General features: G+C 44.9%; 4 protein-coding genes across 22 annotated transcripts; 3 read left to right on the top strand and 1 right to left on the bottom strand.

The window, feature by feature from the left end:
- The first annotated feature begins 87,086 nt into the window (after positions 1–87,086).
- Positions 87,087–92,495, top strand: LOC131101403 (104 kDa microneme/rhoptry antigen-like). The gene is made up of 13 exons (XM_058046490.1): positions 87,087–87,174; positions 87,665–87,726; positions 89,762–89,794; positions 89,863–89,898; positions 90,253–90,285; positions 90,361–90,390; positions 90,458–90,499; positions 90,574–90,597; positions 90,726–91,139; positions 91,223–91,597; positions 91,694–91,743; positions 91,861–91,894; positions 92,320–92,495. The coding sequence occupies exons 1-12, from the start codon at positions 87,137–87,139 to the stop codon at positions 91,864–91,866; spliced, it is 1,143 nt and encodes a 380-aa protein (XP_057902473.1). The 5' UTR covers positions 87,087–87,136; the 3' UTR covers positions 91,867–91,894; positions 92,320–92,495.
- Positions 92,496–94,637: 2,142 nt separating this feature from the next.
- LOC131101404 (uncharacterized) lies at positions 94,638–115,898 on the top strand. Of its 14 annotated transcripts, XM_058046493.1 has the most exons (22): positions 94,644–94,659; positions 96,773–96,837; positions 96,901–96,960; positions 97,268–97,291; positions 102,434–102,526; positions 102,693–102,731; positions 102,812–102,868; positions 103,023–103,052; positions 103,151–103,201; positions 103,267–103,314; positions 104,103–104,147; positions 104,379–104,408; positions 104,492–104,578; positions 104,664–104,693; positions 105,051–105,080; positions 105,153–105,302; positions 105,380–105,451; positions 105,518–105,565; positions 105,636–105,671; positions 111,959–111,994; positions 115,502–115,546; positions 115,654–115,898. In XM_058046493.1, exons 1-22 carry the CDS (start codon positions 94,649–94,651, stop codon positions 115,686–115,688), a joined length of 1,122 nt encoding a protein of 373 aa, XP_057902476.1. In that variant the 5' UTR covers positions 94,644–94,648; the 3' UTR covers positions 115,689–115,898. The 14 variants fall into 14 exon arrangements, with proteins under 14 accessions (XP_057902480.1, XP_057902476.1, XP_057902484.1 ...); XM_058046497.1 differs by having other exon boundaries at positions 94,638–94,659; positions 102,485–102,526; positions 102,605–102,731; positions 115,502–115,898; XM_058046501.1 differs by having other exon boundaries at positions 102,488–102,526; positions 115,502–115,898.
- LOC131101402 (heat shock factor protein 1-like) lies at positions 107,175–126,456 on the bottom strand. Of its 5 annotated transcripts, none has more exons than XR_009119193.1 (13): positions 125,869–126,452; positions 125,093–125,201; positions 124,801–124,937; positions 124,612–124,736; positions 124,372–124,447; positions 121,290–121,351; positions 121,017–121,214; positions 120,254–120,628; positions 117,631–117,736; positions 117,498–117,551; positions 117,382–117,430; positions 116,091–116,304; positions 107,175–114,772 (listed from the first exon to the last, which is right to left on the bottom strand). XR_009119193.1 is itself a non-coding variant. In XM_058046489.1 (13 exons), exons 1-13 carry the CDS (start codon positions 126,022–126,024, stop codon positions 116,156–116,158), a joined length of 1,524 nt encoding a protein of 507 aa, XP_057902472.1. In that variant the 5' UTR covers positions 126,025–126,446; the 3' UTR covers positions 115,850–116,155. The 5 variants fall into 5 exon arrangements, 3 of the variants coding, with proteins under 3 accessions (XP_057902472.1, XP_057902471.1, XP_057902469.1); XM_058046489.1 differs by lacking the exon at positions 107,175–114,772 and having other exon boundaries at positions 115,850–116,304; positions 120,254–120,377; positions 120,450–120,628; positions 125,869–126,446; XM_058046488.1 differs by lacking the exon at positions 107,175–114,772 and having other exon boundaries at positions 115,850–116,304; positions 124,810–124,937; positions 125,869–126,456.
- Positions 126,457–130,475: 4,019 nt separating this feature from the next.
- LOC131101401 (ribosome biogenesis protein bop1-like) lies at positions 130,476–143,914 on the top strand. 2 transcript variants are annotated; one of them, XM_058046484.1, is made up of 17 exons: positions 130,476–130,499; positions 137,827–138,090; positions 139,843–139,971; positions 140,037–140,105; positions 140,808–140,962; positions 141,028–141,145; positions 141,234–141,335; positions 141,412–141,624; positions 141,688–141,849; positions 141,909–141,989; positions 142,073–142,142; positions 142,207–142,339; positions 142,413–142,596; positions 142,668–142,959; positions 143,382–143,466; positions 143,544–143,651; positions 143,717–143,914. In XM_058046484.1, the coding sequence occupies exons 1-17, from the start codon at positions 130,491–130,493 to the stop codon at positions 143,868–143,870; spliced, it is 2,328 nt and encodes a 775-aa protein (XP_057902467.1). In that variant the 5' UTR covers positions 130,476–130,490; the 3' UTR covers positions 143,871–143,914. The 2 variants fall into 2 exon arrangements, with proteins under 2 accessions (XP_057902467.1, XP_057902468.1); XM_058046485.1 differs by lacking the exon at positions 130,476–130,499 and adding an exon at positions 132,659–132,675.
- Positions 143,915–144,179: the final 265 nt, after the last annotated feature.

Below are 144,179 nucleotides of genomic sequence, written 5' to 3'. Positions count from 1 at the left end.
AGTTTCGTGTGGCTGAGAAGCACTGCTGTGGAGTTACAGGTAAAATGAGAAAATGTGTTTCTCTCGCTGTGATAATGTATTTCAAGCAACGTATAGGCTTTGTGGTGAAATTTTTCTCCATATATGGCACCATGTGTGCCACGTCCAAAAAAGCACTCCACTCGCTCAGAGAAGAGCGTTTTGGCACTTATGGAACACATTTAGTGTGATGTGCTTTATTGCTTGGCTCACACAACCATTGTTCAAAAAAGCACTTTATTCGCTCTCAAATACATTGTGAGCAAAGGATGATACGGCGGGTCATTGTGAACCAGCGGAAGGTGCCAGGAGGCTCATTCCAAATGTGCCTGACGCAGCTTCTCATCCCGTTCTATCTGCAACAGTTTCGTGTGGCTGAGAAGCACTGCTGTGGAGTTACAGCTAAAATGAGAAAATGTGTTTCTCTCGCTGTGATAATGTATTTCAAGCAACGTATAGGCTTTGTGGTAAAAATGTTCTCCATATATGGCACATGTGTGCCACGTCCATAAAAGGACTCAACTTGCTCAAAGAAAAGCGTTTTGGCACTTATGGAACACATTTAGTGTGATGTGCTTTATTGCTTGGCTCACACAACCATTGTTCAAAACAGCACTTTATTCGCTCTCAAATACATTGTGAGCAAAGGATGATACGGCGCGTCATTGTGAACCAGCGGAAGGTGCCAGGAGGCTCATTCCAAATGTGCCTGACGCAGCTTCTCATCCCGTTCTATCTGCAACAGTTTCGTGTGGCTGAGAAGCACTGCTGTGGAGTTACAGCTAAAATGAGAAAATGTGTTTCTCTCGCTGTGATAATGTATTTCAAGCAACCTATAGGCTTTGTGATAAAAAAATTCTCCATATATGGCACATGTGTGCCACGTCCAAAAAAGCACTCCACTTGCGCAGAGAAAAGCGTTTTGGCCCTTATGGAACACATTTAGTGTGATGTGCTTTATTGCTTGGCTCACACAACCATTGTTCAAAAAAGCACTTTATTCGCTCTCAAATACATTGTGAGCAAAGGATGATACGGCGCGTCATTGTGAACCAGCGGAAGGTGCCAGGAGGCTCATTCCAAGTGTGCCTGACGCAGCTTCTCATCCCGTTCTATCTGCAACAGTTTCGTGTGGCTGAGAAGCACTGCTGTGGACTTACAGCTAAAATGAGAAAATGTGTTTCTCTCGCTGTGATAATGTATTTCAAGCAACCTATAGGCTTTGTGGTAAAAAATTTCTCCATATATGGCACATGTGTGCCACGTCCAAAAAAGCACTCCACTCGCTCAGAGAAGAGCGTTTTGGCACTTATGGAACACATTTAGTGTGATGTGCTTTATTGCTTGGTTCACACAACCATTGTTCAAAAAAGCACTGTATTCGCTCTCAAATACATTGTGAGCAAAGGATGATACGGCGCGTCATTGTGAACCAGCGGAAGGTGCCAGGAGGCTCATTCCAAGTGTGCCTGACGCAGCTTCTCATCCGGTTCTATCTGCAACAGTTTCGTGTGGCTGAGAACCACTGCTGTGGAGTTACAGCTAAAATGAGAAAATGTGTTTCTCTCGCTGTGATAATGTATTTCAAGCAACCTATAGGCTTTGTGGTAAAATTTTTCTCCATATATGGCACATGTGTGCCACGTCCAAAAAAGCACTCCACTCGCTCAGAGAAGAGCGTTTTGGCACTTATGGAACACATTTAGTGTGATGTGCTTTATTGCTTGGTTCACACAACCATTGTTCAAAAAAGCACTTTATTCGCTCTCAAATACATTGTGAGCAAAGGATGATAGGGCGCGTCATTGTGAACCAGCGGAAGGTGCCAGGAGGCTCATTCCAAGTGTGCCTGACGCAGCTTCTCATCCCGTTCTATCTGCAACTGTTTCGTGTGGCTGAGAAGCACTGCTGTGGAGTTACAGGTAAAATGAGAAAATGTGTTTCTCTCGCTGTGATAATGTATTTCAAGCAACCTATAGCTTTTGTGGTAAAATTTTTCTCCATATATGGCACATGTGTGCCACGTCCAAAAAAGCACTCCACTCGCTCAGAGAAGAGCGTTTTGGCACTTATGGAACACATTTAGTGTGATGTGCTTTATTGCTTGGCTCACACAACCATTGTTCAAAACAGCACTTTATTCGCTCTCAAATACATTGTGAGCAAAGGATGTCACGGCGCGTCATTGTGAACCAGCGGAAGGTGCCAGGAGGCTCATTCCAAGTGTGCCTGACGCAGCTTCTCATCCCGTTCTATCTACAACAGTTTCGTGTGGCTGAAAAGCATTGCTGTGGAGTTACAGCTAAAATGAGAAAATGTGTTTCTCTCGCTGTGATAATGTATTTCAAGCAACCTATAGGCTTTGTGGTAAAAATTTTCTCCATATATGGCACATGTGTGCCACGTCCAAAAAAGCACTCCACTCGCTCAGAGAAGAGCGTTTTGGCACTTATGGAACACATTTAGTGTGATGTGCTTTATTGCTTGGCTCACACAACCATGGTTCAAAACAGCACTTATTCGCTCTCAAATAAATTGTGAGCAAAGGATGTCACGGCGCGTCATTGTGAACCAGCGGAAGGTGCCAGGAGGCTCATTCCAAGTGTGGCTGACGCAGGTTCTCATCCCGTTCTATCTGCAACAGTTTCGTGTGGCTGAGAAGCACTGCTGTGGAGTTACAGCTAAAATGAGAAAATGTGTTTCTCTCGCTGTGATAATGTATTTCAAGCAACCTATAGGCTTTGTGATAAAAAATTCTCCATATATGGCACATGTGTGCCACGTCCAAAAAAGCACTCCACTCGCTCATGAAGTGGGTTTTGGCACTTATGGAACACATTTAGTGTGATGTGCTTTATTGCTTGGTTCACACAACCTATTGTTCAAAAAAGCACTTTATTCGCTCTCAAATACATTGTGAGCAAAGGATGATACGGCGCGTCATTGTGAACCAGCCGAAGGTGCCAGGAGGCTCATTCCAAGTGTGCCTGACGCAGCTTCTCATCCCGTTCTATCTGCAACAGTTTCGTGTGGCTGAGAACCACTGCTGTGGACTTACAGCTAAAATGAGAAAATGCGTTTCTCTCGCTGTGATAATGTATTTCAAGCAACCTATAGGCTTTGTGGTAAAAATTTTCTCCATATATGGCACATGTGTGCCATGTCCAAAAAAGCACTCCACTCGCACTCGCTCAGAGAAGACCGTTTTGAAACTTATGGAACACATTTAGTGTGATGTGCTTTATTGCTTGGCTCACACAACCATTGTTCAAAACAGCACTTTATTCGCTCTCAATTAAATTGTGAGCAAAGGATGATACGGCGCGTCATTGTGAACCAGCGGAAGGTGCCAGGAGGCTCATTCCAAGTGTGCCTGACGCAGCTTCTCATCCCGTTCTATCTGCAACAGTTTCGTGTGGCTGAGAAGCACTGCTGTGGAGTTACAGGTAAAATGAGAAAATGTGTTTCTCTCGTTGTGATAATGTATTTCAACCAACCTATAGGCTTTGTGGTAAAAATGTTCTCCATATATGGCACATGTGTGCCACGTCCATAAAAGGACTCAACTTGCTCAAAGATAAGCGTTTTGGCCCTTATGGAACACATTTAGTGTGATGTGCTTTATTGCTTGGCTCACACAACCATTGTTCAAAACAGCACTTTATTCGCTCTCAATTAAATTGTGCGCAAAGGATGATACGGCGCGTCATTGTGAACCAGCGGAAGGTGCCAGGAGGCTCATTCCAAGTGTGCCTGACGCAGCTTCTCATCCGGTTCTATCTGCAACAGTTTCGTGTGGCTGAGAAGCACTGCTGTGGAGTTACAGGTAAAATGAGAAAATGTGTTTCTCTCGCTGTGATAATGTATTTCAAGCAACGTATAGGCTTTGTGGTGAAAATTTTCTCCATATATGGCACCATGTGTGCCACGTCCAAAAAAGCACTCCACTCGCTCAGAGAAGAGCGTTTTGGCACTTATGGAACACATTTAGTGTGATGTGCTTTATTGCTTGGCTCACACAACCATTGTTCAAAACAGCACTTTATTCGCTCTCAATTAAATTGTGAGCAAAGGATGATACGGCGCGTCATTGTGAACCAGCGGAAGGTGCCAGGAGGCTCATTCCAAGTGTGCCTGACGCAGCTTCTCATCCCGTTCTATCTACAACAGTTTCGTGTGGCTGAAAAGCATTGCTGTGGAGTTACAGCTAAAATGAGAAAATGTGTTTCTCTCGCTGTGATAATGTATTTCAAGCAACCTATAGGCTTTGTGATAAAAAATTCTCCATATATGGCACATGTGTGCCACGTCCAAAAAAGCACTCCACTCGCTCATGAAGAGCGTTTTGGCACTTATGGAACACATTTAGTGTGATGTGCTTTATTGCTTGGCTCACACAACCATTGTTCAAAACAGCACTTTATTCGATCTCAAATACATTGTGAGCAAAGGATGATACGGCGCGTCATTGTGAACCAGCGGAAGATGCCAGGAGGCTCATTCCAAGTGTGCCTGACGCAGCTTCTCATCCGGTTCTATCTGCAACAGTTTCGTGTGGCTGAGAAGCACTGCTGTGGACTTACAGCTAAAATGAGAAAATGTGTTTCTCTCGCTGTGATAATGTATTTCAAGAAACCTATAGGCTTTGTGGTAAAAATTTTCTCCATATATGGCACATGTGTGCCACGTCCAAAAAAGCACTCCACTTGCTCAAAGAAAAGCGTTTTGGCACTTATGGAACACATTTAGTGTGATGTGCTTTATTGCTTGGCTCACACAACCATTTTTTAAAAAAGCACTTTATTCGCTCTCAAATACATTGTGAGCAAAGGATGATATGGCGCGTCATTGTGAACCAGCGGAAGGTGCCAGGAGGCTCATTCCAAGTGTGCCTGACGCAGCTTCTCATCCCGTTCTATCTGCAACAGTTCCGTGTGGCTGAGAAGCACTGCTGTGGACTTACAGCTAAAATGAGAAAATGTGTTTCTCTCGCTGTGATAATGTATTTCAAGCAACCTATAGTTTTTGTGGTAAAAATGTTCTCCATATATGGCACATGTGTGCCACGTCCATAAAAGGACTCAACTTGCTCAAAGAAAAGCGTTTTGGCACTTATGGAACACATTTAGTGTGATGTGCTTTATTGCTTGGCTCACACAACCATTGTTCAAAACAGCACTTTATTCGCTCTCAATTAAAGTGTGCGCAAAGGATGATACGGCGCGTCATTGTGAACCAGCGGAAGGTGCCAGGAGGCTCATTCCAAATGTGCCTGACGCAGCTTCTCATCCCGTTCTATCTGCAACAGTTTCGTGTGGCTGAGAAGCACTGCTGTGGAGTTACAGGTAAAATGAGAAAATGTGTTTCTCTCGCTGTGATAATGTATTTCAAGCAACGTATAGGCTTTGTGGTGAAATTTTTCTCCATATATGGCACCATGTGTGCCACGTCCAAAAAAGCACTCCACTCGCTCAGAGAAGAGCGTTTTGGCACTTATGGAACACATTTAGTGTGATGTGCTTTATTGCTTGGCTCACACAACCATTGTTCAAAAAAGCACTTTATTCGCTCTCAAATACATTGTGAGCAAAGGATGATACGGCGCGTCATTGTGAACCAGCGGAAGGTGCCAGGAGGCTCATTCCAAGTGTGCCTGACGCAGCTTCTCATCCCGTTCTATCTGCAACAGTTTCGTGTGGCTGAGAAGCACTGCTGTGGAGTTACAGGTAAAATGAGAAAATGTGTTTCTCTCGCTGTGATAATGTATTTCAAGCAACGTATAGGCTTTGTGGTGAAATTTTTCTCCATATATGGCACCATGTGTGCCACGTCCAAAAAAGCACTCCACTCGCTCAGAGAAGAGCGTTTTGGCACTTATGGAACACATTTAGTGTGATGTGCTTTATTGCTTGGCTCACACAACCATTGTTCAAAAAAGCACTTTATTCGCTCTCAAATACATTGTGAGCAAAGGATGATACGGCGGGTCATTGTGAACCAGCGGAAGGTGCCAGGAGGCTCATTCCAAATGTGCCTGACGCAGCTTCTCATCCCGTTCTATCTGCAACAGTTTCGTGTGGCTGAGAAGCACTGCTGTGGAGTTACAGCTAAAATGAGAAAATGTGTTTCTCTCGCTGTGATAATGTATTTCAAGCAACGTATAGGCTTTGTGGTAAAAATGTTCTCCATATATGGCACATGTGTGCCACGTCCATAAAAGGACTCAACTTGCTCAAAGAAAAGCGTTTTGGCACTTATGGAACACATTTAGTGTGATGTGCTTTATTGCTTGGCTCACACAACCATTGTTCAAAACAGCACTTTATTCGATCTCAAATACATTGTGAGCAAAGGATGATACGGCGCGTCATTGTGAACCAGCGGAAGGTGCCAGGAGGCTCATTCCAAATGTGCCTGACGCAGCTTCTCATCCCGTTCTATCTGCAACAGTTTCGTGTGGCTGAGAAGCACTGCTGTGGAGTTACAGCTAAAATGAGAAAATGTGTTTCTCTCGCTGTGATAATGTATTTCAAGCAACCTATAGGCTTTGTGATAAAAAAATTCTCCATATATGGCACATGTGTGCCACGTCCAAAAAAGCACTCCACTTGCGCAGAGAAAAGCGTTTTGGCCCTTATGGAACACATTTAGTGTGATGTGCTTTATTGCTTGGCTCACACAACCATTGTTCAAAAAAGCACTTTATTCGCTCTCAAATACATTGTGAGCAAAGGATGATACGGCGGGTCATTGTGAACCAGCGGAAGGTGCCAGGAGGCTCATTCCAAGTGTGCCTGACGCAGCTTCTCATCCCGTTCTATCTGCAACAGTTCCGTGTGGCTGAGAAGCACTGCTGTGGACTTACAGCTAAAATGAGAAAATGTGTTTCTCTCGCTGTGATAATGTATTTCAAGCAACCTATAGGCTTTGTGGTAAAAATGTTCTCCATATATGGCACATGTGTGCCACGTCCAAAAAAGCACTCCACTTGCTCAAAGAAAAGCGTTTTGGCACTTATGGAACACATTTAGTGTGATGTGCTTTATTGCTTGGCTCACACAACCATTTTTTAAAAAAGCACTTTATTCGCTCTCAAATACATTGTGAGCAAAGGATGATATGGCGCGTCATTGTGAACCAGCGGAAGGTGCCAGGAGGCTCATTCCAAGTGTGCCTGACGCAGCTTCTCATTCCGTTCTATCTGCAACAGTTCCGTGTGGCTGAGAAGCACTGCTGTGGACTTACAGCTAAAATGAGAAAATGTGTTTCTCTCGCTGTGATAATGTATTTCAAGCAACCTATAGTTTTTGTGGTAAAAATGTTCTCCATATATGGCACATGTGTGCCACGTCCATAAAAGGACTCAACTTGCTCAAAGAAAAGCGTTTTGGCACTTATGGAACACATTTAGTGTGATGTGCTTTATTGCTTGGCTCACACAACCATTGTTCAAAACAGCACTTTATTCGCTCTCAATTAAAGTGTGCGCAAAGGATGATACGGCGCGTCATTGTGAACCAGCGGAAGGTGCCAGGAGGCTCATTCCAAATGTGCCTGACGCAGCTTCTCATCCCGTTCTATCTGCAACAGTTTCGTGTGGCTGAGAAGCACTGCTGTGGAGTTACAGGTAAAATGAGAAAATGTGTTTCTCTCGCTGTGATAATGTATTTCAAGCAACGTATAGGCTTTGTGGTGAAATTTTTCTCCATATATGGCACCATGTGTGCCACGTCCAAAAAAGCACTCCACTCGCTCAGAGAAGAGCGTTTTGGCACTTATGGAACACATTTAGTGTGATGTGCTTTATTGCTTGGCTCACACAACCATTGTTCAAAAAAGCACTTTATTCGCTCTCAAATACATTGTGAGCAAAGGATGATACGGCGCGTCATTGTGAACCAGCGGAAGGTGCCAGGAGGCTCATTCCAAGTGTGCCTGACGCAGCTTCTCATCCCGTTCTATCTGCAACAGTTTCGTGTGGCTGAGAAGCACTGCTGTGGAGTTACAGGTAAAATGAGAAAATGTGTTTCTCTCGCTGTGATAATGTATTTCAAGCAACGTATAGGCTTTGTGGTGAAATTTTTCTCCATATATGGCACCATGTGTGCCACGTCCAAAAAAGCACTCCACTCGCTCAGAGAAGAGCGTTTTGGCACTTATGGAACACATTTAGTGTGATGTGCTTTATTGCTTGGCTCACACAACCATTGTTCAAAAAAGCACTTTATTCGCTCTCAAATACATTGTGAGCAAAGGATGATACGGCGGGTCATTGTGAACCAGCGGAAGGTGCCAGGAGGCTCATTCCAAATGTGCCTGACGCAGCTTCTCATCCCGTTCTATCTGCAACAGTTTCGTGTGGCTGAGAAGCACTGCTGTGGAGTTACAGCTAAAATGAGAAAATGTGTTTCTCTCGCTGTGATAATGTATTTCAAGCAACGTATAGGCTTTGTGGTAAAAATGTTCTCCATATATGGCACATGTGTGCCACGTCCATAAAAGGACTCAACTTGCTCAAAGAAAAGCGTTTTGGCACTTATGGAACACATTTAGTGTGATGTGCTTTATTGCTTGGCTCACACAACCATTGTTCAAAACAGCACTTTATTCGATCTCAAATACATTGTGAGCAAAGGATGATACGGCGCGTCATTGTGAACCAGCGGAAGGTGCCAGGAGGCTCATTCCAAATGTGCCTGACGCAGCTTCTCATCCCGTTCTATCTGCAACAGTTTCGTGTGGCTGAGAAGCACTGCTGTGGAGTTACAGCTAAAATGAGAAAATGTGTTTCTCTCGCTGTGATAATGTATTTCAAGCAACCTATAGGCTTTGTGATAAAAAAATTCTCCATATATGGCACATGTGTGCCACGTCCAAAAAAGCACTCCACTTGCGCAGAGAAAAGCGTTTTGGCCCTTATGGAACACATTTAGTGTGATGTGCTTTATTGCTTGGCTCACACAACCATTGTTCAAAAAAGCACTTTATTCGCTCTCAAATACATTGTGAGCAAAGGATGATACGGCGGGTCATTGTGAACCAGCGGAAGGTGCCAGGAGGCTCATTCCAAGTGTGCCTGACGCAGCTTCTCATCCCGTTCTATCTGCAACAGTTCCGTGTGGCTGAGAAGCACTGCTGTGGACTTACAGCTAAAATGAGAAAATGTGTTTCTCTCGCTGTGATAATGTATTTCAAGCAACCTATAGGCTTTGTGGTAAAAATGTTCTCCATATATGGCACATGTGTGCCACGTCCAAAAAAGCACTCCACTTGCTCAAAGAAAAGCGTTTTGGCACTTATGGAACACATTTAGTGTGATGTGCTTTATTGCTTGGCTCACACAACCATTTTTTAAAAAAGCACTTTATTCGCTCTCAAATACATTGTGAGCAAAGGATGATATGGCGCGTCATTGTGAACCAGCGGAAGGTGCCAGGAGGCTCATTCCAAGTGTGCCTGACGCAGCTTCTCATTCCGTTCTATCTGCAACAGTTCCGTGTGGCTGAGAAGCACTGCTGTGGACTTACAGCTAAAATGAGAAAATGTGTTTCTCTCGCTGTGATAATGTATTTCAAGCAACCTATAGTTTTTGTGGTAAAAATGTTCTCCATATATGGCACATGTGTGCCACGTCCATAAAAGGACTCAACTTGCTCAAAGAAAAGCGTTTTGGCACTTATGGAACACATTTAGTGTGATGTGCTTTATTGCTTGGCTCACACAACCATTGTTCAAAACAGCACTTTATTCGCTCTCAATTAAAGTGTGCGCAAAGGATGATACGGCGCGTCATTGTGAACCAGCGGAAGGTGCCAGGAGGCTCATTCCAAATGTGCCTGACGCAGCTTCTCATCCCGTTCTATCTGCAACAGTTTCGTGTGGCTGAGAAGCACTGCTGTGGAGTTACAGGTAAAATGAGAAAATGTGTTTCTCTCGCTGTGATAATGTATTTCAAGCAACGTATAGGCTTTGTGGTGAAATTTTTCTCCATATATGGCACCATGTGTGCCACGTCCAAAAAAGCACTCCACTCGCTCAGAGAAGAGCGTTTTGGCACTTATGGAACACATTTAGTGTGATGTGCTTTATTGCTTGGCTCACACAACCATTGTTCAAAAAAGCACTTTATTCGCTCTCAAATACATTGTGAGCAAAGGATGATACGGCGCGTCATTGTGAACCAGCGGAAGGTGCCAGGAGGCTCATTCCAAGTGTGCCTGACGCAGCTTCTCATCCCGTTCTATCTGCAACAGTTTCGTGTGGCTGAGAAGCACTGCTGTGGAGTTACAGGTAAAATGAGAAAATGTGTTTCTCTCGCTGTGATAATGTATTTCAAGCAACGTATAGGCTTTGTGGTGAAATTTTTCTCCATATATGGCACCATGTGTGCCACGTCCAAAAAAGCACTCCACTCGCTCAGAGAAGAGCGTTTTGGCACTTATGGAACACATTTAGTGTGATGTGCTTTATTGCTTGGCTCACACAACCATTGTTCAAAAAAGCACTTTATTCGCTCTCAAATACATTGTGAGCAAAGGATGATACGGCGGGTCATTGTGAACCAGCGGAAGGTGCCAGGAGGCTCATTCCAAATGTGCCTGACGCAGCTTCTCATCCCGTTCTATCTGCAACAGTTTCGTGTGGCTGAGAAGCACTGCTGTGGAGTTACAGCTAAAATGAGAAAATGTGTTTCTCTCGCTGTGATAATGTATTTCAAGCAACGTATAGGCTTTGTGGTAAAAATGTTCTCCATATATGGCACATGTGTGCCACGTCCATAAAAGGACTCAACTTGCTCAAAGAAAAGCGTTTTGGCACTTATGGAACACATTTAGTGTGATGTGCTTTATTGCTTGGCTCACACAACCATTGTTCAAAACAGCACTTTATTCGATCTCAAATACATTGTGAGCAAAGGATGATACGGCGCGTCATTGTGAACCAGCGGAAGGTGCCAGGAGGCTCATTCCAAATGTGCCTGACGCAGCTTCTCATCCCGTTCTATCTGCAACAGTTTCGTGTGGCTGAGAAGCACTGCTGTGGAGTTACAGCTAAAATGAGAAAATGTGTTTCTCTCGCTGTGATAATGTATTTCAAGCAACCTATAGGCTTTGTGATAAAAAAATTCTCCATATATGGCACATGTGTGCCACGTCCAAAAAAGCACTCCACTTGCGCAGAGAAAAGCGTTTTGGCCCTTATGGAACACATTTAGTGTGATGTGCTTTATTGCTTGGCTCACACAACCATTGTTCAAAAAAGCACTTTATTCGCTCTCAAATACATTGTGAGCAAAGGATGATACGGCGGGTCATTGTGAACCAGCGGAAGGTGCCAGGAGGCTCATTCCAAGTGTGCCTGACGCAGCTTCTCATCCCGTTCTATCTGCAACAGTTCCGTGTGGCTGAGAAGCACTGCTGTGGACTTACAGCTAAAATGAGAAAATGTGTTTCTCTCGCTGTGATAATGTATTTCAAGCAACCTATAGGCTTTGTGGTAAAAATGTTCTCCATATATGGCACATGTGTGCCACGTCCAAAAAAGCACTCCACTTGCTCAAAGAAAAGCGTTTTGGCACTTATGGAACACATTTAGTGTGATGTGCTTTATTGCTTGGCTCACACAACCATTTTTTAAAAAAGCACTTTATTCGCTCTCAAATACATTGTGAGCAAAGGATGATATGGCGCGTCATTGTGAACCAGCGGAAGGTGCCAGGAGGCTCATTCCAAGTGTGCCTGACGCAGCTTCTCATTCCGTTCTATCTGCAACAGTTCCGTGTGGCTGAGAAGCACTGCTGTGGACTTACAGCTAAAATGAGAAAATGTGTTTCTCTCGCTGTGATAATGTATTTCAAGCAACCTATAGTTTTTGTGGTAAAAATGTTCTCCATATATGGCACATGTGTGCCACGTCCATAAAAGGACTCAACTTGCTCAAAGAAAAGCGTTTTGGCACTTATGGAACACATTTAGTGTGATGTGCTTTATTGCTTGGCTCACACAACCATTGTTCAAAACAGCACTTTATTCGCTCTCAATTAAAGTGTGCGCAAAGGATGATACGGCGCGTCATTGTGAACCAGCGGAAGGTGCCAGGAGGCTCATTCCAAATGTGCCTGACGCAGCTTCTCATCCCGTTCTATCTGCAACAGTTTCGTGTGGCTGAGAAGCACTGCTGTGGAGTTACAGGTAAAATGAGAAAATGTGTTTCTCTCGCTGTGATAATGTATTTCAAGCAACGTATAGGCTTTGTGGTGAAATTTTTCTCCATATATGGCACCATGTGTGCCACGTCCAAAAAAGCACTCCACTCGCTCAGAGAAGAGCGTTTTGGCACTTATGGAACACATTTAGTGTGATGTGCTTTATTGCTTGGCTCACACAACCATTGTTCAAAAAAGCACTTTATTCGCTCTCAAATACATTGTGAGCAAAGGATGATACGGCGCGTCATTGTGAACCAGCGGAAGGTGCCAGGAGGCTCATTCCAAGTGTGCCTGACGCAGCTTCTCATCCCGTTCTATCTGCAACAGTTTCGTGTGGCTGAGAAGCACTGCTGTGGAGTTACAGGTAAAATGAGAAAATGTGTTTCTCTCGCTGTGATAATGTATTTCAAGCAACGTATAGGCTTTGTGGTGAAATTTTTCTCCATATATGGCACCATGTGTGCCACGTCCAAAAAAGCACTCCACTCGCTCAGAGAAGAGCGTTTTGGCACTTATGGAACACATTTAGTGTGATGTGCTTTATTGCTTGGCTCACACAACCATTGTTCAAAAAAGCACTTTATTCGCTCTCAAATACATTGTGAGCAAAGGATGATACGGCGGGTCATTGTGAACCAGCGGAAGGTGCCAGGAGGCTCATTCCAAATGTGCCTGACGCAGCTTCTCATCCCGTTCTATCTGCAACAGTTTCGTGTGGCTGAGAAGCACTGCTGTGGAGTTACAGCTAAAATGAGAAAATGTGTTTCTCTCGCTGTGATAATGTATTTCAAGCAACGTATAGGCTTTGTGGTAAAAATGTTCTCCATATATGGCACATGTGTGCCACGTCCATAAAAGGACTCAACTTGCTCAAAGAAAAGCGTTTTGGCACTTATGGAACACATTTAGTGTGATGTGCTTTATTGCTTGGCTCACACAACCATTGTTCAAAACAGCACTTTATTCGATCTCAAATACATTGTGAGCAAAGGATGATACGGCGCGTCATTGTGAACCAGCGGAAGGTGCCAGGAGGCTCATTCCAAATGTGCCTGACGCAGCTTCTCATCCCGTTCTATCTGCAACAGTTTCGTGTGGCTGAGAAGCACTGCTGTGGAGTTACAGCTAAAATGAGAAAATGTGTTTCTCTCGCTGTGATAATGTATTTCAAGCAACCTATAGGCTTTGTGATAAAAAAATTCTCCATATATGGCACATGTGTGCCACGTCCAAAAAAGCACTCCACTTGCGCAGAGAAAAGCGTTTTGGCCCTTATGGAACACATTTAGTGTGATGTGCTTTATTGCTTGGCTCACACAACCATTGTTCAAAAAAGCACTTTATTCGCTCTCAAATACATTGTGAGCAAAGGATGATACGGCGGGTCATTGTGAACCAGCGGAAGGTGCCAGGAGGCTCATTCCAAGTGTGCCTGACGCAGCTTCTCATCCCGTTCTATCTGCAACAGTTCCGTGTGGCTGAGAAGCACTGCTGTGGACTTACAGCTAAAATGAGAAAATGTGTTTCTCTCGCTGTGATAATGTATTTCAAGCAACCTATAGGCTTTGTGGTAAAAATGTTCTCCATATATGGCACATGTGTGCCACGTCCAAAAAAGCACTCCACTTGCTCAAAGAAAAGCGTTTTGGCACTTATGGAACACATTTAGTGTGATGTGCTTTATTGCTTGGCTCACACAACCATTTTTTAAAAAAGCACTTTATTCGCTCTCAAATACATTGTGAGCAAAGGATGATATGGCGCGTCATTGTGAACCAGCGGAAGGTGCCAGGAGGCTCATTCCAAGTGTGCCTGACGCAGCTTCTCATTCCGTTCTATCTGCAACAGTTCCGTGTGGCTGAGAAGCACTGCTGTGGACTTACAGCTAAAATGAGAAAATGTGTTTCTCTCGCTGTGATAATGTATTTCAAGCAACCTATAGTTTTTGTGGTAAAAATGTTCTCCATATATGGCACATGTGTGCCACGTCCATAAAAGGACTCAACTTGCTCAAAGAAAAGCGTTTTGGCACTTATGGAACACATTTAGTGTGATGTGCTTTATTGCTTGGCTCACACAACCATTGTTCAAAACAGCACTTTATTCGCTCTCAATTAAAGTGTGCGCAAAGGATGATACGGCGCGTCATTGTGAACCAGCGGAAAGTGCCAGGAGGCTCATTCCAAATGTGCCTGACGCAGCTTCTCATCCCGTTCTATCTGCAACAGTTTCGTGTGGCTGAGAAGCACTGCTGTGGAGTTACAGGTAAAATGAGAAAATGTGTTTCTCTCGCTGTGATAATGTATTTCAAGCAACGTATAGGCTTTGTGGTGAAATTTTTCTCCATATATGGCACCATGTGTGCCACGTCCAAAAAAGCACTCCACTCGCTCAGAGAAGAGCGTTTTGGCACTTATGGAACACATTTAGTGTGATGTGCTTTATTGCTTGGCTCACACAACCATTGTTCAAAAAAGCACTTTATTCGCTCTCAAATACATTGTGAGCAAAGGATGATACGGCGCGTCATTGTGAACCAGCGGAAGGTGCCAGGAGGCTCATTCCAAGTGTGCCTGACGCAGCTTCTCATCCCGTTCTATCTGCAACAGTTTCGTGTGGCTGAGAAGCACTGCTGTGGAGTTACAGGTAAAATGAGAAAATGTGTTTCTCTCGCTGTGATAATGTATTTCAAGCAACGTATAGGCTTTGTGGTGAAATTTTTCTCCATATATGGCACCATGTGTGCCACGTCCAAAAAAGCACTCCACTCGCTCAGAGAAGAGCGTTTTGGCACTTATGGAACACATTTAGTGTGATGTGCTTTATTGCTTGGCTCACACAACCATTGTTCAAAAAAGCACTTTATTCGCTCTCAAATACATTGTGAGCAAAGGATGATACGGCGGGTCATTGTGAACCAGCGGAAGGTGCCAGGAGGCTCATTCAAAATGTGCCTGACGCAGCTTCTCATCCCGTTCTATCTGCAACAGTTTCGTGTGGCTGAGAAGCACTGCTGTGGAGTTACAGCTAAAATGAGAAAATGTGTTTCTCTCGCTGTGATAATGTATTTCAAGCAACGTATAGGCTTTGTGGTAAAAATGTTCTCCATATATGGCACATGTGTGCCACGTCCATAAAAGGACTCAACTTGCTCAAAGAAAAGCGTTTTGGCACTTATGGAACACATTTAGTGTGATGTGCTTTATTGCTTGGCTCACACAACCATTGTTCAAAACAGCACTTTATTCGCTCTCAAATACATTGTGAGCAAAGGATGATACGGCGCGTCATTGTGAACCAGCGGAAGGTGCCAGGAGGCTCATTCCAAATGTGCCTGACGCAGCTTCTCATCCCGTTCTATCTGAAACAGTTTCGTGTGGCTGAGAAGCACTGCTGTGGAGTTACAGCTAAAATGAGAAAATGTGTTTCTCTCGCTGTGATAATGTATTTCAAGCAACCTATAGGCTTTGTGATAAAAAAATTCTCCATATATGGCACATGTGTGCCACGTCCAAAAAAGCACTCCACTTGCGCAAGGAAAAGCGTTTTGGCCCTTATGGAACACATTTAGTGTGATGTGCTTTATTGCTTGGCTCACACAACCATTGTTCAAAAAAGCACTTTATTCGCTCTCAAATACATTGTGAGCAAAGGATGATACGGCGCGTCATTGTGAACCAGCGGAAGGTGCCAGGAGGCTCATTCCAAGTGTGCCTGACGCAGCTTCTCATCCCGTTCTATCTGCAACAGTTTCGTGTGGCTGAGAAGCACTGCTGTGGACTTACAGCTAAAATGAGAAAATGTGTTTCTCTCGCTGTGATAATGTATTTCAAGCAACCTATAGGCTTTGTGGTAAAAAATTTCTCCATATATGGCACATGTGTGCCACGTCCAAAAAAGCACTCCACTCGCTCAGAGAAGAGCGTTTTGGCACTTATGGAACACATTTAGTGTGATGTGCTTTATTGCTTGGTTCACACAACCATTGTTCAAAAAAGCACTGTATTCGCTCTCAAATACATTGTGAGCAAAGGATGATACGGCGCGTCATTGTGAACCAGCGGAAGGTGCCAGGAGGCTCATTCCAAGTGTGCCTGACGCAGCTTCTCATCCGGTTCTATCTGCAACAGTTTCGTGTGGCTGAGAAGCACTGCTGTGGAGTTACAGCTAAAATGAGAAAATGTGTTTCTCTCGCTGTGATAATGTATTTCAAGCAACGTATAGGCTTTGTGGTGAAATTTTTCTCCATATATGGCACCATGTGTGCCACGTCCAAAAAAGCACTCCACTCGCTCAGAGAAGAGCGTTTTGGCACTTATGGAACACATTTAGTGTGATGTGCTTTATTGCTTGGCTCACACAACCATTGTTCAAAAAAGCACTTTATTCGCTCTCAAATACATTGTGAGCAAAGGATGATACGGCGGGTCATTGTGAACCAGCGGAAGGTGCCAGGAGGCTCATTCCAAATGTGCCTGACGCAGCTTCTCATCCCGTTCTATCTGCAACAGTTTCGTGTGGCTGAGAAGCACTGCTGTGGAGTTACAGCTAAAATGAGAAAATGTGTTTCTCTCGCTGTGATAATGTATTTCAAGCAACGTATAGGCTTTGTGGTAAAAATGTTCTCCATATATGGCACATGTGTGCCACGTCCATAAAAGGACTCAACTTGCTCAAAGAAAAGCGTTTTGGCACTTATGGAACACATTTAGTGTGATGTGCTTTATTGCTTGGCTCACACAACCATTGTTCAAAACAGCACTTTATTCGCTCTCAAATACATTGTGAGCAAAGGATGATACGGCGCGTCATTGTGAACCAGCGGAAGGTGCCAGGAGGCTCATTCCAAGTGTGCCTGACGCAGCTTCTCATCCGGTTCTATCTGCAACAGTTTCGTGTGGCTGAGAACCACTGCTGTGGAGTTACAGCTAAAATGAGAAAATGTGTTTCTCTCGCTGTGATAATGTATTTCAAGCAACCTATAAGCTTTGTGGTAAAATTTTTCTCCATATATGGCACATGTGTGCCACGTCCAAAAAAGCACTCCACTCGCTCAGAGAAGAGCGTTTTGGCACTTATGGAACACATTTAGTGTGATGTGCTTTATTGCTTGGTTCACACAACCATTGTTCAAAAAAGCACTTTATTCGCTCTCAAATACATTGTGAGCAAAGGATGATACGGCGCGTCATTGTGAACCAGCGGAAGGTGCCAGGAGGCTCATTCCAAGTGTGCCTGACGCAGCTTCTCATCCCGTTCTATCTGCAACTGTTTCGTGTGGCTGAGAAGCACTGCTGTGGAGTTACAGGTAAAATGAGAAAATGTGTTTCTCTCGCTGTGATAATGTATTTCAAGCAACCTATAGCTTTTGTGGTAAAATTTTTCTCCATATATGGCACATGTGTGCCACGTCCAAATAAGCACTCCACTCGCTCAGAGAAGAGCGTTTTGGCACTTATGGAACACATTTAGTGTGATGTGCTTTATTGCTTGGCTCACACAACCATTGTTCAAAACAGCACTTTATTCGCTCTCAATTAAATTGTGAGCAAAGGATGATACGGCGCGTCATTGTGAACCAGCGGAAGGTGCCAGGAGGCTCTTTCCAAGTGTGCCTGACGCAGCTTCTCATCCCGTTCTATCTGCAACAGTTTCGTGTGGCTGAGAAGCACTGCTGTGGAGTTACAGGTAAAATGAGAAAATGTGTTTCTCTCGCTGTGATAATGTATTTCAAGCAACGTATAGGCTTCGTGGTGAAAATTTTCTCCATATATGGCACCATGTGTGCCACGTCCAAAAAAGCACTCCACTCGCTCAGAGAAGAGCGTTTTGGTACTTATGGAACACATTTAGTGTGATGTGCTTTATTGCTTGGCTCACACAACCATTGTTCAAAAAAGCACTTTATTCGCTCTCAAATACATTGTGAGCAAAGGATGATACGGCGGGTCATTGTGAACCAGCGGAAGGTGCCAGGAGGCTCATTCCAAGTGTGCCTGACGCAGCTTCTCATCCCGTTCTATCTGCAACAGTTCCGTGTGGCTGAGAAGCACTGCTGTGGACTTACAGCTAAAATGAGAAAATGTGTTTCTCTCGCTGTGATAATGTATTTCAAGCAACCTATAGGCTTTGTGGTAAAAATGTTCTCCATATATGGCACATGTGTGCCACGTCCAAAAAAGCACTCCACTTGCTCAAAGAAAAGCGTTTTGGCACTTATGGAACACACTTAGTGTGATGTGCTTTATTGCTTGGCTCACACAACCATTTTTTAAAAAAGCACTTTATTCGCTCTCAAATACATTGTGAGCAAAGGATGATATGGCGCGTCATTGTGAACCAGCGGAAGGTGCCAGGAGGCTCATTCCAAGTGTGCCTGACGCAGCTTCTCATCCCGTTCTATCTGCAACAGTTCCGTGTGGCTGAGAAGCACTGCTGTGGACTTACAGCTAAAATGAGAAAATGTGTTTCTCTCGCTGTGATAATGTATTTCAAGAAACCTATAGGCTTTGTGGTAAAAATTTTCTCCATATATGGCACATGTGTGCCACGTCCAAAAAAGCACTCCACTTGCTCAAAGAAAAGCGTTTTGGCACTTATGGAACACATTTAGTGTGATGTGCTTTATTGCTTGGCTCACACAACCATTTTTTAAAAAAGCACTTTATTCGCTCTCAAATACATTGTGAGCAAAGGATGATATGGCGCGTCATTGTGAACCAGCGGAAGGTGCCAGGAGGCTCTTTCCAAGTGTGCCTGACGCAGCTTCTCATCCCGTTCTATCTGCAACAGTTTCGTGTGGCTGAGAAGCACTGCTGTGGAGTTACAGGTAAAATGAGAAAATGTGTTTCTCTCGCTGTGATAATGTATTTCAAGCAACGTATAGGCTTCGTGGTGAAAATTTTCTCCATATATGGCACCATGTGTGCCACGTCCAAAAAAGCACTCCACTCGCTCAGAGAAGAGCGTTTTGGTACTTATGGAACACATTTAGTGTGATGTGCTTTATTGCTTGGCTCACACAACCATTGTTCAAAAAAGCACTTTATTCGCTCTCAAATACATTGTGAGCAAAGGATGATACGGCGGGTCATTGTGAACCAGCGGAAGGTGCCAGGAGGCTCATTCCAAGTGTGCCTGACGCAGCTTCTCATCCCGTTCTATCTGCAACAGTTCCGTGTGGCTGAGAAGCACTGCTGTGGACTTACAGCTAAAATGAGAAAATGTGTTTCTCTCGCTGTGATAATGTATTTCAAGCAACCTATAGGCTTTGTGGTAAAAATGTTCTCCATATATGGCACATGTGTGCCACGTCCAAAAAAGCACTCCACTTGCTCAAAGAAAAGCGTTTTGGCACTTATGGAACACACTTAGTGTGATGTGCTTTATTGCTTGGCTCACACAACCATTTTTTAAAAAAGCACTTTATTCGCTCTCAAATACATTGTGAGCAAAGGATGATATGGCGCGTCATTGTGAACCAGCGGAAGGTGCCAGGAGGCTCATTCCAAGTGTGCCTGACGCAGCTTCTCATCCCGTTCTATCTGCAACAGTTCCGTGTGGCTGAGAAGCACTGCTGTGGACTTACAGCTAAAATGAGAAAATGTGTTTCTCTCGCTGTGATAATGTATTTCAAGAAACCTATAGGCTTTGTGGTAAAAATTTTCTCCATATATGGCACATGTGTGCCACGTCCAAAAAAGCACTCCACTTGCTCAAAGAAAAGCGTTTTGGCACTTATGGAACACATTTAGTGTGATGTGCTTTATTGCTTGGCTCACACAACCATTTTTTAAAAAAGCACTTTATTCGCTCTCAAATACATTGTGAGCAAAGGATGATATGGCGCGTCATTGTGAACCAGCGGAAGGTGCCAGGAGGCTCTTTCCAAGTGTGCCTGACGCAGCTTCTCATCCCGTTCTATCTGCAACAGTTTCGTGTGGCTGAGAAGCACTGCTGTGGAGTTACAGGTAAAATGAGAAAATGTGTTTCTCTCGCTGTGATAATGTATTTCAAGCAACGTATAGGCTTCGTGGTGAAAATTTTCTCCATATATGGCACCATGTGTGCCACGTCCAAAAAAGCACTCCACTCGCTCAGAGAAGAGCGTTTTGGTACTTATGGAACACATTTAGTGTGATGTGCTTTATTGCTTGGCTCACACAACCATTGTTCAAAAAAGCACTTTATTCGCTCTCAAATACATTGTGAGCAAAGGATGATACGGCGGGTCATTGTGAACCAGCGGAAGGTGCCAGGAGGCTCATTCCAAGTGTGCCTGACGCAGCTTCTCATCCCGTTCTATCTGCAACAGTTCCGTGTGGCTGAGAAGCACTGCTGTGGACTTACAGCTAAAATGAGAAAATGTGTTTCTCTCGCTGTGATAATGTATTTCAAGCAACCTATAGGCTTTGTGGTAAAAATGTTCTCCATATATGGCACATGTGTGCCACGTCCAAAAAAGCACTCCACTTGCTCAAAGAAAAGCGTTTTGGCACTTATGGAACACACTTAGTGTGATGTGCTTTATTGCTTGGCTCACACAACCATTTTTTAAAAAAGCACTTTATTCGCTCTCAAATACATTGTGAGCAAAGGATGATATGGCGCGTCATTGTGAACCAGCGGAAGGTGCCAGGAGGCTCATTCCAAGTGTGCCTGACGCAGCTTCTCATCCCGTTCTATCTGCAACAGTTCCGTGTGGCTGAGAAGCACTGCTGTGGACTTACAGCTAAAATGAGAAAATGTGTTTCTCTCGCTGTGATAATGTATTTCAAGCAACCTATAGGCTTTGTGGTAAAAATTTTCTCCATATATGGCACATGTGTGCCACGTCCAAAAAAGCACTCCACTTGCTCAAAGAAAAGCGTTTTGGCACTTATGGAACACATTTAGTGTGATGTGCTTTATTGCTTGGCTCACACAACCATTGTTCAAAACAGCACTTTATTCGCTCTCAAATACATTGTGAGCAAAGGATGATAGGGCGCGTCATTGTGAACCAGCGGAAGGTGCCAGGAGGCTCATTCCAAGTGTGCCTGACGCAGCTTCTCATCCCGTTCTATCTGCAACAGTTTCGTGTGGCTGAGAAGCACTGCTGTGGAGTTACAGGTAAAATGAGAAAATGTGTTTCTCTCGCTGTGATAATGTATTTCAAGCAACCTATAGTTTTTGTGGTAAAAATGTTCTCCATATATGGCACATGTGTGCCACGTCCATAAAAGGACTCAACTTGCTCAAAGAAAAGCGTTTTGGCACTTATGGAACACATTTAGTGTGATGTGCTTTATTGCTTGGCTCACACAACCATTGTTCAAAACAGCACTTTATTCGCTCTCAATTAAAGTGTGCGCAAAGGATGATACGGCGCGTCATTGTGAACCAGCGGAAGGTGCCAGGAGGCTCATTCCAAGTGTGCCTGACGCAGCTTCTCATCCCGTTCTATCTGCAACAGTTTCGTGTGGCTGAGAAGCACTGCTGTGGAGTTACAGGTAAAATGAGAAAATGTGTTTCTCTCGCTGTGATAATGTATTTCAAGCAACGTATAGGCTTTGTGGTGAAATTTTTCTCCATATATGGCACCATGTGTGCCACGTCCAAAAAAGCACTCCACTCGCTCAGAGAAGAGCGTTTTGGCACTTATGGAACACATTTAGTGTGATGTGCTTTATTGCTTGGCTCACACAACCATTGTTCAAAAAAGCACTTTATTCGCTCTCAAATACATTGTGAGCAAAGGATGATACGGCGGGTCATTGTGAACCAGCGGAAGGTGCCAGGAGGCTCATTCCAAATGTGCCTGACGCAGCTTCTCATCCCGTTCTATCTGCAACAGTTTCGTGTGGCTGAGAAGCACTGCTGTGGAGTTACAGCTAAAATGAGAAAATGTGTTTCTCTCGCTGTGATAATGTATTTCAAGCAACGTATAGGCTTTGTGGTAAAAATGTTCTCCATATATGGCACATGTGTGCCACGTCCATAAAAGGACTCAACTTGCTCAAAGAAAAGCGTTTTGGCACTTATGGAACACATTTAGTGTGATGTGCTTTATTGCTGGGCTCACACAACCATTGTTCAAAACAGCACTTTATTCGCTCTCAAATACATTGTGAGCAAAGGATGATACGGCGCGTCATTGTGAACCAGCGGAAGGTGCCAGGAGGCTCATTCCAAATGTGCCTGACGCAGCTTCTCATCCCGTTCTATCTGCAACAGTTTCGTGTGGCTGAGAAGCACTGCTGTGGAGTTACAGCTAAAATGAGAAAATGTGTTTCTCTCGCTGTGATAATGTATTTCAAGCAACCTATAGGCTTTGTGATAAAAAAAATTCTCCATATATGGCACATGTGTGCCACGTCCAAAAAAGCACTCCACTTGCGCAGAGAAAAGCGTTTTGGCCCTTATGGAACACATTTAGTGTGATGTGCTTTATTGCTTGGCTCACACAACCATTGTTCAAAAAAGCACTTTATTCGCTCTCAAATACATTGTGAGCAAAGGATGATACGGCGCGTCATTGTGAACCAGCGGAAGGTGCCAGGAGGCTCATTCCAAGTGTGCCTGACGCAGCTTCTCATCCCGTTCTATCTGCAACAGTTTCGTGTGGCTGAGAAGCACTGCTGTGGACTTACAGCTAAAATGAGAAAATGTGTTTCTCTCGCTGTGATAATGTATTTCAAGCAACCTATAGGCTTTGTGGTAAAAAATTTCTCCATATATGGCACATGTGTGCCACGTCCAAAAAAGCACTCCACTCGCTCAGAGAAGAGCGTTTTGGCACTTATGGAACACATTTAGTGTGATGTGCTTTATTGCTTGGTTCACACAACCATTGTTCAAAAAAGCACTGTATTCGCTCTCAATTAAATTGTGAGCAAAGGATGATACGGCGCGTCATTGTGAACCAGCGGAAGGTGCCAGGAGGCTCATTCCAAGTGACCTGACGCAGCTTCTCATCCGGTTCTATCTGCAACAGTTTCGTGTGGCTGAGAACCACTGCTGTGGACTTACAGCTAAAATGAGAAAATGTGTTTCTCTCGCTGTGATAATGTATTTCAAGAAACCTATAGGCTTTGTGGTAAAAATTTTCTCCATATATGGCACATGTGTGCCACGTCCAAAAAAGCACTCCACTTGCTCAAAGAAAAGCGTTTTGGCACTTATGGAACACATTTAGTGTGATGTGCTTTATTGCTTGGCTCACACAACCATTTTTTAAAAAAGCACTTTATTCGCTCTCAAATACATTGTGAGCAAAGGATGATATGGCGCGTCATTGTGAACCAGCGGAAGGTGCCAGGAGGCTCATTCCAAGTGTGCCTGACGCAGCTTCTCATCCCGTTCTATCTGCAACAGTTTCGTGTGGCTGAGAAGCACTGCTGTGGAGTTACAGGTAAAATGAGAAAATGTGTTTCTCTCGCTGTGATAATGTATTTCAAGCAACGTATAGGCTTTGTGGTGAAAATTTTCTCCATATATGGCACCATGTGTGCCACGTCCAAAAAAGCACTCCACTCGCTCAGAGAAGAGCGTTTTGGCACTTATGGAACACATTTAGTGTGATGTGCTTTATTGCTTGGCTCACACAACCATTGTTCAAAACAGCACTTTATTCGCTCTCAATTAAATTGTGAGCAAAGGATGATACGGCGCGTCATTGTGAACCAGCGGAAGGTGCCAGGAGGCTCATTCCAAGTGTGCCTGACGCAGCTTCTCATCCGGTTCTATCTGCAACAGTTTCGTGTGGCTGAGAACCACTGCTGTGGAGTTACAGCTAAAATGAGAAAATGTGTTTCTCTCGCTGTGATAATGTATTTCAAGCAACCTATAGGCTTTGTGGTAAAATTTTTCTCCATATATGGCACATGTGTGCCACGTCCAAAAAAGCACTCCACTCGCTCAGAGAAGAGCGTTTTGGCACTTATGGAACACATTTAGTGTGATGTGCTTTATTGCTTGGCTCACACAACCATTGTTCAAAACAGCACTTTATTCGATCTCAAATACATTTTGAGCAAAGGATGATACGGCGCGTCATTGTGAACCAGCGGAAGGTGCCAGGAGGCTCATTCCAAATGTGCCTGACGCAGCTTCTCATCCGGTTCTATCTGCAACAGTTTTGTGTGGCTGAGAATCACTGCTGTGGACTTACAGCTAAAATGAGAAAATGTGTTTCTCTCGCTGTGATAATGTATTTCAAGAAACCTATAGGCTTTGTGGTAAAAATTTTCTCCATATATGGCACATGTGTGCCACGTACAAAAAAGCACTCCACTTGCTCAAAGAAAAGCGTTTTGGCACTTATGGAACACATTTAGTGTGATGTGCTTTATTGCTTGGTTCACACAACTTATTGTTCAAAAAAGCACTTTATTCGCTCTCAAATACATTGTGAGCAAAGGATGATACGGCGCGTCATTGTGAACCAGTCGAAGGTGCCAGGAGGCTCATTCCAAGTGTGCCTGACGCAGCTTCTCATCCCGTTCTATCTGCAACAGTTTCGTGTGGCTGAGAACCACTGCTGTGGACTTACAGCTAAAATGAGAAAATGTGTTTCTCTCGCTGTGATAATGTATTTCAAGCAACCTATAGGCTTTGTGGTAAAAATTTTCTCCATATATGGCACATGTGTGCCATGTCCAAAAAAGCACTCCACTCGCACTCGCTCAGAGAAGACCGTTTTGAAACTTATGGAACACATTTAGTGTGATGTGCTTTATTGCTTGGCTCACACAACCATTGTTCAAAACAGCACTTTATTCGCTCTCAATTAAATTGTGAGCAAAGGATGATACGGCGCGTCATTGTGAACCAGCGGAAGGTGCCAGGAGGCTCATTCCAAGTGTGCCTGACGCAGCTTCTCATCCCGTTCTATCTGCAACAGTTTCGTGTGGCTGAGAAGCACTGCTGTGGAGTTACAGGTAAAATGAGAAAATGTGTTTCTCTCGCTGTGATAATGTATTTCAACCAACCTATAGGCTTTGTGGTAAAAATGTTCTCCATATATGGCACATGTGTGCCACGTCCATAAAAGGACTCAACTTGCTCAAAGAAAAGCGTTTTGGCCCTTATGGAACACATTTAGTGTGATGTGCTTTATTGCTTGGCTCACACAACCATTGTTCAAAACAGCACTTTATTCGCTCTCAATTAAATTGTGCGCAAAGGATGATACGGCGCGTCATTGTGAACCAGCGGAAGGTGCCAGGAGGCTCATTCCAAGTGTGCCTGACGCAGCTTCTCATCCGGTTCTATCTGCAACAGTTTCGTGTGGCTGAGAAGCACTGCTGTGGAGTTACAGGTAAAATGAGAAAATGTGTTTCTCTCGCTGTGATAATGTATTTCAAGCAACGTATAGGCTTTGTGGTGAAAATTTTCTCCATATATGGCACCATGTGTGCCACGTCCAAAAAAGCACTCCACTCGCTCAGAGAAGAGCGTTTTGGCACTTATGGAACACATTTAGTGTGATGTGCTTTATTGCTTGGCTCACACAACCATTGTTCAAAACAGCACTTTATTCGCTCTCAATTAAATTGTGAGCAAAGGATGATACGGCGCGTCATTGTGAACCAGCGGAAGGTGCCAGGAGGCTCATTCCAAGTGTGCCTGACGCAGCTTCTCATCCGGTTCTATCTGCAACAGTTTCGTGTGGCTGAGAACCACTGCTGTGGAGTTACAGCTAAAATGAGAAAATGTGTTTCTCTCGCTGTGATAATGTATTTCAAGCAACCTATAGGCTTTGTGGTAATACTTTTCTCCATATATGGCACATGTGTGCCACGTCCAAAAAAGCACTCCACTCGCTCAGAGAAGAGCGTTTTGGCACTTATGGAACACATTTAGTGTGATGTGCTTTATTGCTTGGCTCACACAACCATTTTTTAAAAAAGCACTTTATTCGCTCTCAAATACATTGTGAGCAAAGGATGATATGGCGCGTCATTGTGAACCAGCGGAAGGTGCCAGGAGGCTCATTCGAAGTGTGCCTGACGCAGCTTCTCATCCCGTTCTATCTGCAACAGTTCCGTGTGGCTGAGAAGCACTGCTGTGGACTTACAGCTAAAATGAGAAAATGTGTTTCTCTCGCTGTGATAATGTATTTCAAGCAACCTATAGGCTTTGTGGTAAAAATGTTCTCCATATATGGCACATGTGTGCCACGTCCAAAAAAGCACTCCACTTGCTCAAAGAAAAGCGTTTTGGCACTTATGGAACACATTTAGTGTGATGTGCTTTATTGCTTGGCTCACACAACCATTGTTCAAAACAGCACTTTATTCGCTCTCAAATACATTGTGAGCAAAGGATGATAGGGCGCGTCATTGTGAACCAGCGGAAGGTGCCAGGAGGCTCATTCCAAGTGTGCCTGACGCAGCTTCTCATCCCGTTCTATCTGCAACAGTTTCGTGTGGCTGAGAAGCACTGCTGTGGAGTTACAGGTAAAATGAGAAAATGTGTTTCTCTCGCTGTGATAATGTATTTCAAGCAACCTATAGTTTTTGTGGTAAAAATGTTCTCCATATATGGCACATGTGTGCCACGTCCATAAAAGGACTCAACTTGCTCAAAGAAAAGCGTTTTGGCACTTATGGAACACATTTAGTGTGATGTGCTTTATTGCTTGGCTCACACAACCATTGTTCAAAACAGCACTTTATTCGCTCTCAATTAAAGTGTGCGCAAAGGATGATACGGCGCGTCATTGTGAACCAGCGGAAGGTGCCAGGAGGCTCATTCCAAGTGTGCCTGACGCAGCTTCTCATCCCGTTCTATCTGCAACAGTTTCGTGTGGCTGAGAAGCACTGCTGTGGAGTTACAGGTAAAATGAGAAAATGTGTTTCTCTCGCTGTGATAATGTATTTCAAGCAACGTATAGGCTTTGTGGTGAAATTTTTCTCCATATATGGCACCATGTGTGCCACGTCCAAAAAAGCACTCCACTCGCTCAGAGAAGAGCGTTTTGGCACTTATGGAACACATTTAGTGTGATGTGCTTTATTGCTTGGCTCACACAACCATTGTTCAAAAAAGCACTTTATTCGCTCTCAAATACATTGTGAGCAAAGGATGATACGGCGGGTCATTGTGAACCAGCGGAAGGTGCCAGGAGGCTCATTCCAAATGTGCCTGACGCAGCTTCTCATCCCGTTCTATCTGCAACAGTTTCGTGTGGCTGAGAAGCACTGCTGTGGAGTTACAGCTAAAATGAGAAAATGTGTTTCTCTCGCTGTGATAATGTATTTCAAGCAACGTATAGGCTTTGTGGTAAAAATGTTCTCCATATATGGCACATGTGTGCCACGTCCATAAAAGGACTCAACTTGCTCAAAGAAAAGCGTTTTGGCACTTATGGAACACATTTAGTGTGATGTGCTTTATTGCTGGGCTCACACAACCATTGTTCAAAACAGCACTTTATTCGCTCTCAAATACATTGTGAGCAAAGGATGATACGGCGCGTCATTGTGAACCAGCGGAAGGTGCCAGGAGGCTCATTCCAAATGTGCCTGACGCAGCTTCTCATCCCGTTCTATCTGCAACAGTTTCGTGTGGCTGAGAAGCACTGCTGTGGAGTTACAGCTAAAATGAGAAAATGTGTTTCTCTCGCTGTGATAATGTATTTCAAGCAACCTATAGGCTTTGTGATAAAAAAAATTCTCCATATATGGCACATGTGTGCCACGTCCAAAAAAGCACTCCACTTGCGCAGAGAAAAGCGTTTTGGCCCTTATGGAACACATTTAGTGTGATGTGCTTTATTGCTTGGCTCACACAACCATTGTTCAAAAAAGCACTTTATTCGCTCTCAAATACATTGTGAGCAAAGGATGATACGGCGCGTCATTGTGAACCAGCGGAAGGTGCCAGGAGGCTCATTCCAAGTGTGCCTGACGCAGCTTCTCATCCCGTTCTATCTGCAACAGTTTCGTGTGGCTGAGAAGCACTGCTGTGGACTTACAGCTAAAATGAGAAAATGTGTTTCTCTCGCTGTGATAATGTATTTCAAGCAACCTATAGGCTTTGTGGTAAAAAATTTCTCCATATATGGCACATGTGTGCCACGTCCAAAAAAGCACTCCACTCGCTCAGAGAAGAGCGTTTTGGCACTTATGGAACACATTTAGTGTGATGTGCTTTATTGCTTGGTTCACACAACCATTGTTCAAAAAAGCACTGTATTCGCTCTCAATTAAATTGTGAGCAAAGGATGATACGGCGCGTCATTGTGAACCAGCGGAAGGTGCCAGGAGGCTCATTCCAAGTGACCTGACGCAGCTTCTCATCCGGTTCTATCTGCAACAGTTTCGTGTGGCTGAGAACCACTGCTGTGGACTTACAGCTAAAATGAGAAAATGTGTTTCTCTCGCTGTGATAATGTATTTCAAGAAACCTATAGGCTTTGTGGTAAAAATTTTCTCCATATATGGCACATGTGTGCCACGTCCAAAAAAGCACTCCACTTGCTCAAAGAAAAGCGTTTTGGCACTTATGGAACACATTTAGTGTGATGTGCTTTATTGCTTGGCTCACACAACCATTTTTTAAAAAAGCACTTTATTCGCTCTCAAATACATTGTGAGCAAAGGATGATATGGCGCGTCATTGTGAACCAGCGGAAGGTGCCAGGAGGCTCATTCCAAGTGTGCCTGACGCAGCTTCTCATCCCGTTCTATCTGCAACAGTTTCGTGTGGCTGAGAAGCACTGCTGTGGAGTTACAGGTAAAATGAGAAAATGTGTTTCTCTCGCTGTGATAATGTATTTCAAGCAACGTATAGGCTTTGTGGTGAAAATTTTCTCCATATATGGCACCATGTGTGCCACGTCCAAAAAAGCACTCCACTCGCTCAGAGAAGAGCGTTTTGGCACTTATGGAACACATTTAGTGTGATGTGCTTTATTGCTTGGCTCACACAACCATTGTTCAAAACAGCACTTTATTCGCTCTCAATTAAATTGTGAGCAAAGGATGATACGGCGCGTCATTGTGAACCAGCGGAAGGTGCCAGGAGGCTCATTCCAAGTGTGCCTGACGCAGCTTCTCATCCCGTTCTATCTACAACAGTTTCGTGTGGCTGAAAAGCATTGCTGTGGAGTTACAGCTAAAATGAGAAAATGTGTTTCTCTCGCTGTGATAATGTATTTCAAGCAACCTATAGGCTTTGTGGTAAAAATTTTCTCCATATATGGCACATGTGTGCCATGTCCAAAAAAGCACTCCACTCGCTCAGAGAAGAGCGTTTTGGCACTTATGGAACACATTTAGTGTGATGTGCTTTATTGCTTGGCTCACACAACCATTGTTCAAAACAGCACTTTATTCGCTCTCAATTAAATTGTGAGCAAAGGATGATACGGCGCGTCATTGTGAACCAGCGGAAGGTGCCAGGAGGCTCATTCCAAGTGTGCCTGACGCAGCTTCTCATCCCGTTCTATCTACAACAGTTTCGTGTGGCTGAAAAGCATTGCTGTGGAGTTACAGCTAAAATGAGAAAATGTGTTTCTCTCGCTGTGATAATGTATTTCAAGAAACCTATAGGCTTTGTGGTAAAAATTTTCTCCATATATGGCACAGGTTTGCCATGTCCAAAAAAGCACTCCACTCGCTCAGAGAAGAGCGTTTTGGCACTTATGGAACACATTTAGTGTGATGTGCTTTATTGCTTGGCTCACACAACCATTGTTCAAAACAGCACTTTATTCGCTCTCAATTAAATTGTGAGCAAAGGATGATACGGCGCGTCATTGTGAACCAGCGGAAGGTGCCAGGAGGCTCATTCCAAGTGACCTGACGCAGCTTCTCATCCGGTTCTATCTGCAACAGTTTCGTGTGGCTGAGAACCACTGCTGTGGACTTACAGCTAAAATGAGAAAATGTGTTTCTCTCGCTGTGATAATGTATTTCAAGAAACCTATAGGCTTTGTGGTAAAAATTTTCTCCATATATGGCACATGTGTGCCACGTCCAAAAAAGCACTCCACTTGCTCAAAGAAAAGCGTTTTGGCACTTATGGAACACATTTAGTGTGATGTGCTTTATTGCTTGGCTCACACAACCATTTTTTAAAAAAGCACTTTATTCGCTCTCAAATACATTGTGAGCAAAGGATGATATGGCGCGTCATTGTGAACCAGCGGAAGGTGCCAGGAGGCTCTTTCCAAGTGTGCCTGACGCAGCTTCTCATCCCGTTCTATCTGCAACAGTTTCGTGTGGCTGAGAAGCACTGCTGTGGAGTTACAGGTAAAATGAGAAAATGTGTTTCTCTCGCTGTGATAATGTATTTCAAGCAACGTATAGGCTTCGTGGTGAAAATTTTCTCCATATATGGCACCATGTGTGCCACGTCCAAAAAAGCACTCCACTCGCTCAGAGAAGAGCGTTTTGGTACTTATGGAACACATTTAGTGTGATGTGCTTTATTGCTTGGCTCACACAACCATTGTTCAAAAAAGCACTTTATTCGCTCTCAAATACATTGTGAGCAAAGGATGATACGGCGGGTCATTGTGAACCAGCGGAAGGTGCCAGGAGGCTCATTCCAAGTGTGCCTGACGCAGCTTCTCATCCCGTTCTATCTGCAACAGTTCCGTGTGGCTGAGAAGCACTGCTGTGGACTTACAGCTAAAATGAGAAAATGTGTTTCTCTCGCTGTGATAATGTATTTCAAGCAACCTATAGGCTTTGTGGTAAAAATGTTCTCCATATATGGCACATGTGTGCCACGTCCAAAAAAGCACTCCACTTGCTCAAAGAAAAGCGTTTTGGCACTTATGGAACACACTTAGTGTGATGTGCTTTATTGCTTGGCTCACACAACCATTTTTTAAAAAAGCACTTTATTCGCTCTCAAATACATTGTGAGCAAAGGATGATATGGCGCGTCATTGTGAACCAGCGGAAGGTGCCAGGAGGCTCATTCCAAGTGTGCCTGACGCAGCTTCTCATCCCGTTCTATCTGCAACAGTTCCGTGTGGCTGAGAAGCACTGCTGTGGACTTACAGCTAAAATGAGAAAATGTGTTTCTCTCGCTGTGATAATGTATTTCAAGCAACCTATAGGCTTTGTGGTAAAAATTTTCTCCATATATGGCACATGTGTGCCACGTCCAAAAAAGCACTCCACTTGCTCAAAGAAAAGCGTTTTGGCACTTATGGAACACATTTAGTGTGATGTGCTTTATTGCTTGGCTCACACAACCATTGTTCAAAACAGCACTTTATTCGCTCTCAAATACATTGTGAGCAAAGGATGATAGGGCGCGTCATTGTGAACCAGCGGAAGGTGCCAGGAGGCTCATTCCAAGTGTGCCTGACGCAGCTTCTCATCCCGTTCTATCTGCAACAGTTTCGTGTGGCTGAGAAGCACTGCTGTGGAGTTACAGGTAAAATGAGAAAATGTGTTTCTCTCGCTGTGATAATGTATTTCAAGCAACCTATAGTTTTTGTGGTAAAAATGTTCTCCATATATGGCACATGTGTGCCACGTCCATAAAAGGACTCAACTTGCTCAAAGAAAAGCGTTTTTGCACTTATGGAACACATTTAGTGTGATGTGCTTTATTGCTTGGCTCACACAACCATTGTTCAAAACAGCACTTTATTCGCTCTCAATTAAAGTGTGCGCAAAGGATGATACGGCGCGTCATTGTGAACCAGCGGAAGGTGCCAGGAGGCTCATTCCAAGTGTGCCTGACGCAGCTTCTCATCCCGTTCTATCTGCAACAGTTTCGTGTGGCTGAGAAGCACTGCTGTGGAGTTACAGGTAAAATGAGAAAATGTGTTTCTCTCGCTGTGATAATGTATTTCAAGCAACGTATAGGCTTTGTGGTGAAATTTTTCTCCATATATGGCACCATGTGTGCCACGTCCAAAAAAGCACTCCACTCGCTCAGAGAAGAGCGTTTTGGCACTTATGGAACACATTTAGTGTGATGTGCTTTATTGCTTGGCTCACACAACCATTGTTCAAAAAAGCACTTTATTCGCTCTCAAATACATTGTGAGCAAAGGATGATACGGCGGGTCATTGTGAACCAGCGGAAGGTGCCAGGAGGCTCATTCCAAATGTGCCTGACGCAGCTTCTCATCCCGTTCTATCTGCAACAGTTTCGTGTGGCTGAGAAGCACTGCTGTGGAGTTACAGCTAAAATGAGAAAATGTGTTTCTCTCGCTGTGATAATGTATTTCAAGCAACGTATAGGCTTTGTGGTAAAAATGTTCTCCATATATGGCACATGTGTGCCACGTCCATAAAAGGACTCAACTTGCTCAAAGAAAAGCGTTTTGGCACTTATGGAACACATTTAGTGTGATGTGCTTTATTGCTTGGCTCACACAACCATTGTTCAAAACAGCACTTTATTCGCTCTCAAATACATTGTGAGCAAAGGATGATACGGCGCGTCATTGTGAACCAGCGGAAGGTGCCAGGAGGCTCATTCCAAATGTGCCTGACGCAGCTTCTCATCCCGTTCTATCTGCAACAGTTTCGTGTGGCTGAGAAGCACTGCTGTGGAGTTACAGCTAAAATGAGAAAATGTGTTTCTCTCGCTGTGATAATGTATTTCAAGCAACCTATAGGCTTTGTGATAAAAAAATTCTCCATATATGGCACATGTGTGCCACGTCCAAAAAAGCACTCCACTTGCGCAGAGAAAAGCGTTTTGGCCCTTATGGAACACATTTAGTGTGATGTGCTTTATTGCTTGGCTCACACAACCATTGTTCAAAAAAGCACTTTATTCGCTCTCAAATACATTGTGAGCAAAGGATGATACGGCGCGTCATTGTGAACCAGCGGAAGGTGCCAGGAGGCTCATTCCAAGTGTGCCTGACGCAGCTTCTCATCCCGTTCTATCTGCAACAGTTTCGTGTGGCTGAGAAGCACTGCTGTGGAGTTACAGCTAAAATGAGAAAATGTGTTTCTCTCGCTGTGATAATGTATTTCAAGCAACCTATAGGCTTTGTGGTAAAAAAATTCTCCATATATGGCACATGTGTGCCACGTCCAAAAAAGCACTCCACTCGCTCAGAGAAGAGCGTTTTGGCACTTATGGAACACATTTAGTGTGATGTGCTTTATTGCTTGGTTCACACAACCATTGTTCAAAAAAGCACTGTATTCGCTCTCAAATACATTGTGAGCAAAGGATGATACGGCGCGTCATTGTGAACCAGCGGAAGGTGCCAGGAGGCTCATTCCAAGTGTGCCTGACGCAGCTTCTCATCCGGTTCTATCTGCAACAGTTTCGTGTGGCTGAGAACCACTGCTGTGGAGTTACAGCTAAAATGAGAAAATGTGTTTCTCTCGCTGTGATAATGTATTTCAAGCAACCTATAAGCTTTGTGGTAAAATTTTTCTCCATATATGGCACATGTGTGCCACGTCCAAAAAAGCACTCCACTCGCTCAGAGAAGAGCGTTTTGGCACTTATGGAACACATTTAGTGTGATGTGCTTTATTGCTTGGTTCACACAACCATTGTTCAAAAAAGCACTTTATTCGCTCTCAAATACATTGTGAGCAAAGGATGATAGGGCGCGTCATTGTGAACCAGCGGAAGGTGCCAGGAGGCTCATTCCAAGTGTGCCTGACGCAGCTTCTCATCCCGTTCTATCTGCAACTGTTTCGTGTGGCTGAGAAGCACTGCTGTGGAGTTACAGGTAAAATGAGAAAATGTGTTTCTCTCGCGGTGATAATGTATTTCAAGCAACCTATAGCTTTTGTGGTAAAATTTTTCTCCATATATGGCACATGTGTGCCACGTCCAAATAAGCACTCCACTCGCTCAGAGAAGAGCGTTTTGGCACTTATGGAACACATTTAGTGTGATGTGCTTTATTGCTTGGCTCACACAACCATTGTTCAAAACAGCACTTTATTCGCTCTCAATTAAATTGTGAGCAAAGGATGATACGGCGCGTCATTGTGAACCAGCGGAAGGTGCCAGGAGGCTCATTCCAAGTGACCTGACGCAGCTTCTCATCCGGTTCTATCTGCAACAGTTTCGTGTGGCTGAGAACCACTGCTGTGGACTTACAGCTAAAATGAGAAAATGTGTTTCTCTCGCTGTGATAATGTATTTCAAGAAACCTATAGGCTTTGTGGTAAAAATTTTCTCCATATATGGCACATGTGTGCCACGTCCAAAAAAGCACTCCACTTGCTCAAAGAAAAGCGTTTTGGCACTTATGGAACACATTTAGTGTGATGTGCTTTATTGCTTGGCTCACACAACCATTTTTTAAAAAAGCACTTTATTCGCTCTCAAATACATTGTGAGCAAAGGATGATATGGCGCGTCATTGTGAACCAGCGGAAGGTGCCAGGAGGCTCATTCCAAATGTGCCTGACGCAGCTTCTCATCCCGTTCTATCTGCAACAGTTTCGTGTGGCTGAGAAGCACTGCTGTGGACTTACAGCTAAAATGAGAAAATGTGTTTCTCTCGCTGTGATAATATATTTCAAGCAACGTATAGGCTTTGTGGTGAAAATTTTCTCCATATATGGCACCCCATGTGTGCCACGTCCAAAAAAGCACTCCACTCGCTCAGAGAAGAGCGTTTTGGTACTTATGGAACACATTTAGTGTGATGTGCTTTATTGCTTGGCTCACACAACCATTGTTCAAAAAAGCACTTTATTCGCTCTCAAATACATTGTGAGCAAAGGATGATACGGCGGGTCATTGTGAACCAGCGGAAGGTGCCAGGAGGCTCATTCCAAGTGTGCCTGACGCAGCTTCTCATCCGGTTCTATCTGCAACAGTTTCGTGTGGCTGAGAACCACTGCTGTGGAGTTACAGCTAAAATGAGAAAATGTGTTTCTCTCGCTGTGATAATGTATTTCAAGCAACCTATAGGCTTTGTGGTAAAATTTTTCTCCATATATGGCACATGTGTGCCACGTCCAAAAAAGCACTCCACTCGCTCAGAGAAGAGCGTTTTGGCACTTATGGAACACATTTAGTGTGATGTGCTTTATTGCTTGGCTCACACAACCATTGTTCAAAACAGCACTTTATTCGATCTCAAATACATTTTGAGCAAAGGATGATACGGCGCGTCATTGTGAACCAGCGGAAGGTGCCAGGAGGCTCATTCCAAATGTGCCTGACGCAGCTTCTCATCCGGTTCTATCTGCAACAGTTTTGTGTGGCTGAGAATCACTGCTGTGGACTTACAGCTAAAATGAGAAAATGTGTTTCTCTCGCTGTGATAATGTATTTCAAGAAACCTATAGGCTTTGTGGTAAAAATTTTCTCCATATATGGCACATGTGTGCCACGTCCAAAAAAGCACTCCACTTGCTCAAAGAAAAGCGTTTTGGCACTTATGGAACACATTTAGTGTGATGTGCTTTATTGCTTGGTTCACACAACTTATTGTTCAAAAAAGCACTTTATTCGCTCTCAAATACATTGTGAGCAAAGGATGATACGGCGCGTCATTGTGAACCAGTCGAAGGTGCCAGGAGGCTCATTCCAAGTGTGCCTGACGCAGCTTCTCATCCCGTTCTATCTGCAACAGTTTCGTGTGGCTGAGAACCACTGCTGTGGACTTACAGCTAAAATGAGAAAATGTGTTTCTCTCGCTGTGATAATGTATTTCAAGCAACCTATAGGCTTTGTGGTAAAAATTTTCTCCATATATGGCACATGTGTGCCATGTCCAAAAAAGCACTCCACTCGCACTCGCTCAGAGAAGACCGTTTTGAAACTTATGGAACACATTTAGTGTGATGTGCTTTATTGCTTGGCTCACACAACCATTGTTCAAAACAGCACTTTATTCGCTCTCAATTAAATTGTGAGCAAAGGATGATACGGCGCGTCATTGTGAACCAGCGGAAGGTGCCAGGAGGCTCATTCCAAGTGTGCCTGACGCAGCTTCTCATCCCGTTCTATCTGCAACAGTTTCGTGTGGCTGAGAAGCACTGCTGTGGAGTTACAGGTAAAATGAGAAAATGTGTTTCTCTCGCTGTGATAATGTATTTCAACCAACCTATAGGCTTTGTGGTAAAAATGTTCTCCATATATGGCACATGTGTGCCACGTCCATAAAAGGACTCAACTTGCTCAAAGAAAAGCGTTTTGGCCCTTATGGAACACATTTAGTGTGATGTGCTTTATTGCTTGGCTCACACAACCATTGTTCAAAACAGCACTTTATTCGCTCTCAATTAAATTGTGCGCAAAGGATGATACGGCGCGTCATTGTGAACCAGCGGAAGGTGCCAGGAGGCTCATTCCAAGTGTGCCTGACGCAGCTTCTCATCCGGTTCTATCTGCAACAGTTTCGTGTGGCTGAGAAGCACTGCTGTGGAGTTACAGGTAAAATGAGAAAATGTGTTTCTCTCGCTGTGATAATGTATTTCAAGCAACGTATAGGCTTTGTGGTGAAAATTTTCTCCATATATGGCACCATGTGTGCCACGTCCAAAAAAGCACTCCACTCGCTCAGAGAAGAGCGTTTTGGCACTTATGGAACACATTTAGTGTGATGTGCTTTATTGCTTGGCTCACACAACCATTGTTCAAAACAGCACTTTATTCGCTCTCAATTAAATTGTGAGCAAAGGATGATACGGCGCGTCATTGTGAACCAGCGGAAGGTGCCAGGAGGCTCATTCCAAGTGTGCCTGACGCAGCTTCTCATCCGGTTCTATCTGCAACAGTTTCGTGTGGCTGAGAACCACTGCTGTGGAGTTACAGCTAAAATGAGAAAATGTGTTTCTCTCGCTGTGATAATGTATTTCAAGCAACCTATAGGCTTTGTGGTAATACTTTTCTCCATATATGGCACATGTGTGCCACGTCCAAAAAAGCACTCCACTCGCTCAGAGAAGAGCGTTTTGGCACTTATGGAACACATTTAGTGTGATGTGCTTTATTGCTTGGCTCACACAACCATTTTTTAAAAAAGCACTTTATTCGCTCTCAAATACATTGTGAGCAAAGGATGATATGGCGCGTCATTGTGAACCAGCGGAAGGTGCCAGGAGGCTCATTCCAAGTGTGCCTGACGCAGCTTCTCATCCCGTTCTATCTGCAACAGTTCCGTGTGGCTGAGAAGCACTGCTGTGGACTTACAGCTAAAATGAGAAAATGTGTTTCTCTCGCTGTGATAATGTATTTCAAGCAACCTATAGGCTTTGTGGTAAAAATGTTCTCCATATATGGCACATGTGTGCCACGTCCAAAAAAGCACTCCACTTGCTCAAAGAAAAGCGTTTTGGCACTTATGGAACACATTTAGTGTGATGTGCTTTATTGCTTGGCTCACACAACCATTGTTCAAAACAGCACTTTATTCGCTCTCAAATACATTGTGAGCAAAGGATGATAGGGCGCGTCATTGTGAACCAGCGGAAGGTGCCAGGAGGCTCATTCCAAGTGTGCCTGACGCAGCTTCTCATCCCGTTCTATCTGCAACAGTTTCGTGTGGCTGAGAAGCACTGCTGTGGAGTTACAGGTAAAATGAGAAAATGTGTTTCTCTCGCTGTGATAATGTATTTCAAGCAACCTATAGTTTTTGTGGTAAAAATGTTCTCCATATATGGCACATGTGTGCCACGTCCATAAAAGGACTCAACTTGCTCAAAGAAAAGCGTTTTGGCACTTATGGAACACATTTAGTGTGATGTGCTTTATTGCTTGGCTCACACAACCATTGTTCAAAACAGCACTTTATTCGCTCTCAATTAAAGTGTGCGCAAAGGATGATACGGCGCGTCATTGTGAACCAGCGGAAGGTGCCAGGAGGCTCATTCCAAGTGTGCCTGACGCAGCTTCTCATCCCGTTCTATCTGCAACAGTTTCGTGTGGCTGAGAAGCACTGCTGTGGAGTTACAGGTAAAATGAGAAAATGTGTTTCTCTCGCTGTGATAATGTATTTCAAGCAACGTATAGGCTTTGTGGTGAAATTTTTCTCCATATATGGCACCATGTGTGCCACGTCCAAAAAAGCACTCCACTCGCTCAGAGAAGAGCGTTTTGGCACTTATGGAACACATTTAGTGTGATGTGCTTTATTGCTTGGCTCACACAACCATTGTTCAAAAAAGCACTTTATTCGCTCTCAAATACATTGTGAGCAAAGGATGATACGGCGGGTCATTGTGAACCAGCGGAAGGTGCCAGGAGGCTCATTCCAAATGTGCCTGACGCAGCTTCTCATCCCGTTCTATCTGCAACAGTTTCGTGTGGCTGAGAAGCACTGCTGTGGAGTTACAGCTAAAATGAGAAAATGTGTTTCTCTCGCTGTGATAATGTATTTCAAGCAACCTATAGGCTTTGTGATAAAAAAATTCTCCATATATGGCACATGTGTGCCACGTCCAAAAAAGCACTCCACTTGCGCAGAGAAAAGCGTTTTGGCCCTTATGGAACACATTTAGTGTGATGTGCTTTATTGCTTGGCTCACACAACCATTGTTCAAAAAAGCACTTTATTCGCTCTCAAATACATTGTGAGCAAAGGATGATACGGCGCGTCATTGTGAACCAGCGGAAGGTGCCAGGAGGCTCATTCCAAGTGTGCCTGACGCAGCTTCTCATCCCGTTCTATCTGCAACAGTTTCGTGTGGCTGAGAAGCACTGCTGTGGACTTACAGCTAAAATGAGAAAATGTGTTTCTCTCGCTGTGATAATGTATTTCAAGCAACCTATAGGCTTTGTGGTAAAAAATTTCTCCATATATGGCACATGTGTGCCACGTCCAAAAAAGCACTCCACTCGCTCAGGAGAAGAGCGTTTTGGCACTTATGGAACACATTTAGTGTGATGTGCTTTATTGCTTGGTTCACACAACCATTGTTCAAAAAAGCACTGTATTCGCTCTCAATTAAATTGTGAGCAAAGGATGATACGGCGCGTCATTGTGAACCAGCGGAAGGTGCCAGGAGGCTCATTCCAAGTGACCTGACGCAGCTTCTCATCCGGTTCTATCTGCAACAGTTTCGTGTGGCTGAGAACCACTGCTGTGGACTTACAGCTAAAATGAGAAAATGTGTTTCTCTCGCTGTGATAATGTATTTCAAGAAACCTATAGGCTTTGTGGTAAAAATTTTCTCCATATATGGCACAGGTTTGCCATGTCCAAAAAAGCACTCCACTCGCTCAGAGAAGAGCGTTTTGGCACTTATGGAACACATTTAGTGTGATGTGCTTTATTGCTTGGCTCACACAACCATTGTTCAAAACAGCACTTTATTCGCTCTCAATTAAATTGTGAGCAAAGGATGATACGGCGCGTCATTGTGAACCAGCGGAAGGTGCCAGGAGGCTCATTCCAAGTGACCTGACGCAGCTTCTCATCCGGTTCTATCTGCAACAGTTTCGTGTGGCTGAGAACCACTGCTGTGGACTTACAGCTAAAATGAGAAAATGTGTTTCTCTCGCTGTGATAATGTATTTCAAGAAACCTATAGGCTTTGTGGTAAAAATTTTCTCCATATATGGCACATGTGTGCCATGTCCAAAAAAGCACTCCACTTGCTCAAAGAAAAGCGTTTTGGCACTTATGGAACACATTTAGTGTGATGTGCTTTATTGCTTGGCTCACACAACCATTTTTTAAAAAAGCACTTTATTCGCTCTCAAATACATTGTGAGCAAAGGATGATATGGCGCGTCATTGTGAACCAGCGGAAGGTGCCAGGAGGCTCTTTCCAAGTGTGCCTGACGCAGCTTCTCATCCCGTTCTATCTGCAACAGTTTCGTGTGGCTGAGAAGCACTGCTGTGGAGTTACAGGTAAAATGAGAAAATGTGTTTCTCTCGCTGTGATAATGTATTTCAAGCAACGTATAGGCTTCGTGGTGAAAATTTTCTCCATATATGGCACCATGTGTGCCACGTCCAAAAAAGCACTCCACTCGCTCAGAGAAGAGCGTTTTGGTACTTATGGAACACATTTAGTGTGATGTGCTTTATTGCTTGGCTCACACAACCATTGTTCAAAAAAGCACTTTATTCGCTCTCAAATACATTGTGAGCAAAGGATGATACGGCGGGTCATTGTGAACCAGCGGAAGGTGCCAGGAGGCTCATTCCAAGTGTGCCTGACGCAGCTTCTCATCCCGTTCTATCTGCAACAGTTCCGTGTGGCTGAGAAGCACTGCTGTGGACTTACAGCTAAAATGAGAAAATGTGTTTCTCTCGCTGTGATAATGTATTTCAAGCAACCTATAGGCTTTGTGGTAAAAATGTTCTCCATATATGGCACATGTGTGCCACGTCCAAAAAAGCACTCCACTTGCTCAAAGAAAAGCGTTTTGGCACTTATGGAACACACTTAGTGTGATGTGCTTTATTGCTTGGCTCACACAACCATTTTTTAAAAAAGCACTTTATTCGCTCTCAAATACATTGTGAGCAAAGGATGATATGGCGCGTCATTGTGAACCAGCGGAAGGTGCCAGGAGGCTCATTCCAAGTGTGCCTGACGCAGCTTCTCATCCCGTTCTATCTGCAACAGTTCCGTGTGGCTGAGAAGCACTGCTGTGGACTTACAGCTAAAATGAGAAAATGTGTTTCTCTCGCTGTGATAATGTATTTCAAGCAACCTATAGGCTTTGTGGTAAAAATTTTCTCCATATATGGCACATGTGTGCCACGTCCAAAAAAGCACTCCACTTGCTCAAAGAAAAGCGTTTTGGCACTTATGGAACACATTTAGTGTGATGTGCTTTATTGCTTGGCTCACACAACCATTGTTCAAAACAGCACTTTATTCGCTCTCAAATACATTGTGAGCAAAGGATGATAGGGCGCGTCATTGTGAACCAGCGGAAGGTGCCAGGAGGCTCATTCCAAGTGTGCCTGACGCAGCTTCTCATCCCGTTCTATCTGCAACAGTTTCGTGTGGCTGAGAAGCACTGCTGTGGAGTTACAGGTAAAATGAGAAAATGTGTTTCTCTCGCTGTGATAATGTATTTCAAGCAACCTATAGTTTTTGTGGTAAAAATGTTCTCCATATATGGCACATGTGTGCCACGTCCATAAAAGGACTCAACTTGCTCAAAGAAAAGCGTTTTGGCACTTATGGAACACATTTAGTGTGATGTGCTTTATTGCTTGGCTCACACAACCATTGTTCAAAACAGCACTTTATTCGCTCTCAATTAAAGTGTGCGCAAAGGATGATACGGCGCGTCATTGTGAACCAGCGGAAGGTGCCAGGAGGCTCATTCCAAGTGTGCCTGACGCAGCTTCTCATCCCGTTCTATCTGCAACAGTTTCGTGTGGCTGAGAAGCACTGCTGTGGAGTTACAGGTAAAATGAGAAAATGTGTTTCTCTCGCTGTGATAATGTATTTCAAGCAACGTATAGGCTTTGTGGTGAAATTTTTCTCCATATATGGCACCATGTGTGCCACGTCCAAAAAAGCACTCCACTCGCTCAGAGAAGAGCGTTTTGGCACTTATGGAACACATTTAGTGTGATGTGCTTTATTGCTTGGCTCACACAACCATTGTTCAAAACAGCACTTTATTCGCTCTCAAATACATTGTGAGCAAAGGATGATACGGCGCGTCATTGTGAACCAGCGGAAGGTGCCAGGAGGCTCATTCCAAATGTGCCTGACGCAGCTTCTCATCCCGTTCTATCTGCAACAGTTTCGTGTGGCTGAGAAGCACTGCTGTGGAGTTACAGCTAAAATGAGAAAATGTGTTTCTCTCGCTGTGATAATGTATTTCAAGCAACCTATAGGCTTTGTGATAAAAAAATTCTCCATATATGGCACATGTGTGCCACGTCCAAAAAAGCACTCCACTTGCGCAGAGAAAAGCGTTTTGGCCCTTATGGAACACATTTAGTGTGATGTGCTTTATTGCTTGGCTCACACAACCATTGTTCAAAAAAGCACTTTATTCGCTCTCAAATACATTGTGAGCAAAGGATGATACGGCGCGTCATTGTGAACCAGCGGAAGGTGCCAGGAGGCTCATTCCAAGTGTGCCTGACGCAGCTTCTCATCCCGTTCTATCTGCAACAGTTTCGTGTGGCTGAGAAGCACTGCTGTGGAGTTACAGCTAAAATGAGAAAATGTGTTTCTCTCGCTGTGATAATGTATTTCAAGCAACCTATAGGCTTTGTGGTAAAAAATTTCTCCATATATGGCACATGTGTGCCACGTCCAAAAAAGCACTCCACTCGCTCAGAGAAGAGCGTTTTGGCACTTATGGAACACATTTAGTGTGATGTGCTTTATTGCTTGGTTCACACAACCATTGTTCAAAAAAGCACTGTATTCGCTCTCAAATACATTGTGAGCAAAGGATGATACGGCGCGTCATTGTGAACCAGCGGAAGGTGCCAGGAGGCTCATTCCAAGTGTGCCTGACGCAGCTTCTCATCCGGTTCTATCTGCAACAGTTTCGTGTGGCTGAGAACCACTGCTGTGGAGTTACAGCTAAAATGAGAAAATGTGTTTCTCTCGCTGTGATAATGTATTTCAAGCAACCTATAAGCTTTGTGGTAAAATTTTTCTCCATATATGGCACATGTGTGCCACGTCCAAAAAAGCACTCCACTCGCTCAGAGAAGAGCGTTTTGGCACTTATGGAACACATTTAGTGTGATGTGCTTTATTGCTTGGTTCACACAACCATTGTTCAAAAAAGCACTTTATTCGCTCTCAAATACATTGTGAGCAAAGGATGATAGGGCGCGTCATTGTGAACCAGCGGAAGGTGCCAGGAGGCTCATTCCAAGTGTGCCTGACGCAGCTTCTCATCCCGTTCTATCTGCAACTGTTTCGTGTGGCTGAGAAGCACTGCTGTGGAGTTACAGGTAAAATGAGAAAATGTGTTTCTCTCGCTGTGATAATGTATTTCAAGCAACCTATAGCTTTTGTGGTAAAATTTTTCTCCATATATGGCACATGTGTGCCACGTCCAAATAAGCACTCCACTCGCTCAGAGAAGAGCGTTTTGGCACTTATGGAACACATTTAGTGTGATGTGCTTTATTGCTTGGCTCACACAACCATTGTTCAAAACAGCACTTTATTCGCTCTCAATTAAATTGTGAGCAAAGGATGATACGGCGCGTCATTGTGAACCAGCGGAAGGTGCCAGGAGGCTCATTCCAAGTGACCTGACGCAGCTTCTCATCCGGTTCTATCTGCAACAGTTTCGTGTGGCTGAGAACCACTGCTGTGGACTTACAGCTAAAATGAGAAAATGTGTTTCTCTCGCTGTGATAATGTATTTCAAGAAACCTATAGGCTTTGTGGTAAAAATTTTCTCCATATATGGCACATGTGTGCCACGTCCAAAAAAGCACTCCACTTGCTCAAAGAAAAGCGTTTTGGCACTTATGGAACACATTTAGTGTGATGTGCTTTATTGCTTGGCTCACACAACCATTTTTTAAAAAAGCACTTTATTCGCTCTCAAATACATTGTGAGCAAAGGATGATATGGCGCGTCATTGTGAACCAGCGGAAGGTGCCAGGAGGCTCATTCCAAATGTGCCTGACGCAGCTTCTCATCCCGTTCTATCTGCAACAGTTTCGTGTGGCTGAGAAGCACTGCTGTGGACTTACAGCTAAAATGAGAAAATGTGTTTCTCTCGCTGTGATAATATATTTCAAGCAACGTATAGGCTTTGTGGTGAAAATTTTCTCCATATATGGCACCCCATGTGTGCCACGTCCAAAAAAGCACTCCACTCGCTCAGAGAAGAGCGTTTTGGTACTTATGGAACACATTTAGTGTGATGTGCTTTATTGCTTGGCTCACACAACCATTGTTCAAAAAAGCACTTTATTCGCTCTCAAATACATTGTGAGCAAAGGATGATACGGCGGGTCATTGTGAACCAGCGGAAGGTGCCAGGAGGCTCATTCCAAGTGTGCCTGACGCAGCTTCTCATCCGGTTCTATCTGCAACAGTTTCGTGTGGCTGAGAACCACTGCTGTGGAGTTACAGCTAAAATGAGAAAATGTGTTTCTCTCGCTGTGATAATGTATTTCAAGCAACCTATAGGCTTTGTGGTAAAATTTTTCTCCATATATGGCACATGTGTGCCACGTCCAAAAAAGCACTCCACTTGCTCAAAGAAAAGCGTTTTGGCACTTATGGAACACATTTAGTGTGATGTGCTTTATTGCTTGGTTCACACAACTTATTGTTCAAAAAAGCACTTTATTCGCTCTCAAATACATTGTGAGCAAAGGATGATACGGCGCGTCATTGTGAACCAGTCGAAGGTGCCAGGAGGCTCATTCCAAGTGTGCCTGACGCAGCTTCTCATCCCGTTCTATCTGCAACAGTTTCGTGTGGCTGAGAACCACTGCTGTGGACTTACAGCTAAAATGAGAAAATGTGTTTCTCTCGCTGTGATAATGTATTTCAAGCAACCTATAGGCTTTGTGGTAAAAATTTTCTCCATATATGGCACATGTGTGCCATGTCCAAAAAAGCACTCCACTCGCACTCGCTCAGAGAAGACCGTTTTGAAACTTATGGAACACATTTAGTGTGATGTGCTTTATTGCTTGGCTCACACAACCATTGTTCAAAACAGCACTTTATTCGCTCTCAATTAAATTGTGAGCAAAGGATGATACGGCGCGTCATTGTGAACCAGCGGAAGGTGCCAGGAGGCTCATTCCAAGTGTGCCTGACGCAGCTTCTCATCCCGTTCTATCTGCAACAGTTTCGTGTGGCTGAGAAGCACTGCTGTGGACTTACAGGTAAAATGAGAAAATGTGTTTCTCTCGCTGTGATAATGTATTTCAACCAACCTATAGGCTTTGTGGTAAAAATGTTCTCCATATATGGCACATGTGTGCCACGTCCATAAAAGGACTCAACTTGCTCAAAGAAAAGCGTTTTGGCCCTTATGGAACACATTTAGTGTGATGTGCTTTATTGCTTGGCTCACACAACCATTGTTCAAAACAGCACTTTATTCGCTCTCAAATACATTGTGAGCAAAGGATGATAGGGCGCGTCATTGTGAACCAGCGGAAGGTGCCAGGAGGCTCATTCCAAGTGTGCCTGACGCAGCTTCTCATCCCGTTCTATCTGCAACAGTTTCGTGTGGCTGAGAAGCACTGCTGTGGAGTTACAGGTAAAATGAGAAAATGTGTTTCTCTCGCTGTGATAATGTATTTCAAGCAACCTATAGTTTTTGTGGTAAAAATGTTCTCCATATATGGCACATGTGTGCCACGTCCATAAAAGGACTCAACTTGCTCAAAGAAAAGCGTTTTGGCACTTATGGAACACATTTAGTGTGATGTGCTTTATTGCTTGGCTCACACAACCATTGTTCAAAACAGCACTTTATTCGCTCTCAATTAAAGTGTGCGCAAAGGATGATACGGCGCGTCATTGTGAACCAGCGGAAGGTGCCAGGAGGCTCATTCCAAGTGTGCCTGACGCAGCTTCTCATCCCGTTCTATCTGCAACAGTTTCGTGTGGCTGAGAAGCACTGCTGTGGAGTTACAGGTAAAATGAGAAAATGTGTTTCTCTCGCTGTGATAATGTATTTCAAGCAACGTATAGGCTTTGTGGTGAAATTTTTCTCCATATATGGCACCATGTGTGCCACGTCCAAAAAAGCACTCCACTCGCTCAGAGAAGAGCGTTTTGGCACTTATGGAACACATTTAGTGTGATGTGCTTTATTGCTTGGCTCACACAACCATTGTTCAAAAAAGCACTTTATTCGCTCTCAAATACATTGTGAGCAAAGGATGATACGGCGGGTCATTGTGAACCAGCGGAAGGTGCCAGGAGGCTCATTCCAAATGTGCCTGACGCAGCTTCTCATCCCGTTCTATCTGCAACAGTTTCGTGTGGCTGAGAAGCACTGCTGTGGAGTTACAGCTAAAATGAGAAAATGTGTTTCTCTCGCTGTGATAATGTATTTCAAGCAACGTATAGGCTTTGTGGTAAAAATGTTCTCCATATATGGCACATGTGTGCCACGTCCATAAAAGGACTCAACTTGCTCAAAGAAAAGCGTTTTGGCACTTATGGAACACATTTAGTGTGATGTGCTTTATTGCTGGGCTCACACAACCATTGTTCAAAACAGCACTTTATTCGCTCTCAAATACATTGTGAGCAAAGGATGATACGGCGCGTCATTGTGAACCAGCGGAAGGTGCCAGGAGGCTCATTCCAAATGTGCCTGACGCAGCTTCTCATCCCGTTCTATCTGCAACAGTTTCGTGTGGCTGAGAAGCACTGCTGTGGAGTTACAGCTAAAATGAGAAAATGTGTTTCTCTCGCTGTGATAATGTATTTCAAGCAACCTATAGGCTTTGTGATAAAAAAATTCTCCATATATGGCACATGTGTGCCACGTCCAAAAAAGCACTCCACTTGCGCAGAGAAAAGCGTTTTGGCCCTTATGGAACACATTTAGTGTGATGTGCTTTATTGCTTGGCTCACACAACCATTGTTCAAAAAAGCACTTTATTCGCTCTCAAATACATTGTGAGCAAAGGATGATACGGCGCGTCATTGTGAACCAGCGGAAGGTGCCAGGAGGCTCATTCCAAGTGTGCCTGACGCAGCTTCTCATCCCGTTCTATCTGCAACAGTTTCGTGTGGCTGAGAAGCACTGCTGTGGACTTACAGCTAAAATGAGAAAATGTGTTTCTCTCGCTGTGATAATGTATTTCAAGCAACCTATAGGCTTTGTGGTAAAAAATTTCTCCATATATGGCACATGTGTGCCACGTCCAAAAAAGCACTCCACTCGCTCAGAGAAGAGCGTTTTGGCACTTATGGAACACATTTAGTGTGATGTGCTTTATTGCTTGGTTCACACAACCATTGTTCAAAAAAGCACTGTATTCGCTCTCAATTAAATTGTGAGCAAAGGATGATACGGCGCGTCATTGTGAACCAGCGGAAGGTGCCAGGAGGCTCATTCCAAGTGACCTGACGCAGCTTCTCATCCGGTTCTATCTGCAACAGTTTCGTGTGGCTGAGAACCACTGCTGTGGACTTACAGCTAAAATGAGAAAATGTGTTTCTCTCGCTGTGATAATGTATTTCAAGAAACCTATAGGCTTTGTGGTAAAAATTTTCTCCATATATGGCACATGTGTGCCACGTCCAAAAAAGCACTCCACTTGCTCAAAGAAAAGCGTTTTGGCACTTATGGAACACATTTAGTGTGATGTGCTTTATTGCTTGGCTCACACAACCATTTTTTAAAAAAGCACTTTATTCGCTCTCAAATACATTGTGAGCAAAGGATGATATGGCGCGTCATTGTGAACCAGCGGAAGGTGCCAGGAGGCTCATTCCAAGTGTGCCTGACGCAGCTTCTCATCCCGTTCTATCTGCAACAGTTTCGTGTGGCTGAGAAGCACTGCTGTGGACTTACAGCTAAAATGAGAAAATGTGTTTCTCTCGCTGTGATAATATATTTCAAGCAACGTATAGGCTTTGTGGTGAAAATTTTCTCCATATATGGCACCCCATGTGTGCCACGTCCAAAAAAGCACTCCACTCGCTCAGAGAAGAGCGTTTTGGTACTTATGGAACACATTTAGTGTGATGTGCTTTATTGCTTGGCTCACACAACCATTGTTCAAAAAAGCACTTTATTCGCTCTCAAATACATTGTGAGCAAAGGATGATACGGCGCGTCATTGTGAACCAGCGGAAGGTGCCAGGAGGCTCATTCCAAATGTGCCTGACGCAGCTTCTCATCCGGTTCTATCTGCAACAGTTTCGTGTGGCTGAGAAGCACTGCTGTGGAGTTACAGCTAAAATGAGAAAATGTGTTTCTCTCGCTGTGATAATGTATTTCAAGCAACGTATAGGCTTTGTGGTAAAAATGTTCTCCATATATGGCACATGTGTGCCACGTCCATAAAAGGACTCAACTTGCTCAAAGAAAAGCGTTTTGGCACTTATGGAACACATTTAGTGTGATGTGCTTTATTGCTTGGCTCACACAACCATTGTTCAAAACAGCACTTTATTCGCTCTCAAATACATTGTGAGCAAAGGATGATACGGCGCGTCATTGTGAACCAGCGGAAGGTGCCAGGAGGCTCATTCCAAGTGTGCCTGACGCAGCTTCTCATCCCGTTCTATCTGCAACAGTTTCGTGTGGCTGAGAAGCACTGCTGTGGACTTACAGCTAAAATGAGAAAATGTGTTTCTCTCGCTGTGATAATGTATTTCAAGCAACCTATAGGCTTTGTGGTAAAAAATTTCTCCATATATGGCACATGTGTGCCACGTCCAAAAAAGCACTCCACTCGCTCAGAGAAGAGCGTTTTGGCACTTATGGAACACATTTAGTGTGATGTGCTTTATTGCTTGGTTCACACAACCATTGTTCAAAAAAGCACTGTATTCGCTCTCAATTAAATTGTGAGCAAAGGATGATACGGCGCGTCATTGTGAACCAGCGGAAGGTGCCAGGAGGCTCATTCCAAGTGACCTGACGCAGCTTCTCATCCGGTTCTATCTGCAACAGTTTCGTGTGGCTGAGAACCACTGCTGTGGACTTACAGCTAAAATGAGAAAATGTGTTTCTCTCGCTGTGATAATGTATTTCAAGAAACCTATAGGCTTTGTGGTAAAAATTTTCTCCATATATGGCACATGTGTGCCACGTCCAAAAAAGCACTCCACTTGCTCAAAGAAAAGCGTTTTGGCACTTATGGAACACATTTAGTGTGATGTGCTTTATTGCTTGGCTCACACAACCATTTTTTAAAAAAGCACTTTATTCGCTCTCAAATACATTGTGAGCAAAGGATGATATGGCGCGTCATTGTGAACCAGCGGAAGGTGCCAGGAGGCTCATTCCAAGTGTGCCTGACGCAGCTTCTCATCCCGTTCTATCTGCAACAGTTTCGTGTGGCTGAGAAGCACTGCTGTGGACTTACAGCTAAAATGAGAAAATGTGTTTCTCTCGCTGTGATAATATATTTCAAGCAACGTATAGGCTTTGTGGTGAAAATTTTCTCCATATATGGCACCCCATGTGTGCCACGTCCAAAAAAGCACTCCACTCGCTCAGAGAAGAGCGTTTTGGTACTTATGGAACACATTTAGTGTGATGTGCTTTATTGCTTGGCTCACACAACCATTGTTCAAAAAAGCACTTTATTCGCTCTCAAATACATTGTGAGCAAAGGATGATACGGCGCGTCATTGTGAACCAGCGGAAGGTGCCAGGAGGCTCATTCCAAATGTGCCTGACGCAGCTTCTCATCCGGTTCTATCTGCAACAGTTTTGTGTGGCTGAGAATCACTGCTGTGGACTTACAGCTAAAATGAGAAAATGTGTTTCTCTCGCTGTGATAATGTATTTCAAGAAACCTATAGGCTTTGTGGTAAAAATTTTCTCCATATATGGCACATGTGTGCCACGTCCAAAAAAGCACTCCACTTGCTCAAAGAAAAGCGTTTTGGCACTTATGGAACACATTTAGTGTGATGTGCTTTATTGCTTGGTTCACACAACTTATTGTTCAAAAAAGCACTTTATTCGCTCTCAAATACATTGTGAGCAAAGGATGATACGGCGCGTCATTGTGAACCAGTCGAAGGTGCCAGGAGGCTCATTCCAAGTGTGCCTGACGCAGCTTCTCATCCCGTTCTATCTGCAACAGTTTCGTGTGGCTGAGAACCACTGCTGTGGACTTACAGCTAAAATGAGAAAATGTGTTTCTCTCGCTGTGATAATGTATTTCAAGCAACCTATAGGCTTTGTGGTAAAAATTTTCTCCATATATGGCACATGTGTGCCATGTCCAAAAAAGCACTCCACTCGCTCAGAGAAGAGCGTTTTGGCACTTATGGAACACATTTAGTGTGATGTGCTTTATTGCTTGGCTCACACAACCATTGTTCAAAACAGCACTTTATTCGCTCTCAATTAAATTGTGAGCAAAGGATGATACGGCGCGTCATTGTGAACCAGCGGAAGGTGCCAGGAGGCTCATTCCAAGTGTGCCTGACGCAGCTTCTCATCCCGTTCTATCTACAACAGTTTCGTGTGGCTGAAAAGCATTGCTGTGGAGTTACAGCTAAAATGAGAAAATGTGTTTCTCTCGCTGTGATAATGTATTTCAAGAAACCTATAGGCTTTGTGGTAAAAATTTTCTCCATATATGGCACAGGTGTGCCATGTCCAAAAAAGCACTCCACTCGCTCAGAGAAGAGCGTTTTGGCACTTATGGAACACATTTAGTGTGATGTGCTTTATTGCTTGGCTCACACAACCATTGTTCAAAACAGCACTTTATTCGCTCTCAATTAAATTGTGAGCAAAGGATGATACGGCGTGTCATTGTGAACCAGCGGAAGGTGCCAGGAGGCTCATTCCAAGTGTGCCTGACGCAGCTTCTCATCCCGTTCTATCTGCAACAGTTTCGTGTGGCTGAAAAGCACTGCTGTGGAGTTACAGGTAAAATGAGAAAATGTGTTTCTCTCGCTGTGATAATGTATTTCAAGCAACCTATAGGCTTTGTGGTAAAAATGTTCTCCATATATGGCACATGTGTGCCACGTCCATAAAAAGGACTCAACTTGCTCAAAGAAAAGCGTTTTGGCACTTATGGAACACATTTAGTGTGATGTGCTTTATTGCTTGGCTCACACAACCATGGTTCAAAACAGCACTTATTCGCTCTCAAATACATTGTGAGCAAAGGATGATACGGCGCGTCATTGTGAACCAGCGGAAGGTGCCAGGAGGCTCATTCCAAGTGTGGCTGACGCAGGTTCTCATCCCGTTCTATCTGCAACAGTTTCGTGTGGCTGAGAAGCACTGCTGTGGAGTTACAGCTAAAATGAGAAAATGTGTTTCTCTCGCTGTGATAATGTATTTCAAGCAACCTATAGGCTTTGTGATAAAAAATTCTCCATATATGGCACATGTGTGCCACGTCCAAAAAAGCACTCCACTCGCTCATGAAGTGGGTTTTGGCACTTATGGAACACATTTAGTGTGATGTGCTTTATTGCTTGGTTCACACAACCTATTGTTCAAAAAAGCACTTTATTCGCTCTCAAATACATTGTGAGCAAAGGATGATACGGCGCGTCATTGTGAACCAGCCGAAGGTGCCAGGAGGCTCATTCCAAGTGTGCCTGACGCAGCTTCTCATCCCGTTCTATCTGCAACAGTTTCGTGTGGCTGAGAACCACTGCTGTGGACTTACAGCTAAAATGAGAAAATGCGTTTCTCTCGCTGTGATAATGTATTTCAAGCAACCTATAGGCTTTGTGGTAAAAATTTTCTCCATATATGGCACATGTGTGCCATGTCCAAAAAAGCACTCCACTCGCACTCGCTCAGAGAAGACCGTTTTGAAACTTATGGAACACATTTAGTGTGATGTGCTTTATTGCTTGGCTCACACAACCATTGTTCAAAACAGCACTTTATTCGCTCTCAATTAAAGTGTGCGCAAAGGATGATACGGCGCGTCATTGTGAACCAGCGGAAGGTGCCAGGAGGCTCATTCCAAGTGTGCCTGACGCAGCTTCTCATCCCGTTCTATCTGCAACAGTTTCGTGTGGCTGAGAAGCACTGCTGTGGAGTTACAGCTAAAATGAGAAAATGTGTTTCTCTCGCTGTGATAATGTATTTCAAGCAACGTATAGGCTTTGTGGTAAAAATGTTCTCCATATATGGCACATGTGTGCCACGTCCATAAAAGGACTCAACTTGCTCAAAGAAAAGCGTTTTGGCACTTATGGAACACATTTAGTGTGATGTGCTTTATTGCTGGGCTCACACAACCATTGTTCAAAACAGCACTTTATTCGCTCTCAAATACATTGTGAGCAAAGGATGATACGGCGCGTCATTGTGAACCAGCGGAAGGTGCCAGGAGGCTCATTCCAAATGTGCCTGACGCAGCTTCTCATCCCGTTCTATCTGCAACAGTTTCGTGTGGCTGAGAAGCACTGCTGTGGAGTTACAGCTAAAATGAGAAAATGTGTTTCTCTCGCTGTGATAATGTATTTCAAGCAACCTATAGGCTTTGTGATAAAAAAATTCTCCATATATGGCACATGTGTGCCACGTCCAAAAAAGCACTCCACTTGCGCAGAGAAAAGCGTTTTGGCCCTTATGGAACACATTTAGTGTGATGTGCTTTATTGCTTGGCTCACACAACCATTGTTCAAAAAAGCACTTTATTCGCTCTCAAATACATTGTGAGCAAAGGATGATACGGCGCGTCATTGTGAACCAGCGGAAGGTGCCAGGAGGCTCATTCCAAGTGTGCCTGACGCAGCTTCTCATCCCGTTCTATCTGCAACAGTTTCTTGTGGCTGAGAAGCACTGCTGTGGACTTACAGCTAAAATGAGAAAATGTGTTTCTCTCGCTGTGATAATGTATTTCAAGCAACCTATAGGCTTTGTGGTAAAAAATTTCTCCATATATGGCACATGTGTGCCACGTCCAAAAAAGCACTCCACTCGCTCAGAGAAGAGCGTTTTGGCACTTATGGAACACATTTAGTGTGATGTGCTTTATTGCTTGGTTCACACAACCATTGTTCAAAAAAGCACTGTATTCGCTCTCAATTAAATTGTGAGCAAAGGATGATACGGCGCGTCATTGTGAACCAGCGGAAGGTGCCAGGAGGCTCATTCCAAGTGACCTGACGCAGCTTCTCATCCGGTTCTATCTGCAACAGTTTCGTGTGGCTGAGAACCACTGCTGTGGACTTACAGCTAAAATGAGAAAATGTGTTTCTCTCGCTGTGATAATGTATTTCAAGAAACCTATAGGCTTTGTGGTAAAAATTTTCTCCATATATGGCACATGTGTGCCACGTCCAAAAAAGCACTCCACTTGCTCAAAGAAAAGCGTTTTGGCACTTATGGAACACATTTAGTGTGATGTGCTTTATTGCTTGGCTCACACAACCATTTTTTAAAAAAGCACTTTATTCGCTCTCAAATACATTGTGAGCAAAGGATGATATGGCGCGTCATTGTGAACCAGCGGAAGGTGCCAGGAGGCTCATTCCAAGTGTGCCTGACGCAGCTTCTCATCCCGTTCTATCTGCAACAGTTTCGTGTGGCTGAGAAGCACTGCTGTGGACTTACAGCTAAAATGAGAAAATGTGTTTCTCTCGCTGTGATAATATATTTCAAGCAACGTATAGGCTTTGTGGTGAAAATTTTCTCCATATATGGCACCCCATGTGTGCCACGTCCAAAAAAGCACTCCACTCGCTCAGAGAAGAGCGTTTTGGTACTTATGGAACACATTTAGTGTGATGTGCTTTATTGCTTGGCTCACACAACCATTGTTCAAAAAAGCACTTTATTCGCTCTCAAATACATTGTGAGCAAAGGATGATACGGCGGGTCATTGTGAACCAGCGGAAGGTGCCAGGAGGCTCATTCCAAGTGTGCCTGACGCAGCTTCTCATCCGGTTCTATCTGCAACAGTTTCGTGTGGCTGAGAACCACTGCTGTGGAGTTACAGCTAAAATGAGAAAATGTGTTTCTCTCGCTGTGATAATGTATTTCAAGCAACCTATAGGCTTTGTGGTAAAATTTTTCTCCATATATGGCACATGTGTGCCACGTCCAAAAAAGCACTCCACTCGCTCAGAGAAGAGCGTTTTGGCACTTATGGAACACATTTAGTGTGATGTGCTTTATTGCTTGGCTCACACAACCATTGTTCAAAACAGCACTTTATTCGATCTCAAATACATTTTGAGCAAAGGATGATACGGCGCGTCATTGTGAACCAGCGGAAGGTGCCAGGAGGCTCAATGCAAATGTGCCTGACGCAGCTTCTCATCCGGTTCTATCTGCAACAGTTTTGTGTGGCTGAGAATCACTGCTGTGGACTTACAGCTAAAATGAGAAAATGTGTTTCTCTCGCTGTGATAATGTATTTCAAGAAACCTATAGGCTTTGTGGTAAAAATTTTCTCCATATATGGCACATGTGTGCCACGTCCAAAAAAGCACTCCACTTGCTCAAAGAAAAGCGTTTTGGCACTTATGGAACACATTTAGTGTGATGTGCTTTATTGCTTGGTTCACACAACTTATTGTTCAAAAAAGCACTTTATTCGCTCTCAAATACATTGTGAGCAAAGGATGATACGGCGCGTCATTGTGAACCAGTCGAAGGTGCCAGGAGGCTCATTCCAAGTGTGCCTGACGCAGCTTCTCATCCCGTTCTATCTGCAACAGTTTCGTGTGGCTGAGAACCACTGCTGTGGACTTACAGCTAAAATGAGAAAATGTGTTTCTCTCGCTGTGATAATGTATTTCAAGCAACCTATAGGCTTTGTGGTAAAAATTTTCTCCATATATGGCACATGTGTGCCATGTCCAAAAAAGCACTCCACTCGCTCAGAGAAGAGCGTTTTGGCACTTATGGAACACATTTAGTGTGATGTGCTTTATTGCTTGGCTCACACAACCATTGTTCAAAACAGCACTTTATTCGCTCTCAATTAAATTGTGAGCAAAGGATGATACGGCGCGTCATTGTGAACCAGCGGAAGGTGCCAGGAGGCTCATTCCAAGTGTGCCTGACGCAGCTTCTCATCCCGTTCTATCTACAACAGTTTCGTGTGGCTGAAAAGCATTGCTGTGGAGTTACAGCTAAAATGAGAAAATGTGTTTCTCTCGCTGTGATAATGTATTTCAAGAAACCTATAGGCTTTGTGGTAAAAATTTTCTCCATATATGGCACAGGTGTGCCATGTCCAAAAAAGCACTCCACTCGCTCAGAGAAGAGCGTTTTGGCACTTATGGAACACATTTAGTGTGATGTGCTTTATTGCTTGGCTCACACAACCATTGTTCAAAACAGCACTTTATTCGCTCTCAATTAAATTGTGAGCAAAGGATGATACGGCGTGTCATTGTGAACCAGCGGAAGGTGCCAGGAGGCTCATTCCAAGTGTGCCTGACGCAGCTTCTCATCCCGTTCTATCTGCAACAGTTTCGTGTGGCTGAAAAGCACTGCTGTGGAGTTACAGGTAAAATGAGAAAATGTGTTTCTCTCGCTGTGATAATGTATTTCAAGCAACCTATAGGCTTTGTGGTAAAAATGTTCTCCATATATGGCACATGTGTGCCACGTCCATAAAAAGGACTCAACTTGCTCAAAGAAAAGCGTTTTGGCACTTATGGAACACATTTAGTGTGATGTGCTTTATTGCTTGGCTCACACAACCATGGTTCAAAACAGCACTTATTCGCTCTCAAATACATTGTGAGCAAAGGATGATACGGCGCGTCATTGTGAACCAGCGGAAGGTGTCAGGAGGCTCATTCCAAGTGTGGCTGACGCAGGTTCTCATCCCGTTCTATCTGCAACAGTTTCGTGTGGCTGAGAAGCACTGCTGTGGAGTTACAGCTAAAATGAGAAAATGTGTTTCTCTCGCTGTGATAATGTATTTCAAGCAACCTATAGGCTTTGTGATAAAAAAGTCTCCATATATGGCACATGTGTGCCACGTCCAAAAAAGCACTCCACTCGCTCATGAAGTGGGTTTTGGCACTTATGGAACACATTTAGTGTGATGTGCTTTATTGCTTGGTTCACACAACCTATTGTTCAAAAAAGCACTTTATTCGCTCTCAAATACATTGTGAGCAAAGGATGATACGGCGCGTCATTGTGAACCAGCCGAAGGTGCCAGGAGGCTCATTTCAAGTGTGCCTGACGCAGCTTCTCATCCCGTTCTATCTGCAACAGTTTCGTGTGGCTGAGAACCACTGCTGTGGACTTACAGCTAAAATGAGAAAATGCGTTTCTCTCGCTGTGATAATGTATTTCAAGCAACCTATAGGCTTTGTGGTAAAAATTTTCTCCATATATGGCACATGTGTGCCATGTCCAAAAAAGCACTCCACTCGCACTCGCTCAGAGAAGACCGTTTTGAAACTTATGGAACACATTTAGTGTGATGTGCTTTATTGCTTGGCTCACACAACCATTGTTCAAAACAGCACTTTATTCGCTCTCAATTAAATTGTGAGCAAAGGATGATACGGCGCGTCATTGTGAACCAGCGGAAGGTGCCAGGAGGCTCATTCCAAGTGTGCCTGACGCAGCTTCTCATCCCGTTCTATCTGCAACAGTTTCGTGTGGCTGAGAAGCACTGCTGTGGAGTTACAGGTAAAATGAGAAAATGTGTTTCTCTCGCTGTGATAATGTATTTCAACCAACCTATAGGCTTTGTGGTAAAAATGTTCTCCATATATGGCACATGTGTGCCACGTCCATAAAAGGACTCAACTTGCTCAAAGAAAAGCGTTTTGGCCCTTATGGAACACATTTAGTGTGATGTGCTTTATTGCTTGGCTCACACAACCATTGTTCAAAACAGCACTTTATTCGCTCTCAATTAAATTGTGCGCAAAGGATGATACGGCGCGTCATTGTGAACCAGCGGAAGGTGCCAGGAGGCTCATTCCAAGTGTGCCTGACGCAGCTTCTCATCCGGTTCTATCTGCAACAGTTTCGTGTGGCTGAGAAGCACTGCTGTGGAGTTACAGGTAAAATGAGAAAATGTGTTTCTCTCGCTGTGATAATGTATTTCAAGCAACGTATAGGCTTTGTGGTGAAAATTTTCTCCATATATGGCACCATGTGTGCCACGTCCAAAAAAGCACTCCACTCGCTCAGAGAAGAGCGTTTTGGCACTTATGGAACACATTTAGTGTGATGTGCTTTATTGCTTGGCTCACACAACCATTGTTCAAAACAGCACTTTATTCGCTCTCAATTAAATTGTGAGCAAAGGATGATACGGCGCGTCATTGTGAACCAGCGGAAGGTGCCAGGAGGCTCATTCCAAGTGTGCCTGACGCAGCTTCTCATCCGGTTCTATCTGCAACAGTTTCGTGTGGCTGAGAACCACTGCTGTGGAGTTACAGCTAAAATGAGAAAATGTGTTTCTCTCGCTGTGATAATGTATTTCAAGCAACCTATAGGCTTTGTGGTAATAATTTTCTCCATATATGGCACATGTGTGCCACGTCCAAAAAAGCACTCCACTCGCTCAGAGAAGAGCGTTTTGGCACTTATGGAACACATTTAGTGTGATGTGCTTTATTGCTTGGCTCACACAACCATTTTTTAAAAAAGCACTTTATTCGCTCTCAAATACATTGTGAGCAAAGGATGATATGGCGCGTCATTGTGAACCAGCGGAAGGTGCCAGGAGGCTCATTCCAAGTGTGCCTGACGCAGCTTCTCATCCCGTTCTATCTGCAACAGTTTCGTGTGGCTGAGAAGCACTGCTGTGGAGTTACAGGTAAAATGAGAAAATGTGTTTCTCTCGCTGTGATAATGTATTTCAACCAACCTATAGGCTTTGTGGTAAAAATGTTCTCCATATATGGCACATGTGTGCCACGTCCATAAAAGGACTCAACTTGCTCAAAGAAAAGCGTTTTGGCCCTTATGGAACACATTTAGTGTGATGTGCTTTATTGCTTGGCTCACACAACCATTGTTCAAAACAGCACTTTATTCGCTCTCAATTAAATTGTGCGCAAAGGATGATACGGCGCGTCATTGTGAACCAGCGGAAGGTGCCAGGAGGCTCATTCCAAGTGTGCCTGACGCAGCTTCTCATCCCGTTCTATCTGCAACAGTTTCGTGTGGCTGAGAAGCACTGCTGTGGAGTTACAGCTAAAATGAGAAAATGTGTTTCTCTCGCTGTGATAATGTATTTCAAGCAACCTATAGGCTTTGTGATAAAAAAATTCTCCATATATGGCACATGTGTGCCACGTCCAAAAAAGCACTCCACTTGCTCAAAGAAAAGCGTTTTGGCACTTATGGAACACATTTAGTGTGATGTGCTTTATTGCTTGGCTCACACAACCATTTTTTAAAAAGCACTTTATTCGCTCTCAAATACATTGTGAGCAAAGGATGATATGGCGCGTCATTGTGAACCAGCGGAAGGTGCCAGGAGGCTCATTCCAAGTGTGCCTGACGCAGCTTCTCATCCCGTTCTATCTGCAACAGTTTCGTGTGGCTGAGAAGCACTGCTGTGGACTTACAGCTAAAATGAGAAAATGTGTTTCTCTCGCTGTGATAATATATTTCAAGCAACGTATAGGCTTTGTGGTAAAAATTTTCTCCATATATGGCACATGTGTGCCACGTCCAAAAAAGCACTCCACTCGCTCAGAGAAGAGCGTTTTGGCACTTATGGAACACATTTAGTGTGATGTGCTTTATTGCTTGGTTCACACAACCATTGTTCAAAAAAGCACTTTATTCGCTCTCAAATACATTGTGAGCAAAGGATGATATGGCGCGTCATTGTGAACCAGCGGAAGGTGCCAGGAGGCTCATTCCAAGTGTGCCTGACGCAGCTTCTCATCCCGTTCTATCTGCAACAGTTTCGTGTGGCTGAGAAGCACTGCTGTGGAGTTACAGGTAAAATGAGAAAATGTGTTTCTCTCGCTGTGATAATGTATTTCAAGCAACGTATAGGCTTCGTGGTGAAAATTTTCTCCATATATGGCACCATGTGTGCCACGTCCAAAAAAGCACTCCACTCGCTCAGAGAAGAGCGTTTTGGTACTTATGGAACACATTTAGTGTGATGTGCTTTATTGCTTGGCTCACACAACCATTGTTCAAAAAAGCACTTTATTCGCTCTCAAATACATTGTGAGCAAAGGATGATACGGCGGGTCATTGTGAACCAGCGGAAGGTGCCAGGAGGCTCATTCCAAGTGTGCCTGACGCAGCTTCTCATCCGGTTCTATCTGCAACAGTTTCGTGTGGCTGAGAACCACTGCTGTGGAGTTACAGCTAAAATGAGAAAATGTGTTTCTCTCGCTGTGATAATGTATTTCAAGCAACCTATAGGCTTTGTGGTAAAATTTTTCTCCATATATGGCACATGTGTGCCAGGTCCAAAAAAGCACTCCACTTGCTCAAAGAAAAGCGTTTTGGCACTTATGGAACACATTTAGTGTGATGTGCTTTATTGCTTGGCTCACACAACCATTGTTCAAAAAAAAACTTTATTCGCTCTCAAATACATTGTGAGCAAAGGATGATACGGCGCGTCATTGTGAACCAGCGGAAGGTGCCAGGAGGCTCATTCCAAGTGTTTGTTTTACTTATGTGGCAGAAGGGCTGTGCGCACCCTCCCACTGTGGGCACAGCACCTGTTTTACTCTGGTTAGTCTGATTGATGGGCGGGGTTGTTGGTATTGGTCTTCAGTCAGAATTAGTGTTTTAATCCCTCCCACTTGCCACATATGGCACATGTGTACCACGTCCAAAAAAGCACTCCACTCGTTCAGAGAAGAAGGGTTAGGGTTAGGGTTAGGGTTAAGGGTTAGGGTTAGACTAGGGTTAGGGTTATAACGTTATGCACAATCTCAAACACATTGTGAGCAAAGCATGATACCGCGGGTCATGGTGTGCCTGACGCAGCTTCGCATCCCGTTCTATCTGCAACAATTTTAGGTGGCTGAGAAGCACTGCTGTGGTGTTACAGCTAAAATGAGAAAATGTGTTCCTCTCGCTGTGATAATGTATTTCAAGCAACCTATAGGCACCTTCCGCTGGCTCACAATGACCCGCCGTATCATGCTTTGCTCACAATGTGTTTGAGAGCGAATAAAGTGCATTTTCGAACAATGGTTGTGTGTGCCAAGCAATAAAGTACATCACACTAAATGTGTTCCATAAGTGCCAAAACCCTAACCCTTAACCCTAACCCTAACCCTAACCGTTCTTCTCTGAGCGAGTGGAGTGCTTTTTTGGACGTGGCACACATGTGCCATATATGGAGAAAATTTTTACCACAAAGCCTATTGGTTGCTTGAAATACATTATCACATTTTCTCATTTTAGCTGTAATTCCACAGCAGTTCTTCTCAGCCACCTGAAACTGTTGCAGATAGAACGGGATGCAAAGCTGCGTCAGGCACATTGGAATGAGCCTCCTGGCACCTTCCGCTGGTTCACAATGACACGCCGTATCATGCTATCATCCATAAGTGCCAAAACGCTCTTCTCTGAGCGAGTGGAGTGCTTTTTTGGACGTGGCACACATGTGCCATATATGGAGAAAATTTTTACCACAAAGCCTATAGGTTGGTTGAAATACATTATCACAGTGAAACACTTTTTCTCATTTTCGCTGTAACTCCACAGCAGTGCTTCTCTGCTACATGAAACTGTTGCAGATAGAACGGGATGCGAAGCTGCGTCAGGCACACTTGGAATGAGCCTCCTGGCACCTTCCGCTGGCTCACAATGACCTGCCGTATCATCCTTTGCTCACAATGTGTTTGAGATTTAATAAAGTGCATTTTCTTTTTTTTTTTTTGTCCCGTCCAGCCATTGGGGCAGATAGTATTGTTGATCTAAATGCCCTTACATGCTCAACAGATTTGCTCTGTGTCAGGAAAGGTGTTGGCTACAACTTCCCTGTACCATGAAATTTTATTTGCCGTTATTTGATGTTTTTGTTATGCGCATTTGGAGCGACCGGACCGGAGCAACAAGAAGAACAGAAGAGAAAGGTGGGGTGGGGGGGGGGGCAGTAGAGAGAGAGACAAAAACAGCAGCAACAACAATTCCCATAACAACAGTGACAAACAGGACTGCATGAGTTAAATGTCAATGATGGCTAAGGGTCACAATGGAGATGATATCAGTGAAATGAAACAGTCCAACTTACCAATGGCAATAGTAACAATGAAGACATGAACCATGATAGTAAACACAATTACAGCCATACAGTTACAGTAATTAAAATCTCACTGCTTGACATCATTATTACTGTAATAGCATGCCAATAGCATATAGACATCAGGGATAAGATGGTAGATTATGTAGAGAAGCACCCATGTGCTGTGAGTGTCCATATGGAGGTGTGTACTTCTGTGTATATATTCATATATGTGTGCGTAAGCATGCTTGTGTATGTGAATGCAAGTGTGTAAATGTGTAATTGTCACTGAGAATGACAAAAGGAGAGAGACTGCCTTCTACCACCCAGCAAACCCCGCCCCGCGCAGCCAGGTCAAGCCCCCACCGCCAGAGATCCTCCGGCCCCGTGGGTGTGGGCAAAGCCAGGGCCGACTCCCCAAGACCCGCCCCCGAAGCAACTCCCCGAAGAGACCAGCAAGAGGCCTTGGAGGAGCAATCCCAACCGGCAACAGGTTGCCAGCATGCCGGAGGAGAGCCACACCCCCGAGACCAGTGGGAGACCATACCCCACTAGGGCGGAAGGGCATCAAAGGCCACACACATGTGGGCACAGAGGCGCCCCCGCCAACCGGAAGGGAGCCCGTCCACGGCCGGAGGCGCCGCCGACATAGGACCGCCCTGGCCAGGACAGAAGAGGCCCGGGCACACTGCCCCATGGAGGACCGGGCGGTAGAGATGGAACGCCCTGCGCCAGACCCCCGCAGAGCCCCCCCCCCCTATCTATATAGCCATATACACACACGCATACCCACATATATATATATATATATACGTATATATAATTATAATAAAACTAATCATTATTTATCTAAGTATTTGAAACAATAAATACATAAAATAATCTCAGACATACGCACACACGCAAGCACACACCGTGGACGTCCCCGGGTGGGGCGTCCGGGGCATCACAGGGCCCCCGTCCCAGACCCACAACCAGGCCCCGAGCCCAGGGAGGTACAGACCGCCAAGGGATAGCACCCCCAGACTCCCCTCAACCACGGCATCAGGGCTACGTCAGTGTGGCAGACAAAGGAGCGGGCAGGGGAGGAGGCCCGCACATGAGCAAGTGAAGGGGGCGAGCAGGCGAGTAGTGAGGCGCTCCACCGCGCCGGCCGACATCCGCCGGGCAGCTCACCCCCGTGAGGGAGAGTCATAGCTCCAAGTCATGGGGAGGCCAAGCACCAGAGCCGAGGATTTAAGAACAGCGCAAGGCCACCGACGGACCCCACCATCCACCGGGAGGGCCGTCCTCCCCCCGCCCCCAGAACCAGCAGCGCTCCACCCACGTACCGGAGAACCATCCCCGACGAGCCCTAAGGCAAGACTGGGGATGGGCAAAGACAGGGACAGCAATGCAGCAGAGCATAGGACCAGTGGCAGCAGACACCCAAACGCCCGGAAGAGCACCGCCCCCCCAGCAGGCCCCACTCCGAGGAGCATGCGCCCCATCCCCACACGCCACCCAGGCCCCCGTCCCCATGAGCAGGATCAGGCCCCCTCCCAACACACAGCCCGGTCCCCGCAGCAGCCACCACAGCGCAGCAACCCCAAGCCACCACCTTAGACTTTAGGCCACCAGCAGCGCGGACCCCACCGCCTGGAGGCCGGCGAACGCCCCCCCAAGGGCACGTTGGTGCCCGCGACTCAGGACAGACCCAGGGAGGTAGCACCAACCATGACCCTAGGGCAAGCCCCGGCGTCAGCTGGTTCCAGCGGGACTCCCAGGAAGGCTAGGCAGACCAGACCAAAATATCCTGCAGCCCAGGGCACCCCGAGCGAGCCACCAAGCCCCAGCAGCCAGCGGGCCAATCGCGGGGGTAGGCAGAAGGCTCTCCTCCAGCCCGCTACACCTGTGTGTGTGATGATGGTATTGTGTAGATTGTGCAATTAAAAATAGGCCTCCCCCATAGGGCTGACCTATGTGTGTGGTGTATGTGTATGTGTATGTGTGTGTGTGGAGGGAAGCTGAGCAATGGTGGGTTGCCCAGATCCCCCCCAGAACTGAGTGTCTAAGGTACGGTTAAAATTGAAGGGTGACCAAGCCAGAGGAATGCCGAGGACAAAAGGGCATCCGCAAGGAAACCCCTCGCCCCCCGGCATAACCAGTTGCAGGACACCCCCCAAAGTCCTACATGTATGTGAGGTGGTGCAGTGCAGCAGGGAGGACCGGGGCCCCACACACGCCCACCCCGCACTACCGACCAACCGAGCCGGGCAAGCCAGCCGCCCGGAGCAAGCTGTGGGCCACAGGACCAACCACGAGCCCCACCCAGCCCATCGTGGCAGCCAGTCCGGCCTGCCAACTCCCCTCCAGAGATTGTGCCAGCTACGCCACCCCCGGACCACCAGGAGCCGCGGACAAACCACACGCCCCGAGGCAGCTCCTACAACCGCCAGAACAGCAGGGGCCGCGCCCCGGCAACACATCCATCACCATGGCAGCCCAGGGAGTGACACCACAGAGACCGCAGGAAAACCGGGACCCGCATGGGGAAGAGCCCAACCACGCCCCCAGGGCATGTGAGCCAAGAGTGCCAGGGCGGGACAGAGACACACACACCAGGCAGCAGAGCCCACCAGATAAACGACACCCCAACAGCCATAAAAAGTGAATGCCCCCCCAGTCGCACCCTCCGCCACAGCGCCGACCCGTCTCCACCACATCTCCCATCCACCCACGGATCCGCCGAGTAGGACACCCCGGAGGCGGGAAGACCGCCACCAGACCGGAGACAGAAGGGGCCAACCAGACACCGGCAAATAGCAGGGGAGCCGCCGGCCAGCCCCGCCCCCCAACCCTTGGTCGAGGCCCCCCCCATGACCCAGAGCCCACCACCCCGCCCCCCAAGCAAGCCCCCCGCCAATCCCGGCCCGCGCCGCGCAGAGCACCACCCCAATCGCTACCCGTCCCGGTACCCACGCACCCACAGCCAGCCCCCCCACCCGCCCGCCCCACATCCACCACAACCCAGCCACCCCCCTACCGAAGGGAGAGAAGCAGGTAATGCCCCACCCCAGCACCGCACCTCCCCACCCAGAGCCCAAGCTGCACAAACGAGACCAGGCGCCCCACCCGGGAAACAGCCACAGCCAGAGTGGGACGATAGCTCACACATGCCTACCATACACAAAAAGAAAAATTGAGAATAAAAATAATAAAAAAAAATAAAGTAAAGTAATTGATATATGAAACGAAACACGAATGAAACACTTTGTCTCTTTTTCGCTCTAACCCCAAAGCAGTGCTTCTAAGCCACGTCAAACGGTTGCACATAGTAGACGATGCGAGGTTGCGTCAGGCACACTTGGAATGAGCCTCCTGGCACCTTCCCCTGGCCCACAATGAGCCGCCGTATCATCCTTTGCTCACAATGTGTTTGATAGTGAATAAAGTGCATTTTCAAACAATGGTTGTGTGTTGAAAGCAATTGAGCACATCACACTAATTGTGTTCCATAAGTGCCAAAACGCTCTTCAGAGGCCTTGTCACATGTCTTACTTTCTGGATTTGCCGCTGAGCGGGTCTTACCTGAAATTATGTTCTTTCTATCTACTCTTTTGGCCACTTTGGTTGATATGTCTCCTGGCTTGTTTACCATTTGGGTCTCTCTGATCAGTCTCTGATTTTTAGTTGAGTCGCCCTTGTCAGTGTCAGGTTCCAGATTTCGTGGTTGTCCACGTCGTTGTCGTCTCGCCTCGTCTAAAGGGGGTAAAGGTGTGTCTTTACCTATCACGTCCAAGTCAGCCTCATTCTGAAACCGAATTACTGGGTAGAGACCCGAGTTCTTGTCCTCATCGGGAGGAGGGGCAGATGGCACACTTTGTTTGTTTGTTTGACTTACTCTTAGGTAAATATGGAGCAGCCAAAGCTAGACTGGCCAATGCCATTTTATATAATCATACATATATACTATATACATTTTTATTGCTTACCTTCTGATCTGGGATTAGGGTTGGGTGGAGTCCTGTGAACTGAGAATTCACAAAGAACCAAAGGTCTAGGACCTTTTGATCTACGATCAGGGTTGGGTTGGAGTCCCGTGAACTGAGAATTCACAAAGAACCAAAGGTCGGGGACCTTCTGAGTATTACTCAGGGCTGTTTTACGATAAATGTGGTTAAATTTTGTGCTTGTGCAAAATGGACGGTGAGTTTGAGACAGAGTGTCAGGAGTTCGGTGGTTGTGGGGGTCCCCCGGAAGGGAAGTCAATTGTTTACAAAAGTAGAAGGTGGTGAGAAGTTAACAAATGTGGTGGAAGTGCAGGAGATATTCAGACAGATTGAGGGTGAATTATGTAATATATATATATTACATAATTTTATACATAATAATTATGTATTATTATAAATTATATACATAATAATTATGTAATATATATATTACATTATTGTATACATAATAATTATGTATTATTATATATTATATACATAATAATTATGTAATATACGTATATATATATTACATAATTCACCCTAATCTGTCTGAATATCTCCTGCACTTCCACCACATTTGTTAACTTCTCACCACCTTCTACTTTTGTAAACAACTGACTTCCCTTCTGGGGGACCCCCACAACCACCGAACTCCTGACACTCTCTCAACTGACACTGTCTCAAACTCACCGTCCATTTTGCACAAGCACAAAATTTAACCACATTCATCGTAAAACAGCCCTGAGTAATACTCAGAAGGTCCCCGACCTTTGGTTCTTTGTGAATTCTCAGTTCACGGGACTCCACCCAACTCTAATCCCAGATCAGAAGGTAAGCAATAAAAATTTAGTAAATAGGATAAGAAAAATAAATAACTCACTGAGATAAAATTCACATATTTAGAAGTAATATATTCATTAATTCATTCATTTTCTACCACTTTTCCTCACGAGGGTCACGGGGGTGCTGGAGCCTATATTCATATTTATTATTTATATTTATAACACCCAATAACATTTACAGTCTAAATGGGATCACACAAAATATGTACAATAGGAGCAGTTTCTCTTTCTTTTTCACCCTAAGGGTCGTCCCACAAAATGGTGTGGGTTTTTCCCTCCTACGCACACATTCATTGTGTACTCACAGATCCTTTAGTTCAGAGTAACGTTGCAGGCCTGTTCTAGTTGGTCTTGCAAAACATTGAGCGCATTGAAACTTTGTTGACGTCCTTCTTTTCTGCTGAGTCACCGTTCCGCTGGTTGGTTAGCACTAGCCTCCACTAGCTACGTAGCTTCGGTTGATACAGTGGCTGGCTCATCCACACCGGTTATCAAATAGTCACGATGTAACGATTGCGTTCTCCGAAAGAGGTAATGAAGCCACAACGCAAACGAGAAAATTGTGGGGGTGCGGATATCAGCTGTAAGAAACAGAAACAATGACAACAATGCCTCCACAACGGCAGTTTAATGACATCAAACATCATTCCCTCCCAACCTAACTAAACTTCCCACCTGCCAACAAAAGCAATCATGAAACAACACAATCCCGAACGTTTACCACCCCACCCCAAAAGTGTCCCCGAAGTTCCACAAAGAGGCAAAGTTATTGTTCAAGCCTGAGATGAAAGCCACAGTTCCACTCACAGACGCGCACCCACCTGTCAGTCCAACTGGCGATAATCCTCGGGTGGTCTGTAACCTTCCTCCTCTGAAGCCCAATCAACTCAAGCACGAGTGAAAGAAAGGGTAAATATATGTATTGTGGTGGACACTAGGGGGCAGGCGGGTTGGGGGTGTGGTTTGATGCCTGGTTTTTGGGCGTGTAAATGTTAGCGCTATATAAGAGATGTTCCATCTTTGTGATGCTGTGGTTTTTGAGACGTTGTCAAATAAAGCTCTGCATAAGACAAAACACTGAGTTCCTGCAACAGCCACAATATATATATTAGGACTGTCAACGTTAACGTGTTAATGACACGTTAATGGAAGTTCCCTTTAACAGCGGCAAATTTTTTGACGTGTGATTAACGTGCACTCCTGTTTGTCCCTCGGCCCCCACTGTAGTTTGGTTGAAGCACATTAACTCTGTGGCCCCAAGTCTGAACAAATATTGATGGGAAAAGGAGAAAGAAAAGAGTATTTAGATTGGTAAAGTTAGCTTCAGATGGCTCTTGTAGCAAGACCAAAGTTATTTGTATCTACTGTCACTGTGTTTGACTTATCACAGATTCCATGGCCTGCCAGAGACTGAGGTATGCATTTTTTTGTCATTTTATTTGCACTTATTTTTTGTTGTTGTGTGAACTTTGACATTGTGGTGATGCACTTCCTGCCTTTCTGGCATGCTCCTCTTCAGTCGCCTTTTGGACTGCTGCGGAGGAGGATATGTGTGCATGAGAGTATTGACGTTGCTGTACATTTGATATGTTGTGCACAGAGAAAATAAACCTTCCACCTCATCATTCACACCAAACAACACAACGCATAGCTTAATTATAGTCAGTGTCGGCGCAGACTGGCTCCATTTGAACTTGAGTTTCAACAATGCAATCTCAAAGGACGACGTTTTTCGTGAATAACATCTGAACAGAAGGTCGTATCAACTTGGAAACAACTTCCGCCTACCCTAATTTAGCCACAAGCTTTCGATTGACTCTCCTAGACTCTCTACGACTTCCAGTTATGGAGATTCAGCCGTTTTTTTCAAAGTGGTTGCAGGAAGTCGGGGGTGGTCACAATCCTTAACCCTAACGCTAACCCTAAACCCTAACCCTGGCCAAATTGAAATGTAACTTGTATTTATACTGTGATCTTCCCATACCCTCTAGCGGGGGACATCGACATTGTCAATGAAATAATTTTGTCTCAAATGTTTGCATCCTTTCTAATGTCAACCATCCTATGTCCTCTCATCCAAATTATTCTTTTTGACACTGCTATATCCCCTCATCCTTCGAATTCATCAATTATGTGCAATTTTCGTGCCTTCCAAAAGAATTTAACTTTTAATCTATTTAAAATTTAGCATTCCTCCAAACCAGCGGTGTTGCCAGACAGATTTCACGGGGGCACGTGCCCAGTATTGATCTGCAGTGCCCCAGTAAAAATGTCACCAATTAAAAAAAATCACTTCAGAGTTTTAAGTCCAAGGCACATACTACTTAGTACGGTAATTAATTGCTGCTGTATTCACTCCACATAAACAATGGCACATGGCTAATTAATAATTTATTCACGTAGCGACTTCAGCTGATAATACTTGTGTGTCACCTCCCTCCGAGAGAGGGAGAGGCAGGCGATGAGAATCACTGCGTGAGGTAGGTAATGTTAGCCGACAACAACTTGTTAAATATACTATGTTGCAGATAAATAAGTGTTGAATTCTCTTGTGCTCTTTGCATGCGCTCATGAATTCTTTGTGCCCCAGGTGTGCCCCAGTACAGTATCAAGTCTAGTGACGCCCCTGCTCCAAACCTCCAACTTGGTGTTATAAATCCACAAACACATGCTTTGCATACCTCCATCTTTCTTGGACCTGATGTTATAAGTCGCAAAGCACATGTTTGGCATGCCTCCGTCCTCCAATTTAGGGTATTATTAAAGTTCTATCATTAGGGTTCAAATTACATTTCAGAGTAGGGTTACTTCCACTTTCACTTCCACTTCCACATCATCCAAACTAATTTGAATGATGGGACAAAGGATGGTTGAGATTAGAAAGGATCGAAACATTCATTCATTCATTCATTCATTTTCTACCGCTTATCCTCACGAGGGTCGCGGGGGTGCTGGAGCCTATCCCAGCTGTCTTCGGGCAAGAGGCGGGGTACACCCTGGACTGGTGGCCAGCCAATCACAGGGCACATATAGACAAACAACCATTCACACTCACATTCATACCTATGGACAATTTGGAGTGGCCAATTAAGCTAGCATGTTTTTGGAATGTGGGAGGAAACCAGAGTTCCCGGAGAAAAGCCACGCATGCACGGGGAGAACATGCAAACTCCACACAGCTCTCTTAGCTGTGAGGCCTACGTGCTAACCACTCAAACACCGTGCAGGCCATGTCGATGACAATGTCGATGTCCCCCACTCGAGGGTGTCGGGGGATCACAGTATAAATATAAGCCAAGCTACAGGGCTGCCATTTCAATTTGGCCAGGGAAAGTGAAACATATTCACCTAATTACAAACCAAAAAATTATTAGAAAAAAATACTAATCTGGAAATGATTGATTAGTGGAAATGTAAAACAAAGAGATCATGGGAAAAAAACACACACACCTAATGAAGAACAACATGTAGAAAATCCTTACCTACAAGACCAAAAAAGGCTGGTTACCTGAGGGAAAGCACAACGTTAGATGGAACTTGAGGATTGGAGTTGCAGCACAATGTTGCAACTTCTACTATATGTAAAATGACAATAAAAAGCATTCAGATTCTGATTGGAGCAGTGTTATGGTGGTGGCCTTACAATACTAGACAGGCTTATGGTCAGCTAGCTAGTGCAACCTGATGTTTGCCCAGCCCCAGCAAACGCAACTTGTTCACATATCTCGATAATCTTTTTTATTTTTAGAAAGGTCAACAATATTACTGATACAACTGCAGAAAACAAAAACAAAAACAAATATACTCACAGCAAGCAGCCGAGATTCCATCGCTGGCAACGTTGCAGGTACAACCCTCACCATGCCCTGCAATGTCACGTATCCTTAAAATACCGCCGACTGGTGGTATGTAGAGTGTATTACTACCAAGGTCAAGAGTGAGCAAAGCAGAACGCAGTCGGATTGAGGGAGCCTGTGAGCCTGAGCCCAGGGCACATAAACGCCGGTGTTCCGCAGACAAAGCAGAAGTGTAGCAAAAATCATGTGTGTAAAGAGAGCCAATCGAGAATCCGCTTGACTTGTAACCAGTGATTTGTCTGTATTTCCGGGTCTTGTAACGAAAATACTTTCGTACTTGACTTTTCAGGATTTTTTTTACACATTGCAAATCTAATTACACACACACACACACACACAAGTTGTTTTACACATTTGCAGATTGTTATACAGACACACAAATCTCATCACGCATGTACAGATTCATTTACACATTAATTTACACATTTGCAGATCCGATTGCAGACACACAGATTGAGATACAGACACGCATATAATATTGCTACAATAATGCCCCCATACATGCTAGCATGTAAACTAATTTACTCATGTCTAAATGAAAATAAACACATGGAATGATGCAGGGATGTTATAGAACAGCTATGGCACTTTGGGTACAGAGTACTATCTTAACACACTTCTCAACTCTCTGTGGCTAATCAGTTTTTCCTCAGCTGATACCATTCATCTCATGTATCTAGTACATTTTCTATCTTTCAAATTGAGCACAGTGACTGCACTTTTTGTACTCTGGTGCTATCTTGCTAGTATTTTAACTGTTAGCATTTTGGCTATTTTACTCATGTCTAAAGGCAAATGCACACATGGCATGATGTGGAGTGATAGAACAGCCTTGGCCCTTTCGGTACTTGGTGCTTTCTTGCTAGGTGCTACCATCCAAACTGCTTTTTTACTCCCCTTGAAAGGCTTACATGGCAGGATGCATGGATTTTGTACGACAGCCCAAGCACTTTTGCTATCTCGTGCCATCTTGCTAGGTGCTAGCAATGTTAACAATTAGCATGTTTTTTCTAATTTCCCCGTGGCATTGGTGTAGACCACTCGGCGGTGTGGCACAGCAGACACCGGGTTGGAGGCACAGGTGGCATGTGAAGGTAATCAAGTTTTATATACACTATTTTTAGATTGTTTTTATAGCTTTTGTATAACTTATATATCCAGCAAAGTTGATGAAGCTTGGGGCAAATACAGACACATAGTCATACTGTTACAGGCCAAAAAGCATACACACACACACAGAGAGAGAGAGAGACACAAGTACAGATTCACTTTCGTTTACTGATAAATCCATGACATATAAAAGCAAAACTCAACACAGTGGAAAAGTACTCTCTGATAAGCGGGAAACCACTGAAAGTTCCAGATACAGGGGCGCCCCCCAGAAGATACAAAATAACATCCATCTTCTGCAGCACACACAAAGGAGGGGCCCAAATCTGGTTTGCCAGGAGTTGCTGAAGTTCCGGGGAGCAGCCGCAGGTGATTGGACGGCAACCGCCGCAACAGCACAATCTAAAATGTATAAAAAGCCGGGCAAGGAGAGAAGGGTGCTTTTTGCAGCTGTGCTGTTCCAAGACCCACTACTGTAGGCTTCAGGGACTGCAACAAGCCCGGACGTCTGTATTAGATTTGTTTGTCAGGATTAAACTTTGGTTCATTCTACTTATTGGTTGTCTCATTTCACCCCATTCATCCTCCACTCAACACCCACAAGGAGATCGCCTCGAAGTAAGGGAGGTCGAGATATCCTTCACATGCCTATCAAAATTTCCGATTGAATTTTCTAGGTGTTATATAATATACACAATAATACTATATATAATACTATACATAATGTATATTATCATAATTAGTTATTAGTTATCATAGTTTATCATAGTTTATTTGGAGGACAAGTGGTTTAGAACATGGATGGTCCCTTTGGTGTCTAAGAATGTAGATAATAATGTTGTTTAGCATCAAATTCTAATAATTTCAAGACACACTTGCATTATTTTGTCAGTTTGTTTGCCCAGCCATATGTTTCAATGTAGTTTTGCTAAAATTAACGTTAAAATCTCTGGATGATCTCATGACACTCCGATAAGCGAGTAAACGAGTGGCATGTATGTGTTCATTCAGTTCATTCTCAGGTGGAGTCGTAGGATAAATTACAACCGTTTGACCTTACACTGTTTCACGGGTTCACAATTGGCTGGACATTGCTTCAGACTCGCTTTACACTGAAAGACCTTCTCAGACAGAAGAGCCTTTGACTGAAATACAAGACCACCCCCACTCCCCACAAGACCTTTCAACTCATCCCAGCAGAGCCTCAAAATGTGGGCAAAAAAAATGAAAGGAAAGGGAATGAAGAGATATAGATGGGTTATCGTTTATTGGCCACTGTACAGCTATGCTTCATACAGGACACCCAAAAAACATTTTGGATAAGGGCGATGACTGAATGCTTACTCACACATCTCTCATGTTGTACCCTGCTCGCATTCAGGTAGCTGTGCTCTGATTGCTCTTCTGGACAAGCATCAAGTATCCTGATGTCATTCAAGCTGTTCCAATAGAGTGACCTTCTGTGCGCAAGGGGGCTTCCACAAAAGCCATGAAGAGGTCAGCAAAAAACACAAGCAGAATTTTTGTTGTGTGCATGTTTTCCTTCTCAAGTCTACAAAGTTAATCCATTCATTCATTTTCTACCGCTTATCCTCACGGTGGGTGCTGGAGCCTATCCCAGCTGTCTTCGGGCAAGAGGCGGGGTACACCCTGGACTGGTGGCTAGCCAATCACAGGGCACATATAGACAAACAACCATTCCCACCCACATTCATACCTATGGACAATTTGGAGTCACCAATTAACCTAGCATGTTTTTGGAATGTGGGAAGAAACCGGAGTACCCGGAGAAAACCCACGCATGCACGGGGAGAATATACATATTAAAGTTCATTCATTTTCTACACAGGGGTGCTGGAGCCTATCCCAGCTGTCTTCGGACAAGAGGCAGGGTACACCCTGGACTGGTGGCCAGCCAATCACAGGGCACATATAGACAAACAACCATTCCCACCCACATTCATACCTATGGACAATTTGGAGTCGCCAATTAACCAAGCATGTTTTTGGAATGTGGGAGGAAACCAGAGTACCCGAAGAAAACCCACACATGCACGGGGAGAACATGCAAACTCCACACAAAGATGGCCGAGGGTGGAATTAACTCAGGTCTCCTAGCTGTGAGGTCTGCACGCTAACCACTCGATTGCCGTGCAGCCAGTCTACAAAGTTTCCCATGATATCAATAGATAATTGCATCCGAGCATGTAGGCCACAAAGTCAGGAGATGGGAAGACCTGGGTTGGAATCTCCACCTGGGCATCTCTGTGTGGAGTTTGTATGTTCTTCCCGTGAATGCGTGGCTTTTTGCTGGGTACTCACCTTTCCAAAAACATGTTCCATAGGTATGAATGTGAGTGGGAATGGTTGTTGTGCCATGTGATTGGCTGTATAAGCGCCAGCATACCCCAGTGTCTCTAGTGAGGATAAGTGGCATAGAAACTACATAATACATCCAGTACATACTGTATTTCATCAGATACGTATACTGTACAGGACAGAATAGAGATGGTTGAGGTACATCTACCACTGACATTACTGTGCTAGGAGGATGTTTTCAGCACAGGAACTAATGGTACAAGAGCTACTCCATGCGAGGGTTTTGACTTGTGCCATTATAAACATTTGACATTTAGTTAATAATATATGCAAAGAGTAGTTACGAGTACAGTGGTACCTCGGTTAGCAGCTCCCCTGGTTTTGCCTTGGTTTGCATTTGCCTGTTTGGTTGGTGTTCAAAATGGGTGGTGTTTGTTTACACCGCCATCTTGGAGCCTGCAACCAAGATTAAATCCTGCGATACTTGCACATTGGTGACAGAATGCATGCAGAGGTGCAAGACCCCCCATTTTTACCACTTCAAGAAAAAGTGTGTTCATGTCATGGTGTCATGGAAAGAAAACACTGCCACACTGTGTCGGCATGAAATGACCACATTCCTGCACACCTTACCTTACTCACACCTTGTCAAGAGGTGTCTACATTTAGTCAGTGACAATAGTACGTGTATTGTTCCCGCATGGGCATGCATTGTCACCACCACATCTTGCATGTGAAGCAGTCGACCCAACAGTATACGTTACCATGAGCTTCATCCATTCCATTATTTGCAATGGACCTGCTGGAGAACCCCCCCCCCCACACACACTTGTTCCAAGAGGTAGTGGAAAAGTCCAGCCATTCATGGCACATGCTTTGCTTCACAGTGCCCACATTGTTTGCACATAGAGTAGCTTGCGCTGCGTTTGCACTGCTTTTCTGGATGTGACATGAGTCACATTTGACAGCAGCACAATGTTTTTTTGCTGAACAAATTGCTGTTCTATGCGTGTTGTTCTTTTCTTTGTCCAAGGGTCTCCACTACAGGTACAATGATGTTAGATGTTAGGGACGAGCGAGTACAATGATCTGTATTCATATCTTTACATGGAGTGAGCGGGGAATGAACCGAGAGTGGCCGTGGTTTAACCAGAAATATGTGGGGCTTACAACTGTACATTATTTTAAGCGTGAAATTGACTTAGATTGATGAGAGGTTTCTATATTTATTATTATTCCACTACATGTGTACTGTGCATGTGTGAAAGTGATTTGACTAAGACTTCCATACATCAGGGGAACACCCTCGGGTGATGAGCCGTATTCATATCTCTTGTGAAATGCTAATGAAACAAGTTTAAGATTACAAGGTGGCCATGCCGGCAGTGTTTGTTGTAGCTACTGTGCAGGTGTACCTAATGTTATGGCCAGACAATGTGGCGGTCAAACGGTTAATGTTACCATTGTCTGTGAACTGCCAACTGAAAATAAACACAAGTCTTATATTGTAAGTGGTCCACCTGTTTATTGGATGACTTCATGGATAAGACAAAAGTACACAAGGAAAATATTGCTATATTGCTACCTTGGATGCATAAGTGACTGACGTAACACAAGCCTGCATACAAGGAGTTAGGAGAGAAGTTTACCAAGTAACAAACCCAAATAGAGGCCAGCTGAAGAAAACCTAATGAAGTGGAGGCAGAGTGACCAACGCAACACCAGCCATTTCAAATGGCACTTACTTCCTGGCAAATAGGCTACAGTATATCTTAAAATGGATAAAACGTAACCCCTTGGATCAGTTATGGCTAGACATCATTTAGCCAAGAAATCCCCATCTTTAACTTACTTTTCACAAGTCAAATCCTTAGGAAAAACGATTGTTTTAAAAGTATAAATATTAAAACCACTCTGACAGCTTGGTGGGAATTTTTAAAAATAACTAGGTCCTCGCTCACTGCTTGCCAGTACACTCTGATCTGGAATAACCCTGATATATTGCTTAAAAAAAACCTTGGATTTTACAACATGGCATGCAAAAGGAATAAGTTGCATGGAAAATATCATAAGGGGAAAAAAGTTTGTGTCATTCAATTACCTTGTTACACAATATGGGATTAGCCAGAATACATTGCTTGAATATTCACAAATTAAATCCATAATTAGAGCTAGTTTCCGTAACATATCTTGGGAAAGCTATCCCACCATTGACCAATTCTATCCGCTCCCCAAACATTATCCAAGCTGTACATTCTATTGTCAAAGTGTGACAACACCGTTGGGGATCCAGTCTCCAAATGGAACCTAGATTTCTCTACAAGCTGTGACCCTGAGTTCTGGAAGCAAATATGCCTTAATTCTTCCCGTCTAATAAAAAATCCCAACCTACAGTTGGTTCCGTTCAAAACCCTTCATAGAGGGCAGAGAATGTTTAAAATGGGTCTAACTGACTCTAACATTTGTGTACACTGCCCAGATCATATAGTAGATGATTATTTACACACCATGTGGGCTTGTGCCCCCATTAATAATTTCTGGCAAGCAGTTTGGCAAGCAGACCTCTATTCCTTCCTCACCTGTATTATGCTTGTTGGGCAATCTTTCTACAATCAACGTAGAAACAAATCACACATAACTCCTCACCACAGCGTTAAGCATCGCCAAGAAAACCATTCTCATCAATTGGAAATCCAAAAAAGAACTGAACATAGCCCTTTACAAAAATCTTCTGTTAGATCATATAGCAAATGAGAGAATGTCTACTGAATCCAAAGAACAACTGTCAGAATTTCAATCTATTGGGCTCCAATAATTAATCTCTTAATCTAATTCTCGAAGGGCTGAGTGTCCCTGTCTCTGCCCCTGGCGGTCTCGTTCCTCTGGCTTGGGGCATGGTCTTGGTCGCCGGGTTGCCCTGGTGTCTGGGGGGTGGGTGCCATGTATCTCTGTCCCTTCTTGCTGGGCTGACCCCCTGGAGGTTCTGGTGGGGGTTGGTGGGGGGCTGTCCGGATCTGGGGATGGGGCGTGGGTGGGGTGGTGGTGGTCATCCCGGGGGTGGTGCAGGCCGTCCCTCGGGGTGGTGGGTAGACAGGGAGCTGCATCCGGTGGGGGGGGGGGTGTTGTGTGCACCCGGTAGTGCTGGTTCCTCCACGGCCCCCCTCGCCTCTGGGGGTGGGCCGGGTTTGCCCTGGGTGCTCTGGCTTGGCTATTGTGTGGGACCGTGGGGTGTGGGCATAGGAGGCTTTGTCCCTGCCCTTGCAGAGCCTTCTCCCTTAGGTATGTATATGGCTATATTTGTATATATGTGTGTGTGTGTGTATGTATGTATATATTTATTATTATCATATTTAAAATAGCTAAAATATCTAAATTATTAGAAAATATATATAAATTATTATTATATATTAAGTATCAATAGTAGTATCATTATTATACATACATAACCATTGTAATTATTATTATTATTATTAGTAGTAGTAGTAGTAGTAGTAGTAGTAGTAGTAGTAGTATCATTATTATTATTATTAGTAGTAGTATCATTATTATTAGTATCATTATTATTACTATTATCAACTTTATTTTTTATTCATTATTTTTATTCTCTATTTTTATTTTTGTGTATGGAAGGCATGTGTGATATATGGGGACCGTGTGCTATCGTCCCACTCTGGCTGTGGCTGTTTCACGGGTGGGGCGCCTGGTAAGCACGTACGGGAGGGGGGGTCTCGTTTGTGCAGCTTGGGCTCTGGGTGGGGCAGATGCGGTGCTGAGGTGGGGGGTTACCTGCTTCTCTCCCTTCCGTAGGGGGGTGGCTGTGTTGTGGTGGATGTGGGGCGGGCGGTTGTGGGGTTGGCTGTGGGTGCGTGGGTACCAGGGTGGGTAGCGGTTGGGGAGGTGCTCTGCGCTGCGCAGGCCGGGATTGGTGGGGGGCCTGCTTGGGGGCGGGGTGGTGGGCTCTGGGTCGTAGGGGAACCTCGACCAAGGGTTGGGGGGGCGGGTCTGACCGGTGGCTCACTGGCAGCCCCTGCTATTTGCCGGTGTCTGATTGGCCCCCTCTGTCTCCGGTCTGGTGGCGGTCTTCCCGCCTCCGAGGTGTCCTACTCGGCGGGTCAGTGGGCAGATGGGAGATGTGGTGGAGGCGGGTCAGCACTGGGGCGGAGGGTGGGACTCGGGGGGGGGGCATTCTTTCTTTACGGCTGTTGGGGTGTCGTTCTTCTTGTGGGCTCTGCTGTGTGGTGTGTGTGTCTCTGTCCCGCCCTGGCACTCTTGGCTCACGTGCCCTGGGGGCATGGTTGTGCTCTGCCCCATGCGGATCCCGGTTCTCCTGCGGTCTCTGTGATGTCACTCCCTGGGCTGCCATGGTGACGGATGTGTTGCCGGGGCGCGGTCCCTGCTGTTCTGGTAGTTGTAGGAGCTGCCTCGGGGCGTGTGGTTTGTCCGCGGCTCCTGGTGGTCCGGGGGTGGCGTAGCTGGCACAATCTCTGGTGGGGCCCCCTGCGTGGGGTGGCCGAAGGCCATCCCCGGGGGGAGTTGGCGGGCTGGACTGGTTGCCACGATGGGCTGGGTGGGGCTTGTGGCCGGTCTTGTGGCCCACGGCTTGCTCCGGGCGGCTGGCTTGCCCTGCTCGGTTGGTCGGTAGTGCGGGGTGGGAGTGTGTGGGGCCCCAATCCTCCCTGCTACACTGCACCACCTCACATACATGTAGGACCTTGGGGGGTGATCTGCAACTGGTTGTGCCGGGGGTGAGGGGTTTCCTTGCGGAAGCCCCTTTGTCCTCGGCATTCCTCTGGCTTGGTCACCCTTCAATTTTAACCGCACCTTAAACACTCAGTTCTGGGGGGATATGGGCAGGCATGGGACCCACCATTGCTCAGCTTCCCTCCATTTTTTTTTATTACTCCATATGATACATACACACACATACACCACACACATAGGTCAGCCCTATGGGGGCAGGCCTATTTTTAATTGCACAATCTACATAATACCATCATTACACACACAGGCGTAGCGGGCTGGACCGGAGAGCCTTCTGCCTACCCCCGCGATTAGCCCGCTGGCTGCTGGGGCTTGGCGGCTCGCTCGGGGTGCCCTGGGCTGCAGGATATTTTGGTCTGGTCTGCCTAGCCTTCCTGGGGATCCCGCTGGAACCGGCTGATGCCGGGTTTTTGCCCTAGGGACACGGTTGGCGCTACCTCCCTCGGTCTGTCCTGGGCTGCGGGCACCAACGTGCCTTTGAGGGGGCATTTGGCGGCCTCCGGGCAGTGGGGTCCACGCTGCTGGTGGCCTGAAGTCTACGGTGGTGGCTGTGTGTTGGGGTGGGGCCTGATCTCGCTCATGGGGACGGGGGCCTGGGTGGCGTGTGGGGATGGGGCGCATGCACCTCGGAGTGGGGCCTGCTGGGGGGACGGTGCTCTCCCGGGTGTTTGGGTGTCTGCTGCCACTGGTCCTATGCTCTGCTGCATCGCTGTCCCTGTCTTTGCCCATCCTCAATCTTGCCTTAGGGCTCGTCAGGGATGGTTCTCCAGTACGTGGGTGGTGCGCTGCCGGTTCTGGGGGTGGGGGGCTCGGGCCTCCTGGTGGATGATGAGGTCCGTCGGTGGCCTTGCGCTGGTCTTGACTCCTCGGCTCTGGTGCTTGCCTCCCCATGGCTTGGAGCTAAGCTTAAGATTAAGATTAAGATATGCCTTTATTCGTCCCTCAGTGGGGAAATTTGTATTGCACAGCAGCAAGAGTACAGAGTCAGTTAAGCAGTACAAAATACACAATATAGAAAAATAAACAATATAAACAACCCAAGTATTAACAAAATCAACAGTTTTTCCCAGAGTTATATACAATACAGTATGTAGATAATATGAAACGAGATGACATATATGACCAGTCTATACACTGAGATCTTGTTAGAGAGTTAATATTAGAGAGGCATCATGGAAATGGCCCTTCTCAATCCCACTGACATACCTTCCATAGAGGAAGCAGAGTCTGAGGACACATACGTGGACAGTGCCATCACTGTGGCTGAGGTATCTGGGTTCGTTAAGACGCTCCTCAGTGGCAAAGCTCTGTGACAGCTGCAGGAAGAAAGGACCTGCGATATCGCTCCTTCACACACTTGGGGTCACTTGCAGTCTATCGCTGAAGGAGCTCTCTAGTGCTGTCAAAGTGTCCTGTAGGGGGTGGGAGTCGTTCTCCAACATGGATGATAGCTCAGCCAACATCCTCCTCTCTCCCACAACCTCCACTGGGTCAAGTGGGCAACCCAGGGCAGAGCTGGCCTTCCTGATGATCTTATCCAGTCTCTTCTTATCCGCAGCCGAAATGCTGCTGCCCCAGCAGACCACTCCCTGGAAAATGGCTGAAGCCACAACAGACTCATAGAATGTCTTGAGGAGTGCCCCTTGCACTCCAAAAGACCTCAGTCTCCTGAGCAGATAGAGTCTGCTCATGCCCTTCCTGTAAAGTGCTTCCGTGTGATGAGTCCAGTCCAGTCTATTGTTGAGATGAACACCCAGGTACTTGTAGGATGTCACCATCTCAATGTCGATTCCCTGAATGTTCACTGGTGTTGGAGGAGAGTGGATGCGCCTGCGGAAATCCACCACCAGCTCTCTGGTTTTCCCCGTGTTGATTTGGAGGCAGTTCCGCTGGCACCAATCCACAAAGTCCTGTGTCAGTCCTCTTTACTCCAAGTCGTCCCCATCTGTGATGAGGCCAACGATTGCAGAGTCGTCAGAGAACTTCTGCAGGTGGCAGGTTGGTGTGTTGTATGAGAAGTCTGCAGTATAGAGGGTGAAAGGGAACTGAGCCAGGACCGTTCCCTGTGGGGCCCCCGTACTGCAGTGTCCTCACATACTGTGGACGGTTGGTGAGGTAGTCCAGTATCCACGATATGAGGTGCAGGTCCACCCCTGTGTGCTCCAACTTGTCCCTCAGAAGTGCTGGCTAGATGGTGTTGAACGCACTGGAGAAATCAAAGAACATGATTCTCACAGTGCTCCCAGGTTTCTCCAGGTGAGAGAGCGCTCTGTGCTGGAGGAAGATGACGGCGTCGTCCACCCCAGTGCCAGGTTGATAGGCGAACTGAAGCGGGTCCATCGAAGGACCCACCAGGGGGCGGAGATGGTCAAGGATCAGCCGCTCCAGGGTCTTCATCAGGTGTGATGTAAGTGCCACCGGCCTGTAGCTGCTGAGGTCCTTGGGGTGCGGCGTCTTCGGGACACGAACCACGCAGGATGTCTTCCACAGCTTTGGCAGCCTCCCCAGCTTCAGGCTTAGGTTGAAGATGTGCTCAACAATCCCGCACAGCTCGTCCGCGCAGGACTTCAGAGCCTGGAGCTGATGCCGTCTGGTCCCGCCGCCTTCCTCGCCTTGGTTTTTCAGAGCTGGTTTCTCACCTGGGATGTTGTGAGGGTCAGGTTGGAGCAGGGGGGCTGTGTGCGGGGGAGGGGGGGGGGGTTGGTGAGGAGGTTGAGCTGATTAGGTGAGAAGTGGGGGATGGCTGTGTGTTGGAGGGGGAGGTAGGGGTAGGGCTATCCACTCGAGGTGTCGATGGGGGGAGCTTCGGCAGGAGGTGCTGGGCCGAGGGTTGGGCAGATGGTTGATCGAACCTGTTGAAGAATAGGTTCAGATCGTTTGCCCACACCTGGTCCCCAGCAGCCTGGGAGTCGGGCCCCTTGAGGCCAGAGATGGTTTTCAGGCCTCTCCAGACTCCTCTGACGTTGTTACGCTTCAGCTCTTCCTCCATCTTTTTCCTGTGGCTCTTCCTCACGGGGGTGAGCTGCCCGGTGGACGTCGACCGGCGTGGTGGGGCACCTTACTACTCGCCTGCACTTCCCCTCCACTTGCTCATGTGCGGGCCTCCTCCCCTCGCCTGCTCCTTTGTCTGCCACACTGCCGGAGCCTCGGGGCTACGTGATCGAGGGGGGTCTGGGGGTGCTATCCCTTGGCGGTCCGTATCTCCCTGGGCTCGGGGCCTGGTTGTGGGTCTGGGACCCCTGGGTCCCCCGTCCTATGGCGCCCCGGATGGCCCACCCGCGGATGTCCACGGTGTGTGCTTGTGTGTGTGTGCATATTGAGTGGATGGGGTGTGTCTGAGCTGATTTTATGTATTTATTGTTTTAAAAACTTAAATAAATAATTATTAGTTTTATTATAATTATATATATATATATACAGTATAGCCGGGGCGGTCCTATGTCGGTGGTCAGGCCTGGGGTTACCTGGGGCGGGCCAGGTTCCGCTTCCTGGGGGTGCGTGGGGGAGGTGGTCGGGCTCCCTTCCGGTTGCCGGGGGCGCCCTCGATGCCTTTCAGTCCTAGTGGGGTATGGTCTCCCGCTGGTCTCGGGGGTGTGGCTCTCCTCCGGCCTGCTGGTGCCCTGTTGCTGGTTGGGATTGCTACTCCATGGCCTCTTGCTGGTCTCTTCGGGAGATGCTTTGGGGCGGGTCTTGGGGAGTCGGCCCTGGCTTTGCCCGCACACACGGGGCCGGGGGTTGCTGGAGCCTATCCCAGCTGTCTTCGGGCGAGAGGCGAGGTACACCCTGGACTGGTGGCCAGCCAATCACAGGGCACATATAGACAAACAACCATTCACACTCACATTCATACCTATGGACAATTTGGAGTGGCCAATTAAGCTAGCATGTTTTTGGAATGTGGGAGGAAACCGGAGTACCCGGAGAAAAACACAGAAGTACACACCTCCATATGGACACTCACAGCACATGGCTGCTTCTCTACACAATCTACCATCTTATCCCTGATGTCTATATGCTATTGATATGCTATTATTACAGTAATAATGATGTCAAGCAGTGAGATTGTAATTACTGTAACTGTATGGCTGTAATTGTGTTACTATCACGGTTCATGTCTTCATTATTACTATTGCCATTGGTAAGTTGGACTGTTTCATTTCAGTGATATCATCTCCATTGTGACCCTTAGCCATCATTGACATTTTACTGATGCAGTCCTGTTTGTCACTGTTGTTGTTATGGGAATTGTTGTTGCTGCTGTTTTTGTCTCTCTCTCTACTGCCAAACCAAAAACATCAAATAACGGCAAATAAAATTTCATGGTACAGGGAAGTTGTAGCTTACACCTTTCCTGACACAGAGCAAATCTGTTTAGCATGTAAGGGCATTTAGATCAACAATACTATCTGCCCCAATGGCTGGACGGGACAAAAAAAAAATGATGTCAAGATGTCATGCATTGATGGGAACTCAATCTGACGGCAGCTGAAAGTAAGACTTCACATCTCTCAGCCTACCCCTAACAGCCACGGCATCCCATACTGAGGACATATTCTCTCATCTCACGAATCTCATTCAAAGAGAAAAAAAAGAGACCCTGGTTGAATAGGAATGGAAAGTAAGAAAGATGAGGAGTGAATACCAAAGGTTCTTTTTTTTATCAAAGGTTCTCCTATTTGGCCATGACATAGCAAGAATGCAGGTGGATTGCAAGCACAATGCCTGGATTAGCCTGCTGCTGTGTTTCATCTAACTGTCACTTCATTTCGTTCGCCAATTCATGACACAGGAACAGATGACATCTGTTGATCCACGTGGGGACGCGCCTTGTGGCCTCTGATGCGCAGGCCTTGCACATTTAAAGGCAATGACAAGCTTTCTTTTGATGGGTTGCACTCGCCTTTTCTCCTCCCTCTTTGCCACTCGTGTTGTGGAAGGGACAGCGTGGGTGCGCTGAGCCGGACTGTGCTGTTCACATAAATTGCAAAGTGCGCTGGCCACTTTGGAAAAAATGTGTGGGATTAGTGAACAGTTGCACCCAGTTGCTGAACGCATCACTGGGTGAAAAGGATGTGATCCACAAGCATACCTATGTGTGGAGCTGTACACAGAAGAAGAAGAAAGAGCCCACGCATATACAGGACGTCCGTCATCTAAAACAATAAAACATCAGTTGAATGTGGCCTGGGTGAGTCATGTCCATCCAAATCTTCAAATATCATGTTCTGGTCACGTGATGGCAGTGCGGGGAAGGTAGGTCGGTGACGTCAAGCTGCTGTTTTCAGATTTTCCTACTTTGGATAATGACCCAGTCAGGCCGTTTCTGTGTGGATCAGAGTTTGAGGCCATCAAATACTTTAACCTGAAAACACTTCCATGGGGATGGCCCCTAAATATTCCTCAGATGCAGCTATAGGAACCTGACACTCTCTCTCTCTCACACACACACACACACACACACACACTCACCAACTGTGACATTTGGGAAGATATATAAACAGTAGAGCTCTGTGCTGTGAGTCAGACATTTCCAGTTCAGACCAGAGCGGTGGACCTTTCTAACGTGAACATGGACGCCAGGTAGGTCCTCTGATGCTTTCTTGTGATCCCACAATGCATCTGTCTCCACAGACACCCATCTATCCATCCATTTTCTATGCCGATTATTCTCTAGGGTTGCAGGGGTATGCTGGAGTCTTCTCCACAGACATCTACACCATTTTAACAGTTGTGTGTGTGTGTGTGTATGTGTGTGTGCGTGTGTTACTTCGTGGTGTCAAGGAGGTTGGAGGTGACTTGTTTCATGTCTGCTATGATGGACACAAAGTCAAAGCCAGCCTATGGAGAAGTAGAAAATGCCACATGAATAGTGTGGTGCTTCATTTACCCAATTCCAGCGAGGGTAGACTCCAGCACTGGACATGCTGACATTATTGAAGTTCAGATGTAAACATTTAGTGCGTTGACTGTGGTTTTCTGTGGCTTGCAGGAAGGTGCTCCTTTCATTGGCCATATTGGTTTTCCTTGTGCACGGAGACATTAGTGCCGATGGTGAGGCGTGACCAGTAAAAGTCCTGACTCATATGAAACCTTCAGTACTTTCATCATTCAACTTTTCTTTCCCACTCAGATTCCACGTCCGAAGAGGTTCCCACAGGTAACACTTTTATCATAAATATCATGCACTCCATCACACCTTGACTGTTCTACTTGTCTTAGAAGACGTTTGGCATCTCATCCCTCACCACTTCATGCTCAAAGACCAGGTGGAACACACACCTGTCGGACTAGATAGGACAGCTCCAGTCTAGTTCATGCTCAAAGAGCAGGTGGAACACACGCCTGGTCGGACTAGATAGGACAGCTCCAGTCTAGTTCACAGACAAAGACTGGGTGGAATAGTCAAAACATAATTGGAGCATCCAATGGAGTGAGGATTCTGCCTGCCAACGATGGTGGCTTGGGTTGTATCACCTTCATGTAATAATATGAGTATGATGGGTCCATGACCATCATCCTATCTGGTCTGACAGGTGTGTGTCCCACCTAGTCTATGAGCATGAAGTGATGGACTACATGGATGAGAGGTCTTCTGAGATGAATCGAACAGTGCAGTTGCGGTGGATTGAATGCCCTGAGCATACAATGACCTGGATGGATGAGAATATTCATCCGCCATGCACAACTTGTCATGTTTGTTTTGCTGCAGCTCATGCAAGCAATCAGGTGACAGTCATAGGTATGTCTGACTTGGATGGTTGTCGGTGAGGTGATGGAACCGAAGCAAAGATCAATGGTCTGGTGATGACTGGTGATCCATGTTGTTTTACTTTGCAGACGCTGCATCTCCAAACAACGGTGCTGATGCGGAAGGTTAGACGCCGTGTTGTGTCTTTATGACAAAAGTCATGGCAGCACAAATCTGATGACATGTTTTGTACAGACGACGACAGTCCTGACATTGGAGGGAAGGAAAAGGTCAGCTTTCACTCAAATAAAGCTGAAATCCTCCACCCCGGTGGGTGGAGCTCTGCTTCCAAAGCCGACAGTCTCCGCCCTCGAGTGAAGGTTCTGCCAAGGAAGCCAACATCCAAAAGGAAAACCAAAGTCCCTCGTCAGCAAGTGAAACAAAAATGATAGAAATATCATAAAGCTATTTCTACATTGATAATAAAACATTCCAACTTAAATACATGCCAGTGACGTCTTTGTAACAGTTCAAACTCACCAGAAAAATGACTTCTACTTCATCAGTGATACTCGACTCTTCCAAAAACCAGGGGTGTATTTAGTCATTTGGGGGCATCCATGTCCTCCATGTCCTCCATGTCCTCCATGTCCTTGTACTGCAATCACAAAACTTTTGCATTCCTTTTTGTTTCCATAACTGGAACAGATTTTACCCCAAATTTTGGTAAATCTGTTTCAGTTGTCTGTCAGCTTCACCTGCTAGTTCCATTGCTATGTTTATTTCCCACCCCCCAACAAACACCTACTAACAGGTGTGAATGTGACAGAATTCTCATATTTCCTGAGCTAAAGTCCTTCAAATCATCCCTGGGGATGACTAGGATTAGGATTATTAGCTATCAAGTGAATGATGTTAACACATTGATAATAAGATGCAGCAACATTTAGGTGTTTAGTTTAGTGCTTTAATGCTAACATCATTCTCAGCTTTATCTCTGCATCCGCTGCAGCTGTGCTGTTGTCTGCCTTCACTAGTTTGGATGAAACTAGTGTCCCTCTTGCCTTCTCCTCTTCTCCACAGTAACGCTGCTTCAGTTCTCTCCCGTCTTCCACAATCAATGTGCGCATGTCGCCAGCCAGTTGCTGTATTTTAAATCAAACGAATCACAATCCATTTTTAATAATAATATCATCAAATGCTTTATTTCAGGGGCTGCATGGTGGCCGCATGGTTATCGTGCAGACTTCACAGCTAGCAGACCCGAGTTCAATTCCACCCTTGGCCATCTCTGTGTGGAGTTTGCATGTTCTCCCCGCGCATGCGTGGCTTTTCTCCGGGTACTCCGGTTTGATAGGGTGGTATTGCATATAGTATTTTACTTGCATACCACACATGTGCAGGCATGCAAGGACAAACCTGAGCTGAGAGCTTGCTCAGTGGTACCACAGAAGTAGTCAGGAAGCAGAGTAGCCACTATTTTTTGTGTGTTTGTATGAAAGTAACTTATATATATACGTATATACACGTAAATAAATAACTTGGGTTGCAAACGGATTTGGATGAACTCTCCAGGTATTGATGGAAATAGGATATGGAAGAACAAATGAGGTTGTGGCGCTTGGCAGAGGTCTGTGGTCTCAGAGTGCTTCTCATTTTTTTCCCCAGTAGGTCTTGATGAGAGCAGCACGGTGGTCGAGTGGCTAGCGAGCAGACCTCACAGCCATCTCTGTGTGGAGTTTGCATGTTCTCCCTGTGCATGCGTGGGTTTTCTCCGGGTACTCCGGTTTCCTCCCACATTCCAAAAACATGCTAGGTTAATTGGTGACTCCAAATTGTCCATAGGTATGAATGTGAGTGTGAATGGTTGTTTGTCTATATGTGCCCTGTGATTGGCTGGCGACCAGTCCAGGGTGTACCCCACCTCTCGCCCGAAGACAGCTGGGATAGGCTCCAGCACCCCCCGCGACCCTTGTGAGGAAAAGCAGTAGAAAATGAATGAATGAATGAAAGGTCTGGATGACACACGAGGATGCATCCTACCACATATACATATGCAAATGCACACACACCATACACTTCTTTTCTTTCACTCCATTTTCCAAATGATGGAAATGAACTTTGGAGAAGAAAACGAGGACGTTTGCAGACACACCCTATCTTCAACATAAAAAGACTTCCAGTGTCTTCCACCAATCAGTGGTTTCTGGGACTGGCCTGAGGGAGGACAAATTGGAGGGAAAGTTTGACCTGGGTTATTTTGGTGGAGTTTTTTTTTCAAACGTGTCCATAAAGGTGCAGCTCATGTTCAGGCTGCAGGTTCTTCAGGCTTTGTGGAATGTGGTCGCGCAGTTGTTGTTCAGGTTTTAGTAAAAGTCATCCGTCAATCAGACACAGCATATACCCATGATGTCATCCGTGACCAAGCTGAACGTCATCCGTCATCAAGCGAATAGTTGGAGGGACGGAGAGAACCTTTCTGGTTGGTCCAGTCCTTCCTGCCTTCAGGATTCCATTCAAAGTTCTTATGTTCCCGAGTCCACCAGCAGAGACTGGATTTGACCTAAAGCTGACCTTGAAGTTCAAGTCATTTGGGATGGCCAGGGGGAGGGGGAGAGGGGGAGGAGTAAGGGGTGGACTATAAAAACGTCTTCTGGTGCTCACCTGACTCAGATGTTGTGCTTTGACCATCCTGATGTTTGCTCTGTGGACTTCCGCAAAAATGTCCCTACGGTGAGTCCACTGACGTTTTAACGCTTTCCTTCAAAGTCGCTGCTGGACTTGGGGTACGCTCCTTTTGCTTTCTTACTTGGTGGTGTGGCAAACATTTTGCCAACTTGGTCTCGTTTAGTCATCTTCAATGAAGAATGTGCTAAAAGTAAAAAAATGACATGCTTCTGGCTACTTTCTTGTGCTTGGAGATGAATAGAGGCTGTGTTTTCTTTCACAAGACGACACCTTGAGCCATGAGGATCACCTGCTTTGTCTCATTGTTGACTTTGTCCCAAGAACAAAAGACAAAAGCCAGAAAGCTCACCTCTTTCTTTGGGACACTTTGACTGATGGCCTGAATTTGCTTTTGGAAACAAACACTCACTCTGTTTGGTCACTGTTTGGTCGCTGTGTGTGCGTACAAGCTAGTGAAAGACAGTTGTTCATTGTGTGTTCATTGTGTGTTCATTGTGTGTTCATTGTGTGTTCATTGTGTGTGTGTGTGTTTCAGGTGTCTCACACTGTTCCTGCTCTTCGCTCTTGTCACAGTGTGTCTGGCAGCTCCACTGCCTGGTATGTCCCTGTGTATGGCAGATTTCATTTCTATTTGCACATTCGCTGTCACGAAAATGACTGCATAACTTTCTTAACTCATGTCAATCATATCATAACTCATATAAAGACTACATATAAATCATAGAACCCAAATCAATCACTTTTCTTTCATTAGGTAATTATTCACATTGAATCGCAGATAAAAAAATAAGCTTTCATCAATCATGAGTAGTAATGTAAATCTATTTCTGGTAACTGATGAGATATGCAACTATGATAACTACATCACATTTTATGTCAAGGGATATCATGAAATTCGTCCCAACATTCTACTTTGTCCCAGGCGGCACAGATAGACTACTATAGTGTATTTCTAGCCTTTTTCTTTCCCCTCATATTTGCTCCCAAACGCTGATACTACGTGGGAAGGCATCAAGGGAAGATGAGCTTATTGAGTGCTAACTAGGATTTTTGTTAGGCCAGGCTGGTACTGGTGGATGGGGGCTCGCTATTCATTGAGTGCTTTTCCTGTCTGACAATTACTGTAGACGGCTATAATGTACATATGTTTTACTGGTGTTGAAACTAGTTAGCTAGTGTGCTAGCTATGTCATTGACACTAGCCCCCAAATAACTGTTGGCTGTGCCGGTAACTAGCAGCGCCTACCCAAACTTTTAGCTAGCAGCTCAAAGCAAAACAAAATCTGTCGGGAGACATGTAAAAAAACACTGGTCAGTTGGGCCGCTGGTATAGCAAGGTACCACTGTATAAATGGCAGCAAAAAATACATGTGGTGCTTGGACTAGTTTCTGTCTTCTCCCGCAGGTGACGTACTTGGTGATATCTCTGCCAGAGCTGTAAATAAAATTCAATAAAAATAAATAAATAAATTCAAAATCACAATGTTTGTTCCCGCTTCTATCTCCACTACAACTGCCGCGTGGGTAGGACGGTGCGCACGTTCAACATGCATCAAAAGAAATTGTGCCCTTAAAGCAAACTTCCAATAACTTTGACTATCCTCAGGGAAAAGTGGAAGCTACATCTTTCCTGTTTTATGGAGTATAATTTGGCATTATTTGATGTTTTGTTGTTTGAGCAGGAATGACAATACAAAGAGACAAGAACACAAATTGCAATGACAATAACAGAACAATAGAAACAATGAGAACTACATCAGCAAATGTCAACGAGGACTACAAACGACCATCAAAGTGGACAAAGTGTTAAACAGCCCCAGTGATAAATACTGGAATGAAACATATTAGTGGTAATAGTAGTCATGAAAATATGAAGCATGATCGCAAACCTCCTACCACCCAGCCAGGCCAACCCCCACCACCAGGGAGCCACTGGCCCTAATTTTAATGATCAATAATTGTCCTACAAATGACTGCTGATAAATGGTATTATATATTTTTTTCATGAAAGTAATGATAACACATGGCATATTAACGGCAGTTCCCCGTATCACTAACAACCAATTTTCATTTCTGATGAGTTTTTGACATTAGAATTGGAATGTCAACATGAAGTAAAATTCATTCAACACCAAAATAAAACAAACAAAAACAGCCCAATGAGTGTGACTTGGTTGTTGTCTGAATATCGACACACACAAAAGGTAGAAAAAAGGTGGAGATAGTTGAAATTGTACGTCAATGCAGGTCTCAGCTTGTTGGCATCTCGAATAGCGTTGTTATGTCCCTCCTGACACTCAGATGCAGTACATGCGCATTTATCACAGCTGGCCAAATGTTGCAGTTCCTTTTTTGTCCTTGGTTAATGGATTTATTAATCGTGACAGGCCTACACCCAATGGTCAAATTGTATGTTGAGTACAATACATGTATACATGTATTGTACAATACATGTACAATACATGTCTACATGTTGGCAGGCCCATACTAACGTTGAAAATCCTACCCGCCCCATTATGCAGTGAAGCACTGCATTATGCTAAGACTACAACAATCTGTTGAAACTTATTGGGTTTTGATTGAAAAATGAAATGATGCGGTTGTTTCTCAGAAAGCATATTTTCTGTTGCAGACAGAAGCGCAGTGCTGCTTGCTCATCTTGATGGTAAAACACAGCAAGCATCAAAGCATTTGTGCTTCTTCTTTGTGGTTTTGAGAGGTTTTATCTTGCAGGAAAAGCGGCAGCACAACATGTGACGTCACCGCCAGGTAGGCACGCTTACACTCAAGGCAGATGGTGGCCCCATCATGAGTCTGGTTCGTTCTCTTGACTTGCTAAGTGCTGCTTGTGGGGAAGCTGGAGAGCAGGGCCAGATCATAAAACTAATGGATGGGCATTAGTCACGCACAAAGCTCAACTTGAAGTGTCTCTGTCACGTAGCACTGATGCTGCTTAATTGCACCTTAATAAAAAGGTGCTTAATTGATGGCCCACAAAGCAGTCAGTTCATTATGGTAGAGGGCAGCTACCACATCACTTCAACCCTAACCCCATAGTCTCCTGAAATGATCAAAAAGCTACCATAAGTACATGTGCTTCCCCTTCTTTTTTCTTTATGTCAGCTCCTGAGTCACATGACACATCACATTCCCCAGGTAAGAGAGTGAGTATGTGCGTGCAACACCATTCAGGGATTACAACTAGCATAATAAAATCAAGTGTGTCCGCAGATTTTGACGACTCCCAAGAAGAAACCGAAGGTAACGTGTGAGCTTGTCCACATGTTTTTCTATTGATTCTTTGAGTAATCCATGTTTTGTTAATCAGCAAAACCAAACGTTCAGGACAACAACCAAGCAGAACTTGAAGGTGAGATACTCAAGTCATACTGACAGCTCTGTTGTGTCGTGTAACTTGACAGAGTCTTATGTTCATGTTCACAGGTGCACCTGACCCTACGGATTCAGGTAGTGTGTCTTACTCAGTCGAGCTATGAAGACTTCAGACAGTAGTTCAGGATTGTAATGAAACATAGATGTTCTCATTTCGTACAGCAGCAAAAATTAAACCAGAAACCATTTTCATTTTCAAACAGTTCCAGAATATGTAGAATCACCAGAGTCTGTGGCATCACCAGAATCCTTGGAATCACCAGAGTCTGCAGAATCACCAGTGTCCTTGAATTCACCAGAGTCTGTAGACTCATCAGAGTCCTTGGAATCACCAGAGTCTGTAGAATCACCAAAGTCTGTGGAATCGCCAGAGTCAGAGGAATCACCAGAGTCTGTAGAATCACCAAAGTCTGCGGACTCACCAGAGTCCGAGGAATCACCAGAGTTTGTGAAAACATCAGAGTCCCCAGAATCACTAGAGTCTGCAGAATCCCCAGAGTCCTCAGAGTCCTTAGAGTCACAAGATTCCGCAGAATCACTAAAGGCTATAGACTCCAGAATCATCCCAGAATCATCCGAGTCACTGGAATTGCCTAAATCCCTAGTGTTACCATCAGGTCAGCTGCTGTTCCATCATAAAGGTGACACCCTCACACTAATCCATGTCAAAGTTGAAAATTCTGGCACCATCTGTTATCAGAGTCGAGTTCTGAGGCGGATGAGGACAACAGGGAGACGAGCAACGAATCGGAGCCTGAGACTGATGCAACCACATCTGACATGGCTGATAACGGTGATGCGAGTGACATGCTTGATTTAGAGGAGGGTGGAGAGGTGGGGCTTGAGGTGGTAGATGAGGATGAGATACAGGTGGAAGAAGGAAGAGCGATACCAGAACTAGATTTGTCTGAGGAGCCACAGCTGATTCAAGGGGCCTCAGATGTGATCATAGAAGGAGAAGAAAACTCTCCAAAGGATGGAAATGCTGACAGCAGCAGAGGCACCATGGACCAGGAGGAGAATATGGAGGAGCAGAATGTTCAAGAACCTGAAGAGAGCTTTGACTCCACTGAAGGTTATTTGGACTCTGTTGAGGAATTCCATGTTCTATTTCTATTTTTTTGCAGAAACTCACTTTCTGACCATAATTGTTGCTCTCATTTTTTTACAGCAACTCTTATTGAGCAGGCAGACCCAACCCCCCCTTTGCCGGCGCAAATGGTAAAGCTTTCCTTCACATTTGACCTCTCAACTGAAAGTCAATTCTAAGTCGAAAAGAACATCTGACAAGGAAGAATTGAAGTTGGAGTGAAGTAGTTCTTGTGTTTCCTTTTCCAGAAGTGAAGTAGAAGTTGGTAGTGTGGTTAAGCAGGTAATGTTCCACGTTCCATGTTCCGGGTGAATGTAAGTACATGATGTCATTTCTAAACAGTAAATGATATATTTCCATCAGAGCATCCTGACTGTTAACTTTTACTTCAGATCCATTGAGGTGGTGGCAAAATGTAAAAAAGCACTTTATTCTTTGGTAACTGTCGTTCCTGGAACTCAAGGGCCCATTGTGTTTTGTGTTTGCATAGCGCTGATGTTCCAGTAACATCGATATCACAAACTGAACTCTACTAACTTACTAAATATCTGTTCCCCTTAAGTAATAATAGTTATCATCAAGCCTCATCCTATTCCGTGTCCCAGCTGAAAATAAAAAAGTCATTTGATGATTGCTGTTAGCATCTTCATTTTCTTGTGTGTACAGTCAGAGATTGTGTTTTTACGTTTGGCTTTTCTGTCTTTCAGACGCAAGCATGGGACAGCCCGAGTGGAATCCCTGCCAACTGCACTGTCTTTCTGCATGCTTTTATTTGCTGTGTTTGATGACGCCGCATGTACATACAGTATATTCCCTGCTACTGCTCCTAGTCAAAGTCATGTAGGCAGAGAAACTGATCACCTAATAAACGTTCATTCCACAACTCTTTGGAATCATCATTTATGAGTGTCATGAACGGCTGCTTCTAAAAGTGGAGTTGCGGTCTGGTTCCATGATTCTGGAATAACCTCTGTTCTTTCTAGCTTCTCCTCTTTCTGATTGCCTCTTGGAAGTTTTGGTTTAGAAGTTCAACTTGAAATGAAAAGTGTACCAAAGTGCATTGGGCATCATCCAACAATAATTCTGTCAGGGAATTCTATTCTTTTGGGGGAAGTCACATGATTTGGGAGTGTTGTTCACTTCATTGGCTCATTAATAACAAGCATGTTTTCGATGCTCCCCTTGTTTTCTGCTCATTATTAATAGAATATAATCTTTATTGTCAATGTCATGGCTAACAATCTAACGATGAAATGATGTGCCATCCATCACTGCAGTGTTGGGATGCTCCGATCGATCGGCCACCAATCGGTATCAGCCAACATCAGTGTAAATGCAGGGTATCGATATTTAAAACGCATATCCCTTCCGCCGATCAGCTAAGGGCATCGATGGCCACACACCAGCGAGCGGAAGGGAGCTTGCCACGGCTGGAGGCCCTTTTTTGTGGAGTTCTATGCACAAATGCACAAAATGTTCTTTTCAAAAGTTCCTGGATCCAGATGATGTGAACCACTCCCAAAATGTAATCAGTTCTTCCGTATCCCATTTCTCCTGAACATTTCATCCAAAGGCATTCCCATCTTTTCAAGTAATTTTGAACATAAACAAACCAAAAAACAATTAAAAAAAACATAACCTCTGTTCTTGCACTTGGTGGAGGTCAAAAATCAGTTCTAATATTTGTGACTGCATGGTTAGCACGTTGGCCACACAGACAGGAGATGGAGAAGATCTGGGTTGGCATTGCATTTGGAACATCTGTGTTGGGTTTCCTCCCACAAAACATGCTTGTTAGGTTGTTTGGAGAGTGTCATTAGTCAATAGGTACGTATGGGCCCTGCCATTTGTTGTAGACCAGTCTCTCGCCCACAGTCAGCTGGTATAGGCTCCAGCATACCCCCTCGAACCTCGTAAGGAGAAGAAGCATAGAAGATGGATGGATGGATGACTATTTGCTATTTTTGGAGTTTCCTGACAGCAAGAAGATTTAGGAATGTCGGCATGGCCTTCCCACGTGGACTTTCCATCATCTCCTTACCTTCCCTGCGTCCAACTTGATAGCAAATAAAGTTTGCACAGAGACAACAGCTAGTGTTTTTAAGTTTTAGAAGGTCAATGGAATGTCGGGTTGCTTAGTCCATAGAGAACCTGAAACTCGGTGCAGGTGTGTGGGAGGGGGTGGAGTCAGATTACTCAAGACGGCAGCTCGCCCACATGGAAGAGCGACTCTGGTGAAGATGAAGTTTCACTAAAAGCATAAATGAGGAAGCCTGGTGGTCTCGCATGGCCACAGATTTACACGCTCGTATGCACACGCACACACACGTACATCTTTGTACCCTAAAAAATGGCCTCCTATCATAGTGACTGCTACACACTTGCTGTACTCTTATTTTGAAAGGGGTGTACCATGGGAAGAAAGTGTGGGGAGGGTCCACAGGAAGAACTTCTTGATGTGAATCATGTCATGTCTGTGACTCCTTTCTTCTCCATTTGTCCTTGCTCATGTGCCTTCATGCTGTGTGGACATGCAATGACACATCACGTGACATCTCAACGGATGTCATTGGAGCACTGACCAAGCCTCGAATTGGAATTGCCTTGACCAAGCCTTGATGTGCATTCGTCTTCATGTTTGTGTGGAACATCGTTAGGAAGATTCAAAGATTGATAAACAAGCACACAGAAGCACTTCATCCCAGCAGACATACCATGTTTATCAACTTCAGATGTTGGACTGAAAGAGCAGCTTGTTCAGCATCAAGTCAACCATCTAAGGTTTAGCAGTGTCTTCCTCATACACGACCAAACTAGTGGGCCTCAACGCCCCAATGTTGGGGCACATTCATCATCGGGCTGTGGAAGTGTGGCTGTATATGCAATAAGGTTTAGTGACTTGCACATAGGATGTGGAAGCAAACTCATTCCATAAGAGAGCCACACTGTTTCTAGTACAAGCCTCGCCCCACCGTAGCAAAGCTCCGCCCCCTGGATATAAAGTGCTGACAAGGGTCTGATCTCCAGACAAGCATCATGTCGCCACGGTGAGTAAAGCTTTCTGATAGTGGCTAATTACTGGATTTATGAACAACATACTGACTGGTTCTTGGATATGATAGTGGCTAATAACTGGATCTTTTTATGAACACCATTCTGACTAATTCTTGGATATGATAGTGGCTAATGACTGGCTCTCATTTATGATCATGATGCTGACTAATTCCTGGATATGAGGGTGGCTAATTACTGGATCAAATTTATGAATATGATACTGACTAATTCATGCATATGATAATGGATAATTACTGGATTTCATTTATGATCATGATACTGACTAATTCTTGGATATGATAGTGGCTAATTACTGGATCTTTTTTCTGAAAACCATAGTGACAAATTCCTTGATATGATAGTGGCTAATTACTGGATCTCATTTATGATCACGATACTGACTAATTCCTGTAGTTGATAGTGACTAATTACTGGATATGATCATGGGTAATAACTGAATCTCATTTATGAACACCATACTGACTAATTCCTGGATATGATAGTGGCTAATTACTGGATCTCATTTATGAATACCATTGGGAATAATTCCTGGATGATAGCGGCTAATTACTGGATCTCATTGATGAACACTATACTGCCTAATTCTTGGATATGATAGTGGCTAATTACTGGATTTCATTTATGAACACCATACTGACTAATTCTTGGATATGGTAGTGGCTAATTACTGTATCTTTTTCTGAACACTATAGTGACAATTTCCTGGATTTGATAGTGACTAATTACTGGATCTCATTTATGATCAAGATACTGACTAATTCCAGGGTAAGATGGTGGCTAATTATTGGATCTCATTTGTGAACACCATACTGACTCATTCCTGCATATGATAGTGGCTAATTACTGGATCTCATTTTTGACAACAATACTGACTAATTCCAGGGTATAATGGTGGCTAATTATTGGATCTCATTTATGAACACCATACTGACTCATTCCTGCATATGATAGTGGCTAATTACTGGATCTCATTTTTTACAACAATACTGACTAATTCCAGGATGGTGGCTAATTATTGGATCTTTTTAATTAACACCATACTGACTCATTCCTGCATATGATAGCGGCTAATTACTGGACCTCATTCATAAACACCATGCTTACAAAGTCTTTCATATGATAGTGGCTACGTACTGGACCTTTATTTGAACACCATACTGACTAATTCCTGAATGTGATTGTGGCTAATAACTGGATCTCATTTATGAACACGACACTGACTAATTCTTGGATATGACAGTGGGTAATTACTGGATCGAATTTATGATGCCCACATTGACTAATTCCTGGATATGATAGTGGCTAATTACTGGATCTCATTTCTGAACACCATACTGGCTAAATCTTGGATATGATAGTGGCTAATTACTGAATCTCTTTTATGAACACCATACTGACTAATACCAGGATTTGATAGTGGTTAATTACTGGATCGCAGTCATGAACATGATACTGACTAATTCCTGGATATGATAGTGGCTAATTACTGGATCTCAATTAATGGACATATTAATAACTAATTTATGAACACAATACTGACTATGGGCTGCACAGCAGCCGAGTGTTTAGCGCGCAGGCCTCACAGCTAGGAGACCCGAGTTAAATTCCACTCTTGGCCATGTGAGGGGTTTGCATGTTCTTCATTGGAGCTTCATTGGCCACTCTAAATTGTTTGTCTATATGTGCCCTGTGATTGGCTGGCCACCAGTCCAGGGTGTACCCCGCCTCTCGCCCGAAGACAGCTGGGATAGGCTCAGCACCCCCGCAACCCTCGTGAGGATAAGCGTTAGAAAATGAACGAATGAATGCTGACTATTTCATGGACACAATAGGGCCTAATTGATAGGCATTGAAGTGACTCTTATGGACTTATTAGTGACTTATGAGTGACCCATAGTACGAGGACGTGGCATACAGAGTGCTGTGCATTGATGGATATGTTGGTAAGTAAATGATTTGACCAAATGACAGTAGTTCATGAGGAAGGAAGCTACCTAAGCCAAACTGATGAGTTCCTCAGTAACGAGAGTATTTAGGTGTAAAGTGAGCGCTCGATTGGGAAGTGATTGCTTCGTGTTCCGTCAGGAACCTGATCTTGGTGTCCTTGCTGGTCGTCCTGGTCCCGCCAGTGTCAGCTGCTCCTATGGAAGGTAAGAAGGGATTCTCCATGCTGCACATGCGGTGGGGACATGAGAGGTGTTGTGGTGTTTCAGAGCATGAGGAGGCGGAGCCTACTGAGGAGGTGGAGGGTGAGCAGTCGGAGGAGGAGGAGGGTAGGCTTGTTTACATCTATTTTTCTTCCTGTTCAGTAAGCATGGTGTCTTTCATGTCGATCACTTTCTCTCGGCAGTGCACCGTTTCAGCAAGTCAATCCTAAATTGACGGTAAAATTAATTATGCTCCATGAAGTGAAGAAAATAAAGAGGATCCTCCCATGAACCTTGAAGAAGCTAGCAATGGGATCTTGCTAAACCTTGGGAAACAAAAGGAGAAAATGGGTGTTGACGTTTAGCATTGGGCAAACAAAGTCCATGTGACACAACAAGAACAATAAAAAACCTGGATGTGTTTTCCTTTCAGATGATGACGACTCCACAAAGGAGGGTGAGAGATGGGCTGACCTTTAACCTTTTAAGCTTTCCACATAACAAAAACGTGAATCAATCTAAACTGTAATTAGGCCTGTCACGATAATCAATACATCCATCAACAACAGAGAAATAAAAAGCAATTGCTGAGAAACGGACATGTGCACGCGCTAGCGAGTCTCTGCACATGGAGTGTAGGGAGTATTGACAGGTGTATTCGCCTCGCCCACACTACAGCCAGGTGACAATGTACCGCCAACACACTGACTACATACTTTGTTGTGTGGGAAACACCATCCCATGGCGAGTTCAGCCATCCTCATCTGGTGACATGAAAACCAAACACGTCCTTGTGCCTAAACAAGCCTAAACTCTCATCATGGACATGCAAAGCAATTGGCACGCAATGGCAACTTCAAAGCTTTCTGTTCAATATTCAGACAATAACCTTCATAAACATAAACATAAAGGATGTTTGGGCCACGTTGACAAAAGTAAATCAACTGAGATTTCAAGAATAAAGTCATAAATGTATGATTTCAAAAAAGTGGCAAGTTTTGTCTGAGACAGCTATGTTAAGGTTGGGACTTACGGGACCTTTGGCCTTGTGGAAGGGGTGGGTCAGGAAGGAGGAAGTGAGAAGGGCGAGCAAGACATGCTAATCTAAATGCTAAACTGCTGGTTTACTGCCACCAGAGAAATTAAAGCTTCCTTCCTTCCATTTCCTCTCTCACGCCTCATATCATATATCATACACACTGCTTTTCTACTAATTTCTTCAACTCATACGAACACTTTCCATTTATTTTCCATTCCATTCTCCTCCACCTATCCCGGTCACGGGGACAGCAGTCTCAGTTGGGAAGCCCAGACTTCCCCGTCCCCGGCCCCCTCCTCCAGCTCCACCAGGAGGACCCCAAAGCATTCCCATGCCAGCTGTGAGACATAATCCCTCTAGTGTGTCTTAGGTCTGCCCCGGGGCCTTCTGCCGGCCGGGCATGCCGGAACACCTCACCAGGGAGGCATCCGGACTAGATGCCACCTCAACTGGCTCTTCTCCATGTGAAGAAGAAGTGGCTCTACTCTGAGCCCCTCCCGGTGACTGACTTCACCCTATCTCATAGGGTAGAGTCCTGGCACCCTACGGAGGAAACTCATTTCAGCCGCTTGTATCCACCATCTCCTTCTTTCTGTCATGACCCACAGCTCATGACCATAGGTGCTCTCTTTTCACCACAACGGCCCGTAAACAGGTTGGATTTACTGCTGGATCCTGAATGCCAACCAAGATCCTGCTCCGGTTGTAAAAGAACCCAATGGCACGTACAGTAGTAACTAGCCACCAATCCCATGATCCTGGAGCACTCCACACAGGACCCCACGAGGGACACAGTTCAATTTTCCAAGTCCACTAAGCCTATGTAGACCGGTTGGGCACAGGGCATCACTAGACCTGATACTGTACTGGGGCACACCTGGGGCACACAGAATTCATGAGAGCACGCAAAGAGCGCAAGAGAATTCAACACTTATTTATCACCAAAGATAAATAGATCTTTAAACTATTCAATCATATCAGACTATGTTGTTGACTAGATCTTTGATTAACCATCTGAAAAGTACTGCGCTAATGCATTTGACCTACTTGTGCACTTTACTCTAGACTTGTAAACTATTACATTAAACCATTACAAAAACACAACAACTGTTGTGTGTCTCTTCAGGGAATCATTTTTGGGAAGTAAACTGTAACGTCTTGTTTTCAGTTTTGCAAAGTGGTCAATCACTTGGCTGTGGCTTCACTTGGAAAGTTCCTCACTCTCCACTGACATGATGGCAAGATGGTGAAGCCTATCCTGCCTCATTGTGCTTCTCAGCCAAGTGTGGAGCCATTTTCTGTGAAATAAACTTGAATGGTTTAAAAATGTGGCTCACGACTTGATCTTAGGGGAAAATGTTTTTCTTATAATAATAATAATACATTTTATTTAAAAGCGCCTTTCAGGACACCCAAGGTCGCTGTACAGGAGATAAAAACACCAATATAAAATACAAAAAACAAACAAAAACATACAAAACAAGATAAAAGACAACAAACAATAAATAAGAACATACAATAAATAGGGGGAGGAGGGACCATGTGAAGCTGTTAAAGGGAATAGGCAAGTTTGAACAGATCTTCTTCTTCTTCTTCCTGAAGATAGACCATTTGAGAACCACTGCACCATCCTTAGGCTATATCTGTCGACACAAGCTTACTCAAAATCATCATTGATGCAGAGTTCAGGATGCTCAGGATGCTGGTTCCTGAGCAGAACCAGCGGACCATGAACAGACCATGAACCATGAAACTCACTGGAAGTTCCCCCGACAGCTCGTACAGCAAATGAATGTAGTTGTCTTGATACAAGGAATAACGTTAGCTAACTTAGCATTAACTTAAGACAGACTTCTGTTGCCTGTCTAGCTAGGACTTCAGTTACTTCTCTCATTCCTTGCTGCTTTGTCCCTGCTGCAGGCGAATAACCTTCTGATATCTAGCTAGGAGTTACAGTTAGAGTCAAATCAAAATCAAAATAGTATATTTAACAAGTTGTTGTTGGCTAATATTACCTACCTCACGCAGTGATTCTCATCGCCTGCCTCTCACTCTCCCTCTCTCGCTCTCTTGCTCCCTTTCTCTCGCTCTCTTGACTTGAGTTGACACACAAGTACTATCAGCTGAAGTCTCTACACTTGAATAAATTATCATATTAATTAGCCATGTGCCATTGTTTATGTGGAGTGAATACAGCAGCAATGCATTGCCATACTAAGTAGTATGTGCCTTGGACTTAAAACTCTGAAGTGATTTTTTTTAAATTTGGTGACATTTTTACTGGGGCACTGCAGATCAATACTGGGGCACGTGCCCCCGTGAAATCTGTCTGGCGACGCCGCTGGTTGGGCAAACTTCCATGTACCCTCCAGTACCTTTGCAAGGGTGTAGAGCTGGTCCAGTGTTCCGACCAGGATGAAAACCACATTGGACCTCTTGTAGCCGAGGTTGTACCATTAACAGTCCTACCATTCACTCCAGCCCCGGGAATAGACTTTCCGAGGGAGGCTAAGGAGTGTGACCCCCTACAGTTGGGACACACTTCTGGACACCCTTCTTGAAAGGGGGAACCACCACCCCGGTGTGCCAATCCAGAGGTACTGTTCCCGACTTCTACTAAATGTTGAAGAGACGTGTTAGCCAAGACAGTCCCTCAACTTCCAGAGTCTTGAGAGATTCAGGGCGAAACTCGTCCACCCCTGTAGCTTTACCAACGGGGAGCTTTTTTTTTTTCACTTTATTGAAAAAAATAACTTTATTCTACTGATGTCACGACTTTATTCCACTAATATGACCACTTTATTCTACTAATATCACCACTGTATTCCACTAATAATCACCACCACTTTATTCCACTAATATCAGGACTTCATTCTACTATCACCACTTTATTCCACTAATATCAGGACTTCATTCTACTATCACCACTTTATTCCACTAATATGGCCACTTTATTCCACTAATATCACCACTTTATTTCACTAATATGACAACTTTATTCTACTAATGTCACCACTTTATTCCACTAGTATCACTACTTCATTCTACTATCACCAATTTATTCCACTAATATACCACTGTATTCCACTAACATCAGGGCTTCATTCTACTATCACCACTTTATTCCACTAATATGGCCACTTCATTCCACAAATATCACCACTGTGTTCCACTAATATCAGGACTTCATTTGACTATCACCACTTTATTCCACTAATATGGCCACTACATTCCACTAATATCACAACAATATTCTAATATCACCACTTTATTCCACTAATATCACTTTATACCACTAATATTACGACTGTATTCCACTAATGTCACCACTTTATTCCACTAATATTACCACTGTATTCCACTAATGTCACCACTTTATTCCACTAATATCACAACTTCACTCTGCTGTCACTTTATTCCACTAATATGGCCACTTTATTCCACTAACATCACCACTGTATTTTATTTTACTAATATAACCACTTTATTCCACTAATATGACCGCTATATTTTACTAATATCATTTTATACCACTAATATCACCACTGTATTCCACTAATGTCACCACTTTATTCCACTAATATCACTATATTTTACTAATATCACTTTATACCACTAATACCACCACTGTGTTCCACTAATATCATGACTTAATTCGACTATAACCACTTTATTCCACTAATGTGGCCACTTTATTCGACTAATATCACCACTTCATTCCACTAATATGACCACTATATTGCACTAAAATCACTACTTCATTCTACTATCACCCCTTCATTCCACTAATATGACCACTATATTCCACTAATATCGCTACTTCATTCTACTATCACCACTTCATTCCACTAATATGGTCACTTTATTCCACTGATATCACAACTTCATTCTGCTGTCACCACTTTATTCTTCTAATGTCACCACTTTATTCCACTAATATCAGGACTTCATTCTACTATCACCACTTTATTCCACTAACATCACCGCTGTATTTTACTAATATCACCACTTTATTCCTAATATCACCACTTTATTCCACTAATATCACCACTGTATGTTACTAATATCCCCACTGTATTCCACTAATATCACCACTGCATTTTATGAATATCACCACTTTATTCCACTAATATCACTTTATTCCACTAATATCACCACTTTATTCCTCTAATGTCACCAATTTATTCCACTAATGTCACCAATTTATTCCACTAATGTCACCAATTTATTCTACTATTGCCGCTTTATTCCACTAATATCAGCACTACTAAATGTGACTTTATTGCTAATGTACAACTTTAATGCTATTGTTTTCAGAGCGGTACAAGAGTGACGCTGGTTGTGAATGAGAACTCTTGTGATGTGAAGTGTAGCTATAGCTAGTCATCTGTCCATCAGTGTGTTATGGTGACAGGCCTAGCAGTGATGAAGGTGACTGTGAGGCTCATGAGAGTGGAATGGGGGCCTTTTCTGAATCAGTAGTCAAATTGAAGCTGGAGATTTTTGGATTAGACCAAATCCTGGAATGAAAGTGAATCTTTGTGAACTTTTTTAATTAAGTGCAAGAAACACAAGCTGCATTCATACCCCCCACCCCACCTTCCTCTCCAGCAGGACCTCCTGGTGCCCCCCAGACGGCAGGCGGAGCTTCAGGTAAGATGAGCGCTCAGGTTTTCCGAGCTCAAATGTTGCTTTGTCCCATGTTGTCCAAATGTTCCGTGCTGTTCAAAGATGAAGGTTCCATTGAGTGGTCACATGGTTCCATCATTAGCATGTCTTGGAGCCAATCAGGGCTCATCCTCAGCTCACCTCTTTGCAGGTATGAGACCCCACGTGCCGTCTACTGTCCATGGCAGCGGTGAGTCCAACGGCAGCAGACGACATCCTCGGCTGCTACGAAAACGTCTGAGGAGTTGATGACTTGTTTCAATGCGTCAGGTTGGCAGGATGGCGCGGCCGGAGGACATTCCGACGGAAGCACGGGCAGCTCTGGTGGTAAAGCTCACATTCTGGAATACCGTATCTGTCTTTCTGTCCGCCCAGTCCAGGGTGGAGTCTGTCTTTGGTCGGCTAGGATAGGCTCCAGTTCACCTTTGACCCTGAACTGAAGCGCTACACAATGTGTGTGTGTGTGTGTGTGTGTGTGCAGGTTCTGACGCGGTGGACTCTTATTCAAACGGTGAACATCTTTGACCTTGTAATGTCCTCCCAACTCAGCCTTCTCTAAAAACAATCCAATGTGCATCATGATGCCCAAATGTTTGTGGAGCACTCCAGGTAACGGACAGAAGCTGTTGAACGGAAGGGGAGGAGCCGAGGGACAAACAGGTAAGCAGAAAGGGGGCGGGGAATACAATGTTCCAGCCCTGTCAATCAATGAAGCGTTGTCGCAGGTGTGCTGATGTCACTTGAGGGTGGAGCTTCTCCCCTGGAGCACGCAGGTAAGTGTCCAGGAGAGGTGCGTCCCATTGGATGACAGGGATGATGAAGACAGAGTCTTGCAGATGATTGGCCGATGTTACTGCAGGAAATATTCATTGTCAAAACAAAACTCACCAGATATCCACCATCTTGGATTCGTGTTAGTGTGACGGATTCCTCTGCTTCCTCTGCCCCTCCTCAGAATCCTCCTCATAGTCCCACCCTTGAGTCCCCCTTGGGAAGGGGGGGTCTTCTAAGCCATCTTCATTCATTCATTCATTTTCTACTGCTTATCCTCACGAGGGTCGCGGGGGTGCTGGAGCCTATCCCAGCTGTCTTTGGGCGAGAGGCGGGGTCCCCCCTGGACTGGTCACCAGCCAATCACAGGGCACATATAGACAAACAACCATTCCCACCCACATTCATACCTATGGACAATTTGGAGTCGCCAATTAACCTAGCATGTTTTTGGAATGGGGCAGGAAACCGGAGTCACTGCCATCTTATCTTATTCGTGGACAAAAGTAAGGGAGACTTGCATTCTTTACCATTTGGCCTCTGGACATCAACTATATTCACATAAAAAAGTCTAAAGGATACTTATATAGAGTTTATAACAAGTACTACATATGTTGGCTCTCAGGACAATATATACTGTATGACCAATATTATATTTATTATGGCTATGCATACATATATACCATACCTATGTTATACACTACATACATTTTTACCATTAGCATGCTAATATATGACCAATAGATCCGCAAACATGTCTGTGACTCCCTTCTCCATCTGCTTCTGGAAGGAACCGTGGAAGCGCACTTACATCACTTCCTGTTGGACCTGCTGGGTGAGCCCAACCACAACATCTCTCTCTCGTCTGCAGTCCTGTTGGCTCTTGCTAATGCTAATCACCAAGTCACCTGGCTACCACAGCCTGATGACCATTAGAGGTCGCCAAATGATATTTCAAATGTAGTACTTGGAATTGTCCACCAGAGGTAGACAGAGCTGATATGACGTCAACAGACTTGACACTTATGACAATAGAAATGTCAGTAACAACCATGGTTTCTTTCAGGCCGCACACCAACCAGCATGGACGCCACAGGTCGGACATATTCCCTCTCACCAGTATTACTGGTAGTACTGGTGTACTTTCCATAACTCTTCTTTCTTTCTTATCCTATCAAGGAAGTCTCATGGACGCTCGTGCCATCAGCCAATCACCCTCTAGTCCCCACTCAAGCCACGACCAATCCACTGCCCGGCAGGACTCATGTACTAAAAAGCAGTACTCTTATGTCAAAAAATACTACACACCCTCACTGCATGGTGATCATTTCTTCGACTTGGTTCTCCTCAGCATCTTTCTCATCACCAGCTCAACAGACAGGTACTACACACACTACTACCACTACTACTACTACTACTACACTCTATACAGAAATATTTGCACACACACTACTACTACTACGACTATTACTACTACACTCTATACGTAATACTACCACACACACACCACTACTACTACTACTACTACACACTATACGGTAATACTAGCACACACACTACGACTACCTCTACTACACTCTATATGGTAATAGAGTGTATTAGAGTGTATAATAAACAGTAGCTCACACAGCAGTAAGAGGTGTATTAGAGTGTATAATAGTTGACAGGAGTTTTTGGGAAGTACCTAGAGTACTTGATGGAGGAGAGGTAGTAGTGATGAAAGATGGCTGTCATCCAGCAGGAAGTCAGCTGATGGACACAGATGGAGGTCACCATCTCACAGGTCTCACGAAAGGGACCAAGGCAGAAGCTTCATCTGAGTGTTTGCTATTATTCTCAGTGTCCGCCCGACCGGCGTCCTTCAGGGATCTTCACGCTCACAGCGTCCCGTGGGCCCCCACGGGTACGACCGTTCTACCGCGGGGTTCCACAATCAATGCTTTTCTTCATCTTTGGACCGCCAGTGTCAGCAGGCACCGTGACAGCACCAGTGAGCATCAGTAAACATCGAATGTTGTGTTTCCGGTCAGCCATGTTTCTTATCCCGCCGTATGCCGTACGTGTCAGTTACAGGGTCCTCGCCTGTGGTCACCCGCACCGAGCTGGCAGATGGCGACCTGGCACACACTCCGCACTCAGGTGCTTTTTGGCACTAGCGCTTGCATGGCCAAGATCATTAGGTTTTATGTACCTCTTTTCTTACAGGAACACACACATGGCGCACTGACACCGTTACCATGGCAACAGCCCCAAGTAAGCTTCGTCCACCAGGGATAACACCAGTACTAACACACTAGTCAAAGTTAAACATCTTCCCTTTTAGTCTTTGCAGAGGCATCAGGAACTCCACTACACTCCAGTGAGTCTTTTCACATGTCTCTGCTCAATAACCCGTATCATACCCTGCCATGATATCATCACCCATGATAGCATACCTTAATCATGACATCATCACCCATGATATCATATGCTATAATCATATCACACCCTAATCATATCATCACCTATGATATCACACACTATCATGATATCATCACCCGTGACATTGTTGTGAAAAAAATTTGTAGTAGTAGTAGTTAGTAGTAGTAGGAAATAGAATGCCAGAAATAAATACAGAATTCTGGCAGTTGTTATGACCTTTGCCAAACAAAGGGGTCAGACAACACACAATATGCATTGCGGTCTGAGGTGTCTGGCCGAGAGTGGCCTGTTGGTGGGAACTCTTACATTACAATACATTACAATAGTGAATACATTCTTACACCATAATATCAGACTCATGATATCATCAGCGATATCATACCCTATCATAGCATCAGCGATATTATAGCCTATCATGATATCAGTCCCTATCATCATATCATCAGCCATATCATACCCTGTCATAATATCAGACCCTATCATGATATCATCAGCCATATCATACCCTATCATGATATCATACCCTATCATGATGGCATCACCAATATCATAGCTTGTTTTTCTGCTGTACACGGAAGCGCAGTGCTTCCGGCTGTCACCACAATGTGACACACATTTTTGGAGCTTCACCGTGTTGTGGGCCACTGGAGGGGACATCCCAGAGGATTCACGACATATACGTTGTGTGTAGCAAGGGTGGTCAAAGCACCACTATGATGGGGGGGAGGTAGCGGGAATGTAAAAAAACACAGAAGAGGCACAGCCACAGGAGAATGTGCTGCCGGAAATATACTAATAGCGTAGAAAGCAGCGGTGGTAATGATGATGATGATGCTCGTGTTTGCATGAGAGAGGTGAAGGAGAATGCCAAGTGGATCGGACATTTTGATGAGCGTCTGAGCCAGGTGATTTCCTAATGCTAATTAGATTAGTGAATTTACTCCCATCGCAAACGTTGGGTCATAATGATGATATTATTCATGTCATGTATGATGTCATACCCTATATCATACCCAATATCGTACCCTATAATAATGTCATACCCTATATCGTACCCTATGATGTAATACACTTGATCATACCCTATGATATCATACCATATATCATACCTGATGTCATACCCTATGATATCATATCTTATGATATCATACCTGATGTCATACCCTATGATATCATATCTTATGATATCATACCTGATGTAATAACCTATATCATAGCCTATGATATCATACCCTGATGTCATAGCCTCTGATATCATACCCTATATCATACCTGATGCCATACCCTATGACAGGGGTCTGCAACCCAACCCAACCCAAGCCATGTTGGACCAAAAAAACCAAAAGCAAAAAGCCTTATAAAAATCCTCAAAGCCTTATAATGAAGGCAACACATGCTGTATGTATCTATAGTATTAGCCTACTATCAAAATGACTACGTTGGCTACAAATACATAATGACTTCATGATTAAATGTTTATTTTCCCTGCAGCGTATCCTGTAGGGAATGACGCACGATGACTACTCTGTCGTACGATGCCGCCTCAAGTTTAACTTCATTCATTCATTTATTTTCTACCGTTTACCCTCACAAGGGGGTGCTGGAGCCTATCCCAGCTGTCTTTGGGCGTGAGGTGCGGTACACCCTGGACTGGTTTGCCACCCAATCCCAGGGCACATATAGACAACAACCATTCCCACCCACATTCATACCTATAGACAATTTGGAGTGGCCAATTAACCTAGCATGTTTTTGGAATGGGGGAGGAAACCGGAGTACCGGAGAAAACCATACATGCATGGGGAGAACATGCAAACTCCACACAGAGATGGCCGAGGGTGGGATTGAACTCAGGTCTCCTAGCTGTGAGGTCTGCGCGCTAACCACTCGACCGTTACAATATTGATAAATTATGTTCCATTGATTTGATGAAATTAAAGAAATGCAATATAGAAATCCGATTTTTTTATTTCGAGGATTCGAAAAAACAACAAAATCGAACGTGCATAACCCCCTGCCCTTAATCTGGGCAACAAACAGTGCAACAAAACGCAGCCTGCATTTATAAAAATAAAACGAAAGCCTTTTGAAAATGTGAAGTATATAAAATCAAATTAATAGTTTACGTTTGATTTCTGTGCAAATGCCAAGCAAATCGGTGCAAGGGTAAAACGCAGCAGCTGTCCTCTTTTGACACACAACCAACGTAGCTATCCTGGTGTTAACTTGTCAGGTAGGTAGGTAGGTAGGTAGGTAGGTAGATAGGTAGGTAGATGTAGATGAACTATCTACCGAACCAACGTGTCAACTTGTCAGTGTTATTCAGCTCCGAAGGGCGACCTGACTTCAGCAGAGAAGGAAAATGTTACTTGTTGCTTCCAACCAACTGGATTTTAACATTCCAGCCCCGAGACATTTTACACCGAACTTCCTGGTTCAAAGGTCATGCAAGTCCACCCTACATAGCTGTCCAAGGCAAATGCCTGTAACACTCGACCCGAGGAACAAAACACAATAATATCCCTAAGTGTCATACCAAATATATACTGGCGAAAATCAGAAATCACTTTAAAACAGCCACTTTGTTACTAAATATGTGTCACAGGATTGTGTTCTTACCCGTTAATGTGACTTCTGTTTTCGGACATGACTGGTCAGCTTCTCAACATCGGGCATGTAAGATGAATGCAATGAATGCAAAAGATTCAGTCCAAGAAAGGTACAAGAAACATTTAATCCTCAGTTATTTTTCTCTTTTTCCCTTTGGGATCCATGGCCCATCACACAGCCGCCGGTTTGTTTACAACAGCCACCTGTTGTAGCAGGGCATAGAAATGTGTGTCGCGGGCTATGACGCAAATCTTCATTGACAGAAATGTTGAAATGTAATATTTACTCTACACATTTTACAGCATTGGAAAACATTAAGAATGTTTGAGTCGTTTGTCTTCCTACAGAAACCATATTAAAACCAAAAATATATTTCTCTTCCCCATCTTTTTCCATTTTCAAACATTTTTCAAAAAACTCCAGGGAGCCACTAGGACGGCGCTAAAGAGCCGCGTGCGTCTCTCTGGGGGTTGCCGACCCCCAATATGGGGTATGACATTATCATAGGATATGATATAGCATATGACATCATCATAGGGTATGATATACGGTATGAATCATCATAGGGTATGATATAGCATATGACATCATCATAGGGTATGATATACGGTATGAATCATCATAGGGTATGATATAGCATATGACATCATCATAGGGTATGATATACGGTATGAATCATCATAGGGTATGATATAGCATATGACATCATCACAGGGTATGCTATAGCTTATGACATCATCATAGGGTATGATATAGTGCAGGGATCAGCAACCCGTGGCTCCAGAGCTGCATGTGGCTCTTCAGCCTCCTTATTGTGGCTCCCTTTGCAAAGCTCAAATATTTTAACACCCGAGTGGGGAAAATGCACATCTTTGTAATGAGTTAAAATAGAAAAAAATCCAACTTTGTGTGAGACCATGAAGGCATCCTGGCTGAGTCCTGACTGGTGATTGGATGAGCCGAAAGGATGCTATTCGGTTCTCTCTCACACAGATAAACATGGAGGACAAAAGTCTCACTTTCCAGGAGCTATTTGACATTTCTATAAAATGAATTAGAGATCATTTTAAAAACAGCGGCATGGGAACTTGATTGTGCCAGAGTAAACAAATCAGATAATTGACACATACATTTATGTAAGTTTATAACAAATACTAGCAAGAGTATTCCATCAACTGGTTGTTTATTATCTGAACTACTACGATACCCCAAAATTCCCTCCAAATTTGTCAGCCAAAACAGTGGGAGATTCATAATTTCTTCAGGTGTAGAATTTATAAGACGAAGAAGAGCGTTTTGGTTTTAAACCGATGTTTTGTGGCTCCAGGCTTTTCTTTAGTGGGCCTTTGTTAAATGGCTCTCTTCATAGTACAGGTTGCCAACCCCTGCCCTATATCATACCTTATGATGATGTCATACCCTATGATGATGTCATACTCTACATCATACCCTATGATGTCATACGCTATATCATACCCTATGATGATGTCATACTCTACATCATACCCTATGATGTCATACGCTATATCATACCCTATGATGATGTCATACCCTATACCACCTCTGTCTCTGGCATCCTTCTGTCTTCATGAGACGATGGAGGAGTTCCGTAGAGATGGGAGGTCAGCGGCAACGGTGGGAGTGGTTGAACAGTCCCACCCTCGAGTGGCAGTCCCCCTTGCATTTTTTGCAGACGAATGTTGATTGTTGTGGCTAGCACTCTGCTTCCGCCTTCTCTTAGCCAAAGCTGCATTTCTGGCATCCTCAGCCACCTTTACGCCAGATTTCAGTTAGTTGCCAGGAAGACCGGTCCTCAGCAAGGCTGTCCCAGTAGGAGACATCGATATTGCACTGCTTCATGTCTCTTTGGCAGACGTTTTTGAAGCGGAGGCAGGGGCTCCCAGTTGGTCGTGTGCCCTCAACAAGTTCTCCTACAGGATGTCCTTTGGAATTTGACCTGCATCCATCCTGCGCACGAGGCCGAGTCAGCGCAAACGTCTGCCCCTCAAGATGGCCACAATTCTCTTCATGCCTGCTCGCTGTAGTATCTCCCTGTCTGGGATTTTGTCCTGCAACGGACGTAGAGAATGCATCGTAGGCATCTGAGGTGGAAGCTGTGGAGTCTCTTCTCATGCCTGCGTAGGGGGTCCATGCTTCGCTGCTGTAAAGGAGGGTGCTAAGCACAGAGGCTTGGTAGACACGCATCTTAGTCTTTTCCGTGAGACTGGAGATATTCCAGACTCTGGTGCAGTTTCGACATGACTACTGCGGTCTTGGCGATTCTGCTGCTCACTTCTGTTTCCAGTGTGTGCGAGCTTGAGATGGAGGACCCAAGGTGGGTGAAGTTTCCCACAGTGTTCAGCACATGCCCATCAATGGCGATGGTTGGGGGATGGTCTGTGCCGTGAGCCATGACATTGGTTTTCTTCAGGCCGAAGGTGAGCCCAAACTCCTTGCCGGCAGCAGAGAAACTACTGACGAGCTGCTGCAGTCCATGATCCATATGCGAAACTAGGGCTGCATCATCCGCGAAGAGCATCTCGCACCTCTCTCACTTTGGTCTTGGCACGGCGGCGGCAATGTTGAAGAGCTTGCCATCGGCTCGGGTGTGAATGTACACCCCTTCGCCGCAGTCTTTAAAAGCGTATTGAAGGAGCAAGGAGAACAAAAGGCCGAAGAGCGTTGGTGCAAGGACACAGCCCTGCTTTCACACCACTGCTGACAGGAAAAGCCCCAGACGTGGCACCGCTGAAGCACAGTGTGCTGTGCATGTTGTCTTGGAAAGAGGTGATGACAGTATGCAGGTGTGGGGGGGCAGCCGATCTTCTTAAGGAACTGAAAGTTCGCTCCTGCTGACGAAATCAAATGCCTTTGTTAGATCGATGAAAGCGACAAAGAGAGACATCTGCTGTTCCTGGCACTTCTCTTAGAGCTGACCAGGGAGAATACCATGTCCACGTTTGACCGGTCAGCACGGAAGGCACATTGGCAGATGTAGGAGGTGAGGGTCTGCAGGCGGGCAAGGGTGACATGTGTGAAGACCTTCCCCACAGTGCTCAGGAGGGAGATACCTCGGTAGTTGTTACAGTCGCTTTTGTCACCCTTGTTTTTATACAGGGTGACAATGTTTGCATCACGCATGAGGAATGTGTCCTTCCTCCCAGCATTTAGGGTAGGTAGAAGGGTATGCGGCGGCCCAGTGGTACAGGTTTCCCACTATTCAGGACTTCTGCTGGAATGCTCACTGTCAGAAGGCATGCCAAGAGGTACCTTCCAAAAGGCAAGCTTGCCAGCAACAAACTCCATGCATGGAGCCAATAAGACTGGAAATGACCCCTGCTCTATATATCGTACCCTATGATAGCATTCCCTGTGATTATGTTATAACCTAGTTCATACCCAATGATATCATACCTTATGATGTCATACCCTATGATGATGTATACCCTATGATGATATCATACCCTGATATCATACCCATATCATACCCTATGATGATATCATACCCTATGATGATGTCATACCCTTTAATATCATATCCTATGATGATGCCATACCCTATGATGATGCCATACCCTATGGTGCTGTGTATGATGATGTCATGTGTTGGTGCAGGTGCTGTACAGGTGACTGAGGACTTCCACAAGGCTGGTAAGTCTCTCCAGTGTGTTCACATCAGAGATGTTGGTCAGAATTAGTACAATGAATGATAATGATATTTTAAGGATAGTTGGAATATTTTCACATGAAGTTATCATCTCCTTCAGCACTGTAGTGTCCAGTTCTGGCCAGATTTCAGTGATGAGGAATATTGTTCTGGTTAGTTCCTGAGTCATTTAAGTCATGAGTTTGGCTTCTCAAAACAATATGCTTTCAAAGCACTAATACATTTACATGACAAAAATGCCTCCTCACGAAACTCACACCTCACACTCACTCGCTTCCACTTCCACTGTGGAACACACACACACAAAAGGACAGGCTATCGCCATCCGTGCCAGTAAACTGTGGAACACACACACAACAAAGGACAGGCTATCGCCATCCGTGCCAGTAAACTGTGGAACACACACACAACAAAGGACAGGCTATCGCCATCCGTGCCAGTAAACAGTGTGGAACACACACAACAAAGGACAGGCTATCGCCATCCGTGCCAGTAAACAGTGTGGAACACACACAACAAAGGACAGGCTATCGCCATCCGTGCATGTAAACAGTGTGGAACACACACAACAAAGGACAGGCTATCGCCATCCGTGCCAGTAAACAGTGTGGAACACACACACAACAAAGGACAGGCTATCGCCATCCGTGCCAGTAAACAGTGTGGAACACACACACAACAAAGGACAGGCTATCGCCATCTGTGCATGTAAACAGTGTGGAACACACACAACAAAGGACAGGGTATCGCCATCTGAGCACCAGTGGGCTGATGGGACCAAATGTCACCGTTGACGTACAGGACATTTGGAAAGTATTCACAGCGCTTCATATTTTCCACATTTGTTTATGTCACAGCCTTATTCCAAAATTGATTCAATTCAGATTTGCCCGCCGAAAACAAAGTGGTGGGTCTACAAGGGGGAGATCCTGTGTGGCTTATTCTGGCTGGGACCGGCCGGGCCCCACTGGTGAAGGCCCAACCACCAGACGCTCGCCTGTGAGCCCTTCCCCCGGGCCTGGCTCCAGGGTGAAGCCCCAGTATCTCACATCCGGGCGAGGTACGGTTCCTCCTCTTGGCTTTAGTCAGAAGGGTCTTCTGAATCACTCTTAGTCTGGGAGCGTGAGGTCGACAGGCGGATCTGCGCAGCCTTGGCAGTTATGCGGTTGCTGTACCGGACCGTCGTGGTGAAAAGAGAGCTGAGCCGGAAGGCAAAGCTGTCAATTTACCGGTCGATCTATGTTCCCACCCTCACCTATGGTCATGAGCTTTGGCTCATGACTGAAGGTCATGAGATGGCGGATACAGGCGGCTGAAATGAGTTTCCCCATAGGGTAGCTGGAGTCACCCTAAGAGATAGACTGAGAAGCCGCTCCTCCTTCACATCAAGAAGTGTCAGTTGAGGTGGCTCGGGCATCTAGTCTGGATGCCTCCCGGACGCCTCCCTGGTGAGGTGTTCCGGGCATGACCAGCCCGAAAAGGCCCCGGGGCAGACCTAGGACACACTGGAGGGATTTTGTCTCACAGCTGGCCTGGGAACGCCTTGGTGTCCTCCCGGTGGAGCTGGAGGAGGTGGCCGGGGACCGGGAAGTCTGGGCTTCCCTACCGAGACTGCTGCCCCCGCGACCCGGATAAGCGGAGGAAAATGGATGGATGGATTCAATGCATATTTTTCTCAAAAAGTCTACACACAACACCCCATAATGACAATGTGAAAAATGTTTTTCTTTTAATTGTGGGAAATGTATTATAAATTAAAAAGTGAATAATCACATAATCACACAAGTATCACAGCCTTTGGCGTGAAACTCCAAATGGAGCTCAAGTACATTCTGTTTCCACTGATCATCCTTTAGATGTTTCAGTAGCTTCATTGGAGTGGTAAACAGTTGGTTGGACACGATGTGGAAAGGCACACCTTGTCTCGCTCGCTTTGGCTGGAATTGGCCAAAGGGGCATCAACAAAGTATTGGGCAGAGGCTGTGGATACTTATGGTCATGTCACTTCTTTATTTTTAATAAATTAGCAATTACAAAAATGTTTTTTTTCACATTGCTGTTATGGGGTGTTGTGTGTACAATTTCAGAGAAAAAAATGTATTTAATCCATTTTGGAATAAAGCTGTGACATCAAAAAATGTGGTAAATGTGAAGCGCTGCAAATAATTTCCGGATGAACTGACCTACACTGTTGATGGATATGCATGTCTAAACATCCCAACTATCCCTTAAAGGGATGACTTTTCTGACCTATAAAATGTAGTTAAAATGTTGTATTCTGGTGTTGAACCATGCCAAAGTTTCAGATGACAGGGTTTGCGCATTTGGAAGTGAGCCCTGAAAGATGGCTCAAAACGCTGGCTTTCAGAGAGCGTGGATGTAGACGCCATACACTCTCTGCCCTCCCCCAACCTCTGCCTATCTGTTTATGAAACAACCTCAGGCAGATGTTATTATAGTTGGTGATTCCCAGCAGGAGAAAAATAGTTTCATCTGTCAATGGCATTTTTGCACAGGGCCGTTTTTGAGAACATGAAATATCCGCCAAACATTTGCTGGAGCCAGAAGCAGCGTGGTCTCGCCAGGAAAGGTGCATTCATGTCAGACATGCTGTGCGTCCACAGAGGTGGAGAGTACTCACTGTCTCGCAAAAAACGTCCGGCTTCTGAGCTCCACAGCACCAGCGGTGATTCTGACAAAGTCTGACACTGAGTGCTCGTCCTCGGGCAGGTCCGGTTGGAGGCAGCGCCCAATATCTTAAGCTAGGAGAACAAGTTTGAATATTACGTGCGGACTACCCCAGGGGTCAATACTGGGACCAAAACTGTTCAACTTATACATCAATGACATCTGCAAAGTTAAGAAAGACTTAAAGCTGGTATTATTTGCGGTTGATACCACTGCTTTTTGTTCCAGAGCGAGCACAGACAATCATTAGAAAGGTCAGAGAAGAAATGGTCATATTAAAAAGATGGGTTGATAATAATAGATTGTCCTTATACCTAAGTAAAACTAAAATCATGCTGTTTGGTAGCAGCAGAAAGGACCAGCAAAAACAAAAAGACAGTGCAGACATTGAAAGGGTGAAGGAAAATACATTTCTGGGGATCACAATAGATAAAAATATGAGCTGGAAGCCTCATATTACAAATATACAACATAAGGTGGCAAGAAATATTTCAATATTGAACATAGCAAAATTTGTTCTCAATCAGAAATCCCAAAGTTACTTTACCACGTTGGGGGGGGGATACGTGTCTGTCATATCTCAACCGACACAGACAGCCTAACACTGGCTTCCCCGGTCTTCCTTGTGCTCATCCAATCACCAGTCAGAAGTCAGCCATGATGCATTCATGGCCTCACACAAAGTTGGATTTGACCCCCAATCGAGAAAGCTTTCTATGCATGCTAATGGTGTGTAGCGGCTCTCAGTGGAGGTGCTGACAGTTTGTTCTTTGCGTCCTCCTGGTTCTGCTTGCTCTCCGCAGGTTCCGTCACTGAACAGTACAACCCATGGAGTCAGGGTCCTGAAGGTGAGGTGCCAACGGGCTTGACAAGCAGTCAGTGTGTGCTTGTAGCGTGAGGTGAGCCAAAGAGCAGACAGTATGAATGCTGGTGTCTTTTGTGTTTTTGCTGACAGCTTCAGAAAACCTGGAGCTGGAGGATACCTGCTGACTTCCACATCAAACCTCAAGTTCGGTTCTTACGCTACCAGTTTGAGTGCACAGAACAATCAGCACGCTCCGTCCAATCCCAGCCGTACCGCTAGCTTTTATTTTGAAATATTTAAGATGGCTATCAGTGCTTGTGATCTGTAGAAACAATTTTAGAAGCAGTTCAACCCGCAAAATGTCTTTTAATGATTTGACAATAAATGTGTCTATTTTGAACATCAACTGCTATGGAGACATATTTGTCGATAACAGCTTGTGTATTTTTATAAGCCAACAAATGATTGGATGCAGTAAACACTAAAATACAGCCACAACAATACCTCAGCTGGCTATCCAGTTTGCAAAAATATTCCGTCTTCTTACACGTGTATGAAAAGCAATGTCTGCATAGGGAAAATGTCACCTTTGACCTGCTGATCAGTAACAGCAAGAGTCTCATCCCTCCTTGCTGATGTCAGAGGTCAGAGTTCAATTTGCTGTTTGGTCATCAGTGGGCGTGTCAGGATTGAGGAAAGGCTCCGCCTCCAACTCCAGTAACGACGGCAAGTCGGCCCCGCCCTCGCCTGCATCGACGGCTTCAGAAATCTGCACAGGCGTGTACTGCACCAGCTGCTTCCCTAGACCAATCACAGAGCAACAATGTCATCATGTACACCACTTTACATGTCTCTTAGTCCTGTGGCTCTTCTTACGGTACACTACACTACGCACAGTACACTGCACTACTTATACTACCTACAGTACACTGCACTATGTACACTATACCACCTACACTACCTGCACTGCACTACCAACACTACACTTCACTACTTACACTACCTACAGCACACTACACTATCTACACTAGTGTAGACAGTACATTACACTACCTACAGCACACTACACTACCTACGCGGCCTACAATACACTACTACTTACACAAGCAAAATTACACTACACTACCTACAGCACACTATGCTACCCACAGTACACTACACTACCTACAGCACACTACACTACCTACACAGCCTACAGCACACTACACTACCTACACTGCCTACAGTACACTACACTACCTACAGCACAATACACTACTACTTACACGACCAACATTACACTACACTACCTACAGCACACTACACTACCTACACGGCCTACAGTACACTACACTACCTACACTTTTTTTTAAACTGTACATTTTTTAATCATTTTCTTCAAATATTATGTCATTGTCAAGTGTCTGTGGTGTAAAGACTGGCAGAGCAATGTAATATTGGTCCGTGTGGCACATGTGGCTGATTGCCTTGTTCCTCCATTAGACTTTGTGATGCATGTGAGAGGTCGTGGTCACAGTCATCGAGAAGTTTTTTAAAGGATCAAAAAACATGTATTATATGGTAATTAAATATGCTGTACACAGTGTCATTTTGTAACATTCTTGGTTAGTGGTGTGCTGCAAAATTTTCCAATGTAAAAAATGTGCCATGGCTGAGAAAAGGTTGAAAAACACTGGGGTAGAGTAGGTGTGGTATAGTAGGTATACCAGGTAGGGTAGAGTAGGTGTGGTATAGTAGGTACACCAGGTAGGGTAGAGTAGGTGTGGTATAGTAGGTACACCAGGTAGGGTAGAGTAGGTGTAGTATAGTAGGTACAGTAGAGTATGTAGGTCTGGTGTATAGTAGAGTATAATTTGTTGTGTGTGTGAGTGCTGCTACCTGTGGTGTTGCTTTGATGGGCTCCTTTGGAGGTGTCGTCACATAGAAGCTATGAAGGTAGGATCTTTATGTTAGAAAGAGCATCAACACACAACACACTGGCTCAAGCTACTCACACTGTCCAGGCTGTTGATGTCAAAGTCTCCTGGGGACCACGAGGGGTACATCAACTGAACACAAAGATTTTGGCAAGTTCATGTGTGTTGTCATCTCACACGCACACTCACACACACACACACACACACACACCTCCATGAGCGGAGAAGTATCAAAGGTGAAGGTTTGGTTGTTCAGGATGTTCTGCAGGTTTTCTAGACTGTTGTCAATGGTTTCCACGTGATCCGACAATTCAGACCTGAAAACCCCACCCAAGCACACGCACACGCATACGCGCACACACACACACACACACACACAGAGTGTATGATGAAAGTGCAAGAATGTACATGTTGCACTGTTGGATGTTCGGTAGAAAATGCGAAGACAAACATGGAAGTGAATGAAGAGAAGCATGAGAGTGACATAGGCTGTTCATCAAAAGTTGAAAAACAACCTGCACTACAGCTTGACCCATTACTATATATTCACCAGCATTGCTAAGCCATGTATCAACGTTTTGGGATGATTCTGTGTAGCTGGCCCCTGCCCCTCACAGACCAGCGAAGTGTAGCACTCCATGTCTCTCTCATTCAGCTGAAGCACAGAATAGCACAATAGGACACCTTGGAAGCTGTGGCTTTGCAAAACAATATCCAGTTTAGTGCCACACTGTCAGGGACCATCAAGGACATTCTACTTTTCTTCACTCTACTTTTATACAGCGTATTACAGTTACATTTTAACCTGGTGTAAGTTGCAGCTCTCCCACTTACCCAGATTCCACCATACACACAAACTTCACTTCATACTTCCATGCAGGATCTACTTCATGTCCTCATTCCAATCTTTTATAGATACATTGGAACCTATTGTGCTGAAGTCCCCTGCACCTGCTGCTACTAGCACGTGCTACAATGCAGTCAGTGTTTCAAACGGCATGTATTGAGTTGTGAACTGCTACAGAGCAGCTACGCACCATACTGTAACTAGAGCCAGACCGATATGGGATTTCTGGGGCCAATGCCGATACAAATATTTGGGAGTCAGAAAGAACAATTTCCGATATATGGGCTGATAGGCCAACATATGAAATAAGACCATTAATATACTCAGGATATAATACTGTACATGCATGAACATAATTCCAAAATAATACCAATATTTGAAAAAAATACAAGAAGCAAAAGACAAATTAAAATCTGGAACGTATTATTTATCATTAGTAACACTGTCAATGTAAGGACTGTATACACACTGATACATTTGAAAATGCAAATGGTAAACACACTAACGAAGAAGTGTGTGCAAGAAGAGTGCAAACTGGAAACGCACTGACTGGGTCAGATAATGAAGTTTGGAAGTGAGTCCTGAAAGAAGTTAGGGATGGCTTTGAATGCACACTGGGACGTCACAGTGAGCCAGAGATCCTTATATGGGCATGGGCAAAGGTTCAAGCTGTTAGTTGTACAAGATGAGCGTGACCAATCACAGTACAGTATATATCCTTTCTATATCATATATCAGCTTTTTCCAACCACTAATATCAGTATGGGTATCAGCCCCAAAAATGGAAGAATAATGTTGCCCATACCAATATATTGGAGGCTGGAAAAAGCTGATATATGTTAGAGACAGGATATACACTGTACATGAAGATAAATTATTCTAATATCCAAAAGAGGATTGAACACAAAGAAGCAGAAGACTACTGCATGAAAATGAGTAGTCTCATTAGTAAGGAGTCACCATGCATGTGCCGTAAGCAGAAAGAGAACCGAGAACGGAGAGTAGGGACTTTGAATGTACTAGTATTATAAATGAACTATGACAGGACAAGGTAGAGAGTTGGTTGACATGATGCAGAGGAGGAAGGTACTGTGTGTCCAGGAGACCAGGTGGAAAGGTAGCAAGGCTCGATGTTTAGGAGCAGGGTTCAACTGGCTCTATCATGGTGGAGATGGGAAGAGGAATGGAGTACAAGGAGTTGGTTAAGAATGTCCTGGAGGTAAAAAGAGTGTCAGATAGGGTGATGAGTCTGAAGATAGAAATTGAAGGTGTGTTGTCCAACGTTGTTAGTGGGTAGGAGATGCTAGAAGAGTGGAGGTTTGCCCTGGAATGGAGAGGAATGAAGATTAGCCACACCGAGACGGAGTATATGTGTGTGAATGAGAGGGACCCAAATGGAAGAGTGAGGTTACAGGGAGAAGAGATACAGAAGGGGAGAATTTTAAGGAGACCAGCCATGTTGTTTGGTCTAGAGACAGTGCCGCTGAGGAAAAGACAGGAAGCAGAACTGGAGGTAGCAGAGATGAGGATGCTGAGGTTCTCATTGGGAGTGACCAGGATGGATAGGATCAGGAAGGAGTACATCAGAGGGACATAACATGTTAGAGGCCTTGGAGATAAAGTCAGAGAGGCCAGACTGAGATGGTTGGGACATGTCCAGAGGAGAGATAGTGAATATATTGGTAGAAGGATGCTGCCAGGTAGGAGGCGTAGAGGAAGACCAAAGAGGAGGTTTTTGGAGGTAGTGAAGGAGGACATGACAGAGACAGATGCAGAAGACAGGGAAGACAGGAGATCGGTTTGCTGTGGCGACCCCTGAAGGGAAAAGCCCAAAGAGAAAGAAGATGGTCCTGGGTCTTGACCAAGCATTGACATTGTTTTGGGTCTACAATGGAGTTTCAGGTTGCCTTTGCCATCAGAGATGATGACAGTGGAAATAAACTCATAACTCATCACATAAGATATTTCTTCAGTTATGGAGACTTACTTGTCAATACAGACAACCGTCTGACACTTGTGAGCCAAGTCTGGGTTGGAGGCGGGTGTTTGGCCATTTGGAACTGGTGGGAGGGGCCCGGTGTGGGGGGTGCTCATCAGAACCACAGGAGCAGCTGAAGGCATCGAGGTGAAAGAGAACGGCAAAGGATTATGAAGAAGCAGAGCGTGTAGGCTTGATGACTTACCTGCCGCCAGGTTGGCCATTACGGTGTTCTGGGGAGACTGCGTGTCATTTTCTTGCAGAATGGAGTTGATGAAGGCGGTGGGAGAAAGAGGCGTGTCTACAGACGTACCCACATCCTCCAGGACAGGACTGTCCACCATGTCAGGAATGACAGGCTCCTCCTCCTTGATGTTAGTCTTTCTGCAGGTGTGAGATAAACCAATGGCTTGAGTTGGGTTGACATTTTAGCCTTGAGCATGCTTTTGCCTTAAAGTTCTAGTAGTACAGTACAGGGTTGGTGTGTGTGTGTGTGTGTGTGGGCCTGGAGAAGTCTTGGTGCTTTTCAATGCTGTTAGCACTGACAGACAACAAGGGATCCACATGCTGTTTAAGATACTGAACTTTTGACACTAGCTAGGAGTAGCAGGTGTAGGAAGCAGCTATAAAAGGCAGCACTTTGATTGGCTGAGAGCTTGCCATGGCAATTGCGTACAGAGAGAGCAAGGAAACCTCCCAGCGTAATTTAGGTGGAAATGTGTGGCGAGTAGCTAATATTCCATTGCAGTGTGGTCCCCAAAAGCATCCTCACCCAGCTTCCATCCAGTCACTGACCACCTCTTCTGATGCGGGCGTGGCCAGCTCTGTGACGTCAGAGATGATGGGTCCAGAGGTCAAAGAGGATTCCGCTGAGTAGGTGCTGGCTGCAGACAGCAAGTGCTCCAGTGAAAGGGGTCGGCTGTATTTGGGCATGGAGTGGGTGCTGCTGGCATCATTGAGCATCAGTGGGCTGCAGACGGAAGAGTTGTTTCTTAAGACTACAATCATACACAATAATACAAATATACATTCAAGCTCAACTTGCAGTTTTCGCTTGACTCCCATGATCCGATTGGACTGGACCAGCGATACCAGGAACTGAATCAACTTGAAAGAGAAAAATTCTCGTTATGACATTGTTGTGGAAAAAAGACCTACCCTAACTGAGGTAGCATCAGGTAGCTTCGGAGTGCAACGGTAGTTCCTATAGTCCACCACTAGGGATGAGTATGACCCTAGACTGGAAAACTATGTGGTTTTCTGTGCCTCATTTGGGTGCTAAGTAGGGCTGCAACAATTATCGATTACAAAAGGTGGTAGAGGATTTTTTCCACGTTTTGAAAAATCGCCTATGTCACCAACATGCGTATCTCACCCACGCGGAGGATGAAGAAGGAAGCGGGTGTTTGATGACACGGGAAGATTAAAGCGCCGAGAAAAAATGGCAAGACGACAAAGGAGAAGGAAAAGTAAATATAAGAAAACAGAGAAAATGTGGCTAAACAGCAAGTGGACACTGTGACGTGTCTTCACACGCCGCACTTCACCACCGCCGCCGCACCAACAATGAAATCCCGCGGTTGCTGGTGTGGTTGATGGATAAAACAACTCAGCAGTAAGATGCACACTCCTTTCACCATTGCCACTCGTCGTATTTGAAGCCGCTATGTTGTGTGGAAAATGACTTGTTTGGTTGCGTCGTTCGTGCCATGAACGCCATTGTGATCATGGATTTTTCTCATGGACTTGTCATTTATTATTGCCTGGCTGAGTAACTAGTCGTGTCATTGGCTTAGGTTTTTGTTGTAGTCCTAAACACAAGCACCACTTACACTATGTACTATGTCCATTTAAGACTATAGTATATATAGTATATAAACATAACCACCACTTACACTATGTATTATGTCCATTTAAGACATAAAACATTCCATTAGCGCCATCATTCAGTGCTGAGTGAATGTGGTGATATTGTATGAGCAGCATCTTGTAGGTAATGGAACATCCTGATACTCTAGTTACTCTGGAGTAACAGTAACACATTAACACGCCTAGCAAGTACACGTTTCCCCTTGCTGATTATCTACCAACACATCTACATTACACGGAGGAGGAGGCTGCTATGCGTAGCATAAGTAGCGTACTGATGGAATGTCAAGTACTGTCACATTCCCTGTGGTGCTTCCGCTGCCCCTTTCATTTCATACTGGTCAATGTACCTCTCATTTCATTGATTTCATCCAAGTATCTCAAGGACCATTCTGTTTGTCACACAATGACAGAATGGTATACATTCTTGCAATGATGACATAGTGGTGTATACTGGTATAAATGATAATTTCAAAAGGGAAAAAGCAGACTTTACTACATGTTGAAATGAAGATAAACACGGTGATGGAGCTAACGGGGTTAACTTGGTTTAGCATGCTAGTGACTCAGGCTGGATGAGCACCTTTACCATGCCCAATGACCCTGTGCAGGTCCTCAGTGAAAAAAGACCAAAAGCATGTCTATTCTTGCACCCAGCTCGCCTTACATTCTCAAAACACACTGAACACACTTCCAGCGTTCAAAATAAGAGCACTGTTTGCCCCATGCTGTCTAACTGTGTAAACAAATAAGGGAACATATGTCCATAGACAGTTGGAATAGCATGGGTGTCTACATTTTCCTTAATGCCAAGCACAGGCATGACTCTGCTGAGGATTCAGTAGCAATGCCATCCCATTAGAAAGGTTAGCAGGTTAGCATACATCCATTTAGTAGCAATGTGTGCCATCCTATTAGAAAGGTTAGCATACTATGTACTTTGGGTCGAGCAGAGGTGGAGCAAGAGATCATCATATGCAAATTGAATAAAGCAACGCTGACAGCAAAAGGTTGGAACACCACAAATGTGAAGTCACTTGGTAGACAGGAAATGTACCTGTTGTATAGTTACCAATGAATCAATACATGTGCTGTACAATTGGACACTCGTCTGTTTACTTATACTGGTTAAGCTTTGTATCTATTTATACAAGACTCCAATCAATTCAATGACATCCTCATATCCTGATACATCCCAAGTAGGCTTGGCTGTTATGGACGTATGACCATATAAAAGCAGATGGTGTTTCAATAGAGGAGAGTCTTGTATAAAAATGTCCAAAGCTTAATCCATATGATGAAATAGACTAGTTTGGTGTTTATTGCTACGGGTGTGGCTAACCTACTAAATGTATGTATGCTAACCTTTCTAATAGGATGGCACACATTGCTACTAAATGGATGTATGCTAACCTGCTAACCTTTCTAATGGGATGGCATTGCTACTGAACCCTCAGCAGAGTCATGCCTGTGCTTGGCATTAAGGAAAATGTAGACATCCGTGCTATTCCAACTGCTTATGGACATATGTTAATCAGTCATTTCAAGGGTGGTCACGGGCCATGGTAAGACGCTCCTTACATGCCAGTGGCGAGGATACACTCATCTGGCCCGAGTCACACACACAACCACACTAGCATGCTAAACTAAGCTAACCCCGCTAGCTTACTCCATAAGAGGAGGTTCTACCAACCTTGGCGTGTTTATCACCATTTCAAGCTGTTTAGTGTTTGTTGTGCTCCATCGTGTAAATACTTCCCCACATGAACGTTCCTTCTGGCCATGATGACAGCATCTCATCGATCTTGTGTATCAATAAAGTCCAACTGGGTTTGATTATACTGATCGTTGATGCTGGAAGACGCTATACCGGTTTGCCAGTATATTAACACCCTAATGCCAAAATACTCCCTAAAGTCCACATGGCCCAACCAGATTAAAAAAAGCATTGGTTTTGGAGCACTGACTAAGACAGTTCCAACAGTCAGGATTGGCAGTGGTATGAGATGATATGAGATGATATGTAGGAGATCATCACATGCAGATGAATGCCATCAAGAGGCTCCACCAAAGACCCTGTGCGTGCTGGTGTGTCTCAGGAGAGGAGTTACAGCAGAAGAAGGTGCAGTTCTTACAATGCTGATCAAACAAGGATACTTTTCTCATGGTACAAGCTCCAGCTTCCATGGAATACACAAAGAAGCATTCAGAGCAAGGCGGCTTTTCTGTCAGCCAGTGTTTTCTGTCAGCCAGTGTACCTTGTTGACCACTTTCTGCTGCTGCGCGTGTTTCTGTCTCAGACACGCCATTTCCCTCCACAGAGCCTCGTTTTCACTGAAACACACACACACACAGCTTCTGTTCAGTGCTGCTTCCAACACACGCCATTGGGAGACCTTCCAGGCCTTGAAGACCTGCAAGGCCGGTCCTGTTTGTGAGCAGACATTCTTTCACTTGCATGGAATTGTCAGGCTGAGAGAGTGTGAAGGAGTTCTTACTGCTTCATGGCGATGATTCTGGAGTCAATGGTCTCCTGCTTTCCCTTCATCATTTGTACGTCATTCAGGATCTTACTGACCTCATTTGCTGAGATCTTCACCTCCTCTTGCCGCACAGCAGACACCTGCAAAGGCAGTGTCGTCATGGAGATCAGTGTGTGCTGCATGCTTTAAAGTGCTCCTATTTACATTGGTGACTTTGCGTTTGATGTTCTCCAGTAAATGTTCTTGTCCTCTGATGAAGAATGGATGCTGGAACTCTGTGTCATCTTTCTCTGGTTTCAACAGACCGCCTTGCTCGATGTGCACCACCTTCCGGAAGCCATCTTCAGGAAATTCAAACAAGCAGTCAGTTGACAAGAACATTATAGTAGTTGTGGTGGACAGGAAGTAGCATGCTTGCATGTAAATGTGATAGGCTGCAGCCAGTGGCAAGTATTGTTAAAAGGACATTGTCATCCATCAGTAAAGTCATACTCACACATATTGAGCTGTCGGATGAAACTGGCCATGTTGTTGTGTTTGAAGAACTGTGGGAGAACCTCCTTAGAGAACCGACCCTGATCGTATACATGGAAACTGGTTCCCGTCTGACACAAGATCAAAAAAGAAAGCCTTTTACAAACTTCTGATATCCGTACAGTCTCATTTTCTCAGCTCCATCGCTTGGACATCTCTCCTTCTCTCTTGCACTTGGACTACACACCAGCTTCCATCGCTCTACAGCCATATATCGTCATACCACTGCTATCCAATCACCTCCAGCAGCTTTCATCCCTCACACAACATAACATGTTCTTCAAATACTAGCTGATGGAATACCATACAATACTATATACTGTAATACTAAGATAGAATTATCATAAAAAACTATCTACTGTCATACCAAGCTAACATTGTCAGTGCTAAGATAACATATTAATAAAATACTATGTACTGTCATACCAAGCTAACATTGCCAGGGCTAAGATAACATGCTAATAAAATACTATGTACTGTCATACCAAGCTGACATTGTCAGTGCTAAGATAACGTGCTAATAAAATACTATGTACTGTCATACCAAGCTAACATTGTCAGTGCTAAGATAACATGCTAATAAAGTACTACATATTAGGGTAATACTAATGTTGTCGATGCCAAGCTAAAGAATAACATGCTCAGTACGAGGATAACATGTTAAGCTAACACTAGCATATTTGCATACAATAGTATTACTAGAAATGCAATATTATATGCTGAGAATTGAGCTCGTACCGGGCTCCAACAGATGAGGGGGTCAGTTTCAGGGTCTTCCAACAAAGTCCACAGTTTAGCGAGGAAGGCCGGAACGTTGCTGACGTTGCTGGTAGCCAGCAGCGAACCTTCAACTGCACCCTTTGCGTATTCCATCAGCTGGGCCGAACCAAACATACACCGGAGGTTCGGGCGGCACAAATAAAAAGTGATGCTGGCGGCTTCCTGGCGTTGCTTCTCCTATCTGTCATATGAAGGACTAAAACGTTGAAACATTCACCAAGATCAAAATCTCTCGTAGAAAATTCAAATAGCCCAACAAATCCAAACAACCAACTGCGTAGCACAAATGGAGTCGCGTGGTGATGCCGTCACCAGCAATGCGCCGTCGCGTGAAGACGTACTGAAATAAAAATGTCAGGTTCAGTAAGTCTTTCCAAATGATTTGTTGTTGTCGTTTGCGCACTCATTCTTTTCTGTGCTGTGATCACAACCACATGTAAACATTTGAATTTTTGGAATAAATTGCACGTCTTCAGGTCGGATTTGTCGTTGTTCGCAAGTGTTGTTTCAAGAAAGTTTCAGCTGTGACGTAACTTCCAAGCTACGGCTGTGCTTGATTCAGGATCTGCATCCTACTCCAGTAGCCTACCCGGTCTACGAAAGCCAGACGTTCGGAGGCTCCTCCTCCAATTGCGAACCAGCCTGGTGAATTCAGATGGTCTAGCCCAGGGGTCCCCAGCCACCGAGCCGGGGACCGGTACCGGCCCCGTGGCGCATTTGCTACCGGGCCTCACAGAAATAATAAAGAAATTATTATTATTATTATTATTATTATTATTATTAAGACCGCATTCTGGCCAAATTAACTTTGGCCTGTGCCCCTTGACACACCAATATCCCTGTCTACTCTCTACAGATATAATAATACAACTGGATTGGATGTCGGCATAAAAATCCTTTGGCGCTAGCAGTACATCTTGTTTTTTTATATCTATGTGCGCTTGTCCTTGATAATAACAAAGGAACAACACATTTGTTCCTGCAAATAATTAGCCCCCACACTAGCGAAGAGGACTGAAAAACAGACGTCTTTGGACAGCTTTCTTACGGGGAAAAAGGCGCCTGACGAGCCAGAAGATGAGCTTACAATCTCGAAGAAAACAAAATCTTCTTTTAACAGACAATAGCAAGAATCCTAACTAAAATATGGGTGACTCTCAGGCGCCAAGTCCAAAGCAATGAAGCCTTCAAAGCTGCTCCGGCACTTAGAGACTAAGCACCCTGGAATAAAAGATAAGCCTTTGGAAAAAAAAGAGCGAGTACGAAGGACAGAAACAATTACAGAGGGCCACCATATCAACAAATGCGAATGCACTGAGAGCATCGTACCTCGTGGCGAACCACGTTGCTAAAGCCAAGAAACCTTTCACGATTGGAGAAGAACTTATTTTGCCTGCGACCGAGGATATTTGCCATGAAATTTTAGGAGAGGCTGCTGTTCAAAAGGTTGCATGGGTGCCTCTTTCTGCCAGCACCGTCACAAAGCGCATTGATGGTATAGCGGCCGACATAGAGGAGCAATTGCTGGAGAGAATTAAAAAGTCACCATGGTAGGCGATTCAGGTGGATGAGAGTACTGATCTTGACAACAAGGCAACAGTGCTTACTTATGTGTGATATATTTATCAGGAGGACGTGCATGAGTGCGCATGTTATGTGCACTGTTGTTACCAACAAACACAACGGCTGCAGAAATATTCAAGTCCCTGAATGATTATTGATCGGCAAAACTGAGCTGGTCATTCTGTGTCGTGTGTGCACGGACGGAGTTGCTCCTGTGACAGGACAGCTGTCTGGTTTCACCACTCGGATTAAGGAGGTTGCACCTGAATGTGACGCCCCGCATTGTGTTATTCACCGAGAAATGCTGGCCAGTCGAAAAATGTCAGCTGAGCTTCACAACGTATTGAATGATGTTGTTAAAGTTATTAACCTCATCAAAGCTGTTCCAGCAGCTTTGTGAGGAGATGGATGCTACGCACAAAGGACTTCTTTTGTACACAGAAGTAAGATGGCTATCCGGAGGGAGATCATTGGCCAGAGTGTTTGAGTTACGAGAGTCGCTGCAGAGATTTCTCTCCGAATAGAACCCTCCACTGGCAGCTCATTTCAGCGACAAGGATTGGGTCATCAAACTCGCTAACCCGTGCGACATATTTAATTTGCTCAATGAACTCAATTTGTCACTTCAAGGGAAATGGCAACTGTGTTTAAGTTGGCAGATGAAATAGCTGAATTTAAAGCCAAATTGGAATTGTGGGATTGGCGAGTGAACGGAGGGATGTTTGACATGTTTCAGACATTCGCAGGGATTTGGAAAGACACATCACCTGAACGTGCGTTCTCTTAGCTGGTTCACAAACGCCTGTCTACACTTTAACAAGAGTTTGAGCGCTACTTCCCAATCACTAACGACACACAAATTGCAAAGGAGTGGATTTGTGACCTGTTTGTGAATAAACCGAGTGATTCGAGCATGTCTGTGCAACAGGAGCTTGTAGAAATCGCAAATGACAGCGACCTTAAACATACATTTGAGACAACAACTCTACCGAGGTTCTGGATTAAAGTCATTCCAGAATAACCTGACATCGCTACAAGAGCGTTGAAAACCTTGCTACAATTTCCAACATCCTATCTGTGTGAAGCGGGCTTCTCTGATGCCAACCAAGACAAAGTTACAGAGCAGACTGGACATAAGGAACTCACACATGTCTCTCCGTCTCCCATCACACCTAGACGGGACCATCTCGTCTCAACGAAACAAGCTCCCACTGATTCAGAGGGTGAGTTATATTTTCCCTGCAGTTAACATTTGTTTTTAGACCCGTCGTGTTATTTTATATTTGCTGTATTTTTCTGCCACACATTGCCGGTCCATGAAAAAACACCCAAATCACACCGGTCCATGGTGCAAAAAAGGTTGGGGACCCCTAGTTGAGCCTTAACACTTCCTGGTTGTGTCACATGGTCTCACGTTCACCCTGACGTCCTGACCGAATATCTGCCTTCAATCGCGACAGTAAAGTAGCAAAAGTATTCGTTTTTAAAATGAGGTTTTACAGGAGTGAGAAGAAATGTTATCCTTCTACAGATTTATCTCCAGCTCACAGCTAAACCTGATATATTAAACAGTAGTAATATTCATAGATTCTTTATTTAATTATGACTGTTTGGCTACTTCCTTCATTTCTACAACATAATATGAAGTGTTAGGTATTTACACGCTAGTAATATCAAGAGTCAAATCTATTCACGTTGTAGAAACTTTGAAGAATGACGTTCAAAGTTGCACACATCAAACTCTGCACTGAAAAAAAATGATTTTTTGGCCCTGTAATTATTACCTCAAATATTAATTTAAATTTTACAAGGGTTTATTATTTAACTTCTTTTACTCTAAAATCTCACTCTTTATTTAATGCCTTACTTGATGATTGTGTGTAAATTTGTATCCTCACATTTATATGTAAATTTGATCACTGACACCAAGTAATATTTACAGAACTAATGTATTGATTTTACAACCCGATACCAGATAGTAAAATGTACTTGGGTAATAGCAGTAAACCTGGCCCCCTTGTGGCCATTCTGCGCATGCGTCAGAGGATCGTTAGCCCTCAGACTTCCCAAGGCAAAGTTCGAGGGCGCCATGTTTTCACGGGAAGACGGTGGAAGACGACATGCACAGTCGTTTAACAAGGAAATTCATCGATGTGGAGCCATATGGGTAGGTCATATGCTTATCTGACTTTTTTCTGTCACCTTGCCTCATCTGTTGACGTCAGTGTTATAATATGAAATACTAGACATTAGCATTAGCTTACCTTTAGCCTGCCAGCTAGCTAGCTATCAACTGCGAGCTTTGTGGAGGCGTTTTCGGTTGCAGAACAGGAGATTTTTATGTTTATTAAATCTGTAATGATTCATTCCTTATATATGTTATTTGATTATTTTGGCAGCAGCAGTGTCCTCAAAGCCATGGGAATCGCGTGTAGCTTAAACATTTGTTGAAGTATGCTAGCGACCTGAGTCTTGGGGATGCTGTCGGGGAGCGGGAGTTTTTGTACAGCAGCAGAGTTTGTTCATTCATTCATTCATTTTCTACCGCTTTTTCCTCACAAGGGTCGCGGGGGTGCTGGAGCCTATCCCAGCTGTCCTCGGGCGAGAGGCGGGGTACACCCTGGACTGGTCGCCAGCCAATCACAGGGCAAGAATTTGTTCAGACCCTGAAAATATATCAATAATGACTGAAACCAGCCTGGAAGGATTAGAAATTTTGGAGCAAGGTTAGTTCACCGCATCTGTGGTCATTTTAATGTCAAAAAATTGTACGGGAACTTTTGTCATCCGTGTTCTACCAATGATCCAAGTATAACCAAATAAACGTTTGTTTTAATTTCACATATTGGAACACATGATATTGTCATGAAGCAGAGTCTCAAAGTGCTGGCATTCATAAAAGCCACTTCTAACTTCTCCACCTTTGTAGATACAAAGTCAGCATGAGAGACAGAACAATCAGCATAGTCTGTTTGATTTGGCACCAACACATCCACTGGAACCCGAGCCTCCCGACCATGTGTGAGGTAGTAGGGGGTATGGTGGGGGGGTGTACCCAGTGCTTGCGTGAACCGACGTGTTGTAAGCAAAAGCCACCTGTTTCAAATGGTCATTGCATTCACCACTGCAAGCCAGCAAAGATTTAGCTCGCTGGTCAATCAGAGTACGGTTGAAGCGCTCAACCATACCGTCAGGCTTGGGATTATGTGATGTAGTCCAAGTTTTCTTAATGTGTAGCCGTCCACACAGTCTTTGTACAATTTCCGCTTCAGACTGTCTGCCCTGATCACAATGTACCATCTCTGGGATGCCACGTGCTAACACATAATCCTCAAACACACACTGAGCAGCAGACTGAGCAGTTTGATTAGGGAGAGGATGCAAGTTGACAAACTTGGAAAAATAATCCTCAATTACAAGAACGTGCCAACTTCCTTTAGATGTCACTGGAAGCTCTAAAATGTCCATTGCAACTCTTTCGAATGTAATCCCCCCCATGGGAGCACGGTGTTTCGGTACTGGGGCTTTGCGAGTCTGACCCAGCACACACGGTTCGCACCACTGGCGAATTTTCCTGGGCATAGAAGGCCAGTTACAACGTTCCCTAGCCTGCTCCAACACTCTGCTGACAAATGTGCTGAAAGTGACCCCACATGAAGATGAGACAGAATTTCAGGAACCAGTGTTGCAGGGACGATCACCTGATGTTGAGGGGAGGAGTTCCCCATTTGGTATAAAATTAATTCACCAATGACAACCTTGGGAACTCAGTCCAAAGCTTCCTGTAGCCACCGGGAGCCACCTCTCAGCTGCCCCCAAGGTGGACGGGAGCTCCCAGCCTCGATCCAGTGCAACACAACACCAATGTCGGGCTCTTCCTGCTGCCGTAGGATCAAGGCAGTTAAAAGAACATGCAGGGGCTGCCCCCCTGGTACCAGGATCATCAGGAAACAAACAGCGACCTGTCACCGATGGTGGAGGGAGTGTCAACAATATTAACCGTGGGTGTCCTCGTCGGGGCGCCTCGAGAGGGCATCAGCGTTTGTGTGGCATGGCCCCCACTTGTACTGCATCACCCAGTTAAAGGGACAGTACAGAGAGAGAGCGACAAAAACAGCAGCAACAACAATTCCCATGACAACAACAATAACAAACAGGACTGCATCAGTTAAATGTCAATGATGGCTTAGGGTCACAATGGAGATGATATCAGTGAAATGAAACAGGCATATTCACAGAAAAGAACTCCCCGAGATGGGTGCCCTATATCACAGCGGCCTGCAGTGATCAAGGCTTCAGCCAAGTCAGTCGCTGCCTGCTCCTGACATTTGGATTTGAGGCAGGGGTCAAGTCCAGCAAGGAATCTCCTAAATGTTTCTTCCTCTCTGGGAAGGCCTCATCCACTAGCTTCCCTATATCAGCCGCATACACATCCAGACTTTGCCCCGGGGCCCAGCGTCACGCAGCTAGGTTAGTTCTGAAATTGTCCAGGAAATGTCTCGGCTGAAAGGCTTCTTGCAACTTCGCCTGTACGGCAGGATAATGCCTGGACAATGAAGGAATGAAGGGACTTATATTTTATCCTTTTATCCTACAATAATGAATAGTTTACTTGTTTAGCCGTTATCTAAACTTAAAAGGCAGTTACACCCACATAGTGCTTTGCGTGATTTGCAGCAGCTTAATACACCCACACATTTGAGTCACCATGGCATAGACACATCAAAGGAGCACACAAGCATCAAACCTCTAGACACCTGGGGTGAAGGACACGCCACAGATAGGCCGGCACCACCAGCGCCAGGCTCTCCTCACCTTACTGCCCCTTCACGGATTGGTCCACATCTGCCTGCCATGGAAGGGCGCTGTCTTCACCCATTGGCCGCCAGCAACCGCTGCAACTGCAACTCACAATTAAAACTGGGCAGGGACGTTTAGCTGTGCTCTTTTTGTCTGGCTCTGTATTAAGACCAATCTCTCGATAGGCCTACAGGGAAAGACATTAAGCCCGGAGCTCCGTTGCATTAGGTTTGTCTGTCAGGAATAAATCTCTTGAATTGCATACTCATGTATGCAATGTGGACAGTGTGGACTCATGTGGTCATCCTTCCTCCAACTCGACACCCACTTGGACGATGTCACAGGCAGTCTCGAGAGCTTTAAGGTTTGACCCCAGGATGCAGAGAGCAGGACCAAATGCAGGTAAAAATATTTATTTTTTGCAAAAATTGCAGCAGCAGGAAAGAAGCAACTAAGGAAGCAAATGGACAAACTATAATGATCCCACACAGGGAGAAGCACACACCTGAACTAAATACACGGGACAAATTAGGGACAGGTGTGGGTGGCTATGGCAACGAAGGCAGACGAGGCAAAACAGGAAGTCCAATACAAAATAAGAGTGTCCAAAACGGAAACCAAAGCCCAGACAGGGAACACAAACAAACGTCACATGGGAACCCACACAGGGTGTGACAGACGAGGCCTAAAGTGAAGGTGGCCAATTCCTACAACAGCAGCAGGTAAACGTCCCACAGCTGGAAAGCAGCTTTGGATAGTCTTGTAGGGAGGTTACAGGCTAGTTCATCATCGTAATCGCTGCCAGTACCGGCCACTATCGCCCTCACGGCGACTTCATATTGGCCAGCAGGACAAACTTTCGCCATCAGCTCCAGTGAAGAGCAGCAGCAGTTCAATTTTCCCATTACTGGAGAAGGGCCTCTCCCAGTGAGAGGATGTGTAATCGAGCGGGTCTTCCTCGCGCTTCCACATCCTTCTGGTCTCACTACAGGTCTCTTGGTCCCTCGCGAACAAGTCCTCGCCACACTTTAGCAGTTACGCTAATCGCAAGTTAGCAGGGTCAGAGTCACGGTAGATAGGGACAGACAGAGAGACAAGAGGTTTTGTGCCAGAGTACACTACATTGATAATACACTATAGATTACAGCAGCAAAAGTACAAAATACAACCAGTATACAGTGCAAGTGTTCAGGAAATTGCAGCGGAAGCATGACCTTAAATATACGATCAAAGCTTGCACCTGATAAGTAAAGCACATGCTAATTATAATAATGGTATTGCACCTTAAATAACAACAGACTATGATATGATATGATATGATATGATATGATATGGTAGTAGAAGTTGACATTATAAAAATAGGTTATGTGATTGAAAATAGTCAAGCTTATATGAACATAAGCAAAGCCTATTAATTGTACACCATATAGGCAGATGCACATCCACATAGTGCATCATGGTGAGATGTAATATCAGAAGTTATGCTTAAGTTATGTTTCCTGCAGAAGGGGGAGGGGTTATACAGTCCAATGGCCACAGGTAGGAAAGACCTCCTGTGGCGTTCTGTGGTGCACCTCAGTGGTCTCAGTCTCCGACTGAAGGTGTTCTGGTAGGACTCCAGGGTGGCGTGCAGGGGGTGAGAGCTTCCTCAGCATCCTCCTCTCTGACACCTCCACCAACTACTCCAGCTCCACTCCCAGGACCGAGCCAACTCTCCTGATGAGCCTGTTGAGTGAGTCTCTTAGTGTCGGCTGCCTTCAGCCTGCTGCCACAGCTTACTGCAGCGTAGAAAATGCCGCTGGCCACCATGGAGTGATAAAACATCTGCAGCATGGTTCTGCAGACATTGAAGGACCTGAGATGGTGGTATCGAGATATAGAGACACGGTAATGAAAGCTGTTTGTGACCAAACATAAAAAGGGTTCTGGTCAGGCTTTGAGTAAATGTTTCCATTTGGATATTGGTGGCTGGAAGTGACATTGCTGACGAGTTGTTGAAAGTTGAGTTCACTCTTAAGATCTGAAACACACCATGTTGTTCTTCATCCAGTCATCATAATATAATGATCTGTTTCTGGGTAAGATGAATCTGGTATTCCAGATTGGAATCCTGTGAGGTGAAAAGTTGTATGTGTGTACCATCTTCCAATACGATAAGATCTGCTCCCAAAAGTTAGATAAAGTGACAGGGAGCTTCTGAATATGAAAATCACATCCCAGCAGGAATTCCAATTTTCCTCATTCACTAAACAACTTTTTGGGGATGCAAAACCAAAAGGAATCACAATTTTCTATCTACCAATTCACCCAATTCAATTTCAGGTAGCGTTTAAAAAGTCCTCCATCTTTATATTCTTTAGCCATATTGCCCTTTCTGATGTCATGGGTTTTCATTCATTCATTCATTCATTTTCTACTGTGCCCTGGACTGGTGGCCAGCCAATCCGAGGGCGCATATAAACAAACAACCATTCCCACCCACATTCATACCTATGGACAATTTGGAGTGGCCAATTAACCTAGCATGTTTTTGGAATGGGGGAGGAAAGCGGAGTACCCAGAGAAACATGCAAACTCCACACAGAGATGGCTGAGGGTGGAATTGAACTCTGGTCTCCTAGCTGTGAGGTCGGCGCGCTAACCACTCGAATTGCCAAGTAAGTAAATAAATACTATTGATCTCTTTGCTAGTTGGGAGTAAAGTTGGTCTTTGGATAAAGTCGTTCCTAAATATTTCAGCTCTGACTTCCCAGGTGCATGTTGAAAATGTCTTTGTTACATTCATGGATTGGGAACAATTCATATTTCTTAAGATTTAAACGAAGTCCATATACATCAGAGAATTTGTGACTCTCTTTAATTGCAGTTGGAATTTTATTCTTCACAAGAACAACAAAAATATTTTTTTTTACAAATACATTTCATTAATTAATAAATTAATATAAAATTAATAAATTAATTGTTTACAAGATCAGAAAACTGTAAAATGCTGACAACTATGGTGCACAAAGCATCATTAAAACACCATGTATCGATAAAAGTTGGCAGGTCATTTGACAGTTTATAAAAACCAAACTCGAGCCTCAGTCTGCATCGGACGCTGCAGCGCCAGACTGAGGCTGCGTCCTGACCCGCACGCTCCTCAACCTTGTTCCTGCGCGACACATAAATAGCCAGCTTTGCTGTGCCCGAAACAAAGTTGAACAGCTGCCATTTTCTCTGTGCTTTCTTTTGGTACCCTGCACCGTAAATGAACACATTCTCAGAAAAGGTGACATTAAATAGATTAAAAACCTCAGATAAAAGAGTGAGGAAACCTGTGAGTCTTTCACACACGCTAAAAAAGTGAAAAACCGTCTCAGGGTGGCCACAGAACGGGCAGGTGTTTGACACAGCGGAGCTAAAAGTGCACACAACAGCGTTGCAGGCGATGGCACCGTGCAAAATCCTCCATTGGAGGTGAGCAGTTCGTTTGGGGATCGGGGGTTTGTACAGGACTCTCCAGCATTGAGCCGCTCCGTCTCCACCCAGCCTGCTGATCCACACGGATGGCGTCCTGTCGCTCAGTGCTCTCCTGCAGATCACTCTCACACAGTCATGGTACAGTGTTTTTGTCACCTGTGCGGAGGTCTAGTTCCCGGGCCTTCTTCAGCAGCGGGCCAGAAGCGTCGCCGAGCTGAGGAATTAACTGCAGATCCGGAAAGGGGTCCTCTAAGTCGGGTTCAGTCCCTCTTTGGTATCTGGCCAGGAGAAGCTTCTCTGCAGCGGTCAGCTTCCTCCTCCACAACTCCAGAGCTCTCTGAACTGCCCTGGTGGACCGGATCCCCAGCAACAACCCCAGCGCCCCCGGCATTTGTCATGTCCTGTCAGGCCCGGCTGCGTTGATCACCTGCTTCAGCAGGAGAGTCCTGGAGCGAAGCAGCGCTGCCTCCATGCCTGGCATGGCCTCGGGGGACATGTTCAGTCTGGCACCATAAAAGAACGGCTCGTTTAGAAGCCAAAACAGAGAGGAAGGTCTTTTGCCTGACCTTTCCTTAAAAAAGGCCCATGACTTGAACACTTTGGAATCGAGTAGAAACAGAGTCCAGTCCCAGGTTACTCACATGTCTGAACATGCAGCTGGCCACTTCTCTCCACACCAGATCCGCCAGACCTGTTAAAAACCTTTGAATAAACTGTAAACTGAAGGTTGCGGTTCTGCTGGCCAAGTGGATGAGGCCCTGCCCCCCCTCCTCTCTCGACAGTGATAAGACCCACTGCAGTGCACCCAGTGTATAGCCAACTATCTCCCCCACGGCCAGCGCTACTTCCTCCACGCTGCACAGGGAGCCAGCTCCCACTTTGACGACGTGCTTCCGCACCATCCATTGTGGCTTATGTATTATTCAACAAGCTAGAGTTAGTGTTTATGTCTTATGTATTATTCAACAAGCTAGGGTTAGTGTTTATGTCTTACGCATTATTCAACAAGCTAGGGTTAGTGTTTATGTCTTACGTATTATTCAACAAACTAGGGTTAGTGTTTATGTCTTACGTATTAGTCAACAAGCTAGGTTTAGTGTTTATGTCTTATGTATTATTCAGCAAGTTAGGGTTAGTGTTTATGTCTTATGTATTATTCAACAAGCTAGAGTTAGTGTTTATGTCTTACATATTATTCAATAAGCTGAGGTGAAGCAGAAATACATATGGAAATCAATTGTAGAAGAGAAGAAGAGATGAAAAGTATACTTTTCATTTCTTCATATACTATAAGAATGAAATGAAGAAAAAAGTGTCTCGATAAGTGGTATAGAGAACCAAAAGTAGAAAGATATGGAGTAGTAAAGCAGTAAAGGAAAGTAGCAGAAATGGGAAAGAAAAATATATTATGGCACGGACATCCAAGCAGCTCCCTAAAATAGGGTAGGATATGTAGATGGGAAAACACAGGACAGGTCTGTGGGAATATTGTCATAAAATAGGGAATGTAGAGCATATATTCATTCTTTGTAGTTAATATAAACATGAAAGACAAAAAAGAAAACAAAGTAGTAGATTGACAGTTGAGGATATTCTGGGGCTAGAGTCCAATCATGTAGGCTTTAGGGAAATACAAAGTTCTTCAGGAAAACAGCTTTAGATGAAGGGATTTGCTTTTGCAATTGTTAGCATGAATATTATATCATTGTGATTTGAATTTATTTTGGATTATTGGAGTGGTTAGCTCTCAGGCCTCACAACTAGGAGACCCGAGTTCAATCCCACCCTCGGTCATCTCTGTGTGGAGTTTGCATGTTCTCTCTGTGCATGTGTGGGTTTTCTCCGGGTACTCCAGTTTCCTCCCACATTCCAAAAACATGCTAGGTTAATTGGTGACTCCAAATTGTCCATAGGTATGAATGTGAGTGTGAATGGTTGTTTGTCTATATGTGCCCTGTGATTGGCTGGCGACCAATCCAGGGTGTACCCTGCATCTCGCCCAAAGACAGCTGGGATAGGCTCCAGCACCCCCTCGTAAGCGGTAGAAAATGAATGAATGAATGAATGAATGTTGACTTTGGTGTTTTTTAGGGTCTTCAGCCACACGCCTTACCAGAAGATGGCGGTAATGCACACCACAATTGCTTGCCAACCGCCAATAAACGACAGAAGAAGGAGGAGGAGAAGAAGAAGAAACCCACGAAGAAGAAACAACAGCACCTCTTCCACGAGTGGCGTGAAATGGAGGACACGCGGAAAAGTGCAGACTCTGGCGAGATGAACGCAGTTCCCGAAAGGACCCAGAAGAAGAAGAAGGAGAAAAGGAAGCGGGACGTCGAGCAAGAGGGAGACGGGGTAATGTGGACTAGCTGCTAGCCGTTAGCCTAGCATGCCATCTCAGACACAGTCGTCCTAGTCGAGCCTACCGGTGGTCTCAAACGTTGGCAAATAATCCAGCAATGTTCCAACAATTTGGAATGTGTCAAATCAAGACTGGGATGAATTGTATCTGATTTAAATTCATACCTCCTTCACTTCTCTAGTCGAAAAACTAAATGAGTTAGAACAGATTTTATTCGGAAAAACGTGCCTTTGGTCCCCGTTGCTTGGATACCCACGGACTAGCCTACTACACAGTTTATCTCAAATGTCAGCAGTAGCCATTTACCTGTTTAGATCAGGTCCAGGGAAGAAAATGAGGGTGTGATATTTGTCATGTAGTATGTGCCTGGCACTCAGCACAGCTAGCTAGCCATCATCCACCACAGCAATGTATACAATCAGCATATTTCACCAATCTATTGTTACCATCATATCTGCGTCATCCATATTGAACAATACATCAACAACAATGCATTCATTTGTTGTCTTCTCACATTATTCACTGTAAACCTGAATGGATAGCAGCTTTATCCACCTCTGCTGGGCCCTCCAGCCACATCCGCTGCCTTCTGAAGCACATGCAGCCGACCCCCTCTTTAGTGACTGGAGAGGAGATTAAAAAATCACTGTGATATCAGTGTGCACAACGCCTGTTTCAAGCACGGCTCAAACGTCATCCATAGCCCGAGGCAGCCCCACCCGCAAGGAAAGTTCCACCTGCACTAAAAGTGCTACGTAGTGTCTGCATGCTCCCATCCGTACTGAGGCGGTACTCATCCCCAAATGTTGCCCACACTTGCTAGTACAGCGGGTGGACACCTGACAAAAAAAACAAAAAAAGGAATTGGGTACTGTATAGGATACTAATACACTATCGTCTCTAAGTACCATTCAAAGGTGATGGTGGCAAATACGTGTTTAGGAGACTTATCAATATGGATCACTTGGATATGATGGTAACTGGTGGAATATGCTGATTGTATACATTGCTGTGCTAGCTAGCTATGTGCTTAGTGTGAGGCATAAACATGACAAATTTCACACCTTTTCATCTGAAGATGTAAATGGCTACTCTTGACTTTTCAGAGAGATGTTCACAGCCTAAGTACTGTTACTTTAGTACGGTTATTTTAGGGCTATGTGTAGGCTATCTGACCAAATACAGCAGCAACGGGTCTTGAGTCAGAAGTGGTGTGAATGAAGCAATGACACACTGGTGATTTTCAATGAGATTAGTATTGCAGACTTTGGGGGGGAGGGTGAGCGGAACAAAATGGCAGACAAAGACGACAATTTAACAAACGGATCACAGCAGTCTAGTTCAAGTAGCTGGGTGTAAAAGTTCAACATGCAACGTGTCTTTCTCCACGGAGTTGACAAATCTTGGATCACAGCTTTTGTCTTGATTCATTGTCGAAACAAACGCAACTAACTTCTTTAATACTTGGCTAGAGAAGAGAATGAGCCATTACATTCAAGTTCCCGCCATGCTTTACCAGCTCCAATGAACCTTGTCCTGCTTTTTCGGCATGTTGCAGATATTGTCTTACACAAGGACAATGACTTTGGAAGGCTTCAGTCGAGCTACAACCATACGCCACCTTGCTTTCTTCATGAAAATGTCACTCAGAATGTAAACAAGCCGCCACATGTGGGCCACCTAGTGGATGCAGTGTGAATGGCAGCTGCCACTTCCGGGTGCTATTGTGTACTATCATGTCCTAGATGTTCAGCATCAACGAGAAGCTGTCTGACAGAGGAGACTCAGACAGCGAGGACAGCGTCTACTCCGGCCTCCAGGATTCAGGGAGCGACAGTGATGATGATGATGATGATGATGATGATGAAGCACAGGTAGGATTCATCAGTCACCGTTATCCTGGAGAACCTTTCTGGCATCTTACGATTTCCACTTGCAGGATGACAACTTGAAGGATGGAGACAGTGGACGAACAGAGGAATATGACCACGACTCATCAGATGAAGAAGTCAGTCCATTTTTATTTGGACATGGTTGAATACTTACCCACTTTATTCATGTTACTGGTGGCAAATAGTATTAATAACCTGGATGATATCTCCGTCTGTGTTACTGTTCATAATCATTTCATAGAATGGATCGCCATATAACATGATGGGTTCTTATATTTTTTGGTTTCAAAGTAAATCCGAGTTGATTACAGTCATTCTTTAAAGTCCTTAAGTGAGACTTGCACATGTTTTTGTGCCTTCTGAAGATGATGGAGGCAGCTGGGAATGCACGCCTTAAAAGCCATCTTGTGAGCTGCATACGAAGCACATTGGCTTTATTATCAACATTGGTACGCCCAAGAAACATGTTCCTGGCGTAGTGGCACCTGGCCACACCACAGCAGCTAGATACTAGCCGGCTAGCGACTAGCTTGGGCACACACTGGCCAAAGGTAACGCTACCTTTGGTTTTGGAGGCTAGTTCCTTTCTATGTTGCTATGTGAAATCGATGCACCCAGGAAGGAAGTACTAAGATATTCCAAGTACGACGTGTTATCATCAATGCGCCTGTTAGTACATGCTCATTGCATGGATGGAAAAGCTTCTTGGAGCTTCTGACCTGTTTTTATATCTTTTGAACACAAACACATACGTATTGTGGATGATGGCTACTTATGAGTAGCAGATCACCCTAACTTGCTGTTGCTGGTTCCTACAGGATATCAGGAACACAGTGGGGAACATTCCCATGGAGTGGTACAAAGACTTCCCTCACATTGGCTACGATTTAGACGGGAAGAAGATTTACAAGCCAATCAGGAACAAGGACGAGCTAGATGAGTTCTTGGAGAAGATGGACAACCCGGACTACTGGTGAGGTGTTAATGTTGGACTTTGAAGGCGGCGTGAAAGCATGCTGACGTGAAGCTGATGTGCAGGAGAACCGTCACTGACAAGCAGACCGGAAGTGACATCATCCTGTCAGATGAGCAGGTGGAGCTGGTGAAGCGGCTGCAGCGAGGACAGTTTGGAGACGTCAGCTTTGATGAGTACCAGGTGAGGCGTCCTCTGCTGTGGCTGCGGCCCCGACTGGAAGTGTAGTAGTTGTCAAGTGTTGAAGCTAAGATACGCTGGTGCTCCTCAGCCTTGGGTGGATTTCTTCACTAAAGACGTGATGCTTCATCCCGTGACCAACAGACCAGCAGACAAACGCAGCTTCATCCCGTCACTCATTGAGAAGGAGAAAGTAAGGTTCCTCCTCCTCCTGCTCCTCCACCATCTGTATCTTTGGCTGTCGTGTGACTCCATCTGTCTGCTACCAGGTCTCCAAACTAGTCCATGCCATCAAGATGGGCTGGATCAAGCCTCGCCAGGGGAAAGATGACAGCAGAGGCCACTACTATGACCTCTGGGGCAATGAAGACTCTTCTCTCCTGGCCCGACACAGAATGCACCTCCCTGCCCCTAAAACCCCTCTGCCTGGCCACCAGGAGTCCTACAACCCTCCACCAGAGTACCTGTTCACCGATGAAGAGGTATGTCACCCGGGTGTGGTTAGCTGCCAGGTCACATGATCATCATCCTCTCCTTCCCTGCAGCAAGCTCTGTGGGAGCAGCAGGATCCCTCAGACAGGAAGTTGCCCTTTGTTCCCAGAAAGTTCTCCAGCCTCCGTCAGGTGCCAGCCTTTCCTCGTTTCATCCATGAGAGATTTGAGCGTTGCCTGGACCTTTACCTGTGCCCTCGCCAGAGGAAGATGAGGGTAAGACATCTTCATCACCTTAAAACAACACGCTTGCTTACGCCATCGTTACTCTGCAGGTCAACGTCAATCCAGAAGATCTGATTCCAAAGCTTCCTAAACCCAAGGACCTCCAGCCCTTCCCTACCACTCAGTCCCTGGTACACACAGACACACACACAGACACACACACAGACACACACACAGACACACATTACAGTCACATGTTTATGTACTTGTTCAGGTTTATGAAGGTCACAGCAGTTTGGTTCGTTCCATCAGTGTTTCTCCATCAGGACAGTGGCTGGCTTCAGGTAATGTGGGAGTGTGGCTTAGGTGTAGTGCAGGGGCCCAAAGTGAGCAGAATTTGTCTTTCAGGGAGTGATGACGGTTCTGTCCGGTTCTGGGAGGTCAGTTCGTCTCGCTGTGTCAAGGTGGTCCAGGTGGGCAGAGCAGTGAAGACCGTGTGCTGGAATCCCAACCCGTCTGTGTGTCTGCTGGCTGTCGCCCTGTAAGCAAGCACCATGCGCTCGTCTTTCACATCCACCCGTCTTTTATCTACTCAGCCCATCTCTGACCTGCAGGGAATCGCTGGTGTTCATCCTGTCTCCCTCCTTAGCGGACAGAGAGGTGGTCTCGGCCTCGGAACGTCTCCTTGCCGGTCAGCAGGAGGCGGTTCCTACAGATGTAGCGGGGCCTGTTACCTGGGTGGACGCGGAAAAGGAGGAGCATAACCACGGCATCCGCCTCAAGATCCAACATCCCAAAGTGTGAAGCTGATCCTATTAAGTGCTGACGTATGAAATTCCTTCCAGAGTCATCACTCTTGCATTCTCCAGCCTGTCCAGCAGGTGGTGTGGCACACCAAGGGTGACTACCTAGCGGCCGTGATGCCGGACCACTCCAGCCATCAGCAGGTGTTTATCCACCAGCTCAGCAGAAGAAGGAGCCAGAACCCCTTCAGACGCAACAAAGGCCTGGTTCAGTGCGTATCATTCCACCCCATCCGGCCGTACTTCTTTGTGGCAACCCAGCGCTCCATCCGCATCTACAATCTGGTCAAGCAAGAGATGAGCAAGAAACTCCAGGCCAACTCCAAGTGGATCTCCAGCATGGCTGTCCATCCTGGAGGTGAGATTATTTACTCATTTGCATATATGCTGTAAGACCTCCTGCAGGAAAGGAGCAGAAGCTAGTAGGAGAGAAAACACCTTCCAAATAAACGTCACTCTTAGTTCATCTCAATCTGGCCACAAGAAAGTTCTCTCTCACACGTTGGCAAAGCCAGGCATGTTGAAGGATTTACTTACATGTACACGTACATGATTCATTGAGGCGGGGGCGGAACGCCTACCCCCCACGTGCTTTTACTTTAATGTCCTCAAATAACAGAAAACAGCAGGAAGGTCTCATGTTGGACAAACGTTATCATTGCTTAGCTGCGGTTTGCTTCCAGATCCTTCAGTTACTTTTGATGGACAAGTGACAGATGAAGAAAACATCATGGAACAGCTGGGGCTGGATTTCTATCTCACCTGTGTGTTTCCTCACAGGTGATCATGTGATCTGTGCAAGTTACGACTGCCGACTGAGCTGGTTTGACCTGGACCTCTCAACCAAACCCTATAAGATGCTACGGTACGCAACCACAAGACTTCTCAGTCTTACAGACTTCTCAGGAAGTACTGATTGTTGCTGTCGCTTCCTGTCTGCAGACATCACAAGAAGGCAGTGAGGAGCGTGGCGTACCACAGACTTTACCCGCTATTTGCCTCAGCATCTGACGATGGCTCAGTGATCGTCTGCCATGGAACCGTATACAAGTAATTCAACACGCACACACACATGCACACACGCACACACTCTAAATCCTCCTGTCATCTCTCAGTGACCTGCTGCAGAATCCCCTCATTGTTCCAGTCAAGGTTCTGAAAGGTCATGTGATCACTCACGACCTTGGTGTTCTAGATGTGACCTTTCACCCCACACAACCTTGGATCTTCTCGTCTGGCGCTGATGCCACCATCCGACTGTTCACATAGCAGCCTGTCAATCATGGATGACTTTTTCTAATAAACAAAATGAATACAGATAGACCTGTTGTCCATGGTACCACAGATACGCACCACAGCACTCAAATCTTACCTTTAGGCATCAGCAGACATGAAGTGAAAGAACAAGGCTAGGAATTATGTGTAGTGGTCTTGGAGAGGAATCAATGTGTGGCCAATACGGAGCCTACTTTTCTACACGGTTTGTCCTCGGTCGGGTCACGGCTGTGCTGGCTCTATCCTGAAGAAGATGGACGCTGAACATGTCCGATGCACAGCATCTCCAGTCAGAGGAGCCGT

The sequence above is a fragment of the Doryrhamphus excisus genome, chromosome 14, assembly GCF_030265055.1.
Source record: "Doryrhamphus excisus isolate RoL2022-K1 chromosome 14, RoL_Dexc_1.0, whole genome shotgun sequence".
Classification (NCBI taxonomy): domain Eukaryota; kingdom Metazoa; phylum Chordata; class Actinopteri; order Syngnathiformes; family Syngnathidae; genus Doryrhamphus; species Doryrhamphus excisus.
Note: the sequence above shows the minus strand (reverse complement) of the source record. Positions and strands in the feature narration are given on the sequence as shown.

What these genes read in the sequence shown, in the direction of transcription:
- LOC131101401 (XM_058046484.1), top strand. An exon ending in ACGACTCATCAGATGAAGAA is followed by an intron (nt 140,106 to 140,807) that starts GTCAGTCCATTT and finishes TGGTTCCTACAG; the next exon opens with GATATCAGGAACACAGTGGG. An exon ending in TCAGCTTTGATGAGTACCAG is followed by an intron (nt 141,146 to 141,233) that starts GTGAGGCGTCCT and finishes GGTGCTCCTCAG; the next exon opens with CCTTGGGTGGATTTCTTCAC.
- LOC131101402 (XM_058046486.1), bottom strand. Translation starts at nt 126,024, where the DNA reads ATGTTTGGTTCGGCCCAGCTGATGGAATACGCAAAGGGTGCAGTTGAA. An exon ending in AGCAGAAAGTGGTCAACAAG is followed by an intron (nt 121,352 to 124,371) that starts GTACACTGGCTG and finishes TTCTCTTTCAAG; the next exon opens with TTGATTCAGTTCCTGGTATC. An exon ending in CCATCAAAGCAACACCACAG is followed by an intron (nt 116,305 to 117,381) that starts GTAGCAGCACTC and finishes TGATTGGTCTAG; the next exon opens with GGAAGCAGCTGGTGCAGTAC.
- LOC131101403 (XM_058046490.1), top strand. Translation starts at nt 87,137, where the DNA reads ATGTTTGCTCTGTGGACTTCCGCAAAAATGTCCCTACG. An exon ending in TGACACATCACATTCCCCAG is followed by an intron (nt 90,286 to 90,360) that starts GTAAGAGAGTGA and finishes GTGTGTCCGCAG; the next exon opens with ATTTTGACGACTCCCAAGAA. An exon ending in ACCTGACCCTACGGATTCAG is followed by an intron (nt 90,598 to 90,725) that starts GTAGTGTGTCTT and finishes ATTTTCAAACAG; the next exon opens with TTCCAGAATATGTAGAATCA.
- LOC131101404 (XM_058046491.1), top strand. An exon ending in CAGGCACCGTGACAGCACCA is followed by an intron (nt 105,303 to 105,379) that starts GTGAGCATCAGT and finishes CGTACGTGTCAG; the next exon opens with TTACAGGGTCCTCGCCTGTG. An exon ending in TGAGGACTTCCACAAGGCTG is followed by an intron (nt 111,995 to 115,501) that starts GTAAGTCTCTCC and finishes TGCTCTCCGCAG; the next exon opens with GTTCCGTCACTGAACAGTAC.